The sequence below is a fragment of the Stegodyphus dumicola genome, chromosome 11 (assembly GCF_044657685.1).
Source record: "Stegodyphus dumicola isolate Sdum_Otavi_A_Nest chromosome 11, ASM4465768v1".
Classification (NCBI taxonomy): domain Eukaryota; kingdom Metazoa; phylum Arthropoda; class Arachnida; order Araneae; family Eresidae; genus Stegodyphus; species Stegodyphus dumicola.
In genome coordinates, this window is record NC_140778.1 from 64,515,319 (window position 1) to 64,659,497 (window position 144,179).

Consider the following 144,179-nt stretch of genomic DNA (forward strand, 5'->3'; position numbering starts at 1 on the left):
CAGTAACTGTGAAACGCCCCACCGCTCGACAACGTGGCATAATGGTTTGGGGCGCTATTGCCTACGATTACAGGTCACCTCTAGTTCGTATTCAGGGCACTATGACGGCCCAATGATACTTGGATAATATACTGCGGCCGGTGGCAATCCCTTACCTTCAGGGTCTGCCTAATGCAATTTTTCAGCAGCATAACGCCCGACCACATAGTGCTCGCATCAGCCAACATGCTGTGTAAGGTATACAGATGCTTCCCTGGCCACCGTACTCTCCTGACCTGTCACCAATCGAACATGTGTGGGATGTGATTGGACGCCGTTTGCAGACTCTGACCCTGCCTCGGTCAGAAGACGAACTGTGGTAAATAGTTGAAAGGGAATGGAGAGCCATCCCTCAGAACACCATTCCTCTTATTGACTGTATGCCTAGACGTGTTTCTTCGTGCATCGCTGTCCGCGGCGGTCCTACATTACTTTATGCAATTATGTTCAGTCTCTTCTGAAAGCACATTGCAGCATGAAAGTGCAAAGACGTTTATGTATACAAAAATTGTGACTCGGTAACACTTTAAGATTTTTTTAAATAAATGTCCCCGGATTGCTCGCTGCGTTCCCTGGCTTGCGTAATGGAATTCTGTTTCCGCTGTATGGGCATTATTCTGATAGGTATAACCTTAGGTCAGAAGCCCCTACAGTGGTGATCTAACCTATTGAGCCGACGCCGTTCTCGCTCTGTATTCTGACTATCATTTTGAAATAAAGATCACTTATGGCTGCTTGCTGTCTCTGTCTTTTTTCCAAATTTCATCACTTTCTGACCACTCCTTCTTGGTGTTGCATTTTCAATGTCGAGCAGTGTATTACACACAAGCAAAATAGTAAATAAAAGATTAAAAAAGAAAATGGGAAAGAAATGCGATTTCGATGTTACATATAGCTATATATGTATGCTCATAAAAAATGCGTATATGTATTCAGTTAGATCTAATCTGAATGCAATAAAGTTAAACTTCAAAATCATTTTTTCAGCTTTTTCGTTTTCTATTGATATAACGTATTTATAACAAAGGCAATTAAACTGTTATATGTACTTTATATTATACATATTAAGAAAATACATATTAAGAAAAAAAATTCTGTTTTATAAACTGGTGATCGCTTCCAGGAGAACGAGCTGGCTGCGTAGAATTTCTTGGGGTTTCTGCAATGTGTGACGGGAATATGAGCCAGATTCCCTAAAAATGTTCCAAGGAATCCTCAACAACTTGTCGATAAATTATGATTAAGAAGATAAAATTACTCAGCAAAAATTAAGATAATTCGTTGATTTAGTCAATACTAGAGTAAAAAAATGTTCCCTTGGAAATGTGAAATTACAATAAAAGCTATAGAACAAAGAGTATTATAGAAGGGCTAATTCAGAGTATTTCTCTTGACATTCGATGTCGTACCAAATAATTTTCACGATCTATCCATTTCAGTTCCTCTTAGCTGCTAAGTACCTACTTCTTAAGTAATGTTCTGAGCACTTTTATCACCAAAGGAACTAAAGTTCGTGAACTTATTTTCAGCCTCTATTTTGGATTATTTCAGTGCGATAAAAAAGCTGTATGCGATATCAGCTGAATGAATGCTTTTACACATACGAGTATCTGCGTATCGTAGAAAGGTGAAATCACAGGCTCAGTAAGCCTACGCAAAGCCTTCAGCTGAACTTCAGCTAGCTCATGAAAACACTCAAAGGAAATTAAAAATACAATGACTACCAAATAGATTGTATGGATCTAAAGTTTTAAGAAAAAAAATTGACAAAAAGAGTACATTTTGGTAGATAAGAAAATCGAAATTAAATTAGTGACAACAAACAATATGAAAAAGATTATAAATGTTCTTAAAACTGAGCATTGATATCAAAATTGGAATATAGCTAAAAATATATACAGTGCAAAGCTGCAGATTATAATTTTATGATTTCAATGGGGTTTAGGGAAATTTATTAGAGTAATATTTTGAACATAAGAGCCTCTTGATTTCATAAAGAAAAACTGAGCGATGAAAAGGACATTGACAAATTTTAACACGACAGCTAGCACTAAAAAGACTATACAAAAGATGAGGAGCAATTACAAATGCTTGTAAAACGCACTTAAATTATTTATCATTCTTTATAAAAGCGTTAACTATACATAATATAAACATACTGTTAAAATCTACGTTTTCGCATTCTGTTTAAACCAAAACTTTTCTAATAATCTAATAAACATAAAAACTTTTCTAATGAAAGCAAATAATCTAGTTCATCATTCAAGTTTATTAAAAGATAATCAAGAAAGATAATTTGGGGGTTAAGTTATATAAATTACATTTAAATTATACAAATTTCTATTACTCATCCTTCAGTGAATAATTTTGTACTGAAATATTCGGTATTAAACTAGTAAAGACCTATCAATTAAAAAACTATTTTGGTCACAAGAAATATTAGGGTGCAATACATAAAATATTTTCTTTTCTTTTACTGAAAGGTAGCCAGTATGAAAATGCGCATCTATATATAATACTCATTTATATATAGTTTAACAGCCAGAATTTTGACAAAGAAAAAATATATATATATATGAAACATTTTGGAATATTCCATCGTATTTACACGAAAACTTTACAACAGCGAACCTATTTTACATATTATTTTTTAAATGAGTAAATATTATTAACTTTTTTAATGTTCAGTGTATTTACACGAAAACTTTACAACAGCGAACCTATTTTACATATTATTTTTTAAATGAGTAAATATTATTAACTTTTTTAATGTTCAGTGTATTTACACGAAAACTTTACAACAGCGAACCTATTTTACATATTATTTTTTAAATGAGTAAATATTATTAACTTTTTTAATGTTCAGTGTATTTACACGAAAACTTTACAACAGCGAACCTATTTTACATATTATTTTTTAAATGAGTAAATATTATTAACTTTTTTAATGTTCAGTGTAAAATGCATACAGCAATAACATCATCTCTTCCAAAGTATAACTATTTTTTACATAATTTCATTTTAAGTACTGGTGCCACGGGCGTAGCTAGGGGGGACATCTGTCCCCGGGCGCAGCGCCCAGGGGGTGCCAAATTGATGTTAAGGAATTTTATAATGAAATGTTTCCACTGTTGACAAAGAGGAGGGGGGCGCAAAATCTTCAGTTGTCCCCGGACGCTGGAAACCCTAGCTACAGCACTGACTGGTGCTTAAAATTAAAAATGTAATTCCTATGTTGTGAATTGCATCTCCGCCGACAATGTCACCGTGACTATGTATCGCTTCTCACTTCCTGTTTCAAGGGGAAAAGCTCTATGAGCTAGCCCTTTCTACTAAGTCCTGATAAGGCATGGAAAATTAGGAGTCCCCTCACCGGGACTCGAACCCGAGATCTATCGAATACTCGCCAAGAATGCTATCGTTACACTACGAAGGCATGCCGAGGTAAGGGAGAAAATATCTTATATAATCTCCCTTTCTGGGGCGAAGAATCATCATTCACTACCCTTTTTAGTTCGGCCGCCAGTGTAGAGATATTCGGTTATTTTTGGAAGCAGGTGGCATGAAAAATGAGCAGTGCCTTTGCCGGGACTCGAACACAAGACATCTCGAATACGCGCCGAGTATGCTACCTTTATACCACGAAGGCATGCTGAGAGAAGGGAGAAAATACCTTATATTTTAATTAAATCTCGACTGATTTTGAGGGCAACCAGGTACAGTTCCCTTTTCATTAGGAACAAAGAAGGACCTGTACCTGTACGCCTTTCCGAAATCGATAAAGGTTTTTTAAAGCCTACATCAAATATGAGCTTATATCAAATATAAGCTCAGAGTATCCTAAGATACTGTATTTGCCCAATCTATGAAATTCAAAGATATAGTATTGCATATAAATTTAATAATTCAAATTATATTTCAAAGCCTACCAATCGAGATTTTCAAATTGTAATTACAAAATAGAATTTAGTGTTTTGACGTCCTGCAGTAAAACAATTTCAACTCCCAACGTTTGAGCCACCAGTGGCCGAGCGGTAAAGTCGCTGAACACTCGGTTCGAGTCCCGCGAACGGGCTGGCTGCATGAGGTTTTCGTGGTTTCCTCATGTGTAACGTGTATACGAGCCAGTTTCCCTTAGAAAGTCCTCCACGAAGGCATCCCTCCCGTTAGGCAGATAGCCCTCGAGGCTTTGCCATAATTACACACACCCACGAATTTGTGACTGTCTCCCATTAAAATATTAAACACCTCTGCGAATTCTGCAAAAAATTTCTATTTTTTTGTATTTGCTTGAATACGAAAAATTTGTCTTTTAATTGAGAATATTATTTAGCCAGAGCCACCTAATAATATTATTTTTTAAATATTTCTTATAAAATTATCTATCTTATTTTCAGAAACTTTTATAACTTTGAAAACACATTTTACGTGATGATAAGCATGATAAATCTTTTAGAAAATAGAGTTTCGAGTAGCCTCTCGAATACCCTTTGTTACCTAAGTTTAATCAGGATTGAAGCTGTTATATCCAAACACTATAATTTTCAGGTTAACCTCATACGGATATATTTATTTATAAACGAATCGTGAATACCAGTGGCGTAGCTAGGGTTTTCAACGCCCGGGAACAACTGAAGAATTTGCGCCCCTTTCTGTGTGCCAAGAATGGAAAACATACCATTAAAAATTTTCGTAGCATCAATTTGGAGCCCCCTGGATGCTGCGCCCGGGGACAGATGTCCCCTCTTGCCCCACCCTAGCTACGCCACTGGTGAATACTGTTGGCTATCTGTATGTACATCTGTGGAATTTAATTCACTTAAGTAATAAGATGAATGCATTATTCACTGATTATATTTTAAAATTTCAAATAACAAATTTTTTTGGCACAAAAGTGGAACTGCTATAAAGAGCTAATATTGAAGAATGTTGCTTTAGTTTCGTCTCTGTTAACGTTAAAAATCAGTACATGACTAATACGCCAACAATCATCAATAATTAATAAATGTTAAAGAGATGCATTAAAAAAACCTTCTATTTAAAAAAGAGGAAAAGGGTACATAAAACATACTGTTCTATAAGATCTACATTCATCGGTGACTGAGACGCTGTTCTTTCTTTCAGACGGCGCAGTCTTTGAGTTTTTGAAGCTAATGAATGCAGTGGATGAACTCTCCGACGACTACTTTCACCTATACGCCTACCCATTTTGGAAGTATAGAAGCAAAGTAATAATAATACAGTATCCAAAATATAAAGGCTAAGAATGAAACAAGAATGCAAAATCTGATCACGAAAATGTGAAGAAATAGGATCACGTATATTCTATGGAGTATTTTCAGTTCATGAAGTAGCTTCTGATTGGAGCATTATAAATTGAAAACAGGAATCGCGCATTTCTCTACAAGTTCTATTTGTTCGTAATTGCCCCTTCTCCGCCTCAGGATACCTGCATGGCATTTAGAGATAAGCAAAAAGTCTTTTCGCTTACCGAAAAAGTTGTTTTGTTGCCCTCTGCTCCTCTCCCAAAGGAAGTAATATACTTTTTACTGTTATGTATAAAGTATCTAAAAGGTAGAGAGGAAAATATTTTCTTGCATGAACTAAGAACTAACCTACAAAAGGAGCTTGTACAATTCTTTTCATTCTGCGCGCATGCTAGAAGAGAAGGAAACAGTAAAATAACACTTAAATCTATTACATTTTGTATAATTTTTTTTTGTACTTGGTTTAGCTAATTTGCATTTGCTTTTCAATTCAAGGTTTAAAGTTTATCTCCATCTTATTTTCCTTCTTTCCGCTCTTTTCTGCGTAATGTCGTTGTATGGTTAAATTAACTTTCTATTATTAATTTAAAGTTAAATTTAGAACAAGCGATAAGTATGCAAGTGACAAGTAAAGAAAGACGGGCACACCTGATGGCTAAAATATATAAACAGGTATTGGCCCAACGCCATCCACTGCGGAGCCTATGATTTGAAGTCTGAATTTCTCGCACTCTCTTCATTATCGAATCGTTTCTGGTGATAAGCCCTGGGGTGTGTTTTGTGCAACTTACCAAGGTTAGTAAAATGAACTGTAAGGACCTTGGAACTTACAATGTCCCAGATCTGCCGCTTTGGCCCACTTTGAACGTTTGGCCGAATATGATTATCTTAGTACCTTCATTCATTCATTCATTACAATTTATGCCGAAATATTGCATTTGATGCAACGTGTCCGGCTCATGACAAGTATGCCCGAGGGGCACATGACATAAAAGTGTCTGGACCGAGTGATAGGAGGCAATAGGAAATGAGATAAAGAGGGGGTGACCACAGGACGCCACAAGCAGAGAATCGAACTTAAAGCCCAAGACCAGGAGAGGCAGCAAGGTGTGGAGTGTCAGAGTTAAAGTTGTTCATGATAGGTATGCTAAGAAAAAACATGATATATTAGCAAATACAATTTTATTACATAAAATAAATACAATAAATGAGCATATACAATACAAAATACAAAAGAGTTCGAGTTGCAATACGAAAGTTTATGTACAATATATACAGAAAAGATGATGTTGCATGAAAAGACTGATTAAGTAGGAAAATTAGTGTCCCTGGTGAGGAAGGCCGCTAAAGGTCTGATTTTGACATTTTCAGGAAACACGGTATAGTCGGAAACTTTAAAGTATTTCATGTGCGAGCAGTTTCTCGCCTTATCAAAAAATTTCCGATTTGCATTATTGAGGAAATTCTCGATATTCTCTATTTTTAAATCTCTATGAAGAGTTTCATTAGAAACATAAAAATGAGCATTCGTGATCTGTCTTAAAAATTTGTTTTGTGTGATCTGTAATTTCTTGAGGTCATTTTTCGAATAAGTCGCCCAGGCTGGAGACGCTTAAGAAAAGATAGGCCGAATAATGGCAGTATAAATATGCCTCTTTCTTCGTAAGTCGAGTTTTGAATTTTTTCCAATTAATGGAATAAGATCTCTGATAGCCGCAACTGCTTTGCCTCTGACTTTTTGGATATGATCTTTCCATGTGAATTTATTGTTTAACACAACACCAAGGTAGGTAGCTTTGTTCACAAGCGGAACTTCGACATTAAAGATTTTAAGTTTATTTACAAAAGGACTTCTAGAGTGCCCTTTTCCTATGATTATAAGCTGGGATTTTTGTGCATTGATGGCTATGCGCCATTTCGTGCACCATTGCTCAATTTCTGGAATTTTATCCTGCAATTTAGAAATGGCAAGTTCTTGGTTGTGAGACGTATATGCAAGCGCCGTGTCATCGGCGTAACATCCTAAGTAAAAATTTGGGTCAGTGCATATTTTAGGGAAATCAGCAACATAAAATATAAAAAGAATAGGTCCTAAAATTGATCCTTGTGCTACACCAGCGTTGAGTCTTCTGGGATCAGAGTTGTCGTTACCAATATTGACAAAGAATTTTCTGTTTTAATAAAAGAATAAATAAGTAAGATCAGGTCTCTGTCAAAATCCAAGGAAATAAGCTTGAGAATAAGCCCCTCATGCCAGACGCGGTCGAAAGCTTTCGCCACGTCTAGCATGAGTAAGGCGACACTCTGATGTTTGAAAAGTGCAGAACCGATGTATTCACACAGTCGGACAAGCTGCTTGGTCGTAGACAAATTCTTGCGGAAGCCAAACTGTTCAGGAGGTATCTTAAGGCTCGATTCTCTTATAGATAACTCGTTCGTAGATTTTGCCCAGACCGGGCAGTAAACTAATTGGTCTGTAACCCTCCGGGGAGATAGCATTTTTACCAGGCTTGGGTAATAAAATAACTTTAGCATTTTTCCATTTATCGGGGAAATAATTTCTCTCAAGACAGGCATTTAAAATGCTGACATATTTCGTGATAACATTAATAGGCATGTTTTTGATAGCGACGTTGGTGATGTTATCAAAACCGGGAGCTTTTCTATTCTTCATTCTTTTGATAATCTCCTTAACTTCATTAGGTGAAGTATAATTAGTCTTGTTTTGGGGTCCCGGGCCGTTAATCCAGTCTTGAATAAAATACCTTGTGTCATAAGAAAATAAAGGGTCGCTCGGATCTTGGTTAGGAACAAGTTGCTTTTCTAAATAATCAACCATTACATTGGCTTTGTCTTTATTGGTGACGGCTATAGTATTATCCCCGTAAATTGGTTTATTGTTCGGCTTTTTGCCGCGAAGATTCCTTGCAAAAGACCAGAATTCATTATTCGGCTCATTGAATGTTTCAATTTTTGCGTTCCACGACTCATCTCTATGTTTATAAATACTTTTCTTTATTTCTCTGTTGAGTTTATTTAACTCTTTTTTGATTCTAGGATCCCAGGCAATATGCCATCTTTTGCGTAGTTTGTTTCTTTGTGATATCAGGTTTCTAATGTTATTAGGCAATCTAGCACTGTACTTATCAGCGGGAATTTTCTTAGTAGCCCTGTTATATGCACTAAGTATGCTATTATTGAGAACATCAATTGCGTAATCAATATCAAATTTTGTTTTAAGGTGCTTAATAGCCGGAGGGTTTTCAATGAGGTAATTATGATATTTATTCCAGTTTGTAGAGATTTTAAACCTTTCATCAGTGTTTTTATTCGTACCAAGCGTAGCTAAAACAGGCACGTGATCCGAAGTTAATTCAACTTTCACATCGAGATAAATCGGGATAGAAGTGGTGGTAAGAATAACATCCAGGATGTCTCCTTTTCTAGGGTCATCAGGAAGATAGGAATAGTCAGCTGGAGCATAAAAATATATAGGATAATTATTAATGAATTCAAGTAAAAGTTCTCCATTTCTGTTGGTGCGTCTGCATCCCCATTCTACATTCTTCGCGTTGAGATCGCCAGCTAAGATGATATGTTCCGAATTGGGCAGTAACTGTGCGAGTTTATGCTCATCTATAGGAGTGTGTGGAGGTTTATACAATGCAACAAAATAAATTATGCCATAATTTGGTAACAAAACCGAAGCTGTAACAGCTTCGTAGCCGTTTCCTCTATCTTCGCTAATCAGGCATGATTGCAAGGAGTGCTTTACGTAGATAGCGCCCCCCCACCACGGTGACTCAGTCTGTCACACCTGTAACAGTTGTAATTTGCGATCTTAATATTCAAACATGGTGTCGCAAACGTTTCGGTGACTAGAGCAACATCAATATCATAGGTCAATAAGAAATTATGAAATTCCTGGATTTTATTTAAGATGCTATGAGCATTCCAAATCATGATTTGGGTAGGAGCTCTATTAATTCTGTGCGGGCCCATTATCAGTATTGTTGGGTTGATTGCTTTCTTGATGATTTCTGTTCAAGTCCTTAACTTGTTGTGTGAGCTGGAAAAAAACCAGCGGATTTTATTGCTGAAACCAGTTCAGCGAGATCAGTGAAGACTTTTTTGGCCTCAGTAATTGTATCTGTGTAGATACATGTTGAAAGAGCAGCTGCGAAAGATTTACCTTCAACTATTCTGTTAGAAAAAGTTTTAGGCTTTACTGTTTTATTTTTCGGAAATTTTTCACATCCTTTGAAACTAGATGTTTGGTTGCCACCGCAATTTACACAGACTAAGGGAACATCTTTCTTATTTTTGTCCGGACGGTCTTTTACATAATGATTTTTACTACACCTGACACATTTCGGTTCATAATTACAACAAGCCTGAGTGTGGCCAAAACCCTGGCATCGAAAACATTGTAATGGTCCCTGTCGGCCTCTACTACGATTTTGACTCTGAGGTCGCATAAATAGCGTTCATGATATATTTGTTTAGAGTTTTCATTTTTAGGTAGGGTAACCAGGAAAACTGGAAGTTTCTGAACTTCACCGCCTCTGCGTCGTGACATTTGTTTTATTTCAATTATCTGATAATTTAATTCTGTTAAATTATCCTTAATTTCCTCAATTTCAGTCGTGAGAAGTAGTCCATTAATTACTACCTTGAGATTCTTATCCTCTGGCAAAATGTACGAATGATGCTCCACTTTCATCTCTTTTAAGATCCTAACAATTCCCTTATAACTCTCAGAATCAGTAGTAATAATTTTAACACCATCCTTAATATTCTGTCCTATGAACTTATATTTGTGTTGATGGAATAACCCTGTTAACGCTTTATATTTGAATTTAGTTTCTTTGAGAATTATCGGAGGTAGTTTGTTCTTTTTAGGTGTTTTAACCTGTGCGTTGTTATCATTTGTGATATTTTGCTGATCTTCAGCATTAGTGGTGTCCATTTCATTGTTATCAGAGGTAGTGTGTTGTTCAGGAATGACAGATTCCTGACTAGTACTCTGTGAATTTTCCTGCGGTACATTAGTACCATTGTTATCTTTATGAGTTATAACTGGTGAAATGATTTGTGTGAAATTGTCTAATTTGATCTTCTTAATACCCTGTCTGGGATTTCTTGTTCGGACTGTTTTGTCTCCGAAACGTTGTGGATAGTCGTCCTCAGAGCTAGAATCTTTATCAAGTGTTTTTTCATCATCAGTTACAATTGTGCTATCATGTATACTAATTGGGCTACGTGCCCTCTCATTTTCCTCATAATTTTTACTTGTGGTTGGAATTTGAGGTTGTGTTTTATCATGATTTAAAACTGAGTCAGTTTTACTTTGAATAAGTAGTGCATTGACAATTTCTAGTGAGCTTAACAAAAAATTTAAGAATTTCGTTTCAATTTCTGTTAGTTCACCTTTATCCAATTTGAGTTGTTCCAACTCATGTATTTGTAATTTGTAACTTTCTACGAGCCTCTCCATGGTCGCGCTAAGCCAAAGCAAAACGCAGAGAAATCCAGAAATCCAGCGCCCATAAGGCAGTAGTCCTACACCCCGGAATGGAGCCCTGGCTCGACAGCCTTCTCCACAGACGGATGTGTAGGCGGAGAACACACGAGGCTCCTTACAGTCACCTGAAGTGAAAGCTTGGGGGTAACTACGTGCGTTATAAAATCCAAAAAAGTCGTGCAGAACAGAGAAAAATTTATCTGATTATTTTAAATCGCGCAGTAAAGCGTAATATAACATAAAATGGCAGAAAACAAGTAACCAGCAATTAGGCTATTTGGCGAGACACGCGGTATTAAATTTCATAATAAAACTCAAAAGGCCAAAAAATAATCGAAAATAAAAAATTAGTGAAAGCGTTTCAGCATTTCACAAATCATACAAACCACAAAATAGCATTAAAAAATGCTGATGCAGTCAGATAAGCAAGGCACGTGTTCGCACAGGCAAACCACGTTGAACGGACGTACTCGGAGAGACAGATCGGAAGCAGGCACAATCTCAGACGGTGAACCTTCACCCACCAAGTCCCCGCTCAGGATGATCTTAGTACCTAATTTGCTAGTTTTAAATTGAATAATTCACCTGAACACGTGATGTATGATTCCGGACAGCATATAAGCCTTTCCGTACCGCGCCACACGCATGGGAAAAATCCGTACTTATGATTAGGTATATTTTCCAATGACATCATTTTCTCTTGCCGTAATGAGATTTAGGTTCTTATGGTTTTGTTTTGTTGAATGAAGCGCATGAGTGACACGGAAGAGTGAAATTTATCCTTTGTGTTCTTTGAATAATAATGCCAGACGAAAACATTTGCATGGAGCTTTATGCTGATGGCTTTCCTGTTTCATGAAATAATAAAATTATAAAATCCTACAAAGACGCTGTTATATCAGAAGCAATTTTAAGTGCTTAGATTATATAAATAGCTGAATTCATGAATTTAGTACAAAAACCGACACAAGTTAGATTACAAGACGATCTCGACCCAAATGTAAAGCTTTTCTCTGTTCATTATCATTGATATTTTATAGCATATTTTGATTTTTTACACATTGCAGAAAATACTTCCTTTGCAACTTTATACGTTATTTCCATATTAATGTTCCATGTCTAATATTTTGTGTTTGTGTAAGGAAAAAATGCATTCAGTGTTATCGCTGAATTTAATACAAGTGTGTAAGAAATGAAACTTCGTTATCTGATAAACACTAATTGCATACAAATGTACAAAACATGTTACACATGAAAAAACGGGCAATATTCACAAAGTAATATTATTCAATTTAAAGATAACGTATCTCCATTTCTCTCTTCTAAATCTATAGTTATCTAACTTCAAAAGTAATTTTTTTCAGACTGGTTACAAATATCGAGAATTAACTGTGCATTATGTTACCTCCTAAACGTTTTTGCTATTTGCGAAAGCTGATTTGTCTCACCTTCGAAGACTGCATCTGCAGAGAAAGGATATGTAATGAACATGGTGGTGGTGTATGTGATTATGGCAAATCCTCGAGGGATATCTGCATAAGGGGAGTTATGCCTTCGTGGAGGACTTTCTAAGGGAAACTGGCTCATATACACGTTACATATAAGGAAAACCTCATGCAGCCAGTCCGTTCGCGGAATTCGAACCTCGGACCGAACTACCAGTGTTCAGCGACTTTACCGCTCGGCTGTTGGTAGACCTGTAATGAACATGAAATAATGAATTAATTATTACAACACCTTTAATATGAATGGTTTTAAATAAAGAATACATTTATTAAAAACATTTATACATATTTACGAAGTTAGCGAACTGGAAAAAATAATTCTCTCTCCAGGAAAAAAAATTCACTACATTTTTGTATATAAATTAAATCTTATGGTAACAAAAATACAACGCACATCATTAACTGTAATAATGTTTTCGGTACTCCTATAAAAGTGCAAACGGTAAGGAAGTGTACTCTCGAGCCTAAGCAAAGTCAAGGCGCTCCTAAAAGTGTATAAGGCCCCACCAGCCGCCGAGAGGTAAAGTCGCTGAATACTGGTAGTTCGGTCCGAGGCTCGAATCCCGCGAATGGGCTGGCTACATGGGGCTTTCGTGGTTTTTCCCATGTGTAACGTGTATACGGGCCAGTTTCCCTTAGAAAGTCCTCCACGAAGGCATTCCTCTCCTTAGGCAGATAGCCCTTGAGGCTTTGCCGTAAGCACATACACCAATACCTAAAACTTTATAGGAAATGAATTCAGCTGCCAGCCTTTCCAAGCATTGAGAACAGATTTTTAACCTATGCGCATGGGCACGGTACGGAATGCTTATGCCTCTGAACAAGGCACGACCGCTGCTTGTCTGGACGAGTGTTCTGCAATAAATGATTTTTATTTCACTGTTAAAAAGTATTGGAGAGTTCGTCGCCTAATGACCTGATGGTAAAAGGCCTGGCATTTGTTTAGTAATTAAAATAATTCTTGAGACTCATTAGCCGTTAAACGGTAAAATAGCTGAAAATTGCTAAATCGACTAGTGTTCAGATCCTCAGAGAAGTTCTTGCAGGGGAGTTTTCGTGAATTTTCTCAGACGGGAATGTGGATACGAGCCAGTTGCATTTTTAGAAAACCTCCGGAGGAGGAGTACTTTATTCTGTACGTACGGGTGGCAAAAGTCACCCCAAAAAATAGTCAAAATTATTAATTTCTTTTACTTCGTACATAATTTAATAATAGTAAATTTTAATAATAGTAATATTTAATAATAGTAGTAATTTTTAATAATAGTAATATTTCTTTTACTTCGTACAAGGAAATAAAAAAGGTAAATGCATATTTAATAACAAAGAACATAATAAATTTATTCATTTAACGTAAAGGCTCTTTTCACTTATTATTGCGCAATATTGACCTATTCAGTATAATTTTTTACAAAAAGCTTATTATCCCTGGTATTATCAAGATTTTTCCAAGAACTTGTACAGAAAAACTTTGATGTACACAAAATATTTATTAATTAAGGTTTTGGATTTCGATAGCCAGAAGGCGAAAAAAATTTCTTTGTCCATTTAAAGGTTTAAGGTGAAAATTCTGCAACTAGCAGAAATAGACATCATAATTTATTTTTTAATATTGCTTAAAATTTTATATCTTACTAAAATTATTGATAACATATGAAAATATTATCCACACGTATTTTCATCTATTGCAGCGATGGGCAAACTACGGCTCGAGGGCCAACTCCGGCTCGCCGGAAGGTCCTATATCCCGCCGGCAATAGAATTTAAAGGTGGCAAATAAAAAGAAATATATATTGATATATCAAATATCCATCTCCTTTTCTAATTTGTTTAAATATTATTATTTTTTATTAAAGGACTGATGAATACTTTCTCCGTTTTTGTTCTGCAAAACATAAATCGAAAGAATTATGAAGATGGCTTGAAATAACTGCATTTTGAGTTCAAAAGCAGATTTAAAGACTTCAGTATCATTCAAACAGAATTGGATATTTTTACCATGCCTTTGAAGTAAACTGTGAAGCAGTGAGGTCAGATTTTCAGCTGGAATAAATTGAGTTACAGTCTAACAATCATCTCGAGCGGTTGTTTCTAACTGAGCCAAAGTTGCCAAAGTTAGAGTTTTGCATATCGAAAATAAGTTTCCAAAATCTATTATCTCATCCCCAGAAAATCAGTGCTAGGTTTTTCTTCATCTTATACATGTGAACAAGTGTTTTCGACTGTGAAATTAGAAAGAATTATTTCAGAAGCAGACTGACCGACGAACATTTTAGCCTCGTTCCTTAGAATTAGTATATCTCCTTTCGAACCTCAATATGAGGAACTTTTAAAAATGAAATGGCAATTTCATTCATCTCATGAACATATTTAAGTTGTAGTACTTTGTATATTGTTTTTAAAATTTTAGAAAAATTTATCTTGGTCCTTCAAATTTTTTTTTTTTTTTTTCTTTTTCGATCTTTGGCCCGCGACCGAAAAAGTTTACCCATCCCTGATCTAATATGTACAGTGAGAAGTTTAAATGGTCATTGAAATTTAGGTACGTATACTTACCCAGATAAAGATCTTTCATCTGCTTTAACATTAATTAATATTCGATGATTCAAAGAATGCCTCTAAAGTAAAGTTATTACTCATTGTTTGAATTCTTCCACAAGACCTACTTTATTACAGCAGGAATTTCTGCAAAATTTAAGGATTTTTAGTAATTTTACACCATTAAAAAAAAATCACGAATTTTCTGTAGATTTCTATGGAAATTTCGAAAGGCTTTTAATATTTGCTGACATTTTGAAGAATCCATTTTCGAATTTAACCATGTTACATAACAGCAGACTAGCTCACCGACGGCCGAGCGGTACCGGTGAGGAGCTGCTACCATTGAACACTGGTAGTTCGAAGGGCTCGAATAGCAACGAACGGGCTGGTTGAATGGATTGTTTCGTGATTCTAGCATGGGTACAAGCCAGTTTCACTTAAAAAGTCCTTAACTAAGGTTTGGTTTGGTTTACGTAATTACGTCAAAGCTTCGAGAGTTATCTGCCTAAGGGAAGCGATGCCTTCGTGGAGGACTTTCAAAGGGAAACTGGCTCGTGTACAAGTTACACTTGGGAAAACCATGAAAACGCTCGTGCAGCCGCTTTGTTCGTGGGATTCGAACCTCGGACCGAGCTACCAGTGTTCAGTGACTTTACCGCTCTGCCGTTCGTAGCGGTTCTCAAGGAAGGCATCTTTCCATTTACGCAATAGCTCTTGTGTGCTTTGCTATAATTAAATAAATAAACCAAATCAACCATGATAACCGATATCAAATAAAAAGGTGACGTAACTTATTGATGTGACGTAAACTTATTAAATTGTGCTATCAGCTCAAATCAAGATCTTGATCGCTTATAACGGTTCTGTTAGTACTGACAAAGCTTGGCTGTTTGAAAATAAATTTAACATGATGCGTCATTATCTGACAAGTTCTTTGGAAGTGTAAGTGAAATTCGTCGGCTGCGAAATATTCGCAGAATTTTGCGATTTATCCTTAGAAATTTCCATTAATTTTCCATCCTTTTAAATTTCCATCAAATTATGCCATCCTTTCCGCAATGAGATAACTTGTACTATGTGATGCACGAAATAATACTGAAATATTCAACAAGAAGCGCCATATTATAAGAATTATTGAAGAGGCAAAATTTAGCGTATATCACACTATCCCTAATATCTGGAGACTATTTTAAAAGCGTTTCAGTTATGCTTAATTTCAACGTATTCAGTGTGAAGTGCTGACCTAATATATGATGAAATTATTCGGAAAATATACGTATAATTTGAAGGCCTCCAGTTTCTATGATTAAGTTCTATAAATTACCCGAAAATAAATATCAGTTCAGCATTCAAGTTTTTATGTAGAATGATTTCAACTTGGTAACTGAGTTTTAAAGGTAATCTTAACGCTTCATAAAAAAATATCGAATGATTTTTCGACGTTCTCTCATAACCCTGAGATGATATTTATTTATTAATGGTATTAGTAAAATAATTTATTATTTGAATTATATTTAGCAGACAAATATTGCGCTTGAGAAATTTTTCGTTCAATGAGTGACTCGTTAGCTGAAGGACCTAGGAAGTAAACATTTCCACTGATTCTGCAAATGGCTATTGAAAGCATTCAATGTTTCGTCCTAAATTGCTTGGGGGAGAGGGCAAAAATAGAGAGTACATGAGTGAAACCTGTTCAGCTCTGCAGACGCAAAGCTGGAGACGATCGACAACAAATGGCGTGAAAAAGTTCGCCAAGTTTCCTGCTTGGCGAAAGATGCAATTACGTTTTAGGTTTGCTAAGTTTTAGACAAAATTGATGTACATGCATATTTTTCTGCGCAAGAATGACATTTTAATGAATGAATTGTATGATGGTGAATGTTACTTCGTTCCCTGAAGTAAAAAATTATATTTTAATGCAGAAAAAATTAAATGTTCCCCAAAATAGAAATTGACAATCAGTCCGTATGGAGTAGTGGTGCCCTCTATTTTTCAATATTGATACTAATCGAAAAAAAACGTTAAAAAAACAAAAGTGATATTCGGCAAATATTTATTAATAATAGGATAAAGCATGCCCCTTTTTTTACTGTAGCAGAATTTTGAAGATGTATTCTATGTAGCAGCAGACTTTTTCATTACTTCACTGAGCTTTTTTCATGTGATACTGTGTTTCTAAATTTGCTAATGTTAAAAGAATAGGAAGACATTTGTCAACAATCCCCCTTAACACGATATTCTGAGCACATTTTGACCTTACAAATCCTCTACAAAACGTTTTGAAATTACTAATTTATCCTGCCAAACTCTGATTAGAAATATCATAATGACTTAAGACTGTAAATATCATGACTGTTTCCAAGTTTTTGACTGCGTATGTTTTTCTGTTATTTACATAACTTAGTATGCATCTGAATGCCCACATCGAAAACTTAAACCATGTTTCTTGATACATTAGTGGTGACAATGGCAAAGTAATGTTCTAGTTTGTCTTTTTGTACCTTTTTAAAAGACGAACATCCTCAGAAGTTGCTTTGTGTTTTTAAATAATCAAAAACTATATTCTTTTTCAGAATTTCAGTTATTACTCTAAATATTAACAGTCCTCCACTTTATAATTTTGGTTTCAGAAAATATTAACATACCAATGAAATATTAAAAGATTAAAACGTTCTTCTGCTAAAAATTTTCAAAAATACAACCCCAGTCTTGTTTTGTAATAAAATAAATAAAAATATCCCTTCATATCAAGCTCCAACTCCCCCAAAACTGAATTAAATCTCTTATGTTACTTCACAGCTACTGATATTTGAAAATCTAAAGTACAATTATAAATACTTTTATGCTTCGGTAACGGAACTTCTTTTACATTATTATATATTTTGTTCGACGAAATTTTTTAGTAAACATTTCTTATGTCGTCCAAATAAAATACTTCAAACTTTATGTGTGAAGAGCCTTGTGTTCTGCATTCTTTAGCAGCTGTATTTTAAGGGTTTATTATTAATTCGGAATTGTATATGCATACAAAATTTATTGTGTTTTATCCCGCAAACTACAAATTACATTTCACGCCAGTTCTACATCTCTTTTTCAGAATCCATGCAATTGGCTTGTCACGTTACCAAAGAAGTAACGTTATTACGTATCAATCCGATAAGTCAATAGTGATTCAGAACTTTCTCAGCAGGGATACAGCGAGTACGGAAAGGAGCGCCAGTGCTAAGTAGCCCTTCAGAAAGATGATAAAGCTATTTGATACTCACCAGTTGTCATATCACTCCTTCTTTCTCCCTGAGGAGAAAAGTCTTAAGGTGATGATACGCAGCTTTCCCACAGATGCTGACCCAAAACTCAGGGAAAAAGACTTTGACACTATTATAATGGAACAGCTTACGAAGGACAGACGGCAGGATAGGATTATAATGCCCTTAATCTTGGTCACCCTATTCATGACCTCCAGAAATTCAGGAATTTATCATCTAAAATTCCTTATGTATATACGGATAAAAGTTGAAAGATATCGTGGTCGGCGAGAGCCAACACAATGTTTCAGGTGCCAGCTAGTTCATCATGCGCAGGTGGCGTGTCACCACCCGCCACGCTGTTGTAAATGCGCCGGAGATTATGAAAGCTGAGGCTGCCTGGAACCTGCAAAATAGGAGCCCAAGTGTTGTAATTGCCTTAAAAACACACTAGTAATTGGAAAGTGTGTGAAGCATACCAAACAGCCTCACATTCGAGGAGAGACATATCATTAACAATCGTACGCCCAGGCTGCAAAAATTGACATTATTGTGTGGAAAGTACAAAAAGAGAGTTACGGACGCCCAGCAAGTAATGAAAAATCTTGCTGACCTAATCGCCCTACTACATCAATCAACTAACATGACAGCAGCGCCAAATAGAGTGAAGTTGGCCTTGGTGAGACCCGAGGAAGTAGGCCAAAATGACCCCTGTGACTATTTTAAATTGAAATGCGCAGAACTTAACATTAAATATCGGAGAATTGCAGGATTTCCTGTTTAGGTACAACATAAACATCTCACTCATCACAGAAACAGATGCAACCCCAGCGCACTCGCTGAGCATTGCAAACTATCGTTGCGACAGAATAAGACACAGAGTTGGCGGAGCCCTTGTATATGTAAAACGAAGTTTGGAGTTATGTTTTTACTATTCGGATAATACCCAACGCTTCGAAGAGATCAGAGCCATTGTCCGTATTTCAGACTGGGGAATTATGGTATTATGGGTGTTATATAGCACCCCTGACCTCAGATTGCAGTATCATCACTTACACATCTTGCCCAGCAGCCCCTTTCCTACCATTGTTCAACGCTAAACATGTTAGCTGGACATGCCGTCAGTCTAATAAGAACGGTGAAATTGTTCTCAATTTTCTATACAACAGTCCATTCTACATCTAACTCCCTGGAGATAACAGATTCCGTCCCACAAAACCAAGACACTACCTTGACATTCTAGACCTCTTTCTTCAGAAAATCTCCCAATTAGTATCGAAGTCATCAATGATCTCTCCTCCGATCATATCCCAGTAACTGCACACGTTGGAATTAGTAAACCTTAAATCAATAACATGCACAAAGTCACGGACTAGAACAACTTCCAGAATCAAATTAACCAACACTCTCCTGTCATTGGGCCCCTTAAAACAATCAATGATATCGATCAGGCAATTTGAAATGTCAACAAGTGCATAGAAAATGCCCCTAAAAATTTTTCCAATGAATTCAACAGCAAAACACATCATTTCAAGCTCTCGCATAGCATTAAAACCATCATCCAATTACGTAATAGGCTGCTCAAAATCTACACCTCCTCACGTGACCCAGCCATCAAATCGGAAATTAGTAACCTCAGCAGGCACATCAAAAGCATCATTGAAGAACGCAGTAATCGAGCTTTGGAATGCCAAAATAGGAAAACTTAATGCAGAAGATGGGGAATTCTGGAAATCCCTTCATATGTTCAAAGCAAATAGAACTAGCAACAAACCACTTCAGGCCGACTCCGGGTATATTTATAGGAACAAGGAAGAAGCAGAAGCGTTAGCAAAACACTTCGCTGAGCAATTTACATCTAATGACAGCTCTTCGGACACAAATTTTATAAAGCACGTCAACACTATTGTTGATAACTGGCTGAGTGAACCCAATGCTACTAACCTCCCTGTTTTTACCTCCCCATCTGAAATCAACTCCATCATTTTTAAACTTCACAACATGAAAACCCCATGCAAAGATAAAATCTCTAATACAATGATTAAGCAGCTCCCGAATAAAATTATAAACAAACTATATAGCATCTACAACGAGTGTCTTTACTCGAGCTATTTTCCGGCAGATTGGAAGCAAGCAGTTGGAATCCTAATCCCCAAGCCGTGGAAAGTTAACGCCAAAGAGGAAGGATTCCACCCTATCAGCCTGCTCCCAGCCTTGGGTAATATTTTTGAGACGATAATCCTTAATAGATTGCTACCTGCCCTGAGCAACCTTCCAAACACACAATTTGGTTTTCGGAAGGAGTTATCCACTACTATACAGTTGGTTAGGATTGTAGAATTTGTGAGCGCTGGTATACATAAGCACCAAACAACTGCTTTTCTTATGCTAGACATGGCAAAAGCGTTTGAAAGCGTCTGGCATAACAGCCTCACTTACAAGCTTGCTTTCCTGGATGTCCCTAGGGAAATGGTTGAGATCCTGCAATTCTTTCTTAAAAACCGTTCTTTCTGTGTAAGACAGGGAGACCACTTTTCTGAAAACACTTTTAATTAAAGGTAGTGTCCCACAGGGTAATATTGTTGGAACAATTCTCTATTTAATTTATGTAAAAGATTTTCCCATACTTGGCAACGCAAACTGTGATTACACCGCAATTCTCTCCTTCTCTCTCAATCGCACACATGCCATCACAAGGATTCAGAGATTCACATACGAAGTAGAGAAATGGTGTCAGAAATGGAGGACTTCAATATACGCATCCAAATCGAAACTTCTTCTCATAGGGCGTCATAAAAGAAAAAATGTCAACATTGATATTACCTTATTTAATGAAAAGATCCCCAAAGTAAATCAAGGCACTTATTTAGAAGTCCGTTTCAACGGCTCGCTTACGCGGAATAAACATATATCCGTGGCTCTTGGAAAGGCCATCGGAATTTTCAGGAAACTGAATTCGCTTATTAATACCTCGTCTCCACTTGATTTAACATGCAAAAAACAAATTTCTCCATTGTAAGACCTATCCTCCGATACGCCTCCCCTGCTTGGAGCGCAGCCTCCAACACTGACATGAACAAACCTTCCAGAACAATTATCTGCGTAAAAATCACAGGAGCTCCTTGGTTCTTTCGTAATGAACAAGTTGACAGGGATCTCAAAATTCAAAATCTGGCCACCTTCATAAAATAACTCAATAATAACTTCTATAATAAAACAGTATCCAATGAAGACGTTAATTATTCGGACAATTTTAAGTATGAACTTTTAGAAATAGACATAAATTTAGGACCTTACACAACTCATTATTTTAGAAACCTGGCATAATATTTAAAATATAACTCTCCCTCCAAACTCAAGCATTCCGGGGTGTATACGAGCATTCTGTACCACGCCTCGCGCATAGGAAAAACTCTGTACTATGATTTGTCATACTATCGAATGACATCATTTTCTCTCGGCGTAATGAACTTTAGGCAGGATTCTTACTGTTTTGCTTTCGTTGAATATCACGCATGAGTGAGACGGAAGCGTTAAATTAGCTTTTGTTCTCTTTGAATCGAAAAAGTAATTAGCTGCAACGCTCTGCAGATGGCTTCCTGTTTCATGCAATAATAAAATTGTAAAATCTATCAAGGATGCTGTTAATATTAGAAGCAATCTTAAGCACTTAGATTATACTATAAGCAGCTGAGTTCGTGAATTTAGTGTAAAAACCAAAACACGACGCCCCTCAGGGGCTCACTTTTGTGAGTACGGGTGTGGCAATCCCGAGGTACCCTAGCCCTTCAGGGGATCATCTTCTTGGTGAGACGGGTGTCACGATCCTGGAGCCCCAGTGATATATCCTCTTTTCCGTCTCCTCTCCTCTCTGATGGAACTTTTTCCCTTCTCTTCTCCCTCGTGGTTTCTCTCTACGGAGTTTGGGGTTCGTCACGAGAGACTGGAACAGCCCTTGTCTCTAGTCTTCGAGTGGCGAGAAAACTGCCCACGTGTTTGCCGTGCGTGGAGACCCGTGTCGCTGGAAATGAGGGTCCTGGTAGTTGAGGGGCGAGGTACTGTCCCCAACACACTACTTTGGCCTCTGCTTCAGCTAAACGGGAGGCACCTTAGTCGTCCTCACGTGTGTCAATCAGCTGGTCACTAGTCCTTGTGTCAGTGGCTTGGGGTCAAGCTCTCGGAAGTACCTGCTTTCGGGAAAGCCGACTGTGGGGCTTCAGTTTGCGTATAGGTCCGGCTAGCCCTAACACAGGAATCTGTGTTCCCTTGTTGGGCTCCGTGGTGGGCGGGGCCGTCGGACCCGAATCTTTATTCTTTCACTATAGCTTCTTCTCATATCTACTTAATTAAAGATTTCGAGGTAACTCCAGTCACTCAAGTCACTCCAGTCATTCAATCTAGTTCTGAAACGTCTACAGCTAAACCAGTCACTCAACCTAGTTCTGAAACGTCTACTGCTAAACCACTCACTCAACCTAGTTCTGAAAAGTCTACTGCAAAAAAATTACGTACAGATACAAATGAAAAAAATCATAACAATAGTCCCCGTTTCCTAGTCATCTCTAGTCCTTCTGGCGAAATACATAAGATGTCTCCTTTCGTAATAAACAAATACATCCAGTCCTGTATTGGTGAGCCGAGAAATATAAAGCGTCTCCGCTCCGGAGACTTGCTTATTGATACAACCTCAGCCACCCAGTCTGCTTCTTTACTTCAGATAACTAAACTTGGGCAAGCGAATGTCACTGTAACACCACATAAGTCACTCAACTATTGTCGGGGTGTAATCTCAGAATTCGACCTTCTGTATGTTTCTGAAGAAGAGATCGCTTCTGAGCTATCCGACCAAAATGTCTGCGGTGCAAGGCGGATCAAGATGCGTAAAGAAGGTAAGTTGATAGACACGAAACACGTGATCCTTACCTTCAACACGCCTGATCTGCCTAAGAATATTAAGGCCGGATATCTAAATATTCCTGTAAGACCTTATATTCCAAAACCTATGCGATGTTTCCAATGCCAGCGTTTCGGCCATTCCAAGACGTCTTGTCGTGGCAGCCTCACATGCGCCCGATGCTCACAGATTGGCCACGATTCTGATAATTGTACCGCTGCGCTTTTGTGTATAAATTGCAAGGGTGACCACCCAGCATTTTCTCGCTTGTGCCCAAAGTGGAAATCGGAAAAAGAAATCCAGACTACAAAAATTACAAGGAACATCTCTTTCGCCGAAACCAGAAGACTAGTTCAGAGCACACAGCTTCGACCAAATACATAATAAGCCAGTGCTGTTAAATCATCCCGTACAGTTGCCACCCAAACATCAATAGGCACACAGACCCTACCAAATAAAACCCAACCGTCTACATCCAATAAGAAAAAAGAAAATGCAACCCATATAGTACAAAAAAAGAAACAGTTATTCAAAATAAGCCCAAAATTGCCACACAAAAAACATCAAATAAAAATAGAAGTCGTAGCAATAGCTCTCTTGATGAGATGATTTCTGAATCTGCGGATTCAGACTTTATGGAAGTGGAAGAGGGTCTAGAAGTTCCCAGGCATCTACTTCCACGAAAAACAAAAGAACAGCACAGGAAAAACAAAACCCATTCATAATGGCCACCCTCGTGTCATGGAACTGTCGCGGTTTCCATCGAAATTTGCTAGACATCAAATCTATAATTAATGTGTACCATCCTGTATGTTGGTCACACTAGAGTGACACAGAGCTACCTTCTCAAAGCTGAAAATGAGCCTGTTTGTTTTAATTGTAATGTTTGTTTATCTATTCGTCATATTTAAATTGAGTGTCCATGTTTTAATAGTCTTCGCCAGAAATATTTTAATAGCTGTGACTTACCTTTCGACCGTTTAATCGGAAGAGAGGTCAATTGTAATTTATTTTATTATTTAAAAGAGACTGGCTTTTATTACCTAATGTAATTTGTTTTGAAGACTATGTCTTGAATTTTAATGTGTGTTTTTAACTTGTGTTTATATGACTTCATCCTCTGGATTTGGTACATTTATATACTTGTTTTTATTTATTGAATTTTAATGTCATCAATTGTACTCATCCCATCTTGTGTTTGGCGCGTTATAATCATCTCTGGTTTTTGCGCCATAATCACTCACTCACTCACTCAAAACACGACGTTCTCAATTCAACTGTAAAGGCATGTCAGCTAGTAAGTATATTATAATATTGCAATTTTGTTGCATTCTCTTACTTTCGCATTGCAGAAAATATTTCCTTTGCGAATGTTATGTTATTTCCCTGTTAATGTCTCTGTCTTTACATTTCTAATATTCTGTTGCCTTAAATGAAAGAAAAAGTGCATTCAATATTGTCGCTGAATTTAATATACGTGTATAAGAAAAAGAATTTCTTTATCTGATAAACACTATCTTTATGCAAAGATACAAAAGATGTTACACATTAAAAAATGAGCAATATTCATAAAGTAATATTATTCAATTTAAAATACCTATCTTTATTTCTCTGTTCTAAATCTATATCACTCTAACTTAAATAAATTTTACTTTTTCAAACTCATTTATAAATATTATGAATTTACTGTGTATTATGTTAGCTGCAGATAATGGATATATAATGAACACGAAATAATGAACTAATAATCACAACAGCTTTAATATGAAGGGTTTAAATTAAGAATACATTTATTAAAAATCTCTGCACTTAACACACATTTACGGAGTTAACACAAGAAGAAATAATACTTTTTCTGTCTAGGGAAAAAAGTCACTACATATTTTATATTAAAAGTACCACACTACAGTATTGTAATCTCATAGCAACAAAAATACAACGCACGTAATAATCTTTTTGGTACTGCTATCAAAATGCAAACAAACGGTATGAACGTGTACGCTCGAGCCCATTTCCAATCACGGGAACGGATTGTCCCCTATGTGCGTGGCGAGGTACAGAATGCTTATATGCTTCCGGGGTCAGCACTTAGGTGAGTGAGCACTCATGTGACTGAGGCTCGCGAATCAGAATTTGCTCTCCCAAAGTTACTCTCTCTCACTTAACATCGCGCGAATCGCGATGTATCCGGCTCGATTAACTTAATGCCAAAAGGCTCAAAACGTAAATCCGTCCGGACGGGTAGCAAATAGAAATCAAATGTGCAGAAGAAGGAGAAGCCTAAAACATGGCAGGCATAGAAGAGAGACCAATCATGAAAAGTGGGCGTAATCTCGAGCAGAGCAGGAAGGCAAACTCCATAATGCGGTGCCATCTGTTGATGCCCTAAAACACTAGAAAGTAAATTCTAAAAAATCATCATGCGGGGAAAACAGCAGAACTTACAAGTCGATTTGTACCGGTTGTTCAACCATTCCAAGAGCAAGTAGCACTTTTTCTTGAGGAGAATCTATCGCCTTGGGCATTCGGATTAGCTTCCTTTAAAGCATCAGAGTAAGAATGCGATGGCAAACTTCTAGTATTCTGTGCAGTCTCCTTAGTCATCGGAGGGAAAAAATCTGATTGAGGCATCCATGCTGAGGTCGAATTCTTCTTTGCAGGTTTTTAAGAGTTTTAGGTCGAAACTCACACACCTTCGAAGAGGCAATACGTTCCTTTTTGCACTTTACGCAAGTTGGTTTATCTTCTTTAGGGAGTTTGAAAATTTAGCTCAGATGACCCTGCCCACACTTGAAACATCTCGGCAAATTATTACAGAATAACTGCCCATGTCGGTATCGCTGGCATCTGAAATGCATTATAGTGCCAAGCATATCCCCCATGTGCTCTACTGGATTCAAGTCCAGTGAGAATGCTGGCTAGTCCATACTGGTGATATCCTCCGATTGAAGGCATTTGCTTACGATGTTTGCACGGTGAGGACGGGCTTTGTCATCCATAAACCAAAATTGTGCGCCCATGGCGCCCCGACACAAACGTACACGTTGTTCCAGAATGACGTCCCGATATATTTGGCTTGCCATGGTTCCAATTTGAACAAGCAGGTCAGTTCTGGAACCCAGAATAATTCCATCCCAAACGAGCACTCGTGTACCACCGTAACGGTGTCGTTCAATGATGTTTTCTTGGTGGAACGGTACCTGGAGCTCTCCATAGGAAAGTCCGGCGAGAATCAGACTGCAAGCTAAACCTGGACTCGTCGGAAAACATCACACAAGCCCACTGTTGCGGTGCCACAATGCATGCTCTATACTCCAGGCTAACCGCAGGCGACAGTGAGTTGCAGTAAGTGGAACACATCTGACAGGTCTACGAGCATATAGACCAATCTGCCCTAAGCGTCTGTACACGGTCTGCCTTGAAATTGTTGTACCAGTGGCTGTAGAAAGCTGACGAGACAGGTCTGAGGCTGTGCTCCGCCTGTTTCTTTTGGCAGTGACTGCCAAATATCGGTCCTCATTCGGCGTTGTAACTCTGGGGCGACCTGTGCTGTAACGTCTACTCACATTACCATCACCTTGGAATCGTTGCCAAAGCCTGGAGATGACACTCTGGGCAATTCCAAGTTCGTCTGATACTTCCAGTTAGGTACGCCCACATTCCAGACGGCCGATAATTCTACCACGTAAAAAACCATCCAAATGCGTTCTTTGTATCATAACTATTCGGTTATTGCACTGAAATGCTTATAAAGCACCTGCGAACAATTTTACTTCTTTGCCTGTATTCCTTATTTATCACTCTCTTACACTCTCGTCATGGTGACGTACCATCGGTGTCCTCTGGTTACTTCCTGAAATTTTCATATGATTCTTGAAGATGTGTGTAGTGATTTTACAAGTGACATATTTATTTTAGAGTTCTATTTCCGCGTGACTCCGAATTATTCTTAATTTATGGACATAAGTGTAAATGCAATGATCAAGTCTCTCTCAGAGAATGTACAGTGCAAATAAAAATTCTCCTACAATGCCAGTCCACACATTGAAGGTAAATTTGCATTGTAAGGTACGCGTATGTGTAGCATGTAGATTTTTGATCTGTTTAAGTATGCAAGTTGTGAATATCATCACATTGTTGTGAACATCATCTCTAATGAGAATGTAGCCTCATCAAGTAGGAGAACACTTGCTGTGAAGTTTCAAACCGCAGCATTTTCTTGCAAATTCCATACACTTGTTGTAGTCTACTGGTTCCAATGCTTGGACGAGTTGTTAATGGAAAGGATGCTCTCTTTTGCTGTGTAAAATGCACCAGATGGTAGGTTGGGGAATCTAGGTGTCTTAGGATAAAACTCGTGTACTTGTTGAAGGATTACGCTGCAGTTATTGGAGAAAGCTTTCTTTTGAAAAAACTGAGTTGTTCGTTGGCAAGCAGCATCCAGCTTGTGCACATCGAACGAACCAGTTTTGCACAGTCATTCATGCAGACTGGCAAGAAACCTTTCTGTCACGATATTTCTCATGGTACATTTGCACGGCTTTTCGTCCATTACAGTTGACCATGCCATAAATCAAATGCAAGTCAGGCATTGCGTGGTACTTGTAGCTCATGTTACTCCCAATGTATCCACGGCTTGAACGAAGGCAAGCTCCATTTGCTTAACTCGCGTTTGTATAGCAATGCCTTCTCATGGTTTTTGCGACCCTATATGATATTTTATCCTTGTTGTATGCCTGATTTGACATGCCATTTTGTAAACGCTTTTTTAAAATCCCCCTATACAGTATATAAATAGCTATATATAAAGGGATTTCAGGTCATTTTTACTTACTAGTTTAACATTCGCTGTCTATTTATAATTGTTTACTCTCTATATCTGTCACCTACTCAAATGCACTATGCGGATCATACGTTTGTTACCACTTGGAAATACTTCTAATAATGAAATTCTGAAGCATTACTAAATGCTTAACCTATATCTGTACTGTAACTTATGTGTGTTTTGTGTTTAACTTGACTCTTTCCGAGTTTAATGAAGATGCCAATCACAGCTTTGTGCTTAGTGATTAAAATGTCTTAAGTATGCATGTAATGAAATAATGTATTAGGTATTTTCCTTTATACTGAACAAATACTGAAGACCATGACTACCCATCACAAGTACAAAATACATGCTTTAGTTAGTGAATAACGTTCACAAAAACAATACAGGGTTACCTCATGTTACATTGGAAAACAGAAATGAAATCTCAAATATTTTCAGACAAATCTTGGGCATACCAAATACAGCAACTTCATGTGTATAAATTATATAAAAATACTTTTGGGAAAATCAATCATTTGTGAGTATGCGGGTATGAAAATGGATATAATCGAGGAGAATTCAGGTGTGTACCCAAGTTAAAGATGTAAAAAAGAGTTCTAGTATGCCTGACACATGCCCATGCAAATACTTTTTGGCAATATGATGTATTTCCTGGACATCTTGGTGATATTAACAAGCTTTTCGTTCTCTACACATTGCCTATTGTCCAGAATTACTGTTGATGGTAAAGCAGGATTTGTCAGAGAACATGACTCTGGACTACTCGGGAATCTCACAAACATTGGTAAAGCCTGAACAAGAATAATATTGGTAAACAAAGAATAATATTTATGAACTTTTTTGTCACCAGGGCAACATCTCTGGAGGTCCTCATCATGTTTCTGCTTAACATTATTTCCTTTGGCAAAATTCTTTAACCATGAGATAACATTCTTCATTATGCCTAATTTTTGTGGCAAATTGAGTGACAGTTTGTCCTGCCTCTCGATTATTAACTGCTTGCCATGCACATTATGAACTGCCATGCACATTATTAACTGCTTGCCGTGCACATTTAAATGACGTTTTGCAGATGATCTGTTATCAGTTGTTGCTAATAAAAATAAAAATTTATAGTAATATTTCAAAAACTTTAAAATAGTTTTCTCTTAAGCATTACTGCATGTAGTTATGAATAAGGAAACAACATAGTTGCATTTTCTTTTATAGAGGTAAATAGTCTTGCCCTATTGTATCTTCAATACTTATTCTTCCTGTAATTGCCCAGCTCTCAGAAATAAAAATTTGCATAAATCAATTGCTCCTTAATAATTGTCAAGTGGTGTTTTTTCTTATCAAATTTTGCCAACCAGTGGCCATCACGATTACCAAACATCAGGAGTTATTTCAATAAAAATGACTGAAATAGAACTGCATAATTTAAAATCTTTTTATTAGTATTTGCATATCTTCTACATGATAACATTCAAAATGTTCGCTGTGCATATCGTATCATGCATGCGCGCGCCGTGGAATGACGCTAAGCCGCCATTGAACACAGACTTAAAAAAGTTGTATCTTGCAGCTACCGGTATTCCTCACATGGCATGTATATGCCTACCGGTATTCTTCACATGGCATGTATGTGAATATTTCCATATGTACTTGATGTACGGCCAGTGTAATGGAAATGCCTTACAAAGTGCTAGGGAGTATGTCCGTCGATCTCTGTCCCGCCGTCCTTCCGATGCCAAAGTCATCCGCAGGCTGGATAACAGACTGTGAAATACGGGATGCGTGTGCCCTTGAGACAGTTGTCACGATGTTGGAAGACGCAGAGTGCCTTGATGGTAACACAGGCGGATGCAATACTGCGTCGGATAGAAGAAACTCATAAGGTAAGTACGCGCGCACTACCCAGTGAGCTAAATACGCCTAAAAGTACTGTGCACGAGATCTTACGGTCAGTGGGGCTACATCCATTTCGATACAGAAACGTGCAAGGTCTAAACCAGATAACTTTCAGAAACACATGAACTTTTGCAAATGGCTGCTGCAGCAACATAACACAAATAATGGTTTCATTGCCCATACTTTCTTGTCGACTGATGAAGCATGTTTCACTTTTAATGAGGCATTCAATCACCACAACAGCCAGCCACGAGGTCAATCCACAGGCAAACCAGCCGCAGAAACATCAGGAACGCTGGTCTGTAAATGTGTGGGCCAACATGCTCAGGGATCTCCTGCTTCGACCATATATGTTGCCTGAAAGGCTCTTGGAACAATCTTACTGGATATTTCTCCGTAATATCTTAACCGAGTTCACCTTCAGGGCAATACAAGGCCTTTATGATGGGGCTCCGGCGCATTTCTGAGCTCCTGTACATGATTGCCTGGATATGGCATATCCCAGGTGCTGGATCAGACGTGGGGTCCGGTTCTATGGCGCCACGATCACCAGATCTCACACCGTTGAATTTTTTACTATAGGGCAAACTCAAGGAACTGGTGTTTCGAGACGTAGTGTCTACATAAATGGATCTAGTTGCTTGTGTGCATACTGCTTGTACTTCGGTGGACATCACGCTGCTGCGACGTGTGCACTCATCCATTACATGGAATGCTCAAGCCTGCGTCGATATATACGGTGGACCCTTTTAGCATCTGCCTTTATAAATACTGCTGTTGATGTGTCAAATAAAGTGTATTTTCTTTCCACTGGCTGTGACGTATTTTTCTTATAAAGGTACAGTTATAAAGGCATTTTTCATGTTCTTCCAATGAGGAATCTGTCTGTGCAGAGTTTGGGTCCTATTTATGGGATACCCTGCATTTTTACATAGAAAATTGTTTAGCATATAAACTCATTTGCAAAAAAATCGAAGCACCATGAAGGAAGTGGTTGTTTTTGATGAAATTGAATGTGTATAGCTTATACACAGATAATAAAATGATTAAAAAATCAAGGTCATAGTACCTGTTCACGACTCACAATCACCCATTGAGTGTTCAAATTAGTAGTTGGTCAAACCAACCCTGGCGCCAATGCATGCTTGAATTCGTCGATGCAAGGAGTGGTAGAGGTTCCTAAAGCCATCCTGCGACACATTCTTCCAGGCATTCATCAGTTGTCGCTCCATATTTGCGATATTTTGTGGTGCCCGAATCTGGCGGCCTACCATGTCCCAGACATGCTCGAAAGGTGAAAGTTCTGTTGACCTTGCTGGCCCAGGAAGAGTATCAACCGCACGGAAACACTCAAGAGATATGCGAGCGGTATGTGGCCTGGCATTATCTTGCTGGAAAATGGCTCCAGGATGACGCGCAATGGAGGGTAATACAACCGGCCGCAGGATGGTATCAACATACCGTTGAGCTATTAACGATGTACGAAGGAAGACTAAAGATGACCTGCTGTCATAAGAAATAGCGCCTTGCACCATCACACCAGGGGTTATGGCTGTATGTCTTTGTAAACAAAGGCTAATTGGGGCCGCTGGCCCTGTCCTCTTCAGATACGAACATCGTGGCCATCTGCTTCAAGAGTGAAGCGGGATTCATCGCTGAACACTATACGATGCCAGTCTGATGGCAGCCACGATGATCGGCTGTGCCACCACTCCAAACGAATCCGCTGATGTTGTAGGGTCAAAGGCAAACGCCTTAAAGGCCTCTGTGAGCGTAACCTCTCCTCAGACAAGCGCCGTGAGATGGTGGACGGTACCACGGGAGGTATAGACTTGGCTGTAGTGCGTTGAATAGTCGGCAATGATACCGTTGGGGCTGTTCGGGCCTGTCGAACTATTATCCTATTTTGCCTCGCATTTGTAATCCTTGGCCTTCATTTCGTCAGCAGTTTCCTTGTAGCAACCACTGCTGCCACCATTTTTGCACAGCAGTGTCTGTAGGCTGCAGATGGCGGCCTATTGCTGGGTATGACCACACAGCTTTACGCAATCCTACAATGCGACCACGTTCGAAGTCGTTTAGCTGTCTGTAAGATCTTCGATATCGTCCTAATGGCATCTTTAGTTGCTTTTTTACGAAATTACAATGGCAGCAACATAAAAATTTTCCGCCTCTGTTACTAGTTTTTGTGCTTTGCGAATTGCGCATAAGAAATGCGTGCTATGATAGCAATTCCTGTTTATTTGCCTTGAAACTTTGACCATTTGCATGTTCGATCAAGATGTTTTTGCATACCAAATTTTTTCACAATCGCAAAAATCGTTCTTGGTGCTTCGATTTTTTTTGCAAAAGAGTGCATATATTGCCATACAGTAAACATTATTTTAAAAAATGCATGTTCATAGAAGAATTTGAAATAGTTTCTAGAAAAGTAAAATCCTGGCTAGTATTACTAGCAGTTTATCATTAGGCACTGGCTGTTATTCAAGTAAATTAGGACTGTAGTGCAAATAATGGCTATTTTTTTAATTTGCATCTTTAATATCATTGAAAACATGTCTGTATACTTAAATAAATATGGTACTTTCTGATTATCTGTCCAACCCTAAAAAAGAACTCTCCAGGCAACACATAACATCGTGAAAAGGTATTTATGCAGTAACCCAGTTATGTGCATGTATGCATCACACGAGTGCAGCTTTTGGCTTTTCAAAATCAGCAGTCATTTTTCTTGTTAGTACCAACTGATTAGTGTTTGATGAATAGGCACATTTTTTACTCAAGGAACTGTGATGTTTCCTGGCTAATGATAAAGAAAGGGTTACATTTCTTGAGGAATATGGCATTTTCTGAAAAGTAGAGAATGCATAGGATTTAATTGAATTTTACAGCCATAAACAATCGAATCTGTATCCTGATACAGTAAATTTTTCAATTATCTGATTTTTTAAGGGAAAATGGATTAATATGAACATAGAAAGCAACAGCAGGTGCAATGGCAAGTCTGTGCAATTCTTGCAGGTTTTTTTTAAGTGAAAATAGATTGCTGTGTACATGAAGAAGCAGCAATGTATGCAGTGGAAATTTGTGCATGATGCCAAGCTTCTGCAATTTCAGTGTTTTTTGGAGCTAAAACCGGTCACTACGTACATGGTAAGTGTAGCAGGGGGAAAAATGGCAAATTTTGGTTATGTTTCTTGCATTTTTGATTTTGTTAATTGGTTGCTATTTTATGTAATTCTTAGTGTGTTGCCATTTCTATAAATAGCTAATATATTTCTAGAAATAGCTCTTCTGCATCTTAGGTTGGCCAATGGTTGCTGGCTTTTTAAGAAGGTTGGCCAAATAATCAGAAAGTAGAATATTCACAAATTCAAATAAAATCTAAATACTCTGTTAGCACCCTTAGAACTATCCGAGTTTACACGGATTTCTTATACCTATGAAGAGAAAACTTCAACAAAAATAAGTAAATTAACATAGAGTGAGTGAAAATTCATCTCAGATATTTATACGATGCTACAGAATTGTCAGCCCTCTCCCCAAAAATACTTTTTTGCATTACTGCTTTTCTGCATTACTGGATCCCCCAAAATACTTTTTTGCACTGTTAAAATTACTTGCTTTAAATTATTTACTCTGTACCATCAGTAACAGTATATAATTATTGAATTTATAAATATTATTATAATGTATCAACACTTATTATTTTAATTATTAGCTACTTCTGTTTAGACAAAAAATGATGCGTATAATCAATTAGAATGAATTTTTTTTCAGCATTCATCTAAAGGTGATGTTTTATGTACTCTAACGCTATTCTAAAGACACGTTTGTGTTGGCAAAATTCTGAGCTTGAGGAACACATGTGAATTTGATGGCTCCATTAATGTAAACTGAACGGCTGCTTTGGAAGGAATGGAAATTTGACCAAGCTTGTGTAACTACAAGACCTGAAAAACTTTGAACATGTCAGATGAAAGGTTTGACCTGTGAAAGGACTTCCAAGTTACCCAGAGGATTTTGTTGATATTGCATCTTGATATGGCACAAGATCCAACATAAGATTTTAAATGTTACAAAAATATTAAAATATCTTATTTTATAGGAAGAAAAACAAAGATTCTCTTTGTTATTTGTAATTTCCTGTTAAAAGTCAAAAGAAATGTGTAAATTTAGCCTTTCAGTATCACTGATGCTTATATTTTAAAACATAAATTTACTATGTCATAATTAATGATATTTAAAGTATATAATTATTTAGTTATATGAAGGATGTGACTTTTATCTTATACATTATATTTAAAACAACAAAAAGATGTTATATATGAATTTAGATATTTAATTCAAATGATTTTGATTTAAAATATTTCTACATTTAATTGAATACAACAGTAGCAATATCTAAATTATATTCATTAGCCTTTCTTAAATATTCTCATTCAGCTTTTAATCTTTAAATTCTACTTATTGTTACTCTAGAAATCCATTCCTTTGTTTCCACCCAAATTCCTCTCTATTTCACTAAATAACCTCAAACTGCATATTTGCAATGAAACTTATTAAACTTTAGTCATAATTATCCAATGTTTCATAAGGTTTTTAAGTCAATATTCTAATATATTTTGATGGCTAGCAATTCCAGCTTTCAAAATTTAAAAATATCTTTATGTCAATTTGGATAATTTCTGACTTTCATTGCTGGCTTCACATTAAATATATTTAACCGTTTGGCCTCTAAATAAATGCAAACATATTTATGATTGCATTTTACAAGGGGTGATCAAATGAAAAGGTACGAAATGACACGGTGGGTACAAATGTAGACTTTATTCAAAATATACACCATAGGCCTAAGCACAACGATCCCACTGATGAACAAGTCACAGGAATCCTTGTTCCCAGAATTCCTATGGTCGTGACGAGACCCAGTCCTTCACAGCATCCTTGAGTACTTCGTCCGAGTCGAAGCGCTTCCATTTCAGGTGTTTCTTCAGTGGACCAAACACATGGAAATCACAGGGTGACATGTCTGGACTGTAGGGCGGATGATCCAATGTCTCTCACTTGAACTTGGCCAGTTCCACATGTGTGACTCTGGAGACGTGTGAACGCGTGTTATCAGAGTTAATGGTTTTTCTGTGCTCGAGGAATTCCACGTGTAGCGGACCTTGAACATTGTAAAAGACGGTGAACAACACCTTGCCTGCTGACGGCACGGCTTTTAATTTTTAGGGGAAGGTGACGACGCATGCTTCCACTGCATACCGTCCCGCTTTGTCTCTGGCTTGTAGTGATGGTACCAGGTCTCATCACTTGTGATGATCTGCTCCATGAAAGCGGGGTCTTCCTGATACTGAAACAGATGTTGCAATGCTAGCCTCATATGCAGTTCCTTTTGCTGGTCGGTGAGCTTCTTTGGAATCCAAGCGGCACACACCTTCCGATATCGCAACCTGTTGTGAACAAGTGTCCACACGGTTCCATAGCTGACATCCACCTTTTGCGCCAACATTCGCAATGTGACATGCCGATAACTTCTCGCTAGGTCGTCCACCCTGTCGACGAGATCGCTCGTGGTGACAGTGTTCGCCTGGCCTGGTCTCAGGTCATCACCCACACTCTCAAAGCCTGCACGAAACCGGGCACTCTATTTTCTGACAGACTTATCAGAGACACATTTCTCCCCGTAAACTGTCACCATCCGGCGATGAATAGCTGCCGGTTTCTCACCTTCCGCTGTCTGAAATCGGATAACACCTCGCTACTCCTCAGTTGTCGAATTTTGCAACGTGAGCACCATCCTGTCCTCATAAGGACTGCCGCATCGTTTGGACGCCGCTTTTGATAAGATCCTCTGCTCTCTCGTGCGCCCGTGCATGCTCCGATCCTAGACTCCAATCGCATCCCGAGATGTCTCGCTACATTCTCCCACGGTGGATTATGCAAATATTTAACTGTTACATTTTTACGTCGTTTCGTACCTTTTCATTTGATCACCTCTTGTAAATTAAGCTGTCTATCGATTAAAAAAAATTACAATACATGATTTTTTTTATTTAGATAGAATATGGAGATGATATATCAGGAAAATATGTAAAAATATCAAATATTTGAAAGTTGTTAACGAAGAACTGTGGTTCTATATTGCTTTATATTGCATTCAGTTTGTAAAATTTCAAAATTTAAAAGAAATTTTTATTCTAATACCTGCTTTAGTCATTTCCCTAAAAGTGTGATCATGCTGCAGGTAAAATAGAAATATACCTTGACTCTATTGTAATTTGCAAGAAATAGTATCATGGTGATTTGCCATAAAAAGTGTGGTGATCATGAATTATCACGAAAATAATGTTTATTGCAGGTGTTAATGCAACAAAAATCAGTGTAACATCAATAAGCATCTAATAATAAAATCAGACATTTCTAAAGCATAACTGAAATATCTAATGGTGAAAAAAAAGTTCATGTGTTACATGGCAATTTTCAGAAAACTATTGTTGGTGGCACATGCTCATGTCTGAATAGCATTAAGGAAAGGGGCAATTGGAGCAATGGCATGAAGAACTGCTGTTTCAGCTGAATTTATACTGAAGGAATATTTAGAAACATTGGGGCAGAATTAAATGTTTGAATAATGATATTGTTTTCTTGTTCTTACAGCAATGTTGCACCCACAAGTTTCTGTAGAAAAAACTGCAATAATATCAAGATTCATCTGTCTTTTCTTCACTGAGGACTATGTTGTCATTACTGGAAAACATGCAAGGTGTATCACTTGCATTAAAATGATAAAATATTTATATACGCCTTGAATCTGCTGTGTTTTGGCACCCTCCAAGGGGGGAAAAAATATTGCTAAATTGCATTTCCCTGAAATATAACTTACAAATTCACTAATTTTCGATTTAAAAAACTTGTTCATACTTTACTGCATATTTAAAATTTGAATGTTATTAGATGTAAAATAGATCTTGCTTTCAAAGTCTGAAGAAGACATAGCATTGTTCACATTAATTACAACTTCTGTATGATCCCCAGTATTACACCACACAGGATAAATTAGATATTATCCCAATTTATTCTACATACTTATGTACACATTTTAAGCTAGGATTTCTATGATGTGCACAGAAATGTTCGCATGGAGCTCCAATATATCCAACATTTTAAGCAATGGGGTTTTTATTAGTGTGAATAATCATATGCTCATATAGATATCATTTGCATACAAATAATTTCTTATAAATATCATTCATATGTGTAAACAAACATATCTAACAGTAATTTTCCATGCAAATGATTAAGTGGATTCTCACTTTTGTGCCCAAACTTGTGTCTCTTTATATCACTTCTCAATGTAAATGATTTGTTGCAAATATGACATTTATGACATTTCTCACCCAAATTGATAAGCAGATTTGTTTCTGTACACACACACACACACACACACACACACACAAAAAAAAAAAAAAAAAAAAAAAAAAAAAAAAAAAAAGGAATATATCATGGATGGCTGTGAATGTGCTGTTAAACATTTGCCTAAACATATTGTGTTCAAGGATTTAGACTGGAGGAATGTACTTATGTAATGTCCTCATCTTTTAACAGCTACAGTATGACAAGGTACTGCACTGTCATCCATAAATATGAAATCAGAGGCAAAAATGCCATGGGATCTCAATTTCACATATGGAAAATAATGGACACACAAGCCAGTTACAATAATATTTTCAGGTTAATATAATGTGCCACTCTCATGTCAGATTAGTTGTCATACATAATCGTTGCTTCAAAAATACTTCGACAGCAACTTAGGTGCATTTTGAGTTTGAAATCACACAACAGTTACACTATAAAAACTAAAAATATTTATTAAAAAAACTGGTATCGATGACAATACAATTTCAACACTCGAAACAATCACATTTAACATACAAAAATGAAGAACATGGAATTTTTAAATAAATACAAAATGACTGGATTATTACATGAGCTCATATCATCTGGTATTTTCCTCTATGAGAGATGTTCTTTCATATGTCCTTCGACAACTCTTAGTACTAAGAAAAATAAATAAATGAAATAAATATTATGAAATATTTCACAAGAAAGAAACGTATGCCAAAAGACATTATTTTACACTGCAACTTGAGAAATGATTCATACAGCAATGGCTATTTCTTTTTTAAATATCAGTAACCAAAGACTTGGGTAACCTTTTAATTAACATTATCTTTGGCGATGATTCAGACTTCAGATGACAGTGCTGAAAAGTGTTGAGTTGTTGATAAAGAGAAATTTTAACAGAGCTTGCTTAAACTGTGAATAACTGACTTGTTATTCAGATATGCCAAGGACCAGTGTCAGAGCTGGTGCGACTACAATGAATGGCAGAATTTAGAACCTGCTGAGATTGCACTGGGTGACAAATTGCCTAGCGCTGATTCTGGATAAGCCTTGAACATGTGCAGAAAATATGCAGGAATATAATAAATAATTAAACTAATATAATTCTGGCTTAATTTCATCAGCATGTGAGAGAAAATAGACAAAATTTAGCAGAACAACAAGCCATTATTTGCCAGTCTCACGATACGCTGCTAATGATATATTACAGTTATTCGCTAAGCATTACAATGTGAGCCACAAATTGGAAGGTTTTCAGATATATATATATATATATTGTAGAAAGCTCGCCTAAAAGTTACCAAGAGCTGCTGCTCCAAAAGGTTAAAGACGTTTTCAAAAATTAATACACATGAAAAGCAAATCATTAGACATGTAAAACATAAATACAATAAAATTAAATAACAGTAAAAGTTAAAAAGTAAGCGGAAAATGGTAAATTAGCCCAATTCGACATCCAAACAGGCTTTTCAAGGGAAATTTCAATTATTTGAACGTCGAATCAAGCTAACCCCATTACGCGTTTCGCCGAAACAGACAATTGAAACTTTTTCGCTAAAAAATTTTTTGACAAAGTGTCTTGGAAATTTTAATAGTCTCAATTCTCTGTTCCAATTTCCCGACACGTCCGCTCAGAAAGACACATTAAGGTGTTAAAATATGTAAATCAAAATCAAACTTTCTAAATCTAGTCTAAAATTAAAATCAAAACGAAAATAAATAGCGATGAGCTATTAGTCCTAAAAATACAAATATATTCGGGCTGGGCCTGCAAGCTTAAAGATTAACAATTTAATTTTTAAAAACTGTAGATTTTATGAAACTGTAAGAAAACTTGTAGTTAATAATCAATATAAAATAAAATTGAGAAAAGAACATCTCAGTGGGTCTTGCTAAGACCAAGAAAAAGTTGTAACAAAAGAAACAAAAAACTGACCTTCGGCGATGTAAAGCTGTCCCTCTGGAAACATGCAGAAAAATGGCTGCTAAATTCAAGCGTCTTATTTTTGGATGACGTAGGTAGGGGGGAGCGAAGAGTTGTGGGCGTTTAGCCAATGCGAAGTGATTTTCGTTATCTGTAACTCGTCTCCTATTATCGGAGGGGGCCGGAAACCTCGGGAACCGTGTGTAGAAGAGCTCAAAAAATGGCGCTTGGCTTGTAGAAGGATGGAAAAAATTTTTTCGAAGTGAAAATGGCAAATTCAGCTAAAACTATAAAAACTTAGCCATTAAAGCATGAGAAAAAGGAAAAAACAGTAATTTGTTAAAAAAGTCGTAATTCTTCAAGCTAGCGGGCGATCAACCTACTATGAAAATGAAAAAAGCCCGATTTGTTAATAAAAGCAGTAAAATTGGCCACTAAAAAAATTTAAATTTAAAAATATGTACATAATAGTATTTAAGATGAAAGTGCCCAAATTTTTTAGGAGGAAAGAGAATGAATAAACAAGAATTTTCTGTACATTTTTACAATAGATTCTCTGAATTAGTCATCCTTCTTAAACCGTCCGAAGCTTTAGGTATAAAAAATCATTATCTAACTCAAAAAATCTATAATTAGGTAAGGTTAATGCCAGCTTTGGTCAGGGAATTTTTAATTATTTTATGTGGTATTTGGTTACTTTTTAAAATTGTTACGAAGTATAGTATTTCTTCTTGTAAGTGATCCGCAGTATTGCAAATTCTTTTCATTCTAAGTAGCTGTGAATAAATTGTGTTGATTATTACTCTTTTGGAAATATTTGATTTCCAGTTAGTGAGTTTAAGCGTGGAAAAATTAAATTCTCTCCTTTTATCGTAAACTTTAATAAAACGGTAATCAATAATATGTAAATCAAGGTAGACTATATCATGCTGTTCTGTATTGGTTTTATTAAGTTTTAAGCAAGCAGGGTAGATATTAGCGTTTTCTATTTTGTTGTAGTTATTAAATGCTATGACATCATCAATATATCTATAGATGTGTTGGAAAAAGAGACTTTCTTCCGTTCTGAGTGAACGTACATAGGTTAGTTCTTTAGTGAACAGGAATAATTCACAAACTGAAGTTGAAAAATTCCCGCCCATAGGTATTCCCTGAACTTGTTTATAGATGTAATTGTCAAACTGAATAAAATTATTGAAGAGAACGCTGGTAAGGAATAGCTGCCATTTTTCGTTGCTGAGAATGGTAGAAATTTGTGGAAATAAATCTGGAAGAGCAAGTAAACTTGTAAAAATTTCTTCGAGTGGTAGAGATGTATAAAGGTTTTCAAAGTCGTAGCATTGGATATGTTCTATTTGAAGGGAATTCAGAGTTTTAATAACTTGTTCATTACTAGAGATCATCCAGTTGCAATGCAAACCTTTAAAATCATAGTTATTGATAAGTTCACGAATCATACGAAGTTTTTGCGCAAAGAGATAATCTATTTCTTTGAGATAACTTTTAGTACTATTAGCTATGAATCTGAATTTAATTGGAGACTTATGAAATTTCGGTAAGGCATAGAGATTTGCAAACCTGTTGTTATATTTCTGGGGTTGTATTTTAAGTCTTTTATGTAGTGCTTTAAATTTATTTAGAAGAATCTGAGTACTGGAAGTTATTTTTTGGTAAGTGCAATTGTTATTTAACTCTTTATGCAGAAGGTTGTAGTAGAAGTGTTGTCAAATAATACTAAAATTGTTGCTTGCTTTGTCAATCTTCGTGATGATAAAGTTATGTTGCAATTTTTGAATGAGATCCTCCAGGCGTTTTTTATTGTGTAAAGAGTTGAAATTAGGCGCCTTGAAAAGCAAACATTGAAATTCTTTTATAAGTGCAGCTTTCCATTCAAGAAAAGTTGTAGTGGGTAAATTGGATCTTGTACTAGCAATAATAATAAATTTATCTAGATCATTATTGAATTGTTTGAGGCAGACGTGTCTATTAATACTGAAAGTAGGACGAAACTTGGTGCCAAGTTGCATAAGGTTACGTAATTCAGTATTTTCTATAATATTAAGATCTCCTGTGACTATATGTTGGTGGAAAGGATCGACATATTTTTTGTAGACAGGCATTTGGCAGTAACAAGTGCTATTATCTTTTATAACGTGGTGGTTTATAACTAGTTGACCCAAGGTTTTTTCAAATTTAAAACAGGGTTGAATCTGGACAGGTTGGTTAGGAAGCAAGTGCTGATATTTTTTGAAAATGCTAGGAATTTTGAACTTATCGTAAGAAGGGTGTTTGAACTGAATAGTACAAAAAAGTTTTTTGCGAAAGAAATTACTGTTTTTTAGTTTAAAATTGCAGAAGTCTAAAATAAGATCCTTGACTATTTTGGAGCATTGAGACGGTTGATTTACTGTTTTAATCAGATTCCATAAGGTAGTATTCTTAAAGGTATGAAGAAGTTTTATGGCATTTTTAACGAAGTCTTGATGTCCAAGGTAGGAATTAAGATTATGAATAATTAATTTCAGATCTTGTGACGAAAAAATTTTTTTGTTTTTAGCATCACCTCCTCTAGTTCCTCTGTTAGTAGTAGTGCTAAAAAATCTGAATTGTCCATATATAGAAATCTCGTGCTGCCTATTAGTGGTATTACTGAGATATACATTCAGTCCGTAAGGATAAAGTGACTTATTTTGAAGTATGTAAATCGACTCCTTAAACAGTCGAAGTTTGGTGTTAGGAACAATATCAAGCACGTTAATTTCTATGTGATCAAAATTATGTTGATAATTATATATAAAGTGATATTTTCAAATTAATAGAATTTGTAAAGAACTGGTAATAAATGAAGATGTTACAACAAAAGCTTCTCATTGCAATGAAAAAGCCTCAATCGTCAATCAGTTTAAACTATGAAATCTGTAATCTAGTTCAAAATCCATAAAAAAACGCTTGTGAATTCTGAAGAAACTGGCTTCCAAAAGGGTGTGGCATGGGCAATTCGATTAGTGACATAGAAAACGTATTATGTAACGTTTTTATCATCTTAACTGAATTGTTGACCACAATAATAAGCACACTTTCCATGTTTTCGTATACAAAAGGGCGGGACGCGGGCAGTTTGATAACAATAGGAAAATGACAACATTAACCATGATCACAATAAGTGGTACTGTACTCCCAATCAACTTCTTCATAAAATTTTCACTTTGCACCTCAGTTTTAATTATACGCATCAACATAAAAAACTCCATTATTGCATTTTATATTAAAAATTTATTATCATCATTTTAAAAATACGATTAATAACAAATTTCACTCTGCCAATCATTATTATCATAAAACTTCTTTGTTCAAAATATTTGAAAATTTTGCTTGGATACAAGTCTGAATTTTGAGAGTGTATTAAATTTTCACTCCTTAACCTTTTATACAATTTGATCTGGTAAAAACACTTTCTACATTTTAAAAAGAGTGCAAATTAATGCATCTGCACAACAGTGACAAATTTGAAAAAGCAGATAAATAAAATACAAAGGTTAAAATGATTACAATGGATACTAATACAATAATAATTTATACTAATGTGAAGTTAAAAAGCTATTACTTAAAAATAATTCTGTATGTTTAAAATATGAAATATTCATAGATAAATATGAAATCTAATTCTCCCCGTTTCTAACTTTTGTCCAAAGAAGGAAAATTTATGTAATTAAATTTCCAAAGAATGTAGTTACAGTAAGAACAAATAAAAAGTAGTCATGAACAAACTATTAATAACTATCAAAATATTATTTCTTTAAAAGAAACCTACATTTTGAAAAGAATACATAGTAAAATTAACACTCTAACATTTGACAGATACTGAGCTGATGTAAAGCCCTAGGGAAACTTAGCATGAAGGAGTCTTGAATACAAGAAGGATATCATCAAAACAAAACAGAAGGGGGGACAAATAAAAAAGATGATTTCACAAGATTGAACACATCGGGCAGTAGATAAGGGTACAAGATAGAACACAAATACAGAAAGTAAGGTGAAATGACATATTGGGAAAGTTTATTGAGAACAACTGACATGTCCAGGTAGTTTAATGAAGAATCTGAATAAAATACATTTCAAATAATAAATGGAAGGTAAAATAAAATGGATGAAATGCTAAAACAAACTAAATGGATAAAATAAAAATTATAAAAATTAAATTAGTCTAGACGATATGATTTACCAATAAACTAGACATCAGAGGGAAAAAATATGTGCAACAGAGGAAAGGCAAAATTATGTGAAAATTTAAAAAATTTACTGAGCCTAGCATTAAATTGCTAATCGGGAAAATAAGCAAAGAAAATCTACTAACGTGAGTTTAAATTTCGCTACTTAATTACTTATTATTCTGCATGTTTTAAATCTGAAATATTCATACATAAATATGAAATCCAATTTCTAGAGCATAAGGAGTAAATTCACAACACACTTCTTATATAATAAAAAAATAATAATTTAGTAAATATAACAGTGCTGCTGATGGAACTTTCTATTACTTACTTTTCTTGTCATTGTTAATAAATTACTCAAAAAAGGAATTTAAAAGAGGTCTCTTTCTTGATATGGGTGAACTTCTGAAAAAGATATTGAAAAGTTTGCATAGAATATATAAGATTTGTAAAACACTCAATACACAGTGAAATTTCTTTAAAGTAAAAAATAACCATATACATTTAAAATTCAAGCAAGAAACAAAATTTACAATATGCAAATGAGTCTCTTTTTTAAACATTCTTCAATTTATTGAATTATTTATAACATGATTTAGATGTAAAATATATTAATATATATAATTAGGCAAGTCTCATGTTATTTCACTTTTGAGAAAATCTTGTGCAAGGAAGGCAAGCTTTTTTTCTCAAATTCCTTTATAGAAATATAGTGAAATAAAATTAATATACACACTATTTTGTGAATAAACTTAGTAATGTACCAAATAATGTTACATTACTAAAATAAAGTTAAATACAAATATTACCTGATTAAATATTGATTGAATTTTTATCAAGAAATTCTAATGTCTACAACAGTTTAAAACAATTCAGATCAAACAGAACTTAATAAAAAAATACATTGAAAATCATCAAAGGTGGAAGAATGGAATCTATAGAAGGAAAGTTTCATTAATATTTTTTTTTTTTTTTTTTTTTTGTTCGGAAATATTTTCCCTAATATTTATTCCCTTAGTAAAAGTTAAAAATTAAGAACTAGGAGACGTGATCAAAAACTAAGACTTGCCTGGTAAAACCAGTTGGCAACTATGACATTAAAAATCAAATAATAAAAAGTATTAAGTGCATTATATGAACAATAATTAAAGGTTTCATACTACCCAAAACACACCAATGTATTGTTTTTTGGTAAAATACCAAATTACTTTCAAGATTTTAAGCATCTCAAAAAACACAGAATACTGACAATTATGAGTTAATCACTACCATGGTTATTCCTTTCTCCCAGCAAAAGTTATTACTTGCATTTGAGGGATAACAATCATAGTTTAACTGATAATATTCATACAATGCACATATGCTTCAATTTAAGAAACAAATAAAATGAAAGATAAATTATGACAAAGGACATGTTCTTAATATCTTAATTTATGCTTGTTTATGATTTAATCTGTGAAACTGGAAACTTGCTACATTAAAAATGTCACAGACTTATATCACAGAGTTTTATCATCTACAGTTTCAAACCATTCTGCTCTTCTTTGGAATCACATTAGAAAGATGATTCAAATGATAATTCATATTCCAGAAAAATCTGCTCAATTGCAGAAGTGGTTATTAGAGATTTCACTGCATTATTTAAGGTTACTGATATATTTCAATACACATAACTGAAAATAAGATTTAATGACTACAAAGCTTTTTTTGGACTCCACGTAGTGAAAAAAAAAAGAAGAGCTATGAATATTTATACTTGACAAAACAATACTACAATTATTTTATGGTGTTTTTTTACATTACATTTATAAAAGAAAGGGAAGAGTCATTTAGTAATTTTACTAAGGTAATTTACTAAGGTAATTTAGTAATTTTACTAAGGTAATTTAGTAAGGTAATTTACTAAGGTAATTTAGTAATTTTACTAAGGTTCCTTAGTAATGTTTAACATTACTAAGGAACACATCAACCAGGAGACGAGTAAGCATTTGGACTCATAAATTTATAATTTTAATCCAGCAATGTTATTTTTTATAATTACCTGCACAGAACTGTAAGAAATGGGATTTCAACGCAATTGTATGTGAGAGAATTTGTATACAGATCAGGTGCAATTAAATAACCTTTAAAAGTTTTTTTATTTTATTTTTTCCACTTTAAAAATTAGTGTTCTTAAAAAAACTGAGGGAATTGTCTCTTTTTTGCTAAAAAACATTTTAATGGTACACAAAAACCATTCAGCTGCTTTCTGCGAAATTTATTATATCATATTCTTTTCCTTGAATGAACCTATGTGCTTTTTCAGCGTAAACAAGATCTTGGAAAAGTTACATTATTCCCTCATTCAAACCATCATTCACTTCAGCTTGAACAGCCTCTATTCTCTTAGTTTTCATGAATCTTCTGGGACTCATCATCTCCCCTTCCCACCTGTAAATCCACTATAGTTTCTTTCAAGCGTGGACATGACTCCACCTGCTTTGCAGTAACAAACTCTAACTTATTTCTTGTTCTCCCTCTCCAGCATGAATCTATTTTTCTTGGCATTTTGCTAGCTACAAATGCTGTCAACTCAGTATAAGTACTTGTTGGATAGTTTTGAAGTAAGAAAAAGGTCAGAAATCTTTGAAAATGGCACCTAATCGGCATACGAACTAAACTGCTAGTTTTCAGCTTAGTGTAATTTCCTGTGCTATACAAATTGAAAACAGAGCAGTAGCTCGAAAAGTTGAAATGGATGAGTGATGCATTTGACGCTGGAAGACTCAAAAAAACTTGAAAATATGCTAAAGCAGAAATGTGCCAAACAAAGTTGTACTATAATATACCCAAATCTAGAGGCTAACCTTGCAAAGTGATTAAAGGGTAACGAGGAAATGGAATGACAATTTTGACTATACAAATTTGCTTACAAGCAAAATTTATGGTGCACCAAATTAACATAAATGGCTTCAAAGGAAAACCCTGCTGGTGTAGACAGATTAAGGGAAGAAAAAATATTTCTGTGCATACCAGAACAACAGTCAGCAACTTTTCCAACAAACTGACAGGATTAAAAAAAAAAAAAAAAAACCTAAACTATGTGACAGATTAATGAGAAAAAAATTATTCTATCACAGCTAATAAATATTGGTGAAACACCATTAGCTTTTGATACTCCTGCAAACAGAGGTGTTGATGAAATTGGTGCAGGAACTGTATCTGTGCTTATGATGGGACATGGAAACTTCACTTATATGTGTGTTAGCCTTAGTATCATAAGGGTGTTTGGCTAACAGCAATGTCATAAGGGATCTTTATTCCAAACAAAAGGATTGTTGATAAATAAAGGATTGTTGATAACGTATTCCACAATTCTAATTTACTTGATTTAGAAAAAACGTGTCAAAAGTTGTGCACGCCCTTAGCTATAATTTCAGGTGGCTTCACAAAAATCTTACAAACATTAGATTTATCAGTTAATAAATCCTTCAGAGCCAAAGTTAAAAAATAATGGAATTATTGGATGAATGAAGGATTGACAAAATGCATACATCATTTCATGAAGAAGTTGAAACATGGGTAGGAAGTGCATGGAAATCAATAAAAATATCATCCACATTATCAGGATTAAAAGAAGCTGAAATTATACCCCTATAATGGAATTATAAACAACAGACCATAAAGATTTTACACATTTGTACTCCTCTTCTTTTTCAGCTCCAAATCTGGCAGACATGGATTATTTAGATAAGGATTTGCTAAATCTCTTTAATTCAGCTAGTGAAACATCAGATTTTGATGGCTTTGCATGCAATACAGTTTGCTGTAACTCTTTTTGTTAGCAAAAGTAAAATTTTACATTTTCTTCTGTCATTCAATTTAATATCTCATTTTTGCGATACTTTATTTACCAAAGTATGAGTATTGTGTATAGAGACTTCATTAGTGGGTAAATACAAGTACGTTTGTGAACACAAGTGTATTTTCTACATTTCATACCTATAATTTACTTTTGAGTTAGGGTTTCATTTCATGCACTTTTCTTAACTGATATGACATATATTGCAACACAAATTATGTTCATTTGCTCACGGCAATGTCATGCGTAATTTAACTTAGTGTAGTGTTTCTGCATAACTTTAGTCTCCCCTTCCATTTTCCTTAAGTGTAATGTTTACACTGATGCATAAACAGTAAGTAAATTGCAGTAGTAAAGTAAATTACAGAAGTTTTGAAACTAGCAGTAGAGTTACCAAGAAAGAGAAACTTTCCACGGCAATGGAGTTTTGCCAAGAAGGCTAAAACTATATAACTATGTGCAATTCTTCCAACTTTATAGTAAGTGCTTGCCACTCAAATCTACATAAGTTCTAGAATAAGAAAACATGTGGGCAAAATCCAGAAAATAGAAAAGATTTCAATTAAATAATATTTGGTTTGTGAAACTTAAACATAAAAACCACAAACTGTATGGTTCAAACTGGTTCTTTTACATCATTAACCAAGATTTTGCAATTAATATTCTTGGTATACATTACTTATTTAGAGCAATCACAAACACAGACAATAATTATAAAGGGAAAAAACATTTACTCTGTTCAAAAATAAACATAAAGTTACATTGCACACATATTCTAAACACTGCATTGTACAAGCATCTGATTACGTCAACGATCTTCACTACAGGACATGCACTACATACAACCTAAAACATGCTTATGCATACAAGCTGATGCTAATATCTTCAGAAATTAATAATTTAAATGCAACACAAAAGTGATAAATATACTGAAACAAACATGTATATCCTGCACTACTTTTATTACCAATTACTGTAGGTATTTTCCATTACACACAGAAAAAAAAAGAAAGAAAAGAGGAACCATGTATTAGAACATATCGGAAAACATAAAGGACAAAATATGCTAATTCACACCTCGTAAAATAAATTATGAATTTTATTTTACGTTGTCATTTCCTCTCCATTTCGTCTACAGTTGCTTTACATCTGTGCATAAAATATAACAGTTTGCTATTTTAAAGTCATCATTATTCATTCTACTGCCTGTTATCTGTATCTCCCACATATTAGATGTTTTTCTTACATTATAATATTACGTCATCACTGCTAGCTATTTTAACATTTGATCTTAATAATCTAATTCTAAAGTTCCACCCTAATGATCAAATCCCATTATTCTAATCAGATGGAAAATCACAGAAAAATCTTTACTTAAATCACAGAAATGCTATTTTTTAAACCATAACTACATACAGAAGCAACCAAGGGAATATTATTTGACTGAACTGCTGTCAGACCTATTAGCTATCTGCAGCTGCACGACAAAAGAAATAGTTTGGGGGATCTTCGTTTCCAAGATATCCGATTAGTTGACTTAAGCGAACAGCTGTGTGAGACAAAGTTACAGGCAAAACATTTTCCCCAAATTCAATAAAATGTCATGAGTACATACCCACAACACATACTCTAGTGCAAATGACTTGGCTAGAAAACATACTAATTCAGAAGTCAAACAACAAAAATCAGTGTTAAATTTTCAGTCTTAATTTTAAAAAACATACTATTCAAAATCATGCTGGAAAAAACCTCTTTCTTATAGCATTGCATGTCACTGTATGTGACAGCCTCACAACTCAAAATAATGATGTTGCAAACAGGTAGACACCAAAACACATTAAAAAAGGAATGATGATCAGAGGTTGGGAACTTAAGAAATAAATTGTGAGTACTGGAGAGTTGCAAGTTGTTTGGAAATTCACATATCCCTCTTACAGCTGCACAGTGCTGAAAAGGAATAGATGTACAATTGTTTAAAATCTTTATGATCTTCCAAATTAAGACCATGCTTTCCCTGCATGTTCAAATCAAAGCATTTAAGCTTAATCCAGTGTTACTAATGCCAAAGATATGGACATTCCCAGGCAGCATATTTTAACAAAGAGCACTGTCTGAAATGCATGAAAAAACAAAGCTTACTATCATGAGCTAAAAAAAGAGATCACCCCCCCCCCCCCAGGTTCTCTGCAGAGGCAAACATATTCCTGAATGAAGAGAACAAAATTTCTCAAAATTATCCAACAGTAACAAACATCAATCTGAAGATTTGAGACCAAGAAAAGAAAAAAATTATATCAAAGCATTCCAGAACCAGATCAGCAGCAAACTGCTGGCAGCCGAAGTTGAAGAAATAAACAAATTCTTACATATGATTAGAAACTCATACCTAAAAACAATAGCACTGGAGTTAAAAGAAATTACCATGAAACTGAAGAAAATGGAACATTTTTTTGAAAAACCAGAACTGATTCTCACAGTAATTGAACTCACTGAGAAACTACGAGGGCCATCCAGGAAGTAGATTACGTTTCCGTCTGTGTCCGCTAGGGGCGGGGCTAGCGCGGCCATCTTGGGGTCAGAGCGTTGCGCAGCTCAGTCTGCATCTAGCCGTGCTAGTGAGAGATTCGTGCTGTGCTCCGTTCAGATACTGTGACGGTTTGAAATGTCTGCGTTAATTGAAAATCCCGCGAGCTGCGAGGTGCGCTCAGTAATAAGGTTTCTGACTGCAAAAAACTGTAAACCGATAGAAATCTATCGGTAGCTTCGTGAAGTGTATGGGGACAACATTATCACTGAAGGTGGAGTGCGTCAGTGGGTCATAAGGTTTCAAAATGGCCGAACCAATGTTCACGACGAAGATCGAAGTGGGAGACCCAGCATAGTGACCGCCGAACTTCTCGAAAAATTAGATGCTAAAGTCCGTGAAAATCGAAATTTCACAACAACGGAACTTTCTTTGAGTTTTCCACAAATTTCGCGAAGTGTGGTTGCACGAAATCATCAGCGAAAAGCTTGGTTACCACAAGTTTTGTGCAAGATGGATTCCAAAAATCTTGACAGAGGACCACAAAAATCAGCGAATGGCTGCAGCGTTGAACTTTTTGGACGCTTACCATAAGGATGGTGACTCTTTACTCGATCGCATCGTTACTGGTGACGAAACATGGGTGAAACATGTGAACTGTGAAACGAAATTGCAATCAATGCAGTGGGGGCACACAAGTTCTCCCCAAAAACCCAAGAAATGCATGCAAACAATGTCGGCAAGGAAGATGATGGCGACTGTTTTTTGGGACAGAAAAGGTGTAATTTTGGTGGACTTCCTGGAAAGAGGCACTACAATAAATTCTCAAAGGTATTGCCAAACTCTCCAAAAACTCAGAAGAGCAATTCAAAACAAGCGCAGAGGAATGTTGAGCTCTAAGATCTTGTTGATTCACGACAACGCCCGGCCCCACACGGCAAATGTCACTCGTAAAGTTCTTGAATCTTTTAAGTGGGAGTTGTTTCCTCATCCGCCGTACAGTCCCGACCTGGCACCGAGCGACTTCCACCTATTCCCAGCAATGAAGAAGTGGCTGGCTATGCAGCGTTTTGATGACGACGCACAGCTGCAAGAAGAGGTAACGAAGTGGTTGAAGGCGCAGGCGGCCGAATTTTTCGACGAAGGAATTTCCAAGCTCGTACATCGCTACAATAAATGCCTTAATTTGTATGGTGACTATGTAGAAAAGTAGTATTTGAGTGTGGCTTTCATCTGTATATAATAAAATTTGTTTCCTATACTTTGTTTATTTTTTTATTCCAAAACGTAATCTACTTTCTGGATAGCCCTCGTAGATATGTAAGTGCAGCTCTGCCCCTCTTACACACCAGCCTTGTGGAACCCCCATGATTTTTCTAATCTTCCAGATAAGCTTCCATATGAAACAGTAGCAGAAGAGTGCTTTGGGATTACGATGCACTACATGATATCTGCAGTATAAGAGCAGATTATCGCACTGACATGTGGCTGTTATCATTGTTGCCGTTAACTGTAGCTGTGGTACTCCCCATCCGGAAACGATGTTTCAGGGCATGGAATGCTGACGTGGATGTAATTGTCGAAGACAAGAATGGCAATAAGAGTTCACTGAGTGTGGGATTTAATTCCACGCCAGCATCTACTATGTAGAAACTCATGACAGGTAGTCCAACACCCGATGACATCATATAACATGTTGATCTGACAGATATGAGTCAGCAGTTATCATATTAATTTAACGTGTTTATCTTGCTTTTTTCCATACGTCATAGATTGGCATAAATTGTTCCTCTATCCTCTCAAATATAAGGAAAGACCTGATTAAAACTTTATGTTTTGTCATTTACATCCAGTGCTCTCCAATGCCACGTAAAATTCTACTATGTAACCAATTTCAAGTCCCAACAAAAACAAGCATTACTGAATACTAGATTAATAACCTAATCAATACATAAGTAGTACAAGAATTTAATATTACTATTTACTTAATCAAGGTTTATCAAGAATTATTCAAGTTTACATAAAACAAACGTGAAGATCTTACGACTGCATTGTAATATCATGCTTATTCTGAACTGGCAATAAATTACACTGTTTGCAATAGTTTTTGTTTGTTCTCAGTCTAGACCTACATGTCCTTTGGGATTGCTTCCCAAGTCTCATTTGCTTAAATTTTTAATTCAAAAAAAAAATTTTTTTCCTAAAGTTTTAAAATATTTCAGTCAGTTGAGCTTTTCAATTAGTTGAATGCCAGACGGCCAGGCTTTTACTGTATGTATAAGATTTAATAACTTTTCACGGCTTTGTTTCCAGTTTTTCCTCACTTATATAAACAAAACTTTAAATAACCAATTTATTATTTCTATTTACCACATTAAAATACTACATGATTTAAATTTTTACCATATGCATGCGCTAAATATTTAAAATTATTCCTTTGATATTATTAGTACTTACCTATTATTAGTTTGTTGAGATATTTGTTTTCACAGCAAGTCCAAGCATATGCTAAGGATTACCCCATCACAGAATTCATCAGATTAGCTAGAGTATACTGTCAGAATATTAAAAATTCTGTAATTCCATTATGAGACAAATATCAAACTTTATTTAAATTTCAAGACTAAGACCAATTACTTAAATATTTAAAGAATTTTTAAGAGGATGACCTACATATTGTGTGACACTTAACAAATTATAGTTTAACTGCGATAGCTGTGACCATCAACACAAAGATGCACGTGCCATTCGGACCGATTTATTCACAAAACAGGAAGAATTGATATAAATTATGCAATAGGGAATTTCCTTCTTTATTTTCACAACATTCAAAGAACATGGAACTTAAATAGCAGAAAATTATTTCTAAGCTGATATGTTTATCATGGAAAATTATTTCAAGTAATCTAAGTTGATCATCACTTGTTATTACGTAATTGATTACACTATGTTTAATTTTACGCATTTATCAGTAGTTTTTTTTTTTTTTTTTTTGTTTCCTTCTATATTTATGAACTTATATATACCCGAGTGTCCTGAAAATTTAATTTTTCTATATGTACATAATTTAATAATAAAAGGTGTAATAAAACTATTGCTCTATAATTAGAATACCCAAGTGTTTTGAAAACTTTATTTTTCTATATGTACATAATTTAATAATAAAAGGTATAACAAAAACTATTGTTCTATAATTTCCATTATAATTATTCAATTGCTATATAATTATAATTTAATATGTTACAATACAGTACAAAGTCCGAAATCCTGACTTGTCGGGACTTTGGCGATTCTGGATTTGGGGTTTTTCCGGATATTACATCAACAATTTAAATCTGGTTAGATGGCATGCAGAAATTATACAATTAAACATATGAAATCATAATTCATGAAATAAAGAACAATTATGATATAAAGAGTATCAAAATTTACCAAAAAAAATAAATAAATAAAATAATAAATATATAAAAAAAAACTTTATTTATTTGTTTACTTTATTAAACATTTCTTTCAATGTAAGTTGTTTAAGTTGCTTACACAAAAAATTCCAAAAGTTCCTTTTTCTTTTTTCTTATGTCATATACATTTGACTTTCCAATGCCATACTCCTCGCATAATTTTGAGACAGACATGCCTTTATCCATTTTTTGCAGCAATTTCACTTTTTGTTTAATGGACATCGAAACATCGTTTTGCTTCGTAGATTCTTTGGCAGCTCCAAAATTAGGAACTCTTTTCGACATAATCGAAAGTTCAAGGCTTAGTTTTTATAAAATTGCTGTAATAATAACAGTCTGCAAAAAATAATAAGCTGGATCAAACTAAAAGATTAGGGAGCAGCACAGTCCACTACATTAACTGAAATGCCTTAGAACCAGTAAAGAAAATTTTAGCCTAGCTTAATAGCGTTCATTATACATTATTGGCTGTGTATTACAAGACTGGCGACGGAAGCAAAGGCAGGTCCTAAATTCTGCTACAAAGCGCCTTCCTAAGTTCTAAATTTTCACCGCACCTAAACTTTGCATTCCAGTGCTTTCCCTAAATCATAAAAAACTTCTCATCCCTTAATTTTTCCACTCGGTGCTTTCCCAAATTCCAAAAATTTTGGTCTTCCCTAAATTCTGCCTCCGCTTCTGGGTTTATAGTGAGTAAAATATCAGTTATTATTAACTAAAATTGAAAATGTAATCTTCTGGCCTATGAGTTTCATTAACAAAATCTATTTTTAGCACATGAAAACAAATTTTTGTTGAAATTTTCCTCGTCAATACTTCCTAGAACATTTAAAAATTTATAATCATCGCCAAGTGTAATGTTAGCATAAAAGGTTGCCATACTCTTGTTACTCAATTACTAATATAAAAAAACAGTTTAGACAACACTGCATGAGTTATTATTGAAGCCATCACGTATTGATAAACATGTGGTGATGAAAGCAAAATATAATAAATAATGACTCACTAGGTCGGCATCAGGGATATAAAATAAGTGAATCTTTCGGTAAGCGCGGTGAACAGCGGTAAACGGAACATTTGAGATGTATGCCAAGCAGATACTCAGCTACAGAAACAAAGTATTAATCTACCAAATTTATGCTTACATGATTGTTTTCCATAATGAGGTATTTTATTTAGTGCTTAAGTGAAATTTAAAATCGGAATTTTTATGCGAAAATCTCCACATGTTTTATTATGGAAAGAAAAATCAAATAAGCAGGTGTAAAGCATACAAGAAAAAAAATAAATAAATAATGTTTGTGGCTTTGAGGTTTGGATTTTAGATTATTCCGAATAATGTACGTCCGGATTACGGACTTTGTACTGTAGTAAATAATTATACAGTACAAAGTCTATAATCTGGTCTCGTCGGGACTTTGGCGATTCCGGATTACAGATCATAAATTTAAATCTGGTAAGATGGCATGCAGAAGTTATACAATTAAAAATATGAAACCGTAATTTATGAAATAAAGAGCAATTATGATCTAAAGCAAATCAAATTTTACAAAAAAAAAAAAAAAAAAAGAGAGCTTAATATTTATTTGTTTACTTTATTAAACAATTCTTTCAAAGCGCGCATGCATAAAGTTTGTGGCTTTGAGGTCCGGATTATAGACATCCGATTACGGACTTTGTACTGTACTATAATTAATTATTATGTATTATTTCTATCTTTGAGCTAAATGTATGAATATGTATACATACTGGAAAAATAAATTTATTAATAATAAATGATCTAGTTAAATCATCAACTACAATTAGGTCAGATCCTGCTCTCTCTCTCATACACACACACACTAAAATAATAATAATTAAAAAAAAAAGTACTTTGCTAAAAAATATAGTTCCATGATTTTCAGTGATCTTATTTTTAAAAATAAGTGATGAAATATGCAATGCTCATACAAAATTCATTAATTCTGGAGAGGATAGAAGGGGGAAAGGCAACTGACACAAGAAGACCCCCCAATGACAGATAGAAGTTTCTTCTTTGGTCATATATCTCTTTCCGATGAAGAGATGACTTTCATGTGACCCCTCACCCTACAGCATGTAATTAACTCGTTTTGCATGATTGTAAATGTTTTGGTAGAATGCCAGCCAAAGTTGCAGTTGCAACTGTCAAACTATTATTGAGCACATTTATAAACACATACACTCCAATTACTATTGGCCCTCTGAATTTTCTAAAAGTTCCCCACTCCTTTTCCTTAAAAACCACAAATTATGGAAAATATTGAAAAAGTTACAGACCTTACTGAAAGGAAGCCAAGAGAAATATTATGCTCATGGCATCATGTACGGCATGTTAAGTTTTTTTGTGGTTTTCCTAATTTTTTAAGAGTAACCAATTACAGTTCAGCAAATTCTGACCCTTAACTTTTTAATAAATACTCTGCAGAAAATGACTTGCTTACCTTGGAGGTTCCATTCGGTTATAATATAGCATTTCTTGCAAACTGTGATTAGTCTGGAACTTAAAAGTTTGCGAATTATGCTGTCTCAGAACAAGAGGTTACAATTGTGAAACAAGAATTTAAAGACTCGTATTCTAAAGAATTTTCATGCATTAATGCATCTAAAGTTTCTCCAAATGATACATTTTGCACTAGCAACAAAGACTTTTCAGTTGTGCATAGCTTAATATGTGACTGCGCATGTATTTTTTCAAAGGCAAAGAGAAATCAGAGTGTAAAGTCGAAATATTAAATTTCTACCTGAAACACGAAGAAACAGATGTTATAAAAGCCAAATAAAGCACAGCCTTTCAATATCATCTACAATTGTGATTTAAATTGTTTTCAGTTTAGTTGATAATGGCAAAGCACACTAGGGCAGCATTTCCCAAAGTGTGGGTCGTGATCCAGCACCAGGTCATACAGAAATTTTGCCAAGTCATGAAATTTTTTTTTTTTTACATCAGTTAGACACTAGCAATAGTGGCAAAGTATGTATTTATACTCTTTCATATAGCTTTATCCATTGTGCTGTTAACATTGCTAGGTCTTCCCCTTCCTGCACATTTATGCGTTGTTTACATGCTTGCACATGTTTGCCTGTGATTTGGTCATTCAAACTATTGCAATCTTTGGTATATGCACCGCAAACTTTTCATAAAAGTTTCCGACCTTTTTTAAAAATGGATAAGTAGTTAATCAACAAAAACAGAAATTTAAATGATGATCAACCAAAGTACAAGCAAAGCTAAAAAACATCATGATCATAAAGATACTTTGTCTGAAGCCCCTAAAGCAGGTACACAGTCCCAAAACAACAAGCATAAAGCCAATTGGACTTGCAAATATTGTGACGAATATTGATGTTTTCGGTTGATTGGCGGCGGCAGTCAAAATAATTTGCCCTTCTGTATGTATTATTTGCAATAAGCAACTTTCAAATGAAAGTATGAAACCATCACAGTTGAAATGGCATTTAGAAACACTTCATTCTAAGTACTCTGAAAAGCCAATTAACTGTTTTGCTGATAAGAAAAAGGGATTGATTGTTGCTTACAGAAAAAAATGCACTCTTTTCTCACCAGTCAAATAAAAACCTCACTTTGACAGCTTTTGAAATTTAAAGATTAATAGCTGAGACTAGGTACCCTCATAATGGAGAAAAATTAATACTTCCCACTTTAAAAATTGTCGCAAATAATTTATGCAGAATAAAGGAAAAAGTTTATTTTCAGCAATGCCATTGTCAAATATTACAGTTAAACAGAGAATTGATGATACTGCGAAACACTTAGAAGACAAACTAGTTGTTAAAGTAAAAAAATGTGTTTTTCCTTACAAGTAGATGAAAGCACAGGTATCAAGGATAATACAAATCTAATGTGTTTTATCAGATTGATGAAAACACCATACAAGAAAATCTTTTGTTTTGTAAAAGGCTACTGACAAGAACGACCTTAGATGAGACTTTTAGGCTTACAAATGATTTCGTCACTGGCCACAGTATTGATTGGATGAAGTGTGTTGATCAAAGTAGCGACAGAGCACGTTGCAATGACAGGCTGTTATAAAGGTTTGGTTACATAAATTCAAGAATTAGCCCTTAATTGTGTATGGGTGCATTGTCATAATCTATAGAAAAGCATTGGCAATAAAACGCTTGCCTTTTAATTTAAACATAACTTTGGGACAATGTGTTAAGTTTGTACACTACATAAAATCTTACCCATTTCATAGCAGACTTTTACCAAATTATACAAGGAAATGATCATAAACACATCTTTTTGTATTGTAATTCACAATGGCTTTCAAAAGCAAATGTTTTAAAATGTCTGTTTTAGCTAAAAGACGAAGCTTTGTTATTTCTGAATGAACACTCATCATTTAAAAAAGAATATATTTTTCCATTTAAGGATAGATTCCACAATTTTCAGTGGTTAATAAAAGTAGCTTATTTGCGTGACATATTTGCTACATTCAATGAATTGAGTTTAAATTTGCAAGGCTTTGGATTAAATATTTTCAAAGTATCAGAAAAAGTTGCTGCAACAATTTAAAAAATGACTCTGTGGAAAACCGACTTTCAAAAGGAAATTTTAAATCTTTTGAATATTACATAAATTTATTGAAACCCATGCAAACAATGACAAAGGAGATTTACATCTGGAAACACTATCAGTTTCAATTCAAGAACATCTTTCGGAGCTAATAAATAGTTTTAAAGACTACTTTCCGGATATTCCTTCAAATGATATGTCGATTAAAGATCCTTTTTCTGTCGAAATTGAAAAGGAAGAAATGTTTAATCTTAGTGAGCAAGAAGTTGATAATTTAATTGAAATTTCATGTGACATCGATTTGAAAAAGTGTTTGAAACTGTACCACTAATTAATTTTTGGTTGTGCTGTCAAAAGGAGTATCCAAGTGTAAGTGAAAAAGGTGGTACAAATTTTAATGCCTGCAGTCACCACTTACACGTGTGAAGCTTGAACCTAATTTGAAAATAAAAGTAACATCATTACCTCCTAATTTGAAATTGTTATGTGATGACAAACAACATCGCCCTTCGCACTAAAGACAAAATATGTGAAAACAAGGTTAACTTCATTTACTAAAGTTTTAAATTAATATAACTGTTAATTTTTAATCACTTATATTTTTCTTATATAATTTTTCAAAAATTTTGTGTATGAAATAAACAAACAAATAACTTGATTTTTATTAAAAAATAAAATTTGTTTTGTAAATAAAAAGGTTTGTTTTCATTAGGTGGGTCGCGAAAATTTTTAAAAGCTTGTACCGAGCCCGCGGTAAAAAATGCTAGGGAAACGCTGAACTAGGAATATCTGCCTAATGGAAGCAATGCCTTTGTGGAAGACTTTCTAAAGGAAACTGATTCGTATACATGTAAAACACAAAAATGCTCATGCAGCCAGTTGATGTGGATGTCAGAAATGCATGTCATTTTCAGAGTAAGCCCCCATGGCAAGGTTTATTATATATATACATAAGGTTTTCTTTTATTTCAGATTTAGCTGATGTATTTACCTTAAATAAATCCCATTACATTTTTTTAATTCTTTTCATTTTTACTTCAAGAATTAAATCTAAATATTTCTCCCATGCAGTTACTCAAAAAAGTTACTGAACAGAAAAGAGAGGTACAACCAATTGTGAGTTCTAAAAGAATGCTCACAGTATCTTGAAAAGCTATAAGTTAAGCTGATAATCAGTCAGATTTTGAACAATTACGAGGGCTATCCAGAAAGTAGATTACGTTTTGGAATAAAAAAATAAACAAAGTATAGGAAACAAATTTTATTATATACAGATGAAAGCCACACTCAAATACTACTTTTCTACATAGTCACCATACAAATTAAGGCATTTATCGTAGCGATGTACGAGCTTGGAAATTCCTTCGTCGAAAAATTCGGCCGCCTGCGCCTTCAACCACTTCGTTACCTCTTCTTGCCTTCCATCTTGCACAAAACTTGTGGTAACCAAGCTTTTCGCTGATGATTTCGTGCAACAAACTTCGCGAAATTTGTGGAAAACTCAAAGAAAGTTCCGTTATTGTGAAATTTCGATTTTCACGGACTTTAGCATCGACTTTTTCGAGAAGTTCGGCGGTCACTATGCTGGGTCTCCCACTTCGATCTTCGTCGTGAACATTGGTTCGGCCATTTTGAAATCTTATGACCCACTGACGCACTCCACCTTCAGTGATAATGTTGTCCCCATACACTTCACGAAGCTGCCGATAGATTTCTATCGGTTTAGTTTTTTGCAGTCAGAAACCTTATTACTGAGCGCACCTCGCAGCTCGCGGGATTTTCAATTAACGCAGACATTTCAAACCGTCACAGTATCTGAACGGAGCACAGCACGAATCTCTCACTAGCACGGCTAGATGCAGACTGAGCTGTGCAACGCTCTGACCCCAAGATGGCCGCGCTAGCCCCGCCCCTAGCGGACACAGACGGAAACGTAATCTACTTCCTGGTTGGCCCTCGTATTAAGACTATATTTTGGCATTTTTAAAAATTAACACGAGACAAACAGAATTAGTAAAACTTATCTGTCACTACATCTCAATTAAAATTCACAACTTCAACTTTCGTTAAGTTAAATAAAAATTTGAAATTCATGACAATAGCCTAGGACAGGGGTTCTCAACCGGTGGTACACAAAGTATTTTTAACCATTAAATTTAAAAATTAAAACCCCCAACATCCTGATTGAGTTTTTTCTCTAACACTCATAAATTTATGCCATCTGAGCTTTGTTCAAGAATGGTGGTGGTAGTATAGTCAAATACCGAAAATCTGCCGACCTGAAATCCGCGTTGCCTCTCAGAATATAAACATTTGGTTTTTAGGTTCCAGAAACTGCAACACTGGGTACGAAATATTGAAGAAAAAAATAGTTACCAAATAATGACGTCATAATTACTGAATAATAATAGAATATTTTTAATTTCAGCCCTTTTTAATACAATGAAAGATAAGAAACGCACTCGTGATTTTACTGCTTGCAACGTTGAAAAATGTAAACACGTTGCATAGGCGGTAATGCAAAAAATGCAAATTCTTGCAGAAGATGGAAGCAGGTGCTACTCCTCGATTTATAGCAGAATAGTATGGAATTGCGACACGATTGTGTATGATATATGGAAAAATAAAAAAAAGCTGTTGAAATTTTACAGCAACAGTGATTCTAACACCGGAAATCTTTGCATGAGGCGAAATCGGAAAACCTCGATGCTGTGTAAATATAATACAATGAGTAATATAATCAATTTATATATGTAATAATAAATTAATGCATATAATAAATTAGTGCAATAATGTATATAATAATTTAATTAAATGTATCTAATACGCATTACTCATTTTGCACTTTTAGTCCAAATATTATGCTTTATCTTTTCTGTCCTGAAATCCGCACAACCTCTGGTCCCAAGCTTTGCGGATTTCAGGAATTCTACTGTAGTACTTTATAGTAGTGGTACTAAAGGTTTTCAATTTTTGTTTAGATGGTATGCGTTAGTCAAAATGTTGAAAACCGCTGGTCTAGGAAAGTCTCGGAAGTCATGAAAATGGCAATACAATTAATCCCTACACTATTTAAATTATAGCAAATCTACTCTCATTGTTGAAAATAATTGGTTTAGTTGAAAATAACTAAAACACAAATATTTATATTTCAATTAGTATATTTATATATATATTATTTTTTTCTATCTATATTGTTTTTATTAAACACTGTAAAATACAAATAAAATAAAGCAACCTTTTTATTTTTTGACTTTCAAGTTTTGAAAAGGTATGAATTTTTATATGATGACATTGAACAAGGAGAACAAAACTCAAAAAAAGAAAGCAATTAAATAATTCAAATACAACGGTACTTCGGTATATGTCATTAATTTGCTTCAAATCCTTGGACACATATCAAATGAACTTTTCCAGTAAGAAATAAAAGGATAATAATCTATTTTTATATCTCTAAACCATTTGAAAAAGTTAGAGTTTTTGAAACAAATGCCAAAATTATGAAAAACTATTTATTCTGAAAACCTCACTTGAAACTTCTGAAGAGTAATATTTCCACACAGGGCAAAAAAAAAAAAGTTTCTTTTTGTTTAGCATTCATGGCTGCACAGAGCTAAAAAACACAAAAATTCCAAAACAAACTGGAGAGAAAGACTGCAGACGATTTTATAAATTATTGCCAATTGCTTTTGAGTAAAAATAAAAACCCCAAAAAATATTTTTATTGTAGTACGTAGTAGTATCTAATGGTGTCCCATCACTTATGTGAGCCATTTTTTGCTCCTTTCCAAACAATTGTATTTTTATTAAATTACTATTTTAATATTTTGAGAAAATGTATGTTATGTAATAATTGTTACTAAATTTAAGTATGAAACACACCCACAAAAATTTTTTACATGTTTTTTAATTTATTTTATTACAGTTTCTTTTTGTAAAGCACAAGTGTCCCATCACTTTTGTGAGACACTGTATATCAGTTTTCCCTTAACAGATATTGCAAGCAAAGCAATTTAAGTAAAAAAGAGGAACATTTCTGAAATCAGAAGACAGAAATTTGCTTCATGCAGTCATCCTTTAACAGTAAAAGCTTAACTAACACGCATACTTGGAAATTGGCGAATATTCGGACAGTCGATCGTAACTTGAAAAAGAGGAGCGGAGGGGGGGGGGTAGACAGTTGCCGCTCTTTAGATTTTTCCGTTAAATAAATGCTTTTGACATTTCGATATGTGCATCACATAAAAATAAATTAATGGAACTGAAAAATATTCTGCTTAGCAAACACAGTAAAACTCTTTTAAGTGTTCATAAACAAATCTCGGACAGAACATAAAAATTAATTATCTCTGCAAAATATCGCGAACGTTATTGCGCAATATGTGTGCCGTAATTATTCCCTACGTGATATTATTATGCAATCGGAATCAACAGCTGCCGGTATTGAGAGAATAAATAACTGGGGTGTTTTTCATTCTAATTTTCAACAGGCGGCGTTAAATTTCCGGAATAGAATCATTCTTCGCTTGGGTTGGTAGATCGCAGAACTTTTAGTCCTATTCAATCCAGATTGGAAAATGACAATAAAAAAAAAAAAAAAAAAAAAAAAAGAGGTCCGTTTTTTGTTTTGCAGCGAACTGTAACAGATTCAATATTGGAGATTTTGCGGAGAAAGGGGAGAACCTCCCAATCTTCTATAATGTATTGGCCAAAAAAATGAAATTATTTTGACTATTCGATTACTTTATTTAAGCCATTCCGAATATTATTCCTTAGAAAGCTAATCTGTGTCAAAACACAACCATTTTTGGAAGTTTACTATACTTCAGCAGTTACTGCAACTATGTTATTATAAACATTCATACATATGCTCATAATATAAGCATAATGATCATAATAAACACGAATATGAACTGACCAAGCGAACGAGAATGCAAATTATTAAGATCTTGACAGAAATTCAAACGTGTGTAGTATTTGGGTGGAAGTAAAAGAATGCCGAACGCAACGGAATTTTCTACTGCTTTCGCAATTCTTTGACCAATAGAACGACGGGCACCTGTCTGTACTCTTCGTGAATACCAAAGGTTATGTTAATGCAGAGAAAGGGGGGAAAAGCTATTTCCGAGCCGGGAGTATGATTCACCATCTGACATTTCATATTAGGAAGAAAAGTTGTTTATTTAGTTTGGTACGGGGCTTTGGTAGGGGGAAAAATAGCGCGTTCATTTAAAAAAAAGCACTAAGAGCAAAAAATAAGCACTAAAAACAAAAAAATAAGGGCTTTAAAGAAAAAGTAAGCACCTATAAGGGCCTTTATATTTTATTTTCAAATATAAGCACTTGTAAAGACCGCTACGAACCCTGGGAAAATATTCTACTTGTTTTACCTGCTTCGTAATATTTTCACTCTCATAGCGACATGTTTTAATGTTACAAGAAATCCCCCCCCCCATTTTCGCTTATATATGGATTTTGAATTTTGAGCAAATTTTTGAAAAAAAAAATGCATTTGGTACATTTTCCTTAATCTTGTGTGGTTTCAGGAAATAAATGTTTTCCCTTCATGGATGAGGAAGGGAATTTCTCTATGTAAATATATGAACAATCCAACACATACACAAAGAGCTGCAAAGTTTTCCAATTTTATTTCCCTGCAAAATATTCATATTTAGTCAGTACAAGAGTAGTCACCATATATTTAGTCACACAGGAAAAAAAGAGATGGCATCATCTTGCCTAATTTTAGTATTTTTAATAAATTATTCATACATGTGCAAGCACATTTAGTTGGAACAACAACTCAGTATCAAGTCATTTTGCATTAACATCTATGTATATATGTGCTGTATTTGATTTCTTGGTCAAAAATGTATAAAGTTTGATTCCTTAATATGCTTCCTGAAAAACTTTTTATAACACAAATAAAGCTTGTTATATCATTACAGTTTTTATAAATATTCTAACAGAGCTGTTATTTCATGCTTTGCATACATGTAAAGATAACTTTCAGAAGGAGAGAAAAAATAGATTATGACATTTTAAAGCTAAATAATTAAAAGGGGAGAATAAAAACCAAATTACACATTCCTGTGGCACAAATATATTTAAAAACGCTCAAACTGTGAAATGTTAAATATTATTAATGAATTTCTATTTAAATTTTAAGTCAAAAGAGAAATCGTTTAATTTTTCTATTCACGGAACACCATACAAATAAAAATAATCAATTATCTCACATACAAGGTAGAAAATATAAAAGCAAACTACAAAACTATAATTCTGCAGTAGCCATTTTTATTCTTCATTTTAATTTCACTACTTCCCCTTTGCCCTAAAAGCAGTTACTATTAACAATATACTAATTTAAACTGCATCATTTCAAAATTAATCTGCATGTTATTATCTTATGCAATGCAGATATCTTTTATCCAGTCGCTGAATAAGATTTCAATTTGAGAAATGAAACATTTTGATACTTTGTTCTGAATGTATTATCATTTTCTTACTTCACTTCATGTGTGCTAGGATGCTGTTACTTATCTCTCTATCATCCATTGTGTGTCTTAAGATATCAATTTCAAACAATGTTACAAAGATGGATGCAGACTGTGCTCGTGATGATATGTGAATCAATTTAGGCATCTAAAGAATTGTTTAATACAAAAACATAATTATATTAAATCTATAACTACATCTGTCAGCATCATCACGCTATCTACCATCTCCAATTCCATTACATACACATGTAAAATATAACAAAATACGACAGCTGCTTTAAAAATAATTGGCAACCTCAAAATTACTTAACATTCTAGATTTGGTGATCTCCCCTTAATTTCATTTTTCTACTAAATTCAAGATATTTCTGTGCAACGTAACACTGCTGGAAAAGGGCAACTAAAACTAATCAATTATAGCTTGTTTCTAGTATCGCACCTACTTTGGTATAAATACCTCTGGTGAGCTAATTACGTCATTATTCTGCTAGCTTCTACCTTGTTAATATCCTCGTTTTGCTTCTGTAAAACTCCTTGAAAAAAAACCAATGTGTACAGTCAAAAGTCGTTAATTCGGACACCCATAATCCGGACCTCAAAGCTACAAACTTTCTGCGCATGCGCGCAAGACCTTTACGGTTGCGTACATGCTTGTGCGCATGCGCATAATGCGTTTAATGTATAACAGACGGTATAAGCTAAGCTAAAATTATCTAATTAAGTTAATGTTGCAGATTGCGTTGTTCCTTAATCTTCGAATTGGATCCGGTTTATTATTTTTTGCAGACAGTTAGAGCAATTTTATAAAAGTAAGACTGAACTTTAGATTATGTCAAATAGAATTTTCGATATATATTTACTAATATGTAAAGGATCTACAAAGCGAAAGTATGTTTCGAAGTCCATTAGACAAAAAGCGGAATTGCTGCAAAAAATGGATAAAGGCATATCCTTCGTTTCTCTAACCATTCCGAAATCTATTTATCAATTTCACGCTGCTCTGCGGCAGGGGAGGGGAAACGCCGTGGCACGCAATGAATTGGAAGTTGATCTGTCAGCACTATCCTTATCTTCAGGGCAGATGTTTTTATTTTATTTGGCTTATAATTCTTTACTAAATGTAGTATTTCATCTCGATGTACTCCATCTTTGATATGATTTAAATAAAATTCCTCCTCATTATAATTCACTTCCGATAGTGAAGAAAGTGACACAGAGGTTATTGAAAACGAAAAAATTTCGATTGACAAATTAGTCGGTATTCTCGACACAGCAATTATAGGACTTGAACAGTGGAACTTTGTAACTGAAGAAGAAATTATGTCTGTTTATAGAATTAAAGAGAAATTATTATCACATAAAACGAAGCAACTTAAACAACTTACATATTGAAAGAAATGTTTAATAAAGTAAGCAAATAAATATTAAGTTTTTTTTTTTTTTTTTTTTTTTGTAAATTTTTATACCCTTTAGATCATAAGTGTTCTTTATTTCATAAATTACGGTTTCATATTTTTAATTTTATAGTTTCTTCATGTCATCTTACCAGATTTAAAATGATCTATAATCCGGAATTGCCGAAGTTCCGACGAGACCGGATTAACGACTTTTGACTGTATAAGAAATTATCATAACTGTATCTTTAAAGACTATGTTGTCCACGAGGAATTATTCTAGTGTTCCTGGAAATCTGGAAATAAAGATGATAATTGGCTGAACTTAGTTTGGTATCAACTTCTTCCTCTCGCCATACCACTCAACCATCGCGACTGTGCTTCGAAATCATTTCATATATATGTGTGTGAAGATTTTAAAAAATATGTAAATCAAAACTCTTAACTTAAAATTTGCAAAAGCACCTTCATTTTAATTTGAATATTTCACATTTCTATTCTAAAAACAGCAATTGCTTACAAAAATGTTCTGTAATGTGTCACTTCAGACTAATCCGTATGATATGACCTTTACATAATACTAGTGACATAAAGGTTTTACGAACCACTCTGAGTAAAGATGTCCTGAAAACATACTTTGCTTCTGCTTCTTGACCTAACTAGACTGCTGCTGTGCTACTCTCTTCTATCACAACAGTATAAAAATTGTGTATGCTCTGGGACAGGCATGATTAGTGTATGAGTTTATTTGTGAACGTAAATGTTAATTAAAATAAAAATGAATGTTGAAATCTGATTTTTATTATTCAATATATTTCACAAGTTAAATACCACAATTATGTTTCTTTCTCATGGGATTACTTGAAATGCTGCACTTTAATTTGGAAATCATTCGTTAAAAAGCTTGGATTACTGAAAAGTCCATGTTGCAAGACTGTTGATAGTATGAAGCATCAAATTACATTTACCAGTACTACAGTAATGACATCTCTTCTACATTAAAGCTACTTTTTCAGATTTCTTGAAGTACCATTTTTTAAGGCTTCTTGAAGTATCATATAACGCAGTTTTTTTAAGGCTGTTTCTTCAAATTAAAAAAGTTTTCGCTTTGCTGCCTTTGCAGTCAGTGCCAACATGACCATCATCACTCCCCACTTCCTGTTTCAAGGGCAAAAGCTCTATGAACTAGCCCTTCTCTTTTAAGACCCGATATAAACATGTATGAAAAGGCATTATTACCCAACCACATTCCAGATCCTAAACAATAAATTATATGTTAATGATTTTACCCATAGTTTGCAACATAAGGAAGATATGAACAAATATACAGCTACTTCCAAGATCTGATTGAATTTGAAAACAGTTTCTGATGCTTAAACATTGTTGGAATTCTAAGGAAGATGGTATAAAACACTCACGATCAAAAACAAATGAATATGAAGAATGAATAAGAATGTATATGATTTCAAATCACTGAAAAGAGGTGTGATAAGAACTGTTGGAAAGCTGACCACACTGAACTCACTTCTCCATTCACAAACAGAAAATGATACTTCAAGAAATCTGAAAAAAAGACTGAACTAGAATGAACCTTTACAGCCACATTTGATGAAAGTATATCGATTGGTATGAAGAACTCCAATACTTAATGAAGTGACATTATCAAAGCATTTTATTGAACTAAAAGAAAATGATGAATTAAGTAACTGGCCACTTCACTGTTTTAAACATGCACGTAAAAATGGCTACAAAGCTGTGATTTATTTGTGTTACAGCGATTTAGTTTGAATATATAGTTCAATTTTAGTAGCCTTAAAATCGAGAGTTGACACGAAATTACGTTACTTAGACTAGAACCTCTTGCAGATCTCGAAGGAGATACAGATTATTTCAGTACATTCAAAACAACTTGGAATTTTATTCTTCACTGGATCAAAGGTTTTTTCTAAAAAAGCTGCCTCATGATCCGATGCAGGTTGTGTTCCGGTAAAAAGGCAGAGAACAGGCATTCTGTATTAATAACTGTTTGGTTCTTTATTCCTCAGAAAAATTTATACCTCTAGTGTAGAACTGGGTCCCCAATTTAACAGTTAACTTCCCGATTTTGTTTAAGTGAAAATAGATCGATGTATACATAGACACCTAGTCTGTGCAATTCTTTGACTTCTTATTTTGGTTTTATGTAGTGGCCATCTTGAAATTGTGCCCAGTACATTTTACATTGTCTTTGTATACGCATATGGTAAAAAACATCGGCCCTTCCACCATGCGAAATCGAAAAATCACAATAACAAACGATGCAGATTGCAATATTACATTTCCGTGACAAAGTAACAGAAGGAAATTCATCTGTGTACAATTTTTTCCAAAATTTTAACTTGAAGACTGAAACAGAACAGAGTTGAACAAATAAGGACACTTTTTAATGCAGATTGGTGGAATTCACTGTTCTGGAAAAGAAAACCTCATGGAATTACTGCATAGAAGAGACAACTTAGTTGCTCGAAAAGACAAGGAACTATGGTGAAATGAACCACCTTGGATAAGGAAAGATGAAGACTAGTGGCCACAACCAAGTAAAAAAATCACTGATTTGTTAGCTGATTCAGAAATATAAAATTCTATTAGTTTTTTTTTTTATTTTTTGTTATTTATTTTTTTTTTTTTAAAGGAACTTAAACTCTTTTTGACGTATAGAAATTCGACAAATGTAGCAATGTATTATGAATCACAGCTCATATTCAGAGATTTATTCAATAAGTGAAGAATTATCCCAGTAAAAAGAATGGCTTAAGTCACACAGTTAAAACTTCAGACTGCCAAATACAGTCAAAAGTCGTTAATCCGGACTTGTCGGGACTTTGGCGATTCCGAATTATCGATTTTTCCGGATTATAGATCATCAGTTTAAATCTCGTAAGACGGCATGCAGAAATTCTAAAATTAAAAATATGAAACCTTAATTCATGAAATAAAGAACAATTACAATCTAAAGGGTATCAAAATTTACAAAAAAAAAAAAAAAACTTAATATTTATTTGTTTACTTTATTAAACATTTCTTTCAATGCAAGTTGTTTCGTTTTATGTGATAATATTTTCTCTTTAATTCTATAAACAGACACAATTTCTTGTTCAGTTACAAAGTTCCGCTCTTCAAGTCCCATTAATTGTTGTGTCAAGAATACCGACTAACTTGTAAATCGAAATTTTTTTGTTTTCACTAACCTCTCTGTCACATTCTTCGTGTCTTTACCCATTTTTTGCAGCAATTCCACTTTTTGTTTAATAGACATCGAAACACACTTTCATTTTGTACGATCCTTTGGGAGTTCCAGAATCGGAAATTCTATTTGACATAATCGAAAGTTCAAGTTTACTTTTATAAAATTGCTCTGACAGTCTGCAAAAAATAATAAGCCGGATCCAATTCAAAGATTAAGGAACAACGCAATCATCAACATTAACTGAAATAGATAATTAGATAATTTTAGATTATACCGTCCGTTATACATAAAACGCGCACGCAAAAACGTATTCTGCGCTTGTGCACACGCATATGCGCAGTGGTAAAAGGTCTTACGCGCACACGTAAACGCCTATGCGCATGTGTCAAGCAGCGCATGCGCAGAAAGTTTTTAACTTTGAGATCCGGATTATAGATCATTCCGAATTATGGGTGTCCGAATTAACGACATTTGACTGTAATTGGATATTGGATAAGAGTACATGGAATACTTTGCTCAAGATCATTAACTAGTCTTTAATCATAGCCATAGCTAGTGTTTTCAGAAACCGTGGACAGCTGAAGATTTTGTGCCCCCTTCTGTGTGCCAAGCATGGAAAACATTTAGATTTTAAAATTTTGTAACATCAATTTGGCACCCTCTGGATACTGCGCCAAGAAGCAGATGTCCCCCCCTTGTCCCAACCTAGGTACACCACCATGTTTAACCACTGCCAATAAATGCAATCATTAGGTCCTTTTTAAACCTATTCTAGATGAAACAGAAATAATTTTAATTGGAGGATGCCTTTAGTATGCTAACATTTTGCAAAAAGATGCATATAAAATTTTATTGCTACGTACTTGTTCAATCTTATCATTAAGGACTGCTAGTGAAGAGCAAAACATTGACAAGGAGAAAAAATGCATTTTAAGAGCCAAACAAGGAATTACGAGTGTTATATAAAAATGCATGTTATGGCTCAATCCTAGAAGAAGCTGTACAAATAAAAACCCTATTTTTTTGCCTTAGGCTTGAACATGCCTTTTATAATGTAATATTGGATATGCCTCTTTCTAGAAACAAGTTATACTTAATGCTATACCATACCTGCCAACCTATGACACTTAAAAATCGGGAGAATTTTTCAATGACAAAGATTTTTGAAATAAAAATACATAGAAAATATAATTTTTATTAATGTATTAACTTTAAATAGTAGCTAATTAACACCTGAAAATAAAATTTTTTTATAGTTTTAAACTTTAGACAATTTTTGTCCTTACGCTTGAGTATTTCTTGAGTGTGATTTTTTACTGCCGGGAAATATTTTTCTAAAAAAGCTGCTGCATGATCTGATGCAGGTTGTGCTTCAGTAAAAAGGCAGAGAATAGGCATTCTGCATTAATAACTATTTGGTTCTTTATTCCTCAGAAAAATTTATAGCTCTAGTGTAAAATTGGGTCCCCAATTCAACAGTTAACTTCCTGATTTTGTCTAAGTGAAAATAGATTGATGTATACATAGACACCTAGTCTGTGCAATTCTTTGACTTCTTATTTTGGTTTTATGTAGTGGCCATCTTGAAATTGTGCCCAGTACATTTTACATCGTCTTTGTATACGCATACGTTAAAGAACATCGGCCCTTCCACCATGCGAAATCGAAAAATCGCAATAACAAATGATGCAGATTGCAATATTACATTTCCGTGACAAAGTAACAGAAGGAAAGTCATATCCGTTTATGGTTTTTGAAAAGTACATTACTATTTTTCATTTTTCGCAGTTATAACTAATGCAAAAAATTGCAGTTTCTTAAACTGTTTCAGGGAAGCACGTGAAACCTAGGCTATTCACTAGCAAGATGAGCAAAATAAAAAAATGCCCGTCCTCACACTGCACATGTTTCTACTGCTTGCTGAACATTAGTTTGGCCAGCAAGGTCACCAGATCTCTCTCCTATTGAGCACGTTTGAAGCATTATTGGCAAGGCCCTCCAACCAGCTCAGGATGTTGACAATCTAACACACCAGTTGGATAGAATTTGGCACGATATCCCTCAGGAGGACATCTGCAACCTCTATCAATCGATGCCAAGCTGAATAACAGAGGTGGACAAACGCGTTACTGACTTTTTCACTTTGTGAAGCTCTATCATTTTAATAAATCATCCAATTTTTCTGAAACTGTAATCATTTGTTTCAAACACTTCTACTGATTTTCGTCCCATTCAGATAACTCCTTCTTGGTACGTCGTTTTTTTTTTTTTTTTTTTTTTTTTTTTTTTGTCTAAGAGTGTATTTTAATAGAGTTAAGATTGCAGGTTCATAACATTCTTGCACGAATTTTTTTTTTTTTTATTATAAACCCAATTTGTTGTGTGTTGCGTTCTATTGTTAGCATTTAGCACAATGAAGTAGCTCCAAAAAATGCATTTAGGTTTACCAAACTATTGAAAATACTGAATAAATGATTTAAAATTTATAACTAATGGCACAAAGCAGAAAAATTCTTAGACGAATATGTCATGTTGGTGTTTCCAAAGTATAGATTAAGTTGAATTTTGATTTTTTTTTTTTTTTATGAATTGGAGCTAAAAAGTAAAAAAGCATGACCGAGCGGTGAAAATATTTATTGCAAGGTCATATAAATATGCGCCTTGCGAAACAAATATGACATTGGCTGAGCGAAAGAACTATACAAATGGTTTTGAGTAGATGTGTTGAGTTATGTGAGGCAAATGTAAGCATCGAATTATAAAGTTTGTTCAAGAGGATTTGCGATTACATGTATGTAGTCGGAATATGTACGAGATAAGAATAGGAAAAAAACTGTCAGTTTGGTTGATGTCACAAGGACCGAGTGATTTTTGCCAGGTAGACAGCATTCAGCTACTTTGAGGCCGAAGGATACAAGCATTATCATTCGACAGTTTGCACTTCGAAGATCTGGACATAGATATATTCGGCTGTAGATTAAGTTTTGTATATTATTATTTGTTAAAGTATGGGATACGTGTCAAATTTGGTAATTTCGTTATTAGGTAATGAAATTGTTATGGTAGCTTTATTTTGTTCCTTGGGTTATTTTTCTGGAGATTTTACTTTTTTTAGAACTCAATGTGTGATACTTCTCTCTTGGTCATTTGTTCTGTGTTTCTGCTTGCTACATGTTATTAAAATGGCATATTTTTAAATGGTTTAAAAAAGGAAAATTCTCTTACTTTCATTACAATGGAGTGCATGTTGAAGTTGAAATAATTCTATGAGTGCTTTTTGGTGAAGATATGTGGAATGCCAAGCTTGTACAATTTTTTTTTAAAGTGGAAACAGATCACTGTGCACACGGGGAGAACAACAGTATTATGTCGTATATTATGTGCAATATCATTTTGTACTTTAAATTTCTATTATAGTATTAATTGTAAATTATATTTTAAATCATTATTTTTGGGTTTTAAAGTAATAGAAGGAAAGTTTTTTTGATTGTTTTCTTTATGACATACGATAAATTTCGCTAGTATGCCGGTCTTTAGTCAAATGTTGAGTCGCAAAAATCGTAAACTTGCATTCGATTAGTAACTGTTGCCTGATTAAAACAATAATGGAAAAGTTACTTATTGAGTGCAATTCCAGTAACAAGCACTATGTATTAAAATAATTACCTGGTGCTTGCTATTGTAATTAAACTTGATTTTATATTTTTCACTTGAAACAATGTGTATTATTATAAAGTTCCTGATTTTATTTTCGAATCTTATTTCCTTTATTATGAGAAATTAGATATTTGGCAGCTATTGGTGTATGGGATACTAATATACACAAAGTTAGTACATTGTTATTTAGGAATCTAAGAAATAGTGAAACAAAAGCTATATATGGCATCCATTTACTGTAAAATTATTATTTTCCTTTTTTCATTAATAGATTCATTTCTTAAATATTTCTATATTATAATGCAGATTATATACTTAATGGTATGTATGGAATTTTGTGTAGCAATAAAACAATTTTTGACAACTGTTGAATTCAAAGATACCATGTAAAAAAAAAATAATAAAAAAAAACCATGTATTAATTCCAAAGCTTAAAAAAATCTTTGAAAATATATATGTTGCCTGTCTGAAATAAAAGCATGCGAGACTTGTTGTTGACTGTTTTAATAAATGGTAGGACTTAATTATTCTATGAAGTTAATTTACAATAACCAGTTTATACTTATTTTCAGTACAACGAAAGATTAATTGTTAGAAATGTAAATTAAAAGTACAGAAATTAATTTACAATAATAAACACAGATTATTGTTACTTTCAGTAGAAAACAATAAATCCACTTCGAGTATATTCGAGAATGCATTGCGACATCACAAGCTCAGTCCCACGAATCTACTGGCGTCACTTAGCTCTGCCTTCGTGATTTTGTTTATGAAGCTTAGTCTGAGCTTTTACCACATTTTACACTAGAAAATTTATCTGAAGCCAGTAACTCAAATTCTTGCACTAATGCCTAAAGATTAAAAATGAAGAATACCTATGCACTGCTCTTCATTTGTACTGTAAACAGAGCAATATATCTGGAACTGACTCTTGACTTGATCACTTGGGACATTCCAACAATTTTTTCAAAATCTGTTGAAAAGAGAGGCATTTGCAGCGTAACCTACGGTGAAAATGAAAGGACATTCCACAAGGCAAACTGAGAACTGAATTCATTGTGGGAAACCCTAAAATTGCAAAAATTATTTGGGAAGTCATCCATCAAATAGAAATTTATCATCAAAAGGGCCACCTGTTTGGGGATCGCTTATTGAGATAAGATCTCTGTGGAAATATCTGAAAGAACATCAGTTTCATTTTAACAGGGTTGCCACTCAAACAGGAGAATGAAATTCCCTGACTTTTCCAGGTTTTCCAGGTGTGTTTCAAGAAAATTCCAGTCTATCCGCGTAATGTACGTTGGCTGTGCTAAGAGGTAAATTAATTATGGTATTACTTGTATTGTGTAGCAAACTCACTTAATTATTCAATAAATCCCAGAGGACATTTATTCTTAATTATTCTTGGTATACTTTGTTTGATAATTTTGTTTAGTTTTCCACTTAAGAAACTTAATAAAATTTAAGATATATATATTGGATAACAAATGTATGTTTTATTTAATTATTACTCATGATCATCACCAGTTCAACACGAGGCTAATCCGGTCCTTATAAATCACAACGCAATGCTAAATAGTTAGGTTAGATTTTAGGTAAATTTAATTTGTGTGAGGTATGTTCTTAAAAAGCACCTTAACACTTGAAAACACAAATATAATTATAATAGTTGTTGTTTTCTCCACTGAAGATTGAGATTAGAATCTTTCCAATCTGGAATAAAATAAGGCTTTTTTTGCAGACATTCTGCAGCTAAACGAAAGAAAGAAATCTATTTTAATATATTGAGGTATTTTATATTTATTTTGCAGCATACATAAGGAAAAAATATGTGCATTAAATTTCGTGATGGTATGTCATCATACTGCTATAATTAATTTCAGGATTATGCCAGAGAAAATTTCCTGAAATTTGGAAATATTATTTACTAATAATAAATAAATTTAGAGGGAAGAAGCAACATTAAATTATATGAATAACATAAAAATAATTACTTAAAAATTGAATTAGAATAATCATCTATATTTTAGCGAATATAGTTATATTACATGGCTAGCCTAGATGACTCATTACTATTTTTTTATTTTACTGCAAAATGGCAAGGTATTTATTAAAAAGAAAAAAAAAAAAAAAAGGTTTAAAAAGATTTTGCGGTAAAATTCTAGTATACGGTAAGGCTTTGGCACGATTTTGAAAATTGCCGCCAAGACCAAAATGACCCGTTTACTGCGCATCAAGATGTCGCCAAATCCCATTATTATTCTAACCAAAGAACGTCTATGTAAAGAAGAAAAGGTTCCATATAAGTAAAATGCTATTACGCCACTAGAATGCGGAGGGAAAATTTGCCAAGGGATTTGGCGACGGAACCTGGCGGTCAGAATTTCCCTCTCCGCGATGTGTACAGGAAATTGAGAAACACGTGTTAAGAAGAAACGCTCTTTGACAAAAAGAAAACTACGAAAATCCGTTTTCAAATTATTGCGAAAAATCCAAGAAGAAACGTTTTATCAAAGGACGTTTCTTCTTGGATTTTTCGCAATAATTTTAAAAACGGATTTTCGTAGTTTCCCCCCCTCTCTGAAAATAACTAATCCATGAATTAATTTACTTGCGCCAAAAAATATTTTCTTTTCCTTTAGAGTTTAACCACTTGCGCTAAGACTAAACTTCAAGGTTGCGGTGCCGTGCGCTACAATATAACAAGCGGTAAAGTGTCTCATTTACGCCGCTCCGCATCTGCGAGTGCAATCCAGAGCTGTAACTCGAGAAATAAACAATCTCGTTGTTAGGCGACATGTGCACCACGTTATTTTTTTTCATTTTTGCGATAAATGCTTATCGACGTGGTGTTCACGTCGCTCGCGGTTTGAGACAAAAGCATCTTGACGTGCGTGGCACGTCTTTTTAGCGCAAGTGGTTAAAGAAATTTTAAACGATATTCATTTTATGAACTCTTGATAACGTGACCTTCGAACTTCGACACCGGTTTCGAGCTTTGATGACAGATATATCAGACATGCACAGCTGTTTCCCTCTATGATGGAACGGAGCCACAGCCACGTCTGTTGCAGAGAGGTTTTCCTTCTTTACAATACATATTCTTTGATTCTAACCTCCATAGTACCATATACTAGGATTAAACCCATTTTGTTTTATACGAGAACAGGTACTTTCTTTAGTTCATGCACTGCACATGCGATTCTCGAGAATACTGGAAAACAAAAGTTGCGGGAAAGTTGCTTTGCCTTTCTAAAAGACAATCAAATTGGAGCTGCGAAAATTGGCTCTATGCCAGCTACCCGAATGACACTCACGTGATACATAATTCGCCAAAAAAGTTACCTCTTCCGACGTCGGCGCAAAAATCGCTTTTTTTGGCGGGATCGTTGTATGAACTTCCCTGACTTTTCCAGATTTTGACAAAAATACTTAAATTCCCTGACTTTTCCCTGAATATTTTGGTCAATTTTCGAATTCCCTGACTTTTCCCGGTTCTCCAGGTAGCGTGGCAACCCTGTTTTAAGAACTGGAAGTTCTACCAATCAAAAAAGAGGCAATTATCAACTCTAGGCCTCTCACTTATGCTTTCAGCAATCCAAATGGATCAGAACCACTAATAATTTGGACATTTCTTAGACATACAGAAAACTAATACTGACTTCCTCAAGCTAGTAAAGGGATTCCTTCCTCAGACTCCCAACTTCTGAAAATGAGAAGATTCCAAGCTTTACCTAATCGAACTTGATGATGGATGGAAGGCTTCTTGAACTTAGGTCAACTCATTAATCTCGACTGTGTCAACTAGATCAAAGACCTTCAACAGAACATTGTGGTTTTGATAAAAGAAAACAACGCAGCAGACTTCTATGGTAAATAGACATTGTGATAGATTTGACATAATGGAAAAACATGATGCAAATAGGCATTGTGATAGATAACATGATGGAAGAGTCCGTGTATGCACGTTGGATTTTCAAGTGGAACTCTCATTAGGAGACTTGTGCAACTGTTATGTTCTCTGCAATTCACAATCAACACTCAAAAAACATTTTTGTCTTGAGGATGTCTAGCCAGTACATGGCAGTGATATGTTATAATCATCTTGATTTTAGTCAATGTTTATAGTGTAGCTAAAATGCGTTGTGTAAAGTTGTCCCTCATTATACTGCGGCAGTAAAAAAATTAATATATAAAATATCTTGAATTACTGTCACAGAAGTTCACCTGACCAAGAACCATGTAAGAACTTTATATTATAATTGAACTGATTTATAAACTGAACTCTTTAGTTTTATTTATTTCTTTGGTAAACAATATAAAAATGGAAAGTAGTAGCTTTATGGTTACAAGTACATAAAAAATAATGCAAGAAAATTTAATGAGGTGGATGTAACTGTTTCTTGTTGCATGAAAAATTTAATCTTAGGGCAATATTTGACACTGCTGAATGTAAAACATCTTCAATGATTTTCACCGAACATTTCACCAGGGGGAAGGGGGAGATGTATTCAGTTTTTTATTTAGATGTTTTGCATTTATTTTCAGTTTATGAAAACAAAAAACTACATTTATTTAAGTCCTGGTACTTATCAACATTTCCTGTTTATTTATAAAACACATAAAAAATAACATAAATTTAAATAGTTATATGTGTACTTTTCGAGTTTGGGAAAGGAGGGGGAGAGGAATGATCAGTGAATGATAAAGAGGGTGCATGGATAAAAAGAAAGTTGATATCCTTTACTTAATACCATTTCAGAAACTGTGGGATTTTCAGTTCTGCCTCCGGTCCAGAATTCAATCAAGGACTTCTACAGAAACTCAAGTTTTAAATCTGAATCATTTGATAGTTTGTGGGCACAATATCGGAGACGATTAATCTCACAGACATCAATTAATGCAGTTTCTTTAAATTTATATATCTTAAATATCTCTTTCCCTACATCACGTTATTCCAAGAATTTGTCCTTCAACTGGAAATTTCGCGTCGGAAGAAAAGTGGAAACACATTAAAAGTCTCCAAAGTTCTGAGACAGGCACCAAGTCTATAAATAAATACTACTCTCAGTGATAAATTTGACATCAATCTTGACAAACGTACCTGTTACCTAAGAGTATAATTTCATGGCTATAATGAATACACACCTTATCACAACAAAATAAGACTTTTGAACTGGTTTTACATAAAACTGATTAATTCTTGATAAACCTGAACCACTATTAATCACTTTTTTCTCTATAATTTCAAATAAATATTAAAACTTAAAACCTGCATTCAGCAGGAAACAGACTACTTTTAAAATTATGTTAAGAAATGTGGGCATTAATAGGCACTATAAACAACTTTATTTGAAAACTTATAAATAACAGCAATACAATGTGAAAAATTAGGACAAGCAATTTAAGTTTCTTGTATGATCTGTGTGTCTCTCTTGATTATGAATGATTGATTAACTATCTAACAAATTAATTTCTACCAAAAATTCTTCCAGAATGATCAGCACAAGTTCGGTGGGATCTCCACCAAGATCTAAACAGGATTTCATAATTGGTTGTGACGTTTTATTTTCGTATGAATACATCAACTAAGAATATAATCAATGTTTATGTTTGAAATGCATGTCCCCTCTATATCTCGCATAATTTAAATATACAGTTTTGATATTAAAATTTATGATTAAACTTATGGCATTTCAGTTTTACTAATGAAATTTTAATTTGATTCTTTCCATTCTTCACCACAAGGAACATTCTTCACACTTTTTCTTTAAATTTTACAAATAATTAGCCTTATACTTATTCTTTTATGCCTCATTTTGTCGCCTTCTAGCTCAAACCAGAACTTTATGCAAATTTTACATCAAGTGGCATAAGTTTAATCATAAAGAATAATAATAATCAGCATGACTCATAACAGAAGCTTGGGGGTTGCCACAGAAGTTGTTTGCTTAGAGACACACAGCCGCTGATCAGAAAGATGTGAACACCTGATGCTGGTATGGTCGGAACATGTTGGAAGTTAGTTGCACTTTGCCTGTCCAGTTAGAGTCATGTTTCATGTAGATTGCTGGAGTTGTAATCTAGTTAATATACAGCATTTAATATAAAATTGGAATAAGCCACTAAAGCACCATTGATGATAGGGTATTATTTTGAGTCTCATTAGCCGCAATGAAGAAAGTTGTATGTTTACATTTTTGTGCCATATCTTGCTTCCACAATAAGGATTAATGAAAAGTCTTAACATGTTGAGATAACTTCTGAAGGTGAGCAGTTAGTCGTAATAGATTTACATGGTTACAACCGAATGTTTTTCTAAAAATATCTATTAAAAAACATTAAACATTTTACAGCAGTTATTTTACAATACAATTAAAAGTTACAAAGCATTTATGTTTTGTAATAACAATACGTTTATGCATCTTTTTAAATTGAAAATTTTAGCTAATTTACATCAATTTCTTCCTTTTCAGCATCTTTTCTAGGTTTATTTCAATAAACAAATGTTTCCACTACTCTTTGCTTCATCACCTAATTTATTAATTTTGTTTGTTTGAAAAATAATTTTTACTCTCTTTATATTATCAATTTCTTCTACAATGAACTTCCTGCTCATTTTAGAATTAAATAAACATGTCTGTTATTCTAAAGAACTGCTTTACTTACAATTTACAATGTACAGAAGAAACTGAATTTTATTTCTTTAATATGAGCATTGAGAATAATTATGAAATGGTATATGGTCAGGGCTGGCACTGGAGGCAGAGTGGCAGAATTTTTAGAATTTAGTAAAGCACCGAGCAACAAAATTTAGGGACAGTAAAATTTTTAGAATACATGGCAGGCACTGAGGTATGTATGGTACATCGAGACACTACATGAATCTTATATTGACAATTTTCAATTTCCTTGATTGCTTCAATGCTTGTGTCCAGTGAAAAGATAAGAAAATAATGGCAAGATAAAAATGCTAAGAGAAAGACTACTGGGATCAAAAGGAGAAAAAATATAATAATTTAGTTTTCACTGCTCTTCCAAAAATTTTATAAAAGATAAGAAATTTGTCACAAATTTCCTATAAAATAAGCCCATTACATGTTAACACCATGAAAGGACTTTTCAATTTGTCATATTTTTCTGGAAATTGTAAGTCTGCATATCTTGTTTTCAAATCCTTCATCTTTCGACGTGGTAGTTTTAAAATCCAAAAGAAAAATTATCCCTGCCAACTTTGCAAGAGCAAAAAACCAGAAGAATTTTTGGAGAAAAAAAAGTGTTAAGTGATTTTTTAAGAGAAAACATATACATTTATATATTCTAAAACAATTACAAGGGGAAAAACTCTTACAAAAAACATAAAAGAGACAAATGAAACTAATTTTAAAATAATGACACTAGCATTTTCTCTTTCTCCTAAGAAGTGTTTCGAAAACTGTGCTTTTATCTTATTCATTTTTCAGAATAAAAATTTTCCTAAGTCACCAAAATGGGAAGTAATATAACTTTAAAATATGATAGAAAGAAAAAATTGTTTTATTTTAATGTAATTTCTTAAATATAAATTTTAACAAATTATTTTTCCAATATTAATCAACATCACTGGGGAACAGCAATGAACTGTCATTAGTTTTTCACTAACGTTTGGCCTCTGAATCCCAAAATAACCTTAATTTTTGTTCATCGCATCAACTTTTCATGCTAAAGGATAGATACCCTCTCATTGACTGAAGAGTCACACAAAATATGCATATAAAGGATAATAAAAGGAAAACTTACCAAATACACTGTTTACAAAGAATAGTTTTATTCATACAAAAGTTATATATAGTTACTGCAACTTAAATTTTGTTCATGCAAATAGTAAATTTTTTTAACAAATGCTAAGCATGTAAACATATTAAGATCAAAAGTTTTAATTAGCCCTTCTTCTGGAGAGCTTAATCTGCAGACATTTTTGCTTAATGCTCCGACAATAGTGAGCAATCATATGCACACCTCAATCTACCTTGGCAACGTGCTTCCATATAACATTCAAATCTTGATGGAATAGCTCACCCTGTTCATCTCTGACCGTACCAAGATTTTTCTGGAAGTTTATCAAGATGGCTATGTAAAAAATGCAATTTGATGCTCATGTTGCAATCAAGCATTTTGAAGCTCTCCAAAAGTTTTTGGATTATTTCTCTGTAATTCTATACTCATGTATTTCCAACAACAAAGTCTTTGAAAATGTTCTTGAATGCAAAACAAACTTCTTTTGAAGTTCTGTCACTGCCACGATGAAACAATCTTCAACGATTTGCCGAATCTGCGGATCATCAAATACATCACCCATTATCTTTTCAAATGACACACTAGGTAATGCTGAAATGAGATACTTAAAACAATCTCCTTCAATGCATAAACTGCTTCATGAGACAGTTTTATACGCAGAGGTGGAAATATAATGTTCTTTCTGTGGACGAGTGGCTATTGTAGAATGTTTCAATCACCAGGGTTTACGTCAGATCTTGAGACCATTTCAACTGCCTAATACTTCTCACCTGCTGTCACACAAAAAACAGGGATACTTGGTATATCAGCACTGTTTCTCAATACAGTAGTAAGGAAGCAGATCACTTTAACATTAACACAGATGATCCATTGATGCATGTGATATTGCAACAAATCAATGACTCTATGCCTTCATATTCTTTACAAAAACATACTCAATGGCCTATTGGAACTGCACCAAATAAATCTGCATTGACGAGAACACATTTCAAGCTCCACCTTGAGCAATATTTTAAACTCTACCTTGAGCCATCAATGAATAAACATCATTGACTTGTGTTATAGGCTAAAATTCCCAACTCTTCCATTAAACATGTATGTTATATAGCAATACACAAATCCATCATCACTTGGACAGCTATTGGATAGTCTCAAATCTCATGCCAAATTATTCAAACTCATGCTGGTCAAATCCCTTACAAACAGAATCACCTTAAATTTCAAAATCTTCAGAGGTCAGTATGTATTCACCAGAATCATAATCATGTATTTCCAAAGAGGGTAATTCTTTGAAAACTGGCACTAAATGTATAGCTAATGGTAAACTAAGATACTTTTTCTACATTTGTTTTTCTTGTTGTAACATAAGTAACAATCACTTGAGTCATCGTTGGGCTCTCACCTAATCAGTTATACCAAATGGTAATTTAGAACATGCTTCCTTCATCCACATCACAAAACTACTCTCAGCACACCACTTGCATACTCTGCAAGAGGATTGTGATTTACCTTGATATCAATTTTCAGTTTAAAATAGGCAAAAATAGAATTACCTTACAAATGTAACAATGTTTGTCACTTAACTGGGAATGGTAAAACTACCACATATATAGCAAAATGAACTGGAATTGTTTATGCACTAGCGACATGAACTAGCGGAGGAAGACATAAAGAAAGGTTTTAGTTCATATATAAATAAAATCTAGACGCTGCTAATCTTGTATACAAACAAGAACTTGGACTCCATGTCAAAATATGCTTCATTATGAGGAAGAGACACATGACGTCTCTATACAGTATTTTAAGGTGCAACTGAACTAGTCTTGACAAGTACACACCACTGTTGGTCTTCTATGCGTAATTCACTCAATGCGGATCGAAGGGACGTCAGGAGGAGGTAGTGGTACTTTGTAAATATGTGCTTGAAGCCACGGAGAGTGGTCACATTCATAGGCATAGAGAAAAACTTAACTTGGTAGCTGGAAACTAATTACAGTTTTAAAATCAACATGCTTATTTAACTCTAAAACAGCTCAAAAATTTAATTCAGGAGAAAATGTACTACAAACTGTTCCCCAGTAAATTATTATGTTCGTATTAAAAAAAAAATCACCAGATTAGCACTGAATAAAAGAACTCATATTCCCCCAAAACACAGTTGTTTTTTTATGAACTATATATTTGAAAAAAAGAAACTATTTCAATCAAGGCATGGCCTCCTGATTAAAACTTGAGTATCTACCATTTATATTCAGAATTAGAAAAGAATTCAAAAATTAACCCATAAAATACATATTTATCAATGCATCACCAAAAAATATTCCTCCAAAATGCTAATTCATGCTCAATATGGGAGTCATAAATAAACTGACAGAAATGAGAGTAGAATAAAGAACCTTTAGTCAATTTTGGCCGAAATTAAGTACTTTTAAGGACCAAAAATAGTTTCTAAAAAACCTAAATCTAGTTTCTTGGCATAAAGTTCAAAGTTTTCATCTTTATGCTAATTAGGGATAAGCGTCAACCAATCAGAGCGAATGCACAAAACCTGAATGGAAAAACAGAGCGGGAAAGCTGTAGACACATTCCACAAATTCAGCTTCTCTACATCGGTGCGGCTTAGACCGTGTCAGATGTGAAAGGAATTCTCGCATTTTATTCCTTATGATTACGCTTCTGTGTCATTGACATCTGAACGCAGCCTAAAGTACCATACAAAGCCTGATTTACTCCTGTTGGGAAAGGAAGTTTTGTTTTGAAACTAGGCATAGGTGGGTTGGTAAATCAAGGTTTATTATATTTTAATTCAAGCACTCCCAGGTGGTAAGATAAAATAAACTCAAAAGTACTGTCTATCTGTTTAATGGTTAAATAATGGTGGTGGTGATAATTCATTGCACAAATCAGAACTTAATAGCTTAAAGTTCTAATTGTACTAGTTAAAAAGCAACTCACACAGGTTTTAGAAGCTGGTGACTGACATGACTTTTTTTTTTTTTTTTTAATTTTTGGACTGGACATTTTTATTCATTTAAGCTTTTATACATCAAACCATCGGGAATTTACACGTATTCCGCACTTCTTGAGCTTTTACTACATTTTTAAACTGCATGACTTAAAAAGAAAAGCATACAAAAAAAACAGTATACACATCTTTTTCTGATGGCATAATGCAAAATTTCTTTTAAAAATACTTGTTTTAATTAACTAAATATGCTTAAAAATTATTTCAAATTGTAGACAACATTGTTGGTACTTTCAATTAAAGTAAAATTTGCTTTTAAATGAAATCGCATAAATTGTAATTCTACATTTTTGAACTAATTGTTTTAAAATAAAATTAATCAGATATCATACAGATTATCTGCCCTATAATTAGCCATAGCTTAACAAGTAGATTCCTCAAACACTAGTGAAGAACATGTGGTTAATTAAAAAAAATTACATGTGAGTTGCTTGAATCAAAGGTTTGAGAGTTCTCTATCCAAACACAGAAGGCCATATTTTGAATTAGTTCTGTCGTCTATTTCACATTCTGTAAAACTTCAATGAATTTTCGATTAACAAACTTAAGGAATTCAAAGCACGCAATAGGAACATTGTACAGAAAAAATACTTTTATATCCAGTGCACAAGACTGTCTATCGGAAATTCTAAAAATATACTGTTTGCACTTCTTAGGTATTTTGTGATGTTGTTGAACTGAATTTTTGTGTGGTTAGGTAAAAAATATGATACTTAATAAATAATGGTAACATAAAAAAAGAAGTTATAAGAAAAAGCCCTTTTAGGTGTAATATAAAATCTATAAAATCTGAAAACTTTCAGATTGTCTTGCTTTTTTTTAACACATCATATCTCTGCTGAGGTACCTGATGCTGCCAAATAAAAGTTCACGTAATATGCTTAGGAGTTTAAATGTATGGTTTTTTTTCTGACAGCATTATGGAAAAACATTCTTCTTGTATTAAACAAAATAACCTGACTTTCTGACTAGTAAATAAGCTTATAATATTATCAACTAATCTACAAAATTAACTATATATATATATATATATAGTTTCTATATATATATATATAGAAAGTTCTTATTACAAATTTTTCAAGTACATAAAAAATAAACATAGACCTTACACATTTTTATATTTAGTTGCATTTTAAGACAAAATTTCATCTTTTTTAATTATTAAAACCCAAAAAGGTGCAAATTATTAACAGTAAACAATTTATGAAAGCAATAGATTCCTAATAAGCTAAAAAATGTGTTCAAAAAGACACATTCTGGATATATTATTATCAATATTTCTCTTAATTACATATTAATCAAATAAACGTCTATTTAATGTCATTTCAGCAATAATTCCATAGACAGTCTATCTACCAACTTGGAAAAATCCACAAGGCCTAAAATTAACTCTAATATATGGGGATTTCTTTTTTAATAGATTTTAACACACAATTTATTCACGTTAAATTCCAATTTTTCATGAAAAATTTCTTTAAAATGTTTCTAGTTGAAAATTATTTTCCTACGATCACACTTATTAAAGTTATTGATATAGAAGTTTCTAGCAATTCTTTTAAGGATTTGAAACAATGAATGAAACACAAGCGAAACAAACTAATGATTAGTTTCCAGGCAGTAGTTTATAAACTTCTCAAGTCTTTGAAGATAAAAATTTACTGCATGAAAATCTGAATGACTTCTTAATAAAGAAAGCAATTAAAAACTATATAAAGAATAAAATATTTATCACCAAATTTGAAGTAAAAAATTCCATGTGGTATGCACAATGGAAGATGGCAGGTACAGAATTAAGAAAAGTTACTCGATTCAAAATTCCAAAAGTTCTCATTACTATAAATAAACCACACGAAAAAATTACACTATATTACGGAATACTGCATTTAATAAATTCTACATTAAGCTTCTTACAACTAACTAAACTACACTTTTTAAACACTTACTCATGGCTAAAATTGTAAATAAAATTTCTCTTTTTCTTAACGGAAAAGTCTTTTACAAAACAGCAATTACTACATAATAAAAGAAAAAGGTTTTAAATATCACTCTCAGTATTTTCTGGAAGTACTTTAAGGAATTATCTGATAACTGATTCGAGATTATAACCTTCGGTATCAAATAAAAACATCGCACACTGTTCTTTTTTGTAGATTTTTTATTCGCCAATAATTAAGACACGTCGAAAAACAAAACGAATGCAGCCACAGACGATCCAGGTTACATTCCCTAACAGTTAAAGTAAGTAAGTACATAGAACAATGAAGAAGACACACTACTAAAAAAAATGAGACATGTCTCACTGGAAGCCGTCAACAAAACTTCTACACACAGAACGTACTTTAAGACGACACTATAAAAGTTTTAAAAAAAAATTTACATTTCAAATGTTCTACAAATAAACGTTAAAAATCACTGTCACTTCCTAAACAGCGATCTTTTTAAACGCTCAAAATTATCGGTACATTCAATGCGGAAGGCGAAATGACGATGGAAATATTTGAGCGGATCTTCAGAGCGGCGCGATTCCCTGTCTTTTCAAAAATATGTCGGTCGTCGAGTCGAAGACAGCGGTGGCGCACGGCTGCTGCTGTGAATAAAAAAAAAATCGATAAGTAGCGAAAGACGCATGTCGATTTTTTTAAATAAAATTAGCGCACATATTTCACATAATACTTTATCAGATCTTTGAATTATGATGAAAAATGATTACCAGGTTACCTACTTAGTTTTTCCAAAAAAATTAAAATAAATAGTCAATAAAAGAAAAAGATACACACTACAGTAAAACATAAAATTAGGCAAAGTAACAACCTTGCATTTGGAGTAGATTTTAAGTAAGACTATCGATTTAGAGGATGAACACATACAGATCTCTTATCATCAGAAGGAAAGAATAAAAGACAGAAAAGAAGAGACCATGGTCATACTTATACCAAAACAAAAAAGTAAAGCAAACAAGAAAATAGCACTGTCCACAGATACAAGCGAAAAAATGAAAAAAGATTAACTTTATACTATTTTAGTAGCATTACAATGACAAGATAGGAATTAAAGCCATTAACTAAACAAATCTAAGTGAATGTGATCTATGTTTTTTATGTGAAACTTCCACGTTCTTTTAGTTCTGCCATATATCTTAAACCACACTGACAAGACATACACCACAAATTAAAGTTAGAAATGGAATCTTTAATTTTAGATACAGCTAAAAAATGGCTTGAAAACTGAACTTGTGGAGAATCTGTTCAATTTTGTGACTGATAAAAGAATGAAATGGAAGAACAAGGATAATTATGTTACTACTATGAGTGGAATGTTTTCTTCAATGCTCCCCCCCCCAAATGATGAGGGACCCTCACTCGTTTGCCCTAAAAGTTGATAGTCTTTATTGAAATTTATGTCAAACACAAAGTTGCTGCCTTGCCTAATTTTATGCAAATAGACAGTCATCAAATTTTATTAACCACCTAATGAGGAAATTTGCAAAATTAAAGACAAATCACCGGATATGAGTATGAAATAAAAAAAGGTTATAACTTCATACGCATCCATGAACAAAACATAGATATTAAATTTACATTAAAATAGCAAAACCAGGCAAAAGAACATGCAAAAATTCTATGCATCTCAAAGAAAAGATTAATATAATTTAAAAGGACTTGGTTACAGTTCTAAAAATGTTTTAAAGTTTGAAAAATATTTCAAGGATTTAACTAACAAGATAGCAATGGAGAGGGAAAGTAGGATTACACATCAAACCACCAAAGGGGAAAAAACACTGCTTAACAGAGAAAATGGATAGAAGTTAATTGTATGTTTTCTCAAAGGTCAATTTTGAATTCACATCATACCTAAACCAGATAGAAAGCAAAATTGTTTTAAAAAAGTATCCCATTCAACATTCCAGATTAAATAAAAATTCAGAAGGCGAATAATTTATGCACAAAGATACATGCAGATATATTAGTGGCTGGTAAAACTGCAAATCATAAACAGCAAAGTAAATTTTTAACATCCAATTTATGGTAAGCAATTTCTTTGACAATGAGTAAAAACAAGGGCAAATTTACAAATCATAATGTAACACTTCTTATTAATTTAAGAAACTTTAAAAAAATTCCACAATTGCAGATGACAGAAAGGCACTACTGCATAGCTACCAACCTTGAAAGCTGAAAACCCGAGGTTTTCACACTGCACGGCAATGCCATTTCAAAGAATACCCCGATTTTATAATGCAAGATTCAAGTTGTTAAACTATTTGTAATACAATTATGGTGGAAAATATATTAGTATTTAATTAGATATTCTAAATTCCATACTGTTTGGCAAATTTTATTTTAAAATTCTTTTACAGTTATACTGAGAAAATCCCATATATGGAAGAAAAGCTTTTATTAATAGAAGTACTTTTAAATACAATGAAAATAAAATTAATAATTACCATGCAATATTTATCTAGATAAATTAGTAATGAATCATATATTGAAGTAAAAACAAATGCAAAAATTAAATGATTAAACACTGGTTGAATCTTCACATAAAAATGTACATATGCCTGCAGTAGATTAAAACAACTCGGATAAAATGAAATTTAATAGAAAAAGAATAAGATATAACAAGAAAAAATAGTTTAGATAAAATCAAATTTTAAAAGAAAAATATTCTGAAAATCACTAGGGTTAAAATGAACAGAATTTGCTCAATATTAAATTTTATACATTCAATCAAATTTATTTATTGGTTGAAAAAAAATAAAGGCTGAAAGCTAAAAACTGGGAGATTTGGCAATCTATTGCGAGAATTGAAAAAAATCGCAGAGTTGGCAGCTATGCTTTTGTAACAATAGTTTATTTGGCTATGGCAAAACAGACACTGGATACCTAAGTAAAGGTATGCCTTCATAGCAAAACAATACTACCATTATGATAACATTCTAAAAATTGTGAAAAGATGCCCCACACAGAAATTACATAAAATCTAGAAAAACTTGTTCCTACTGGTAAACAGGTCAACAAAGAGATAAATAGAACAAATCAGACTATGTTATCAAATAGAATCATCAGCATGAAAACCTGAGACAGTAAAATCTGCTCACTGCAGATATACATTGGACTAGCACACGTTCAAACATACACTATTTGCAAAAAGTAATATATTTAGAGATATCCATACAGCAAAGAAATAACATGGAATATATTTCTTTTTTGTGGAATTTAATCAAGAGTTTGCATTACTGTAATAATTCATACAAGTTCAAATTCTGCCATTTTCATTGGAAAAGTTTTTACGGAGGAAATTATGCCTGAGCAATATGAATTGTAAATCTGCCAAACAAACATTGAATGCTTACCATAAATTAGATCTAAGACAAATATTTTTTTTTCCTTTACGCATTCATTCAAAAATGAAGCATAACTTAAAAATTTCTATTTTGAACAGCATTTAAGGCTTTTTAGTAGAAAGAAATAGAGAGGACTAGCCATTTTAAATTAATGAAAAGAATCTTTTACTTTAATAAAAGATTTTTACTACTGCCACAGCTGAATTATATAATAAATGTATGGCCACTTATATTATTATCTCTATAATGACTGCCAGTATATTTACCAGACAAATATTTCATACCTTAGTATGTTCATTGGTTAACAGCCCACTGTTTTATAAACTTGCTTGTTACATATTATTATGGTTATCACACAAGGTGTGATTATCAGTTTTAAGCTGCATTCACAGTGGTCTATTGGCACGAAAAGCAAAATAAAATGCATAACGTGCATCAATTCACACTAGGGGGAAAATTTTCACTTTAAAAGTTTTCAAAAATGCCTATTAGATGGCTCTTCATACATACAAATATACACAGAATCCGCTGAAGCTTGTTCCCAATGCACTATCTCAGCACTAAAGTATTGTTAGTGGGAAACTGGTTATTAACCTTCACTAAGCCGAATATGTATCTGCACCGCTTTGAAGCTAGCAATAAATTTTCTGTAATTAATTATTTTTTAAATACCAATTTCATTACAACAACTCCACTCGGGTGATTTGAACGAACAGTCATTGGCTCCAAAGTCCAAGGTTTATTCATTACGCAACACAAGGCCCATAAGAACAACCTTAAATTTGCATAGATTTTAAGAAAAATTCAAAATAAAGTTTTTTCGAAAGACGAAATTTCGAAGCCTATCATATTTTATAACAATCTACTGCTTTCGATTTCTATGTAAAAATTATCAACCATATCTCATTTATGGTTGATAATTATGGTTAATATTACTCTCTATAAACCTCAGAATTTTCTTTTAAAAAACTTTATTGTATTAATTTACATATTTTTAATCATCACCTGACCTTTTTTTAATTAAAATTAGTCCACTTGATTTTATATTTTATTCAAGAATTTTTGAATGCATATTGATTTAAAAACTGTAGTAAACACTGAACATTCGAAACGAGATTCCCGAAACTGATGCAGAAAGCAGCAAAAAGTTGGAAGTTGAGTCAACTTGCGTGGTCTCTGGCCATCCGAAAAATACCACCTCTAAACTCTCTTCTCATTGGTTAATACTTTTTTTGCAAACGCACAGATGTGAATTGGCCTTCAGTTGTAGATATTTTTTTCTCCCACATAACTGCTCTATACCTTAAGAAAACCAATAACCTCAGATACTTTACAAGGTGTGCAATTAATTCTGTCCTGGAATTATGCAACAATATTCTGCTGTCATAATAAATAAATAAAAATAATTAAATGCACTAACACAAGGTATGACTGGTGTATCCTGCAAACTAATTAAATCAAAAATGTTTCAACGCAAATAAATATTAAGCCTCCTCAGGCGATATTTTTTATCACAGAAACATCAGGTAAGAAAATCTCTGGCAGACAAGAAAAACGAACAAATTGAAACAGGACTGATTAGGAATGAAATGTGAATTCATCGACGCATACAGCAAATCAGTCAGGTATTTGTACAATATAACTATGATAATTGAATTTTTTTTTTAACCAGAATGAATTCTAAGATCATGTGGATAACTTTAAGATAGTTAATTTTGTTAAACAGCTACTAAAACTGACACAATTTTATGAATTTTTTAATACAAAAATAATTATAAGTGGCCATACATAAATTGACTACTTTCTGAAGTTACATCAGCAGCATGATTTTATAGTAAATAAATAATACTATTTTGAATCCAGAACTAAAAATTAAGTAATCTTAAATTAGGAAAAATGCCAATCACCTTAAAAAACACCACAAATGGCAAAATAATCAATATATTCAAATTACATTATGTGGCATGCAAATATGATACATTACATGATTTTACATACCAGCCATTCAGAAAATATAGCACAAATAATTGAATTAATTTTTAAAAAATTTCGGAAAGGATGTGCCTTACCCATTAGCCACACTGTCATACCAATAAGAAGATCTGCAACAAAATAAAATGAGTTAAACAGAAGCCCAAATTTTGTATTAAATAATTCAGTATTGATGTTAATTTAAAATGGGAAAAATAGTACTTGCATGTTAATGGAGAAAAGGCTACAACTCCCCCCAAAAACGACCGAATAGTTGTCAACTTTGGCACAGTAACACATATTACTCACTATTACAACCATTTGAACTTCCTAAATTTCAGAACGGAGTTTCTTTTCCTTTCTTTTTGACTTAATAGTTTAATCATGAGTTTTCTACTGAATCTATCAAATAATGAACGCGGTACGATTAATGATGGTCATGCATGGAGTTCATACGCAAAGTATCGACTGGGTATTGAATTATTCAAAATGGAGGCACAAGAGACTTATAGCAACTACCCATTTGAAGTCGCACTTGTTTGTGTAATGGTAGAAATTATAGATCGAGGTTAAAAATAACCTTCAAAGCTATTTAGAAGCAATTTGCCAAGTACTTTCCACCTGAAATAGAGAAAAACTAAATGTATCAAATTATCTCCCAAGTTAGCCAATCCTCCATTAACACGCAAGTACCAAAACAAAATATACATACCTCATAGGTGCAGGAGGCGACCTGCGAGAATAAAGGTAATCAGAACGCTCAAGCATTGGTCTTCTCTCATATAAATCGTCTCGCATACTCAAGGGTGGCAGGGGCCTTGAATATGGATCAACACTCGCCAATGGTGGAAGTGGCCTTCGTGGATAATCATCACGCAATGGGGGCATATTTGGGCTTCGTCGCTCATAGGGTGGAGGATATGGCCTCATTCTTTCTCGGCCAAATCCAAATGGCCGATCATAAAAGGAATCTCCACCCAATGGTGGCCCATCAAAACGTCTGTAACCATTGGGAAAACCACCACCAAAACTTCCGCGAGAAACAGGGCCATATCCATTTCTAGGTGCATTAGATCCTCTGCGACTGGATAAAAATAAAGCTTATACATTAGTTCTTAAATTTATAGATATACTGTTAAACTAGAAAAATAAAAACAAATACACACAGTGGACTCACTCATGGTAAATTACATAAAATATGTATAAAATTTGTTTTATTTTTTTATTTATTACTGAAACACTGACACAAAAGAAATTAAAAACAAATTCATTAAAATTAATTTGAGAAGCCCCAATACACTTAACAAAGAATAAGAACAGCTTAGGTTCAACCCATTAGAATAAAATCTGGAAGGAAAATATAAAACTGATGGCTAACAAAAATAGTTATTATTAGCATCAATTATATTTGTTAAATTGTTGTAACTAACAATGGATTTTTGGAGATAACTTATTTCAAGGAAAAAAAGTATTAAAAAATTCAAGAATCACAAATGATAATATATTACAGAAAGTTCTACAGAAAAGGATGCAACAATCTGGCGAAGCTAATATCTTGCCTAGTTACTAAGCTAACTTCAACATCAAAAAAAGATAATACAAAATACTAGAAATGTTCCGAAATCTAAACTACTGTAATTTTGTCATAATTGTCCAAATCAGGGGTTCTCAACCGGTGATACGCAATAGAAAAATAGGTGGTATGCAAAGAAACAAAGTATTTTTAACTGTAAAACCCCAAACCCAAAATTAAAACCCCAACATCCTGATTCAGTTTTTTCTCCAACACTCGTAAATTTATGCGATCTGAGCTTTGTTCAAGAGTGGTGGTGGTAGTAGTACTTTGTAGTGGTGGTACTAAAGGTTTTCAATTTTTGTTTAGATGATATGCGTTAGTCAAAAGGTTGAGAACCTCTGGTCTAAATCATATAATTCTTATGTTCACTCCGAAATTTGTGAATTAAATATACAATGTGGACATCAAAACTTTTTCTAAAGCTACATAAATTGTAAACATTTATTGTTGCACTTCATTTAAACTTATTTCCACCAATTAATCACATATACTTCTTATTCAATCAACTCAGTTCTTACTTTAGAGTAAAGAGGAAAAAAAAAAAAAAAAAATATTTTCATTAGAATTTGTAAAATAACAAAAATCTTAAGTAACCTAAAACATCAAATACAACTAAAAAGATAATTTTTACAATTAAAATTACAAGTCTATTAAAAAACGAGTAATTTAGCCAGTGGACAAAAAGACAACATTTTGCCATACAAAATTAACTTTTGGTCCCAATGGGCATAAAGACATTGAAGTTAGAACACCCACTTAATTTACTATACTAAGAGTTTCAAATAAAAACAAATGGCAGTCTCATTAGGCTTAGGACCACTTAAACTTTTAAATTGTTGATAATTCTACAACGATTGCATGCAAATTAACTAAAGGCATAAACACTTAAAAAAAAAAGCAAAAAATGCACAATTTACCTACATATAAGAATAAAAAACTGAGATCAGTGAACCGGGTAACAGAGTAGCGGATGTGTATATATATATATACACCTACCACACACAAAATAAGTTTTGTGGGCCTTAGAACTGTAACACAGACTGCAAAACTCAGAATTAAATAATATAATTATGCTACACCTAAATTGTGTTAGCAAAAGCTATTAAACAGCAAGACCCTTTGTGGTACTCTGTTATTTAAATTAATTCTTTTGAGTTCACTAACTCTGAATCTAAATTTTACTTTTGGCTATGCTTAAGTTTTTTTTTTTTTTTTTTTCTTTTTAACTATATTTAACTTCCTACATGTCAAATGGTGTCACACTTTCTCTAATCCATTACTTCCAGGATAAGTTCATCATTCTATTGGCTAAACGCATACAGATAACATGGCTCACATTCTGGGTTACACCTTCCAAGAAAACACTACCAACTTTTCATCAATGGGCTCTACTTGAATGAATTGCGATCTTTAGTACAGAAATGCTATCACACACGACTTACTTTCGACTTCATGTGTTTAAAATTATCAGCACACATTACCCTGGGATAGTACAACTGTGAAAGAGCCCATACTAAGCAAACTGCATTTGCCTGAGTTGAGTGTGATCAAGTGTTACTTTGAAGTACCAGAAAATTATGCTTACCGAATAGATTTGGCTATTCAGTTTTCCAAACATTTTTTACTTATTTTCCTACTATCATTTTTGGTTTTTGGTGTGGTTATGTCTTATAAGAAGGAATGAACAATTCCAGCAAGAACACATTATACAGTGACTAGTATTTTCTGTAGGGGGAATGGGTAGTCATTTTTTGTCCTATATTTAACTTATGAGAACAACATATAAGCTGATACATGAATTAAAAATCATTTTGGATTTTCTGCCATTCAAATTATATTTTAAAGAAACAGTAAACAGAATTTATGCCTGCTTATGCTAACTCTTGAAATAATTATGTTTTCTTTACACTGGTTTAAGAGTCTAGGGGAGGGAAAAAAACAATAATAATTTGAGCAATTACTATTTTCTTCCTGAGAAAATGAATTTCACAATTCAAGACATACTTCATTTACTTAACTTTATTCATAACTTCTTAATACTTTCAAGATATGGCATGGTCACTAGTATCTGAAATGAAACCTACATTATCAATAGGCAACATGAACTGCCCCTTTTTTGTGAAATAATGATAAGTGAAGCATATACATATACAATGAAAGTGCTTCAGCTACTGCAAAAGCAAGCATATCCCAAATTTAAATCAACATTTCTCGCAATTAATGACAAAAATAATTACAAACATTTCTCTCATTTTCTGAGAATATTCTACTTTTCCAGCTTTTAGTTTCATTAAAAAAGAATTAAAAAAATCAAAATTACCTCAAGACAGTTTGCTTATTGGCTCGACCTGGTGCACCAGGTTCTGGATGTAGTTTGCTTTTTGAAGGCTAAAAAAAAATTGCAAATAATAATACAATTCAATCATAAAACATACTTAATGTACAGAGTATGTACAATATATATTAACTTACCTCAACACTTATGCTGGATCCCATGAGATTGTAATTATTAAGATTCTTCACAGCTTCTTGAGCTTGCTCAGGTGTTGCCATATGCTAAAAAAAAAATTCTGAGTCAGAAAATGTAACACTACCTTCTCATATCTGGTTTACATACAGGTCTCCCTCATGAAACTGAAAATAATCTAATACTTACAACAAAACCATATTTGTTTATTACATCACACTCTGTAACTGACCCATATTTCGAAAACAAAGCACGTAGATCATCATCTGTACAGCCGTCTGGCAAATGACCAACAAAAATTTTTGTTTTCTGGAAATAAACAAAAATGACTCTAATAATTTCAAAATGCATTAATCAGGGGTATACAAATTAAAGTCTAAAACACATTATGTGACATTTTCTGAAATACTAAATTAGAGATTTAGATTGTTTTTTTAACATATTTTAGCAATGAAACAATGAAAGTATAGAAAACATTGATAAATTACCAAACCTTGAAGTTTAACATTGAAAGTATAGAAAACATTGATAAATTACCAAACCTTGAATAAAAGTAACTTTTTATATTCATCAATAAATACTAAATACTTAAGAGCTAAATAAGAGTCTAGCTGCATCTGCCATCCCCCTCTGAAATCATTAAACCTTTAACGGTTCTGTCCTGGATAATCTCACTCTTGCCTGCTGTTTAGGGAGTGCCTATGGAAAATTGTTATTTTAAAAAACACCCTCGAATATAGGCCTGCTTGTGTTTTTTTTTTACAATGAAGAGGTATGCCAAGAATGCCTAGCTCAGATTTTTGTCTATCCCTCCCCCCACATGCCTAAGGAGACAATACTGACATGACAATGGGTAATGACTGTCAGCAGAGAGAAATCTTAATGTTTTGAGATAAAAGCCTTACACAGGCTAAAACAAAACAAAAAATTTATCACCAGTTAGCAAATGAATGTATACAAAAAGGGAATGGAAAATTTCCATTTCAGAACAGTTTTTAGAAAGGTTATTTTATAAAATATTTATTTATAACTCATAAAATTATTAATGAATTAAAAGGAGAAATATAATTCATATAATTTAATGGATAATATTAGATCAAATACTGATTACAATATTCATCTACAAATTTATATCATGCATTATAAGAACATGGGGTGCCCTTGATAAATTTATAAATCATATACTTTTGACAATGCGATTTGATTACATAATTTTATTATTTATGAACCTACACTTTTATTATTTCATGTTATAAAACCAAACATTTTGCAATGGAACTTAATAAATTTTTTGTTTCCACTAAACTATACAATAAATTATTTTTCCCCTTTTGCTTCAATATGGATTTTGAATAAAATCTTACTTTATAAAAACTTTTGTCTTTTAAATTCTTTTTTTATTTTAATCTTTTTACTTGTCACATTATCATTCAAATTATTCAATTGAAAAATTAACTTTTCATCAATAAATAATCAGTTTTACTTTTGATAATTTTCTTAGATCAAACAAAAAAAAATCTATCAATTTTTAAAAATTTCTCAAAAAAAATTATATTAAAAACTTCATGTAAATTTTATTTAAAAGGATATTTTATGCTTTGTAAAATGTTTGTAATGTAAATGAATTTGTTCTTTATATGGAAATAAATATGCACAAAAAAAATTTGAACATTCATTAAAAAAAATCGAATTTTATAAAACTCCCTTTACCATACCCTCATTATCATCTGCAAATGATGTGCATAACAAATTTGAACTCCACAGCTCATCAAAAAGGAGTTTAAAAATCAAGGTCGATTGATTACATATGCATGTGTGATCTTCAGCAATGAATTCCGATTCGGTCTCGGTGCTAATGACCAATGAATACGTGTGAAGCCGACCAGGCGAGTAGTGTGATCCGACATTTGTTGTTGAGCAGCATATGAAGATTACACAAGTGACAGTTTATGTGAACGATATTTTAATGCTGGATACACTGCCTATGCTATCAAGTTGCTCAGATGCTACTTATCAGCAAAACAACACTCATCCATATACTAAGCGACTCTCGCAAATGCATTTAAGCATATTTTCATTTCTTTAACAAAATTGTATACACATGTAAGAATGGTGAATGCCAGAGCCCAGATGCATGAAAGCCATTTACATTCTTTCATTCAAAATTGTAATACTGAAATATTCATAAGATGTCATTAAAATTGCTCATTTAATTAACAGTTAAAACAGAAATTATCGTCTTTCATCCTTTTTCCTATCCAGTTCCATTCAATGTGGTTGCTGGATTTTCTCATTTACCTATTTAGTATGTTGGAAACAATATTTTTCTTTCAGTAAATATCTGTGAAGAAATCAATTTTTGAAATGTAATAGATAATTTATTTTGTTTAACTAATACTGCACTACATTATTCTGTATTTATAAATGTAATCATAAAAAGCATGAAACAAAAATTAAAAACTGTAGTAAAACGAATGAAATAGAAACATAAGATTTTGTAGAAAATGGAATTAATGACACAGTAGATGAGAAGGAAACTATCTCTTACAGAGGTGGAAATTGCGACCTGCAATTTCTACTTTTTAGATTACAGTAAGACCCCGCTTAACGCGGGGGATACGTTCCATCAAAGTAGAGCGTAATACGAAACAGCACTAAACGAGGCTATCTTTACATGTAAATATTGGGGTTAGGGAAAGATGGCTAGGAAATTGATTAGGTATTAAATTTAAAAAGTATGTTTTTTTAATAAAAATAAAACCAAACATTTATTTCTTAAAGCCCAAATTAATACATTATTATTTCTTGCAAAAATAAAAACAAAATATAAATAAGAAAACGAATATTCTTAAAAAAAAAAAACAAATAAAATTCTAAGTCAGTCATATTTAGTTAGCCTTCCGCGTTTTCAGTGTTCTGCCTTTTTGTGACAAAAGCATCTAATGTTGTTTGCCTTTTTCTTTTAAAAGTTCTTGATAAACGGATAGAGCATCTCTAACACCACGCCTTACTTTTGAGCTCCTGTCAAAATTCGGATCATTTTCAATGAATTGATCCATTATTTCAGTTATGGTAGACAAACTCCTTTTTACAAACACCATCGAAAGTTCTTTTTGCTCTTCTGAATCACTGCTGTCAATATTTTTGTTTTCTTCTTGTTTAGTTAATTCCTTGAGCTCATCATTAGAAAGACTAGCCGCTGCTTCTTGAATTATTTCTTCGACATCTTCCACATTTACCCCTTCAAAATATGTCTGTACAATACCACACCAAACAAGAAATACAAGTACACTCTTTCGGATATGTATTTGAAACCTATCGCTGCATAATATTTCGGGGAATCCCCGCATGCTGCGAGCGATTTCGTGGAATCCCCGGGTTAAATAAAAGAACGCTAAACCGAAACAGTGCTAAACGAAACAGCGTTAAGCGGGGTCTTACTGTACATCAATTCAGTTGAACAAGAAAACTCAGGCATGAGAAAGGTTTCTATAAAACATGAAGGCTTTTCTGTTCAACCCCTACAACAAATGAGAGGGGAAAGGGAGCGTTAAGCAATTTATTAATGAAGGAGAGAAAACAAATAGGGGGAAGGAAATTACTTCTTCTGCAAGAAAACTGTTTACAGGCACACTCAAGAATGGGAAAAAAAGGCCTTACACTCCACAGGTTAGAATTTTCCTTCCAAATTTGGTCTATTTTCTTAATCAGGATATAAAACTGGAACAGGTTAAATTCTGCCCTCTGAACGAGAGCCCTTGCACCAGAATAGTATTAAATTTGATGTTTTAAAACATTTCTACTTTTCTTTAACATGATGTTTTGAATTTTTTCATAATGTAGATTTATTGATAACTAAGTATTCATTATTAATACCTATCTGAAATTTTACTAGAACTGACTTTTTTTTTTAGTTTCATATAACATGTTTAAACTTCTATGGGCACAGATAGCAATGCCAAGTTTAGTCTGGCAAAGGGCACCAACAAAAAGACAGAGAATAACGCCTAAGTGAAATGTGTCACAAATATTTTGTAAAAATGAGACTGAAGATAGTTGCATATAAAATTAACATAGCAACAACCTTGCGTTAGACATTAAATTGTATCGGTTTTTGAGGACAAATAGTTACTTGTCCCTCTTCATCAGGAGCAAAGAAATCTGCCAATTCTTTGGCATGCATGGGTATTATGAGCATCAGATTGTGCATCAACAAATTGCATAATTACGACTGGTGCACTTATCCAATGCACAGAATTGTACAGGCAGCCTCTGAAAGTAAAATTATAAAGAAAAAAAAGGGGATAGTCCTCGAAAGGAAAATCTAGCTGATCATGGATATTCGAATACCTATTTTAACGTAAGGTTTAAGAACCAGATGCATCCACGCATAAACAAAATTAAAAGTAACATCCTTTTAGGGTATTAAGTCTCCGGCAATTTACTTACAGCACAAGTTTTTGAACAAAATACAGGCCTTCTTTATGGCCATAAAAAACTGAAAGAGATGAAGTACTGTTAGATATAAGTTTTGGCTCTACTCTTATGTGCACCCTAAGGTTGCCAAATGCTACGATATGTGTTCTGCACTGGTTTTTGGCGCAATAGCGAGTTCTGTTCTGCGATAGTTTTGGGGGGGATGTTGGTTTCTATGGCAACCCTTTTCATGTGGAAACTTGGATTTGCTAGTTGGTTCATGTGGTAATTAAGAGATTTATGACTTGTTGGCAAAATTTTAGTCACGTGCCCGGTACAACTATTTTTTCGGGTGGCTGGAAATTCTGCAAGTATTTAGAAGTTTTGAACATTAATTTGTGAAACATAGTATCAGTTTTGTGCATAGTGAATGTGGCTGTCATATAAATACGATAGAGATTACGTGGCAGCAAGCTAGAGCGGTGTTGCCGACTTATTATTGGAAATGCGATTTGGAGTTTTATTTGGTGGTTTATATATTTTTCCATTGTTGTTCTGAAGCGGAAGAAGATGCTTTTAACAAATTTGGTGATGATTGAAATTGTTATTTCTGCTGTTCAAAGCATTTATTTATGGCAAGTGCATTTTATATTATTTTTGTTCTTATTTAGTAGAATGTTATGTTCATTGTTTTTTAGTATGAATTTCTGTCGTTATTTTTTTTAATTGTTTGAAATTTACTTTAGTTATTTTAGTTTTTTTTTTTTTGTTGTTGATTAGTGCGCAATGTCAAGATTGTGCAATTTGTAGATTTTTTGGTACAACTCTAATATACGCCCTAATTTCACCAAATGTGGCGATATGTGTTCTGCGCTGGTTTTTGGCATGATCGCGTGTTCTATGGCAACCCTGTTGACATTGAAAAATCTTTCGCTGGAGCTGGTTGATTCGCCTCTGTGTCTGAGAAGATGGGAGGGAAAGATAAAATGGTAGTTGTTGAATTGAAATATCATTGTGGCTATCCTGTTGAGGGGTAGTGGATATTTGGAAGTGTGGAAAGAGGGTCTGGGAGATTATTTTTAATGGCAGTGCATGATAGAAGTAAGGATTTGTGATTTTATTTATTTGTGAACCATAGTATTCTGGATAGTGTGTCTGGCTGTCATGTAAATACGATAGTGATTACGTGGCGGCATGTTAAAGGCGGTATGAAATTTATATTTCTACTATTCGAAAACGCATTAATTAATGGTAAGTGCATTTTATTTTATCCTTGTTCTTATTTTGTAGAACGTTATGTTCATTGGTTCTTTAGTATGAATTTCTGTTGTTATTGTTGTTTTTTTAAATTGTTTGAAATTTATTTTAGTTTATTTTGTTGTTTAGTGTCTAGACTGTGCAATTCGTAGATGTTTTTTAAAGTTTAAACAGGATGCTGTGTATATGGTATTCTTAGAAATTTATTGTTGTTATGTTAATTTATTAAAGCGAGGTGTGCATAGTTTGTAGATTCGTTCGTTGCCTAGATTGTGCCATTCGTAGATTTTTTTTAAAGTTAAAACATGTCACTGGGTACATGGATTCTTGTCAAATATTTTTGGTTAGAAACTTTACGTTTTTGCTATCTAAATTTTTTGTTTTTGTTTCGGATTTTTAGCTAAATTGTATGTTGAAAACGTAGTTTTTGCATGTGAGAAAAACCACGTTTTTGGAGACATTTTAGGCTAAAAGTTCGAAATGTAGACAAAAAATTTAGATAGTAATATGGCAGCGTGAAGTTTCTCGCCAAAAATATTTGGCGACTGGAGGGCGCATATCAGAGTAGTTCCGATTTTTTTTCCTTGAAATTTATATTTGTTATGTTAATTTATTAAAGCGAGGTATGCGTAGTTCGTAGATTCCTTCGCTGCTTAAATTGTGCAATTCGTAGATTTTTTTTTAAAGTTTAAACACAAAGCTGTGTACATGGTATTCTTTGAAATCTATTGTTGTTACGTTAATTTATTTCAGCTAAATCTTCATAGCTTGTACATTCCTTCGCTGCATAGATTGTGCAATTTTGTGATTTTTTTTTTTAAGTTAAAAAATATCGCTGTGTACATGGATTCTTATCAAATATTTTTGGTTAGAAACTTTATATTTTTGTTATCTAAATTTTTATTTTTATTTTTATTTATTTATTTTTTTTTTTTTTTTTAGTTTAAATTGTTTGTGTTCAAAACGTGGTTTTTGGAAGTGCGAAAATCGCGTTTTTGCAGACATTTTAGGTTAAAAGTTCAAAATGTAGGAAAAAAATTTAGGTAGTAATAAGGCGGCGTTGAGGCGAGAAATTTGTCGCCGCGTTTGCCGACCTGAGGGAGCATATAAGAATAATTCCTAAGTTTTTAAATTTTTTTTTTATTATTCTAAATTCTCGAAGGATTGTTTGAAATAACTACCTACTACCAAGAACACCAAACAGAAATTCCCAATTTAAAACACATACTGAGCATGTGCGAAAATGCTCCGAAATTCACACTCCTCCAGAAACATAAAATCAGCTCGGATATAATTGCTGTGCTTATTAATCTCATAAAAATGCCAAACAAAACAGGCCAAATAAGTGGGAGATTATGCAGCCGACCTAATACTATTAACATTTACATTACTTTATTCTAATTTGTATTTACATATGCTTCACATCCTGGTTTTCTACCACCCTAAATTTAATTGCATTAAAATTCACGTTTAACCATTTTTATTTCACTTGTATATAATGAATATTATGCTTGAATTTAATTGCACTAATTAAGTTTAACAAGCTAAATTTGACTTGCATATGCTTAATATGTTTAATCAGCTAATTTCTTGCTCAATTTAACTTAATATCCAATTATATACTAAACAAAATGTTTAAAATGCTAAATTTAACTTACATATGCTTAATATCATGTTTTATTTCAAAACTTAACCCTATATTGCTAAAACCATTATCATTGGCAAGCTCGGTGACACAAAATGCTACTGGGTTCTTTGCTGAAGTAAAGCCTACATGTTTTCAAGGATTATATTTTCAATGACTTTTTTGGCCCAATAATTATCTTTTATCAAAATATTTTCTTTTGGAAATTAAGTTCTCCTCATCATATTTATATGCTAAAATACATTTTTAAAGATATTTAAAACGCTTGATTTTTATAATCAGTTTCCACACTACAAAAAATCAACTCAAATAAAAAGTGAAATTTTTCGGTGCTCTTTGATAATTTATACATGTATGTATGTGTGTGTATGCACATACATTACTGAATCCAGTCCGGATAACAGTACCAATTTTTTTCATACATGTCTTTTTGCAGACTTCATAAATTCCTTAAAACATATATCTAATAATCTTGACATTTTTATTATTCAGTATTATTTTTTCCCCTAATGGTGAGCCCTCCACCGACATCAGCTTGGCCATTACTAAGGGCAGAAGTAGTAGTCACTTTGTTGTGAAGGCACCAAATAGGTCGGCCACCTTTGCCTCCTACGAAAAAACAGTTACAACTATGCCTTCTCCGAGATTCGAATCTAGGCCCTTCAGTATTGCAGTCGGCTACCCTAACCATTATAACGTATCAGCAGCTACCTAGCGGTATACTTCTGATTATACAGAATACCTATATTACCCTGTGGAGGAACACTAACAACTAACATCTGGGTAAATCCTAAATACAGATAACACATTGAATGAGAGACTAGAGACTTTTGATTAGGGTCCTTTATATTAAAGAAAGAAATTGACCACGAATCTAAAAAATTTAAAGTACTTTATTGCCGAATATATACTACTTGATTTCTTAAGTAACTGAAGAATTTGTCGATTAGATTCAATATCCACTTATATTCCTAATTTTAATGATGCTAAGTTTCACACGTACTGATAATATATGAGTAAGCTAGACACAAAGAAAAAAGTCCATATTATATTTTTGATCCTTGCCTAAAACAGGGATTGTTATAACAAGAAATCCTTTCTAGATACCACCTATCGCATTCTTAATTAATTATTAAGAAGTAATTATTCTTAATTATTCAATGTAATTCTGCTTAATACAAGACATTCAAATTCAAGAAGAGATTTCTTAACTATGATAAATACGATAAATAAAAGTACTTACTGGAGCTGACATTTTCCGCGCAAGACCTGAGTGGGGAAAAAACTGTGAGTATTTATTTGGAAAAATAAATATAAAACTGAGAAAAAATAAAAATCAATATACACATATGTGCAAATTCAAGATCAGCCTATAATGAATAAAGAGTTTCTTCTACAGATCCCTCAAAATATCCCACCATCACGTGACGATTCCAAAAATTATTTACACATTAATGTTTCTCTACACTATAATCCTTAACAAAAGGCGCAAGATTAGCTCGTATGATGAAGAGAAACCAGAGCATGACATAACAAATTGGCTCCTTATTTTAAAAAAAACATGAGAACGTGCTACTAAAAACACTTAACTACTTAGGAAGATTAAAAAACATCTCAGAAACATAGATGAAGATCAAATCAGTATATTAAAAAAAGACGGTCGCTATATGAATAAAATGGCTGCCATTAGGATAAAAAAAAGAAAGAAAGAAATGCAAGGCTTAATAACTTTTTCAATTGAGAGAAAAGCAAATTAAACTCAATCAACAACAAAAACATTAAATTAGCTTCTAGATATACTTATAAACCTCAACATAAATATAAACTTACCTTTCGTGTCGAAATACTGACAAAATGGCAAAACTTTACCTCACACACGCAAACGCTGCGATCCAACTACGCAAAATTGTTGCCGGCAGGTCTAGTTGCCAAAAGTAATTCAAATAATACAACATATTCATTTGTTGGGGCCGGCTCTAATTTCATTCACAAGCTAGAATGGCCATGATTATTCTGAAAAATGAAAAGCATTTTAGATGATTTAAAGTAGAAACAAATTAACATTTAAGAACAAAATTCTGAATGTTCTCCGAAGAATATCCTAATATTAAGTCAGATTAAATGAATAATGTGATGTTCCAACACCATGAGTCGCTGTTTCGGTTTTATTCCAAACACGGAGTCCATATGCACCTTCTTAGGAAACATTGAATGAAAGGAACGATTCAATTGTATGTAAATAGTGCTTTATAGAAATAAATTTTCGCGTAATTTTATGGCACAGGCGCATTTTAAAAGCTGCTTTGATTTTCGAAAATATGCCCACCCCAGATAAAGAATTTAGAGAGGGCCTAAAATTATTGGAAATTTAAGCTAATAGAAAAACAGTTGAAAACTTATATGTATATCGAAGAGCATGTTTTTGCTTTATACATATATACGCTTTATTCATGTTTTTGCTTTGCTAATTATATAATATTTGTTTTAAACAATTAAAAAAACTCAATGGCGCAACAGCCCTTTAGTGAGCCATCGCCTGCAGTGCCCTTATATCTGTTTTCCAGACCGTGGGCCCACTCTGCATGCATACTCACAAAGCCTACAGACCGTTTCTTCTACTGTTTGCTCCAATTGGTGAAAACAGGAAACGTAGGGAACGTTACAGAGTCTTGTACTTGGCGACTTTTGCTTCATCGCCTATACGACTTGTATATCAGTCTGATGTACCGAAAAGTGTGCGAAAGGCAACGGCGAAACCGCAGCTTAACGGTTATCAGGTTCAGTGTTTCTCCTTACTTGCTTTGGGAACATTCAAGAACCTGACTCGGAACAGGGAGCTTACTAAAGCTATGTTCAATAAATGTGGGAAGTAGACAAGATACACAGGAAGGGTATACGAAACCCTTTATTTTTCACTCTTTACAATAATTTCCGGACTTCGGAATACAGAGACCAACCACTTGTGGTCTGAACGTAAGAATATAAAAATATTAACTAAACTCTAACTTAACTTTGGAATAATAAACAAGGGACTACGTGGAAGATTGGCCCTATATTAACAGGAAGCCGTATGTAGTACAGAGAACTGTTAACACTACATTACGTTTAGAATTATCAAGAGGATTAAACCTCTGGCCTGGAAGGCAACCAGCAACCGAGTAAAAACTGCTAAAGAAAGCGGCCTGTTTCTACTAACTCCTTCCTCTTCTCTCGCTTGGCAAAAAGCCACAACTAAGGTACTTGGCGTTCGCCAGACAAATTTGCATAAATAAGTTAAAGCTTTTAATTCTGGCCGGAACTAGAAAATAAGTGATAGTAAAGATTTAAAATAAAATAAACGTTAGTAAAACTTAAGATCCTTACATACTTCCCGACAGAGTTAATTAGTTTGAAACTGAGGTCTAAAACGACCTTGTTGAAAACTTTTAGCACTAGAATCTAGCGCGAGGCCAATCTTTTACAAACATTTTTTACTAGAAACTAGAAATTAAAAAAAAAATTGTTTTTACATTATCAGCTCCATGGACAATTACTTTTCATCTGTACTGCATCTAAACAGGAGCTTTTAGTTGAAATCTGGTTCCTTCCAGAGATCTGGAAGGAAAACTAGTTTAATGAAATGTTACACAATTAAATGGCAAGTAACATGAATATTTATATTTCTCTTAACATTCTTGTTTCATTCATGACTTTATTTTAATTCTCTATCCCCGTGCTCTCTGACATGTGTTGTAAAAGAAAACACCAAACACGAATGTGTTTATGTACAAGTGTTGAACACTGCCGCCTACAATCAAAACACTAACGTGTTAAAATTTAACATAACAAGACCTCGTAACACACCTTATCTTCATCTCTAAACCCTGAGGTACTATTCTGAAAGTGGCTAACTCTGAAGTGTAGCGTCAGAGAGCCTAACTACATTCATTCAACCTTTAACACATATTCACAATAATTTGGCCTTTCTACAGTCACACAAATAAGTTTAAAATTTTTGGCATTACTTTCACTTTACCATATCCCAGTATTTCTTAACGCTTAAAATAACAGTTCACATTGTATATAAGAACATATTAACATGCCGTTAATTTTACGCATTTTAAAACATACATTAGTAGTACATTGTTAACTTCTATTCTTTTCCAAGCAAGTGCCAATTCTTCTACATTGAAATACTACATTTCAAAAGTCTTTCAGACTAAAACTTCTTTCTTGCCAGAATGTTTTAAATAAAATTTATACAATAACTTTTTACAATATTTAAGTCTTTACACAACGCTATTATACATCAACTTTAGTTTTACGCGCGAGTAATTGAACAACATAAGAAAATCGGTCACAACTCATTTCTCGCCCTTTTGGCGATAAAGGTAGACCTCCCATGAGGTAAAACTTCTTGAAATCTGCCACTTGCAGTAAGAATGAAAGATTAACTTAAGTTTGCAAAGTAACATAAAATTTTACTTATCTTTGTGATATTCAGACATTCTTTTCTCTGCCCAGTCCTGGAAGGTAGCGAAGACTACGGTCTGGTTGATCTTCCTTCTTGTGCGGGTTCGCCCTTCGGTTCCTTCCTCTAGGAACTTTCTTTTCCCTCCAGTTCGGTCACCCTTGAATACCTTCTTTTTCGCCTCTGCCTGTGGTCTTGGCCGTTTGATGGCCGCTGGTCTTTGCGGAACCGGGACACTTCTCTCTCGTTCCTGCTTGGATCTCGTTGCTGGCCGTTCAAATTTTCCTTGTATCTTTTCCTCCGCCGCTGGTGGTCCTTCCGCAGTTCGGCGACATTTGCTGCGTAGAGTCCTGTCCGATGAGTAGATCTTCCGTTTGGGAGCCGGGTTATAGTTGCCGTTATTTCTCCTGGCTCTCTTTGCATTCGTCGTACTTCTCCCTTCTTCATTGTGGGGGTGGTCGTGCACTCTCTTTTCTGGTCGGTGGAACGGCTTCTTTTTCTTGTTACCTTCAATTTTCCAACGGGGAAACTTTCTTTTCAATTGCTCCTGCCTCCTAATGGCTTGTCGTTGTACTTGTCCTTGTTCCACCTCTGGAGCTTGTGCCTGCAGTGCCTGCCGTGCCGGATCCTGCAAAAGATCTTTAAATATTTGCATTTTAGATATTGCATTAAATATTTGCATTTGCTTAATTTTTAATACTTCATCTCCTACTTTATAAGTTACTCCCCGTCGTTTCATATCATAATAGAGCTTTTGTTTTCTCTGTTCTACTTCAGTGTTTTTTTTTTGTTTCTTTAATTAATTTTTCTATATCACCCATTTTAAATTCTGGGGCTCTTTGTTGAACATAAAATAATTTATCTAACGGCGTTATAATCTTTCTGCCTAAAAATAACTCTGCAGGAGTTTTGCCCGTTGTATCATGTTTTGCGGTCCTAAGGGCGAAAGCAAATTCATTGACATAGTTATCCCAGCTTTTATAAAAATTTTTAACATAACTACGGATAATTTTCACTATATTTCTATTGACCCGTTCCGCTATATTTGATTGCGGTCGATACGGGACCATTTTTAAATGACGTATGCCCAGTTTTTGGCACATGTCTTCAAATATATTACTTACAAATTGAGGACCATTATCCGATACAACTTTTAGGGGCGCCCCGTATTTTAAAATATATTTATTTAAAATAGAATCAGTAACTAATTTCGCGGAGGCTCGTTTTAAGGGAACAATTTCCGTCCACTTACTAAAATGATCAACCATAACAAGGAGATAGCGACTTTTATTTAACTGACTTTTTGGGAAAGGGCCCAATAAATCGATGCCAATTATTTCAATTGGAAAATCGGATTTAATACTATTTAGAAACCCGGCAGGGCGGAAATTAATATAATTAACTGCTTGACATGTTGGGCAGGACTGGACATACGCCCTTGTTAACTTTTGCAGTTCAGGAAAATAGACTGCCTCGCGTACGCGTTGGATAGTTTTTCGAATACCAGCATGAGAAGCTAAAGGGCTGTCATGTAACTCCTGCAGGATATTTAATCTAAGACTAGCTGGGATAACAGGTCGAAATTCGTTGTTGGAATTTGTAGTTTTTGTATAAGATAATAGACCATCTATTAGTTCGTAATGGGCCGCCCTATTTGTTATCCCCACAGTATCTTGGTGGCTAAAATTTTCAGGATCCTTTAAATACTCATAAATGTTTCCAAACTCAGGATCCTTACCCAGTTCGGTTATTACAGTTTCTCGGGAAATTATTGTACATGCTGTGAGCATTGCCACCTTTACAGTATTACCTTCTTCATCTATTTTTATTCTGGACAGATCATCTGCTACGATATTTTTCTTTCCGGGGGTATGCTTGATTACCAGATTATATTCTTGTAGCTTGAGTGCCCATCTTATTAACCTTGCGGATACGTTTTTCCCTGAGTACAATCTAGTTACCGCCGCATGATCAGAATACACTGTTATTGGCCCCCTTCCAAAATAGACTCGGAACTTTTGCACTGCTAACAGAACTGCAAGTGCCTCTCTCTCAGTCGCGGAATAATTTCTTTGTGTTTCATTTAAAGTTCGATTAAAAAATGCCACGGGCTGCTGATTTTGCGAAAGTACCGCTCCTACCGCATAATCCGAAGCATCCGCTGAAATTTCTAAATTCTCATCCTTTTCAGGAAATTTCAACACAGGGGCTTGCGTTAATGCCTGCTTTAATTTTTCGAAAGCACTCTTGGCTTCGGCCGTCCACTAGAATCTTGCCTTTTTCCTTTTTAATTTTAACAATGGTTTAGCAATAGCTGCAAAATCTTTTATAAAGGACCTATAATATGAACAAAGTCCTAGAAAAGAAGAGAGCTTCTTCGCCGTATTTGGCGGCGGATACTTTTGCACAGCGATTATTTTTGATTCGTCTGTCTCGATTCCTTTCTGAGATATTTTGTAACCTAAGTATTTTAATTCAGGGGCTGCAAATTTGCACTTTTCGACATTAACTTTTAGACCGGCCTCATTTAATAATGAAAACACTCTTAAATCCTGTACATGTTGGTCCAGATTATAACTAGTAATAATGATATCGTCTAAGATAAATGTGGACTTTTCAAGAACAGGCCTTAGAACAATATCCATACATCGCTGAAATGTTGCCGGTGCCCCTGAAAGCCCAAACGGCACACGCAGGAATGCATAAGTGCCAGACTTGGTTATAAAAGCAGTCTTAGGCACGTCCTCCGGTCTAACCCCTATTTGAAAATAACCAGTCGTTAAATCTAAAGTCGTCATGTATTTGGTAGACGTTATGTTCCTTAGAATTTCTTCAATAATAGGTAACGGATATTGAGTCATGGAGTTTAATTTACGATAGTCAATCGCGAAACGCCACCTTTTTGGATGTGTTAGAGGATAGTCATTGTTTTTCTAACTAACCACCGGGCTAGCATAACTACTTGAGATGGGCGTTATGATCTTTTTCCGTAACATATCTCTAATGTGCCATTCTATAATTTTTTCTTTATTCTTATCATACCGGCATGCTTTGTGGCGAACTGGCATTGAATCTCCGGTGTCGATACTATGGTTAGTAACTTGAGTAAATCCTGGAATATCACTAAATAACGAAGCAAATTCACTTATCACTTGTCGGATTCTTTATTGCTCTTCCTTAGGCAGGTGGTCAAGGTTTAAGATCGACGGTTCCGTTTTTTCTTCTCGAACTGGTTTCATCGTCAGCTTAAGGGACGCTTCATTAAAATCCAGCGTTGCTTCTGCCTCTGAAAGAAAATCTATCCCTAAGATAATATGTGCTTGCAGATTCTTTACTATAAAAAACATAACCTTTACTTGTTCGTCCTTGATACGGACGTATAGCGGTAATTTACCTATGCACTTGCATCTTTCTCCTTGCGCAGCTAACACTGTCGTATTATCCGAATTATATATGCGGTATTTCCGAAAATACTTCCTAAAAAAATCTTCTGCCACACAGGAACACTGCGCGCCTGTATCCAGGAGTGCGGTGGCTGGGATGTTATTCACCAACACTTCAATCTTTGGAAGAGTCAAATTTTTCACCATCACTGTATTTAACTTGAAGGAAGAGGGGTTTTCTTGGCCTTCGGATTTCCGCAACCTCCCGTCACCAGAAATCCGTTTTAATTTAAATCTTTTTTTCTTTCCATGCTTTCCTTCTTTTTCCACTGGCCTTGAGACTTTTTTCCTGGATTGCTATTGAACTGTCGACGTTCGCCGGCTGTTTTTGGTTGCTCGGGTTTCCTTGCCCACTGATTCGCTTTGCTTCCGTAGCCGTGTGCTTGACTTTGCTGTGGTCTTGGCTCACCAAATTGGTTTCGTTGTTGATATTGGCGTCTTCTTTCAATGTCCGCCGTTCTTCTACTTTCAAACTGGATTGCTAGCTCAAATAACTTGTCCAGTGTAGTCGGATTCCTTAATTCAATAAAGTCTTGTACTTGGGAAAGTAACCTCGGCAAAATCACTTGAATTATATCAGGATCCGGACGGTTTCCATACAAGAGTTTGAAGACGTGAATTTTTCTTAAAATAAAGCTTGAGAGATTTTCGATTCTTTCCTGATATATGCTGAAAAGTTCCGTTTCTAATTTCGCACGATCCCTTACGACAGGGAAGGCTTTTACTAGGGCAGTCTTGAAATTTTCGTAAATATAGGTGGGACTTCCTGCTTGACCCAAGAGACTTCTGCCTATACATTTGAACCAATTAAGCGCTTGGCCCCTCAAAGCGCTAGTAGCTAACGTGATTTTCTGGAACTCGTGCACGGGATAGATCATGAAGTGGTCCTCCAATTTTTCCAAAAAACTGGTTGCCGGTGAGTTTCCATTAAATGTTGCTTCTGGTTTCATCGAAGCGCGCATGGTCTGCACGATGTAACCAAATCCTTCCAGGGCGGCAGCTGGCATTTCTGGATTCTGAGCCGCTTCTGCAGGCAGCACAGGTTCTTCTTGAAACTCGGCCATGGTTATTCTTCTTCGTCGGGCGCCACTATCAGGTTCAGTGTTTCTCCTTACTTGCTTTAGGAACATTCAAGAACCTGACTCGGAACAGGGAGCTTACTAAAGCTATGTTCAATAAATGTGGGAAGTAGACAACATACACAGGAAGGGTATACGAAACCCTTTATTTTTCACTCTTTCCAATAATTTCCGGACTTCGGAATACAGAGACCAACCACTTGTGGTCTGAACGTAAGAATATAAAAATATTAACTAAACTCTAACTTAACTTTGGAATAATAAACCAGGGCCTACGGTGAAGATTGGCCGTATATTAACAGGAAGCCGTATGTAGTACAGAGAACTGTTAACACTACAATACGTTTAAAATTATCAAGAGGATTAAACCTCTGGCCTGGAAGGCAACCAGCAACCGAGTAAAAACTGCTAAGGCAAGCGGCCTGCTTCTACTAACTCCTTTCTCTTCTTTCGCTTGGCAAAAAGCCACAACTTAAGTACTTGACGTTCGCCAGACAAATTTGCATAAATAAGTTAAAACTTTTAATTCTGGCCGGAAGTAGAAAATAAGAAGTGATAGTAAAGATATAAAATAAAATAAACGTTAGTAAAACTTAAGATCCTTACACGGTAACGAGGATGAAAAAATTTCTCGGACTTCTAGATCGCCGGTTCTATCCCCGCTCGTGAACTTTTACGAACTCTGCCCTGGAGCGATTTGTTTTTATCCTCACTTTATTGAATAACTTTGTCATTATTGGTCTTTTTGCCTTCGGGTGCGGTGTTAAACATTTAACACCTTCATTTTCTCTATTTTTGTTAATGTTAATTTTTCTTATTTTTATCTACTGGTTTGTAGTAGGTACCAGTAGCAAGATTATGATCCAAGATCCTGAAAAGCATTTCAACAGAAACAGCGCATAATTGAATAAAATATCATTTTAGTTATACTTACTCATAATTTAGGCTAAAAGAATAGGTCTACATTTAAGGGCGTCGAATGCCCTTAAATGTTAATTGAATTGATTGATTGTATTGATTGTAAACACATTTTCTTGCAAAACAATTATCGTACTTTTAACTGTTTAAATTCAAATACAAATAAACTATTAATAAGATCAGTAGGTTGTTTAAAATATATTCCACACAATTCCCCGTAGCTTTCATTCATAAAATAAAAAATTATCGAATGAAATAAAAGCTGTTTCTCCTCGCTGAACTGAAAGCCTACAAGGTTTGTTTGGCGTTAATTACCACGCCTACAAGGCGATAACTCGCTATTCCAAATATGACCGACAAGCAGATGCTTCATCCAATGAGAGCCGACCGTATATGCAGGGTGCATGAGCATCAGCGCTGGACAAGTGGTCCGCTTGTTGCAGGACCCTCAGTATTTAGCCCCAAGCGAACTTGGTACTCATTTTATCCACCCATTCAAGGAATGGAATTCTGAATGAACCTTGCCCAGCCTGGGAATTAAACCTCGGACCGTAATCCAAATAGCCGTCATTTAGGCTGTTCTCCCAAGAATATCCCCAGAGCTGGGGCACTAATGCGCCACGGTGCCATTTTACACAATAACGCTACCTAATATATCGCAAAACTAAACACAATTTTAGATCTTACTGAAAAATCTAGATCAGGATTTTTACAGATATCTAAAACCCATGACCCCAAAAGTTTACAATCACATCACTTTTCAAAACCGGTATATAAGGTTACTTGATCCTTCAGCTTAGCAGCTGCCTCAACCAATCGCTTTCAGATTTCGCCATTTGACCAGTGGCGTAAATAAGGGTATGCAAGGAATGCCGTCGCATAGGGACCCGAAGGCTTAGAGGGCCCTTAAATGCCCTGCTGAACTACATTTACATGTTTAAACTTAAAAGACGGATTCCATTACATACAGAAGCTTTAATTCATTTTTCCTTGATGGATTCGGAATTAGAATTTCAATAAAAGAAGATTAATTATTATTTTTATGTGTTTTATCTTGTATTTTTCCCCTTTTGCTTTTCATTTTTATTTTTAAAATTTATACTACTATAAATTCTTATTTTAATTTTGATATGTTTTGATTTTGTGTTAAACTCCTTTTACACGTTTGTTAATATTAATATAGTTGAGGAATAGCCTTGATTTGACTCCAGTTTACTTTTAACTTTAGAATCTTTAAGTATATGTAGATAATAGAATTCGTTTTCTTATAAGTTTTTAAGGGCCCCCAACCTATATGGTGCAGTGACGCAATTCTCTGCATGATGCAGATAGGAGGCCCTTGGAAGCACCTGAAACTGCTAAATTAAAGTGTTTGCAAAAGTTAAAATTCCAGCATTCGACTATGAAATAATAACTTCATGACCTACCGCAGTTTAGGGATAGTAGTAAGCGGAAAATAGGAAAAGTTCCTTTGTATTTCTTAATCTCAAACCTGAGAATTATTAAAGGCGACCCCCTAAAGGAAAGGTTTCTCCTTTTTCAGTCCCAAATCAAAAAGCCGCGGAAGTGGAAATTAATTGTAACTATTTATTATAAAGTACTTATTTTATATATTAATTTGCTTCTGTATAATTCGCATTATGATCGAATAATTAGTAGACATATTTTCTGAGTATAAATCAAAGAGGTAACTAGGCAGGATTTTGGTACTTTGAAATGAACTTTCCAAGTTAAGAGAAATCGTGGTATATTATTTGCAGTTCGTAATTTTCATAATATGTCATTCCTGTAGCGTTTAATTTTTTGTTCATATATTGAATCTCTTACTAGCTTTTGAATTAAACGCAAGTCCAAAAGTCAGTCCTAATATTCAATTTGAAATTGAATTTATTAATGTGAATGATTCTTAGAATTTAATACACCATGTATTTCGTTGGATCGCTATAAACGACGTATTACTTTTCAAATTGTTGCCGGCAAACAATTTCACCCTGTATTATTTTTAAAGAAATTAAATAAGAAAGAATCTGCATGTTTGAATATATAATTCTCACAATGTAAAAAACGATGGTACTTGTAACCTGTGCAGTCGCACCAAGAGGCAAGGCAAACAGAAACATTTTGGATTTAGAAGCATGATTGACAGTACAAAATAGAAAAGTTAAAGGCAGATCGATTTTTTATCTCTGTTTTTTACAGTAATAAGCTGGAGGGGGGGGGATCATTCGTAAGTATTAATTGCTAACTCCAGAATACATGCTTTACTTTCCTAAGGATACAAAATCATTGACGTAACTTGAGCAGTTTTGGCATGAAAGGACTTTACCCCACCTCAATGTCGAAATGCCGTTCTACTCCAGGAAACGCAAAGAATTTATGGCACCACATTTGGAAAGGAGAGATTTCCCGTTCGGCTTAAACCCTTAACACACTTGGCTACAGTCCCGGCTAGACGGGATTTTTCCGAGAAACGAGATTCTGGAAGCACTGATTTAACCGGGAGGATTCCTAGAAAAAAGAGCCGTGCCTGAAGTGAAGTCCCGCCTAGCTACGGGAGCGATGTTGCGGCTACGAGGGATTTTTTCAAACCTGACCGATTTTTTCAAACCTGACCGAAAGTTCTGCTTCTGAAGGATCACGGGTAACTTCCAATATGGCGATGGCGGGAACAGTACGATTGTGGACGGTGGAAATAGAAGCCAATTTTATTGACGAAATTCAAAAGAAGCCACATTTATGGGATAAAGGATAAAGAGCTTTGTGCTTCTCCTAAGGGAAAAAAGTACAATCATCAGTGATAAATATAAAATATATCTACAAAATGTCTTATTATAATTATATTTTCAGTAAAGAATAGTTTAATGTTATATAACTTACTCTTCTATCATAAGGAATTTTGAATTTACACATTTATCTTTAATTAAATCTGACAATTCTTTACACCAATATATATTTAATTAGAAAACAATTTAAAAAAAAAACCTAATGCCTAATATTTTCGCGTATTAAACTGATGGAAAATTATCATACAGTTAATCTGCCTTTTATTGTTACTGTATACAAACAATTCAGTCTTTTTAGTAAAAAAACGCAGAGGTGTTCAGGGAACAGCAAGAAAGATAAGACTTTTCTTCATACTAATATTTCAAGATTTATTTAAGGAGCCAAATTTCAAGAAAAATATTCTTAACTACCTTCATTCACTACCTCACAGACATCTTATTATCATTCACAATTTCAAAGGCAATAATCTCATCAAAGATTGTTTTGGTTTTAACATTTATTAAATTCTTTTTTGTATTTATAGGAATATATGAAATTTATTACTTATGAATTTCAATTTTTGGGATTTGTGAAAAATTGGTTCTACATTTCTTACTTTATGTTGCTGATATTTTTCAGCAGCTTAATGCACGAAAGTGCTAGATATGATAACATTACATTTTAAAAAATTGTATTGTAATTAAATATAATTAAATCTGATAATTCTTTATAACAATATATATATATATTAATAGCTAGGTAAGTGAATGACATGCAGATATATAAATTACCTATACCTGTGGCCAAAAATCTAAGAGTGACAGCTAATCTTTCTCCTGGTGGAATTGCTTCTCTAAATCTGGTATTATTTTTTGGCAATTTGGCTAGATATGCTATTGTGTAAAATCTCAAATGCACAGATATCCATGCTAATCTATCGTCGATATCCCTCTGAAACCTAAATATATATGCAACTTTTTAGATAGCAAAATAAGATATCAAGAAAGTTATTTATAATAAATTACTGGAATAATTTAATTTTGTTGGCATTAAATGCAGGTGGACATCATGTACATGGAGTGCAAGCTTTGCTTAAATTTTTAAATCATAAAGAACCAGAGTATTGATTGAAAACATTAAAATTTCATTTAAACATATGTAACACTTAAGTATTTTATGTCACTATATAGCCTTGGGATAATTAACTATATATAAACTTAATTTTCAACTATAAACAAATTGATATAACAACATACTTACAGTTGAAACTTAATACCCACACACGCATACACATATTTATATGCATACCAAGTATTTAAAATTAAATAAGTTCACATCAAAAACAAATATATGCACAGAATTACGTGTTTCTCAAACTTAAAATTTCGGATTTAATTCTGCTTAATAGTAACATTATTATTAAAAATAAATGTTAATTACATAAGCAATATATAATTAGAATTTATTATAATCTTGAAACATGATTGCTTAGTATAAACATTTTTGAATTAGATTACATAAAAGAAAGTTCATAATATTGAAATTTATTAAAAACGTTTACCAAATAGTAAATTAAAATAGAAGTTTATAAAAATGTTGAAAAATATAAATAAAATATTCTTACCTCCAGTGCTAACTCTCTTGGGCAAACACTGCTTCACGTCTTTGCTGCACGTTTCTTCTCTTTAGCTTTCAGAATCGCCAGTGTCGAGATCAAAGTGATCAACTTAATAGCCACCACCTTTCTAATATCTTAAATAATAACAAACAAGTTTAAAATATCAAAAAGAAATTACTGAAATGCTTCCGTAAGAGCGATACAGCATGGAATTTGAAAACAAATGTCTCTTTCGCCAATCTGAGCGATAATCGATTAGTTTGGCGTTCAGGGTCTGTTTAGTAAGTGAAAATGGTAACCTAGTTACGTAGGTTTTTCCGGAAAGCGTATTTTTACGTCCTTCCTAGGAAACGCAACCCGCGACTAAATCTGGCTATTTATCAGGTCTTGGCGAAATTGTGACACCAAGCGCATGCGCAAAAGGAAATAACGCTGTCGGTTTATGTTTCAAATTTTTGATGGCTGTATGTATGTCAAACGAAGTGGAAAATGAATTTTATAAAATTTTATTTGATGGATATTCCTACGAAGTAGTGTCTTCCAAGTTCGGAGGAAAAGAGGATTTCGACTTTGAAATCAGATGTGATCTTAATAGTGAAGATAGATGGGTGAATTGGAAAATACATTTTGAAGCTGTTGCCCACGTGCATCGGATTGTATCTTCAAAAAAAAAAAAAAAAAAAAAAAAAAAAAAAAAAAAAAAACAATGCAAATCGGAAACAGCAAAATTTATGTTTAAGAAAGATTATGCGTGTCAACATGGAAGACTAAATAAGAAAGAGGCTAGTTTCAGAAATAAAGAATGTTTAGTTGCTTTGAAAAAATAATAAGTATGCAAGATATCGTGAAGAGTATGTAAAAAATAATCTGTGCACTTTGATTAAAGTTTCATTTCGGCATACACATCGATGTGATGTTGATGAAGCTTGGAATTGCTTACGCCAAATTGATTCGGTGAAAGAAGTGTTCATCATCTAACTTCGTGCCGGTAAAATAACAATTAATATTTTATTCTGCTACACATCCACAGAGTTCACTGTTAGTAAATACCGTCAAAATGGTGACGATAAAGGCAGTCTCATAAACGTGTATCTGAACATAGAATTGTTCAACTTAATGTGAGCAATATGTTTCATTACTTTTCGTGATATTCAGTACCTCATATTTCGTACAATGAATTTTACTTAAGATATCGGCATTATTTTAATTGCCCTAGTTAAAAAGATGTGAAGGCATTTTTTGCAAAAGCTGAAAGCACATTAGATTGCAATTGTTAAGCATATTAATTCATCCATTACATTATGGCACAATGAATAAATTTATAGTTTCTGTATGTATACTGAAATGACAGCTTCAGAATATAAAATTATTCAGACACGATAGAAGGAAAAATCACTTAACTAATTGATTGTTTAATAATAAATTAATTGAATGTTGAAGCAATTAATAACACATAGTAACTTTTGATTCTAAATATAATCACAGTTTCCTCCGACAGTAACATCAGATTAAGCCCACGAAATCACTGATACCAAGAGTGTACTTTTTTGTGTCTGTCATTAGTTTAAACCTTGGGCACATTATTGGTGACATTATATGTGCCCAGCTCTGTCTCATTTTGAAACAATGACCAGGAGATAGATCCAAAAATCCTCTACTCCTCATTCGTTCCCATTAACTCTTGAAGACTTATTGTTCCATGCTATATACCAGGGTTTAATATCTAAAATTAGAAGCGCCGGAGACGTATGGAAGACTGTGAGGAAGGAAAGAAAAAAAAATAACTAATAATTAAATGATAAATTTAAATTCATATAAATTAATTTGATTAAATTAGATAATTAAATTAATAAAAATGTAAAGATAAAGAGAAATTTGATAAATTATTAAATTAATTTGGATAGTTAAATAGGAAAAAAAAAAAAAAGTATCGGACCTCGTCTTATTTGAGTCATCGTCCGGAATTACAATTCCACTTAGATGCTAAGAAGCAGTTCATCCAATCTGAGTTTAAGCCCTGATTATACATAAAGTGTACTATTCCAAGGGACAAGTATCAATCTTTTTTTGCAGCACACTATGGAAAAAAGATAAAATGATTAAAGCTCCACAAAGGAGAATAGTGTGAATTCTGTATGAGGGTATGGAAAGAAATTTAACAGAAAAGTGTAGCTTTCAAAATAAAGAGGGAAGGGGGTCAAGACTACCTGATCACGATGCCCTGTCGATATAACTGTAGCCGTAAAGCAGAACTTTTTCTTGAATACAACGGGAGAATATATATAAGACTCCTCGTTACAAGTAACAGCAGTAGTTCCCCCCGTTTGGTTACATCATTCAGAAAGTCTACAGCTCTGCAGAAGGTTTTTGGTTTGTTTAATTATGACAAAGCCTCGAGGGCTATCTGCCTAAGGGAAGGGATGCCTTCGTGGAGGACTTTCTAAGGGAAACTGGCTCGTATGCACATTACGTATGGGGAAACCACGAAAATGTCCATGCAGCCAGCCCGTTTGCGGGATTCGAACCTCGGACCAAACTACCAGTGTTCAGCGACTTTACCGCTAGGCCGCTGGTGGGCCTGTGCAGAAGGAAGTTACGCATGGAACGTTCACGACCAGGGTGTCACTTTTAGTTCTTTGAGGAATACAAAATTTACCCGGTCTCATTAATTCGTTGCCTATCCTGGAGAATAAGCCTTTGACATATAATTGGTGGCTTCTTTCCTCAAAAGTCTCAACCTCTGTGCAAGGCTTGAGTGCGATGGAAAGACAGACTTGCATTCAGAAGTTAGAATCGGGTTTTTAAGACATGTTTACTATTAAAACAAAATTTCTGTATTAAAATTGTGGTTCACTTGCATAAAAAAGTGCCTGAGCCCTTTCATTTAGGGCTGAAATTATAATTTATCTCGAAATCTGAGAAGTACCAGAGCCGGGCTCCGTCGCAATTTAAGCTCTGCTATATACACAAATTGAAGAGAAATTAAAATACCATAAACTGCATCCCTTTAATTCTCATTCTAAACTTCTCAAAATAAATATAGATTTCAAAACAGACAAATACAGATGCATCAAAACAAAAATATATGTGGTACTAAATTTGTTTTTTTTTTTTTTTTTTTTTGTTTTTTTTTTTTTTTTTTCATTCTTCAAAAATCTCTTACGTGACCTCAATAATTTGAAAAAAAATTAAATTATATCTGAACAATAGCAAGTTCTGTATTTTTAGTAGAAAGCCCACTCAATCCCTAAATATTAAAAATAAATATTTAGGATTAATAAATATTATTATTCCCAAATTATATGACTATAATAGATAAATCCTTTATGCCACTTCTCTTTTACAAAGGTCTTAAATTTACTCTCAGAAAGAACTAAGGTTGTAAAAGAAAGCATGGATTTTCATTTTTCTAGAATGAAAAAGTGAAATTATTATTTAATATTTTTATTTAATGAAATGACTGCAAAAATGAAAGAATTATATTTATTTAACGAGAATAAGAAAGTGTAATTAAGAAATAATAACACATGAATATTTGACTCAGTTCACTCATAAAACCAAGATGACTTACCTATCACATTGTTGCTATCTTCAGCAAGTTATCATATATTTTAACACTGTTTTTTGCAACGCCCATATAACAGGAAAAAAAAAGTACCTACTTTTCTAATAACAGTTTTTAAATGGAACACTATCATTATGAGTTATAAAATATACTTTTTATGTCTTATTATGGCAAATTATTAAATTATAAATTATAGAATTTTTTAAAGTGTGAAAACTAACAGTCGCTTAATGAAGAAAAATTACAGAAATGATAATAACTTACGTATAAGTAAGAAAAGATATATTTATAATTTATTTAAATCTGTTATTAAAGGGATAGTAATAATCAATTACTCAAGTATATGTTAAAATCTAAAATAAACCTAACTCTTATAAATGTAATAATTACTTAAAATTATCTTTCTAAATATATTACCTAACTATGTTACTTCTGATTAACATTTCTTACATGATAAAATATTTCTCAGATTGAATTTTCCTTTAAAACTTAAATACATATTTTGAATATAATGCCACTCATGATATGTTCCCATATATATAAAGGAAAAATACATCACACTTGGTAAGTGTTTGTATATGTTACAAACTAGACAACAGAAGCAAAGGAAGATGAAATGAGTTAAATAAAAACTGTTAAAATGAATAAATTATTAACTTTTATACATCCACTTAATATTTTATAAGAAACAATACATATCTTAACAGAATTATTTAATAGGTAAATATACACATGTTATAGTTACAGAGTTATTAATACTGAACTATATAGGCTAAACTAAGAATCGTCATTATTAAATTAGAAAGAATTATTATTATTTTATTGTGTTCACTTTCAACCAAATATAATCATTATTAAATATCATGGTTTACTAAATCCCACAAATTTACAGGAAAGATGTAATAGCACAGGTGCTGAGACATGGTACGTACAACTCCAGCATTCCATAAGAAGAAAAAAAAGCACTTCTACCTACATTGCTATCATATCATATGAGCTCATACTCATCTGAAGACGTTTTTTTTCTTCTTCCCCCCCCCGTGTATACTTAATATTTTTCTTTACTGTAATGCGACCACGCTAACCACATGCAGTGCTAGTAACTGCCAATAGCTCAAGCCATGAAAAAAAAGCACCATAAGTATACTCTGTTGAAAAATGAACCGCCATTTTTCTTTATTTATTCCCCCCCACACACACACACATACGAATCACATATGAAGTTTGTTGCTTCAGTAATTATGTTTGACACATGCACAATTACATATAACCCGCCATTACGAAATATGGGCGATCAAGTATTAAGCTACAAAATACGACATATCATCACGATAGTTCGTCCACCTCTGCGCATGCGCTTGGTGTCACAATTTCGCCAAGACCTCGTAAGTCGCCAAATTTAGTCGCCGGTTGCGTTTCCTAGGGAGGAAGTAAAAATACGCTTCCGGGAATACGGGTACCAAGAAATGTCCCGTTCGACGTTCAGCCCCGCCTAGCAGAAACATAATGTGATACGGATATTAGGGATCTTTGAATGAATTCAAGGTCCGAAGAAAGTGTGTGAGGGGGAAGTTTTAAGACAGGCTACGAACACAAAGATGCTCAAACATGTAAGCGGCCAAATATTTCAGTTAATTTCCGGCGTAAATTTAATGAAATTTTTTTCATTAAATTAATTGAAATTCATTATTTTTCATTCATGGGGGTAGGAAATGGAATGGATGAATATTTTTACTTGAAATAATGAGTAAATAAATATTTATCCAATTTTTCATATCAAAATTTTCAAAATATTCTCACATTGCAGATAAAATGCAGGTTAGGAATTCTTTAAAATCCGTGATCGAGAATTAAATCTGAAAGCACAGAGCTCGTTTGAGGATTTACTTAATTTGCTTTAGAAAAGAGAAAAGCTGTAGTGTTTCTTAACCTGTAAATTACCCATCTACCAAAAATTCACACTGATCTGTGAAAGATAATTCTGAAGACATTAAATTTGTTTTGAAAGTAATATATTAATCACTCTTCGTTTGAAAAAATATAATAAATTACAATTTTTTTAACAACGTGAAACATTTAAGCGTATAATTGAGTAATGCGCAATAATTTGTACGCTATTTAAAAGGAATTGAATTGAATTATTATATAATAATAAAGCACTCGAGAACTATTTGCCTAAGGGAAAGAACGCCTTCATGAAGTACTTCCTAATCGTTATTTGAAATGAAATTTTACAATTTACTTTACTTTTGCTTTTAATTTACTTTTCACAGCATTCAGTACGTGAAATCATCAGTAATTGTATAATAATGATAATAAAAATGGTATCACACAACTAAAAGTATATACTATTTCGTAAATTTCGATAAATCAATTATTGAAAATATTAAACATATCAATGGCAGCGTTGCCCTAATGCTTTTAAGTTTCATTTCAACATCTGAAAGAACGCGAATTACATTGCTATTTTCACTACACAAACGAATGGAATATTTCAGAAAAGAATGCTCCCCGTGATTAAAATATTTCAATAATTTTTGCAAATTAAAAAATTTAATTAACACGTTTTAATAGTAAATGATGCAATTTTCACTCATAAAATCCCTTTGTACATTATTCTCTTTCATTTCAGCATCCCTGTATAACTTATCTAAGACATAAATAGCTTCCATTAATATATGTTCCCATACATTATATTTAATTTTTATATTTTGTCATTAATAAATTAATGATTAAGATAAAAGAAATTGGTACTGCTTAATTTATAAGCAATGTAAAGACTGGAAAGCTGAGGTCATTAATTTCTGAGACATAAATAGCTTTCTAAGACGCAAATAAAACAGATAACAATAATCATAAATATTAATGCTCCTAAACTATATCCGCTTTTCCTAACTGATTTTTTGCTTTCTGATCACCTGGGGTACAACAAACCTATTTTCATTGAATGAAGGTTTGCGCATTTCTCTACGAACTACGCAAAACTTGTTTCATACAATTTTATTTTTACTAATTATAAAGAAACTTTATACTTGTTTCCTAAACAAGAATTTATATGTACTACTTTTAGAATTTATGCGACAGAGTGTGAGTACTCATCTTCTAATATTCGTTAGTGTCAATAAGCTTATTAACAATAAGCTAAATTATTAAACATTTCTGGGACCTTGAAACTTGGAAGAGAATCGTCATATTTTGCTACAGTGAGTATTTAAATTTAGATACATCCTCATACCATAAATATTTTGTATTTAATTTTAAAATTTCCATTTCGTATTACACAGTCATTTTCAAAGCTCTTTGGATACATATCAATAAAATTTGTTTCTACCTGTTTATGATTTCATCGTAAACTTGTGAACAATTTCCTAAAAATATTCGAATATCCATAATTTTCACTGTTAAGTATTTAATAATTATACATTAACTGAAATGCATTTATAATACAGAGGAAACGTAGAAAGATATGGTAGGTGATGTATTATGTATCATTGGAATATGACAATAATAATAGTACAATTTGACTAAAGGGAAAAAGAAAAAAACATATGTTTCAGCGTTTTAAAAGTGAAATGGATAATGGGCATCTTTACAGTAACGTCTTGGATGAAAGTTTTACTGTGACTCAACTTGGGAAGACACTGGAAATTTATAGTGGAGGCGGGGTCCCTTTCTTCGTTAAACAGCTGCATTGAAGTGTGAAAAGCTACCCCTCAAGTATACTTGTAAATTGCCTGATGACTCAGAACAGTAAACTGACTTAAACTTGCTCTTATTCTAATGCTATTTCTCTAGTCTATGGCGAGAACAAACAGAAGTTTTTCTTTAAAATTAAAGTCCAAAGTGATCTCAAAAATAATTCTTTTTTTTATAAAGGTAAGTTACTGATTTGTAATATCTAAATTAATCATAAACTAAATTCTTATAATTTAAAACTTGCAATTCAATTCAGCTAAACTTTTAATCCATTTATCTGAAAAATAAAAAATTATCACCATTAACAATGAAGATGTCTACTAATATTAATAACATATTGTTATATTAACATGAAATATTTTAATGATAAATATGAAATATAAATATAATCTATGTTTCCATACATTAAGAAACATAATAACAGGCCAAAATTAAAAACAAAATTTTTTAAACACGTCCTGCGCTATAGTGCAGGATCGATCAACCCATCAATCGGTTCGACAATCGCAAATCAATCGACTTGAACGGAGTTCATCAACATCTGAATAGCGTTTCTATTAATACGCAAGATATGAGAAACAAGTTTGAAGACATTATGAAAGAAACTGAGTGTATTGCAAATAAATGGGGCATAGAAACTAAATTTGAAAGATAAAAGAGAAACAAAGAACCTAAAACACTGTCATTTTTAACAAATACGGAAATTATTAATAATATTTTAAAAATACAGAAAACATATAAAGAAAACTTGCACTAGAAGTATAACTTTTATTATTTATAAATACTTTCGGAGTAGAAATCCAAAATTTGAAATCCGTTAAGGATTTAGCTAAATTAGCAATGGTAAAATATTATGACATGACAAGCAGTTATTTCGGGAGTGTGCAATTCACTTATATTGTATTTAATTTTATCTGTAACCACAGCCACGAGTTAGAGGTCATTTTCAATACGGAAACTAATGAAAACAGTATGACACGAGATCGGTTGTCAAACCTTTCACTATTGAGCGTTGAAGCTGAGATGGCTGAGAAAATGGACCTCTAAATATTGATAAATACACTCATGTCCATAAATTAAGGATAATTCGGAGTCACGAGGAAATCGAACTCTAAAATAAATATATCACCTGTAAAATCACTACACACATCTTCAAGAATCATATGCAAATTTCAGGAAGTAACCAGATGACACCGATGGTACGTCACAATGACGAGAGTGTAAGAGCAATATAAGGAATACAGGCAAAGAAGTAAAATTGTTCGCAGGCGCTTTGTATTTCAGTGCAATAACCGAATAGTTATGACACAAAGGACGCATCTGGATGATTTTTTACGTGGTAGAATTATAGGCTGTCTGGAATGTGGCCGTACCCAACTGGAAGTATCAGACGTACTTGGAGTTACCCAGAGTGTCATCTCCAGGCTTTGGCAATGATTCCAAGATGATGATAATGAGAGTAGACGTTACAGCACAGGTCGCCCCAGAGTTAAAACGCCGAATGAGGACCGGTATTTGGCAGTTACTACCAAAAGAAACAGGTGGAGCACAGCCTCAAACCTGTCTCGTCAGCTCTCTTCAGCCACTGGTACGACAATTTCAAGACAGACCGTGTCAAGGCAGATTGGTCTATATGCTCGTAGACCTGTCAGATGCGTTCCACTTACTGCAACTCACTGTCGCCTGCGGTTAGCCTGGAGTAGAGAGCATGCATTGTGGACACCGCAACAGTGGGCTTGTGTGATATTTTCCGACGAGTCCAGGTTTAGCTTGCAGTCTGATTCTCGCCAGACTTTCATATGGAGAGCTCCAGGGACCCGTTATCACCAAGGAAACATCATTGAACGACACCATTACGGTGGTGCAGGAGTGCTCGTTTAGCGTGGAATTATTCTGGGTTCCAGAACTGACCTGCATGTTGAAATGGGAACCATGACAAGCCAAATCTATCGAGACGTCATTCTGGAACAACATATACGTTTGTTTCGGGGCGCTATGGGCGCACAGTTTGTGTTTATAGATGACAAAGCACGACCTCACCGTGCAAACATCCTAAGCGAATGCCTTCAATCGGAGGATATCACCCGTATGGACTGGCCAGCATTCTTACCGGACTTGAATCCAGTAGAGCACGTGTGGGACACGCTTGGCCGACGAGTTGCAGCCCGTCAACCTCCTCCTACATGTCTACCGGAACTTCGGAGAGCATTGCTTTTTGAGTGGTGTAATATCCCCCCAGATCAGATCGATAATTTGATACTCAGCATGCCTAGGCGTTGTACGGACTGTATTGCATCGTCTGGGAGACATACAATGTATTAACAATCATACCAAACATGTAATATTGTTTTTTTTTTTTGTAAGTAGGTTTTTTTTTGTAATTTGCTCCAAGGAGAAAAAATCGCTAATTTTTTTAATAATATCAAACATATAGCATCTTTTTTTTGCTCTTTACCTTTTGTTTAATAAATAATCTTTACAAATAAGTCAGTTATGTTTTGCTTCTAACTCTTCCTTTGCCTGATTTTGCATTATCCTTAATTTAGGGACATGAGTGTAATTTTGCGGAAATGAAGGTTAGGAGACGCAAATTTTAAAAGAAGGGTTGTAGAGTCATTAGGTTAATTGGAAGCAGAAAAGATGAAAAACATACAACCGCCTTCGCCGGAAATCGAACCACGGGCCTCTGGAATACCGGCCCAGCCTGCTACCGTTACACCACGAAGGCACGCTAGAGAAGTGGGAGAAATACCTTATATACTCCCCTTTTTAAAGGGCGAATAGGGTTTTAGGGGACTTTGCCGCCAAATATTGGGTTCGGAGAATCATCATCCACAACCATTTTAGTTCGGGCGCCACTTGTAGAGTTATTAGTATTTTGGGGAAGCCAGCGAGATGAAAAATTAGCAACCGCCTTCGCCGGGAATCGAACCAAGGACCTCTGGAATACCAGCCCAGCGTGCTACCGTTACACCACAAAGGCACGCTAGGGAAGTGGATGAAATACCTTTTAGGGTTTTTATCTTTATGATGAATTTTGGCCACTGGTGTTATCATTACACTTATTGAGGGAGGGAAAAAATTAGAGAAGAAGAGCAGTAGGGACTGAGGAAAATTAAAAGGAAACAGTAAAAAACTTTAGCATTCATATTTTTTATAAAAATCATGTATTCAAGTAGTTTAGTGTACCAAAAGGTTTTTTAAAAAGGCAGAACAAAACTTTACCATACATATTTTCTATAAGAATTGTATGTTCAAATAGTTTTCTTTACGAAGTTTATGATAAATATGTTTTATATTTAACAAATGTATCATTTAAATTATAAAAGTTCTTATTTATTACTTGTATATTATTGCATAAATCATGTTCGTAAGCTGAGTAAATCACAGAGTACTATACATTAATGCAATAGCTTTTCTGTACGTTTATCAATTATCTTGTCTGTCAGTTTATAATATAGCAAATTATTTATAAGTTTGCTAACTTAAGCGAAAAAATTTAAAATAGGTGCAGATTTTATATAACAATTTAAAACATTAGTATGTAAAACTTCTAGGATTTTATATAAAAATCTCCGCAAATCTAGGCTTTCTTCCTTTTCTTAATGGTATGCGTTGACATTTTACTTTTTTTTTATATAGACTTATTCATTTATTATCAGTATGCATTTCAGTGAAAGGAGAGAAAAATCTGTCTCTCGCACACACACAAAGTGTTAAGTAACTGAATTAAAATCATCTGACGTTTGTGCTTAAGTTTGTGTTTAGGCGCTAGCTACGAAGTAATTCGTAGAACGTTTTTGTTTCACCTACGCCACATGCGATGACACTCGTAGTAGTTTCATGTTCTTTGAATGTATCTAATTTTGGGGATTGGGAAAAACCACAAAAATTTGGCCTAATTCGAGAGATTTATCATAATTAATATAAGTAATTATAAAGTAAATAACATAGGAAGTATAAAAATAATCAAGCTGTTTTATAATAATCTTTGTTATAATAATAGCTGTAAAAATAATCAATCTTTGTAATCAGCAACCGGCAACTACGAATATACTCGTTACGAGTCAAAACAGCAGAATTTCGTGTATTTTTTGTTGAAATACTAGTAAAACAGCAACTGCTACGTTAGGAGTATAGTCGTAATCTTTCCCATAAATACATGTTTTGTATTTTTATTTTACAATTAATTAATTAAAATGTGATGGCGTGGTGGAATCGTTGTTAAAAATGTCGCAGGACAGCAAACGTGTCAAAATGATCTGCCTTTGCTCGATATCCTATTCACTCAAAAAACAGCAGTATTTCGTGTACCTTTGTTGAAATAGTAGTAAAACAGCAACTACTTTTAAATCTGCACACACTTGATATTTATAGTGCTCGTATTTCATGCACTTAAGCTTCCTCAAATATTCATACGATTCATTCTTATGAACAGCGTAGCCTAGAGGGATCAACGGTAATTTTTTTTTCCGATATAACAATCCTGTGAACAATCTCCATTCTTCCGGTTTATGATTTACACTCATGTCCATAAATTAAGGATAATGCAAAATCAGGCAAAGGAAGATTTACAAGCAAAACAAATTTGACTTACTTGTAAAGCTTATTTATTAAACAAAAGGTAAAGAGCAAAAAAAGATGCTATATGTTTGATATTATTAAAAAAATTAGCGATTTTTTCTCCCTGGAGCAAATTACAAAAAAAAAAAAAAAAAAAAAAAAACATTTACAAAAAACCAATATTACATGGTTGGTATGATTGTTAATACATTGTATGTCTCCCAGTCGATGCAATACAGTCCGTACAACGCCTAGGCATGCTGAGTATCAAATTATCAATCTGATCTTGGGGGATATTACACCACTCAAAAAGCAATGATCTCCGAAGTTCCGGTAGACATGTAGGAGGAGGTTGACGGGCTCCAACTCGTCGGCCAAGTATGTCCCACACGTGCTCTACTGCATTCAGGTCCGGTGAGAATGCTGGCCAGTCCATACGGGTGATATCATCCGATTGAAGGCATACGCTTACGATGTTTGCACGGTGAGGACAGGCGTTTTCATCCATAAAAAGAAACTGTGCGCCCATAGCGCCCCGAAACAAACGTATATGTTGTTCCATAATGACGTCTCGATAGATTTGGCTTGTCATGGTTCCCATTTGAACATGCAGGTCAGTTCTCGAACACAGAATAATTCCACCCCAAACGAGCACTCCTGCACCACCGTAACGGTGTCGTTCAATGATGTTTCTTGGTGGTAACGGGTCCCTGGAGCTCTCCATATGAAAGTCTGGCGAGAATCAGACTGCAAGCTAAACCTGGACTCGTCGGAAAACATCACACAAGCCCACTGTTGCGGTGTCCACAATGCATGCTCTCTACTCCAGGCTAACCGCAGGCGACAGTGAGTTGCAGTAAGTCGAACACATCTGACAGGTCTACGAGCATATAGACCAATCTGCTCTAAGCGTCTGTACACGGTCTGCCTTGAAATTGTCGTACCAGTGGCTGAAGAAAGCTGACGAAACAGGTCTGAGGCTGTGCTCCGCCTTTTTCGTTTGGCAGCAACTGCCAAATATCGGTCCTCATTCGGCGTTGTAACTCTGGGGCGACCTGTGCTGTAACGTCTACTCTCATTATCATCATCTTGGAATCGTTACCAAAGCCTGGAGATGACACTCTGGCGAATTCCAAGTTCGTCTGATACTTCCAGTTGGGTACGGCCACATTCCAGACAGCCTATAATTCTACCACGTAAAAAATCATCCAGATGCGTCCTTTGTGTCATAACTATTCGGTTATTGCACTGAAATACAAAGCGCCTGCGAACAATTTTACTTCTTTGCCTGTATTCCTTATATTGCTCTTACACTCTCGTCATTGTGACGTACCATCGGTGTCATCTGGTTACTTCCTGAAATGTGCATATGATTCTTGAAGATGTGTGTAGTGATTTTACAGGTAATATATTTATTTTAGAGTTCGATTTGCGTGTGACTCCGAATTATCCTTAATTTATGGACATGAGTGTTTATCGAGAGCTCTGAATAAACCATTGACGTCCTTGCAAAAATTTAAACCTCCGTCATGTCGAAGAACAGCGTCAATTTTTCTAACGAGTATGAAAATGAGTTACCATCACACCTTTCTCCAAAAGATATCACTGCTTTAATCCTGACCTTAACAGTTTCACCTTATTTTTTGGCAAATTTAGGTCTCTCACTAGATCGATCAATTCGGCTTGGCTTATTATGTGAGGCTGTCTAGGTGAAGCACTGAGTATGCAATGAGGATTCGAAAATGTTTGATGACATGTTTTATAGCATGGCAAAGTTTTTCCGATTTCCGAGTCAGAGGTAAGGTTTAAGAATTCGCAAATCATCCCTATGAGATATTGGTAGTATATCAGACGGTATATTTGAATACATTATTACGGACTTCTTTTTCTTCGATACACCCAATTCTTGTCCTACGGGAGGTACGATGCAAAAATAGAAATCACTCAACTGATTCAACTTTCAACACCACTCTGACCGCAAAGGAGTCGATATTTTTTGTCATTTAATCAGATTCGCAGACCAGAAGGGCACGAATTTCAACAGATGTGCGGATCCCAGGACTTGTCTTGACCTCCCACGTTGCAACCAAAATAGATATTGTAAGCTTATTTAATTATGGGACGCAGGTTTCGTCTCTATTACGCAAAAGTCACTTTCACAAATATATTAAATACTATTTGCGTTATCAATATATTTATCAGGTATTTTGCTTGTACTATGTCTTACAACTGACTAAGTATTATACAACACTTTAAGCCGAGTGTGTCATTCTTTGATGGTAAACACTAGAAAATGTGTTCATGCACTCTTTTGCAAAAGCATCGAAGCACCAAGAAGGACTTTTGCGATCGTGACGAAATTTTGTATGGAAAAACATCTTCATCGAACATGAAAATGATCAAAGTTTCAAGGGAAATGAACAGAAATTGCGATCATAGCGCGCATTTCTAGTGCGCAAATCGCAATGGATAAAACCAGTAACAGAGGCGGAAAGCTTATCTTTTTTTGTTGCTGCCATTGTAATTCCGTAAAGAAGCAACTAAAGATACCATTACGACGACATCGAAGACCTTATAGACAAATAAACGATTTCGAAAGTGATCGCATTGTAGGGTTGCGTGAAGCTGGCAATAGGCCGTCACCTGCAGCGTACAGACACTGCTGTACAAAGATGTTGGCAGCAGTGGTTGCTACAAGGAAATTGCCGACGAATTGAAGGCTCTGGAAGGAAAAGGAGCACATATGCGAGGCAAGATAACTTAAGCAACAGGTGATCTTTTTGGCATAACTTCACGAGAAAACATCTGAGAGACATGAAATTCAGAATTAAGAGACAGTATTTTGTATTTAAACGATGACGAAATCGTAATTGGTCTAAAAATTAACACAATGCATACAGTATGGAATCAAAGAAAAACAAGCTTTATTGAACTCATAGTATCGTTACACATGATTGTCTGTACAAGAGGAAGAACACCAAGCAGGTATCCCTTAGTATGGGATATGCCCTCCCCTTATTGCAATGGTTGCTTCGAAAGGTCTCTCCATACTCAGCACCAGATTGTCCAACAGATCTTGAGGTAAGAGTGCCCATTCCTCAATCATCATCTCTTTCAGTTGCTGAGTGTTCCCCGGAGGATGTAATCGTGTCACAAGCGTCTCCCCAAAGCATCCCACACATGTTCTATGAGTTTTAAATCAGGGGAGCACGCTGGCCAATCCATTCGAGTGATATCTTTAGTTTTCAGTAACTTCTGAACAGCAAGAGTCCGGTGTGGCCGTGCATTGTCATCCATAGAAACGAGTCTGCTCCAATGGCACCTCACAACAGACGCACGTTGGAAAGAATCACCTCCTGACGATAGCGATCTCCGTTTACAGAACTTCTGTCGAAAACGTGGAGCTCTGTTCGCCCGTTCAGCATAATGCATCTCCAGACGAGATCTGCAGAACACCGTAACGGTCTCTTTGCTAAGATTAAACGTGTCCCGACCGCTCTCCTATTCAATTTGTGTTGAGAATCGCTTGTGGCACTAAAACGATTCTCATCCGTAAGGAGGATACGATTCCATTGATGAGATGCCCAGTTTTTCCGCTTCTTGCACCACTGTAAACGGTGATGCCGATGGCCAACTTTCAAAGGAACGCAACGTTCAAGACGGCAGGCGCATAGGCCACCTTTGTGAAGGTGTTTAGACACAGTAAACCACGGCAATTGTCGCCCGTTGCTGTTCACAGTTGTTGAGCTGTGGCACTTGCTGGTTGGTTTCGGGCTCTTTTCGTCTGCAGGACTATATATCGGTTATTTGCTGCAGTTGTTTTCCTGGGATGGCCACAACCAACCTTTGTAATAGCTGTACCTATGGTTTGGAAGGCTTTCTAAACGCGCGAAACACCACTTTTGTTTGTTTTCTGAACTCTTCAGCTATACTGGTCACACTTCGCCCCTACTCCAGATTTTCGATCATTCTTCCACGTGTGAAGTCATCCAGATCCTTTCTTCTAGCCGATATATATTTAACGAAAGAACTCCTTGTACTTGCAGCGAATGTCTTTAATTGCATCTCGCTCCTTCCTTTTATGGTAATCTCGAGTTGAGCGCGCCGACCGTACGCGTTTTGCGTACGCTCACGTAGCCTGTGACGTTTTTTTCTTGACATTTGCATACGCATGACCTTTCTATTGAATTGCGTGTTCATTGTACTGAACACAAGAACCCCTTTTCTACAATTTTACGGCTATCTGATTAAAATTTACATTGTTGCTTAAGTTTTACCCACCAGAGTAGGATGATTGTTCGCCAGGTCCGAAACGCTCCAATGGTATCATTGTCGACTATTCAACGCACTACAGCCACGTCGATACCTCCGGTTGTACCGTCCACCATCTCACGGCGCTTGTCTGAGGCGGGATTACGCTCACCCTGTTCGTGTCTGGAGAGGACGGTGCCAGCGGTCCCAATTAGCCTTCGTTTTACAAAGGCACACAGCCATAACGCCTGGTGTAATGGTTTGGGGTGCTATGTCTTATGACAGCAGGTCATCTTTAGTCATCTTCCGTACATCTTCAAAAGCTCAAAGATATGTTTATAACATCCTGAGGTCGGTTGATTTAGCTTTCATAGCACGTTATCTTGGGGACATTTTCCAACAAGATAATGCCAGGCGACATACCGCTCGCATATCTCTGGACTGTCTCCGTGCGGTTGATACTCTTCCTTCGCCAGCAAGATCACCCAAGCTTTCACCAATTCAGCATATCTGGTACATAGAAGGCCGCCAGATTCAGGCACCACAAAATATCGCAGATCTGGGGCGACAACTGATGAATGCCTGGCAGAATGTTTCGCAGGTTGACATTAGGAACCTCTACACTCCTCGCCTCAATGAATTTAAGCATGCATTGCCGCCAGGGGCGGTTCGACCAACTACTAATTTGAACACTCTCCCTGTGAGCCGTGAACAGGTATTGTGACCTTGATTTTTTTATCATTTTATTATCTGTGTATGAGCTACACACATATTCAATTTCATCAAAAACAACCACTTCTTTCATGATGCTTCGATTTTTTTGCAAAAGAGTGTATATCAGAGATATTTTATTGGTGTGAGGATAAATGTTAGTCCATAGATTTTTGAAAGGTGACTAGCAAAAAATTTTAATTATTTTCCTATTCAGCAGATCAAAATTAACAGGTATGAGTTGTCTTTAATTTGATACTTTTTTTTGCTGTTGACCAGTATTATCGGCTTCCTTAGTGATTAAACCTTATTTTTTATGTTTGTAATTTTTTTAAAACGGTACTGTTTCTTTGGTTCCATCTTGTGAGCCATCCAGCAGTAGGGACAAACTGCTCTCCCAGCCGTTTTGGGAATTCTGTTGCGTTTGATAGAAGATTTCTCACTACATCGTGGCGTTGTTGTTCCTGGCATTTCGAAAACAATCCAGTGTCTGTATCGGTAGATCTGCCACCTTACTTTACTTTATATGAGACATTTGCACTTGCCATTAGTACATCTAAAATTGCTTTCTTTTCCAATAACGCACATAATGCAGATTGTGAAACTCCGGGTTGTACAGAAGCTTCACGATGGCTGTGTTTTGGCAAAACATTATATTGCTTCAACAATTCCTTATTCAAACGCAAGGACTTAAGCGTTTGGACATTTTGAGGCACTACCAAACAAGAAATGTACGACGCGGATGAGTCAACTGAACGAATTGTGTGAGCAAAAAAAGGACAATTTTTTTGCAGATTCCCCAAAGAATTTGAACTGGGAAAAAAAGTAAAGCTTCCACGGAGAAAAACTGAGTCTAAAGTGTGTTCAGGCGTCTAAAAACTTTACACTTTTTTGGGTAAAGACATAATTTGAAATTCATCTAGAGATGCGATCAAAAACCGCCGGCTACATCTGAGAACCTGTCAGACGGTTATATTAAATGGTTTAAAAAAGTGAATTCTTTGCCTAAAACTTTCAGTTCTTAATTCTTTAATGTTAAAAATAGCTTTAAGCTGTCAGTTTTAATTTTGTTAAAAATCAATTTCTTGACATGAGAAGGTAATAGAAATCCACATGGTATAAATTATTGAATGGGAACACTCATTGGAACATTTTGTTTTAAAATTATTATCCAGATTATTAAAGAAATAGAAAACATTTGAGAGTATCTCATTATGAAATTTTCTTATGCAGATTATATGGAATGCATTACTTTTAAGAACCGATAGCTGACCAAAATTTCTAAAACCTAAACTTTATCAAATCCATCAATTTTCAATATAATGATAATCCTAGAGACAAAATGAACAATCCTAACAAACATTTCATAACAAGAAAAGAATAAAATCTTCTAACAGAAGCAATTCCAAATTTACTCCCATCTTAAAACCTTAATCTTATACTAACCTCACTGAAAATTTTATATTCTTATTTGCTTATAGCGGAGCTCCAAAAATTTTCGGTGGCACTGAATTATCGTAATTAACATTTCTTATTGATAACATCTTGCAAGAACAACGAAGTCCTGTAATTCTTCTTATGGCTTAGTTTGTTTATATCTTCTTGACACTTCGCTAGCTGAGGTAAAAAATGGATTTCCCGCCATTCATCTGTAATCAGTCAGTTAAGGAAGCTGTCGGTATTTGGGAGGGTGATTAGTGCAAAGACTTACTGAGCGATATTTTTAATTTTTCTTAATAATAATAAATAATACATGTATGAATTTATAGAAATACAAGAGCATAAACATTTAAAATAAAAACAAAATTTAATATAGAATTATATAAGAAATATTTAGTCACGCAGACGGTTCAGTGGTTAGGGGAGCCTACCGAAGTACCCGGGTAAGGGATGGATGTTTGTAAATGTATAGTATCGAAGCGGCGAGGCAAAATTCCTCTCGCGTGGATTAGTGGAAGAACCCCGGGATCTTCTACCTCATAATTGGTGGTGGAAAATAGAAGTCCAACCTCTCTTCGGATTAGGCTCTGGCAACCACTGTTCCATTGAATATGGACAAGAAAACAACAACAACATCAGAAATATTTTCAAATATTTAAGCATGACAATGATTTATCTTGAAACGAAAATTTTTTCTGTTAAAAAAAAATCGTATGTAAAGCTAACAGCAGAATAGAAAGTTCAAGATGTAAATAGCAGCAAAAACAACTTTTCGAATAGCAGTTTTGCGCAGAATCTGGATCAGTTGGCGTGTGTAGGCAGCATTTAGTAGTATACTGGCTACTTTGACTGCCTCTGTTGAGTGACTGCCCTTAGGCGTTGAGGGGTAAATAAAGTTTATGGCGATAACACCGCGCCGTTAAAGGCGAAGCTAGACTTGCACTGGAGGTGCGAATTTTGAAGAAGTAGGTAGAAAACGACCGTCGAGTTGGGAGACAACTTGGTATTTCAAGAACAAATTAGTCTAATCTTCACTTTCTGCGAATTTCATCAGATTTAGTGCGGCTTGAAAACCGGCAGCGAACTTCTGGGAGGTGTTTTTGGCTGCACGTATCTTCTCTATAATGGCAATGACTGTGGTCAGGAAGTTTCTTATTTTTTCATCCTGCAACCAGGATATCGCTTCTGATAACTCTTCAGGAGGAGGTTGGATTCTCGACTTGACTTTATCGCTGTAGGAAGATTCATAAATTTTCTTTTCAGCTTTTTCATCTACGGGTATCAGCTGGGAAAGTCTGCAATAGTTGGTAGAGGCACCTTTGGCTTAGGCAAGGTCTTCTTTCGGTCAAATCTCTTTTTGTATGCCGAACATCCGCGATACGAACTCACGTGAGCTTCCTGACAGGATATGCAAGTTGGCTTTTCTTCGTCTTTCAACGGGCACAGCTTGCTTCTGTGGGAATGCCCACATTTACAACATCTTTCAGGATTGGAGCAGAGGTGCTGGGAACCGAAAACACTGCAACGGTCTCTTTTTCGGCGTAAATTTCTTTATCTTGATGTTTTAGTCCAAACATATTATTGACTTGGTGGATCGAATTCGTTTTTTGACTTCTGAATTGTTTACCTTTGCTAGCTGGAAATTTACGTCTTTGGAGATCCTCTAAAATGGCTTCTTCTGTTACTGTGTTCGGTAAATTCTTGATTACCACCCTCAGTGGTTTCTCGCTCTGTAATTGGAAGGAATGAAAAGGTATACTCCGCTCTTGTAGAGTTTTCGTCATCTTTCTGTATTCGTCTACACTTTTTACATTGACATAGATAGATTTAGCTTTCATTTATGCTTCAAATTCATTCTCGCAATTTTCAACAAAGAGTTCGTTCACTTTCAGCCAATCAGTATTCTTCTGCTGTAGCACAATCGGCGGGGGCGTTTCTTCAAGACTAGCTCCCCCTTCTTCTATATTATCAGTCGCTTTAAAGGCTTGGAATCTATTCTCCTTAGCTATCTCCCTCGGTTCTTCGGTCTGGTTAATTTTGGCTGTTTTCCTAGAAGTAATCCATTTGTCTCCTTCAGTAGTTTCTTCATTATTCTTTGTCTCAGTTGTCGTACCTTCTTTTACAGTAATGTGTTTTCCGGTCTTGTATCCGAAGCGCTTCATTACTTCTTCTGTAGACATTAGGAATTTTTTGGAAGCAGGCAAGATGAAAAATTAGTAAACGCTTTCGCTGGGAATCGAACCACGGACCTCTGGAATACCGGCCCATCGTGCAGAACCACTACACCAAGGCAACATTATATTTCAACTCCGTGCGTTTTGATGAGCTCCAATATCCCTTTTTCGCCTGAGGTTGTTTCTTCTTTACTCGTATTATTTTGAATTTCAATCATTTTCTGTGAGGGTCCAGGTTCCAAGTCCATCTTCGTTTCAGCCTTTTCGCTTCACTTTTCTTGGGAGACATCAAGAAGTCCTCTTTTCTTAGCGGGAATGTCTTGCTAGATTGAAATGAGCTAGAGCTCTTTCGCTGAGCTCATCACCCTCCTCGTCCGAATCGCGTGGTGTCCTAAATACGGAAATTGTTTACCCAAGAGTAACTATGCTATTAGGTAAAAAATCACTGCCTGCCTACTTTACTGGGACAGTACAAATCGCAGGTAAGAGAGAACTGCAGCACGACCTACACGTATCACGTCTCAGCTCAGAATGTAATGAAGCAGTTTCACTCTTTGTACGTCCAGTATTTAAAGTAGAACGAGGGGAGCTTCTCTCCTTTTCACGTATTCATATTATTCAGATTTTCTCTCCCCTTTTTGCCATATCCCTCTTTTCCCGCAACTGGTCTGAGCCAGTTCTGACAAATCAGTTCTAAATTCGTATGGCTTTAATTAAACCCCGCCCCTCCACCAATGCCTGAACTGCATAAAGACTTTACTTCCAGCCTCGCCACTGGGTCCCGACTCTAAAGGCCTTTCATCATGCCTCCAGCCAAAGAAGTGTCAGCTCAGAAGGAAAGGTTCCACCGACGTAATGTAAACCAGTTTGCTATTACGCCGCTGGAAAACGGTGGGAAAAATCGCAAAGGGATTTGGCGACGGAGCTTAGCAGGCGAGAATATTCCCCTCCGCGATGTGTATAGGAAATTGAGGAACCCGTATTAAGAAGAAACGTCCTTCGACTAAACGTTTGTTCTTTGACTTTTCGCAATAATTTAAAGTCGGATCTTCGTACTCTTTTTGCTTAAAGTAACAAATCCATTAATTAATTTTACTTGCGCGAAAAAATATTTTCTTTTCCTTTAAAGTTTAAAGAAATTTGAAACGATATTCGTTTTACAAACTCTTGATAAATGTGATCTTCGAGTTTTGGCGACAGATATTTTGCGCACGCGCAGCTGTTTCTCTGTGTGCTGGGACGGAGCCACTCCTGTTGCAGTTTTTCTTTTTAACAATACATATTCTTTGCTCCGGCTCATTTCAGTTCCTGATTTCAAGTTGCTAGCAGCTCGGTCATTTTTCACGAAACCTCGCCCTCCTACATCTCTTCTAAACAATAGTTTCCCACGCCACTCCATCCCTGGTTTTCCACAGTATAGCTCTGAAGTAGACGCCGAAGACTTATAATTGCTTATCACACGAGATTTCTTTTCTCACATCAGAAATGCCTCAAGCGCCATTTTCATTGAGTTATACACTGACTACCAATAAGTATTTGGACACCTGTGATAGAAAAGAAAAACTAACTTTATTCAAAATCAATAGTTGGTAGAGCTTCCACGAGAGGTAATTACAGCGTGGACCCTCCGAAGCATACTTTCCACAAGTTTTTGTATGACAGCTAGTTGTATTTTCTTCCACTCGGCTTGAAGAAGACATAGAAATTTCTTCACCGATTTTGCACGGGTAGTGCACCCCTGAATTCGGCGATGCAACTCGTCCCAGAGGTTCTCGATAGGGTTCAGGTCTGGACAGGCCAGTCCATTCGATGAACTCCATTGGCACCATACCAAGCCTTGGTTAACGTCGAAACATGACAACTGGCATTGTCGTTCTGAAAGTAATAGGAGTCCAACCAGTAAAACTGCCACAACGTATGAAGCACATTGTCATCCAAAATAGTGCAGTAGGCATTGGAGTTGAGCTTACCATGAATGGGGACGAAGGGTCCCAGCCCATACAAGGAGAAACACCCCCAGACCATAATTCCACCTCCGCCGAACTTTACTCTTGGCACAATGCATTCTGGCTGGAGACGTTCTCCAGGTAGACGCCAGACCCAGACCCTGCCATCCGAACGGTAAAGGGTGAACCTTGATTCGTCACTCCAAAGAACCCGTTTCCACTGATCTACGGTCCAATTTCGATGTGCTTTGCACCACATTAACAGAGCAGAGCGGTTGGACTTTGTGACCAAAGGCTTATAGGCAGCAGCACGACCATGAAACCCAAGCAGATGTGCTTCATTACGGATGGTATTCATTGAAACAATACTCCCGGATGCCTGTTGAAACTCCTCGCGGATGAGGGCCATCGGTTGGGTGCGGTTCTTCCGAATTTCTCTGGACAGCATTCGTTGGTCTGCCGACTCGGGCACATTCCGACAATCACCGCGCACCTTCCACTTCTTAATCACATAGGCCACTGTCGATTTTTTGGTACTTCAGATCGCTAGATATGTCTCTTAAGGATCTGCCACATTTGTGATACCCGATAATTATACCTTTTTCGAAATCAGAGAGCTCCGAACTGCGAGGCATTTTGAATACGACTATCTTGCATGCCGATGCAGTTTCCTACACGATATATACCATCGGAGTCCGTGACGTACCTTAGGACCGCAGATATCGTCATTTGCATTAGGTGTCCAAATACTTATTGGTAGTGAGCGTATTTAGGATATGGCTCACGCCCAGGCGCCTGTCAAAGTGTACAACACCAAAGTCTTCTAACACACCTACAACTGGTCCAGATAAGAGAATTCTACAATTTGGATAGCTCTACGTGTAAAAGTTAGTCGACCTTGAAACACAGACTTGGGAGTTTTTTACAATTCCCTAACATTTGCTCCTTCACGTGGGAAAGAGAATCGACTTTCCCTGTGTGCTGGGACGGAGCCACTCCTGTTGCAGTTTTTCTTTTTAACAATACATATTCTTTGCTCCGGCTCATTTGAGTTCCTGATTTCAAGTTGCTAGAATAAATCACTACGGCTGCTTTTTTTCAGTTATGAGAGCAAATCATACAGATGACACGAAAAAAAAAAAAAAAACTGCTCTTAAATTCATTTTGGAAAAATTCTTTCCGCACGTACAGATGTCACCCCAAAACATCATTCAAACGGATTCAAGAGCGGTCAAAATGGATATTTTTGTCAAATATGACAAACAGAATTTTCGAGATTATAGCACCTCTTTCTTACAAAGAAGTAAAAAGGATTACGAAATTTGTTCAACCAGAGTATGATTTGCACAGCTCTACTATCGTTGCTAAAATAAATATTTAAACATCTATATTTATTTTTAATTAAACAGTGCTGCTAAGAAAAATTAATTTCTTCTCCATTACCTCGGAATAATTTAGCAACTGTTTTCAATTACTTTCAAATGCTATTTTAAATTTATAACCTATTGGAAACATCCCAAAGCATCATCAAATCCCACGAGTAAGCTCCATGATATAAACAGAATCGAGAAAAACCTTGCCAAATTTCAAACATGTAAACTTTAAATGGGTAAAAGCAGGAAATGAAATATTTCAAATTCGGGCACCATTGACAAATTAAAGGTCGCAGTATCCTGCACCGTATGATTTTTCAACTCTCTTCAGAAAACAATGTGAAATATTAACTGCTGAAGAGAGCAGGAGCGTAGCTCAAGAGGGGACATCTGTCCCTGAGTACAGCTAATGTTGCGAAATTTTAGAATTAAATATTTTCTATTGTTAACAAACAGGAGGGGCCTCCTGTTTGTTCTCCTGTTCGGGCGCTGAAAATCTTAGCTACGACTCTGGAAGCAATAAAAGCCCGACTGTCCGCTAACCGGAAAGCTCAAGTAACTGGAATATTTTAAATTAAAAAACTCCGCCCCTGCCCCTCCCCAAAAAAAATTAAATGAGAGATTTGTTACACAATTATACAGTTCGTTATCTTATTAGCACAGATACATCGTCATCAGACAACGCGATACGGTGCCAAAAATGGATAAGCGCGATGTCATAACACAATCATAAAAATTTCGTTTTGGTTTTAAGCAAACCCAATTAAATTCTTCAGACAGTTTAATTTTTGTAAAGGAGGATATGAGTTCCGTTTTCTTTCATCGTCTTGTCTTTAGGATAGAAAAGGATGCAATATAGTAGTTACGACAGAATACGACTAGCGCAAGTTTACCACCATTCATGTTCGTCGGCTTTTATATCTGAAGTGAACTCTGCCTTGAAAGTATGCTTTTGATATTTTAAATTGTTAACAAAGATAACTGCTTTCATAATTTTACATCAAATTTACTACCATTCATTTGAATTTTCTAATGTGAATTCCAATTTTTACACTAGCCAGAGTCCAGCTTTTACTGTACCACAGAACAAGAACTATCAAAGGACAGAAACAAATTCTCGTTCAGATTAGAGTCTCCTTTTCACACACACACACACACACAAAAAAAAAAAAAAAAAAGTAACTATGAAATCAAAACTTAATATACGACGTTTGCAAATTATTCTGCTTTTTATTTCTAGTAACCTTCTTAGTTTTTAACTCCTCTGTAACCTTCTTGTAACACATTTTAAAGAGGTTATTCGGTCCCGCCTTTGTAGTGTAGTGGTTTGCACGCTGGACGCACATACAAGAGGTCAGATTCCCGGTGAAGGTGTTGCTCGTTTTTCAAGTTTTCTGCTTCCAAAATACCCAATGATTCAAAAAGTGGCTCCAAATTAAAAGGGGGGGGTGGATGATGATTCTCCAATCCCAGGATTTGGCGATTGGTTGCCCTAAAACCCCCAGACGCCTTTTAAAAGAGGGAGTATATAAGGTATTTCTCCCGCCTTCTTAGCATGTCTTCGTAGTGCAGTAGTCTGCACGCTGGGCGCGTATTCGAGGTACGTGGTTTGATTCCCTGCGAAGACGTTGCTCATTTTTTAGGTTCCCTGCTTCCAAAATATCTAATTACTTTACAAGCCGATAATTATGGTATGAAGTATATCAATTTTAGGGCTCATGATAGTTAAATATCTAATTTTCATCATTACAAATATAAAACATTTTAATTAAAATATAATATAAAAGTTATAGTATATTATAATAAGCAAAATGTTTCTGAATTTCGCACGAAGAATAATTTACTTACATTAAAAAAAAATGAATTATAAAATTAGCATTTAAAACAAATTGATTTATAATAGTGAACTTTACTGTAGCACTTAGTACTAAAATTAAAATCTTTCCTATTCCTCAAATTTTTATTCTACTTCTTACTTTTAACAAAATCAATTTTCAAAACTTCTCTAAAGTCAAAATGTTAACTACTCAATAAATTTTACCATCACTGTAATGAACAAAATTTAGATTTTCAAGGAATTTACACAAGTCTGATTATCTATATTTGTAATAAAGACGGCCAACTATTACATGCACCTACATTTGCTCACTAAATTATTTAAGCTCAACCCCAGCAAATTTTCTTAAATAACATAAAATATTACTTACACAATATTTTTCAATGAAAGCTAATTAAGAAAATTTGTATCTTGTAAAACCAGACCTACACAAATGGAAACTTCAGAAAGATGAAATGAAACAGACATGTTAATATAAAATACAAGTCAAATGCAATAACACATACGACTATTATAATGTTGAGGTTTTTTAAATAATTTGCTGATCATGCAATGACTTATGAAATGCTTTTCAAACACTGTTCACCTGATGCTAAACTACTACGTTTCCTTGCATATTTTGCTTCTTAACTTTTCAGCCCAATTCTCATAATCTGGAAAATAATGCAGAACTCCAATTATCCGAATCAACTGGGAAATGACGCCACTTGGATATTAAAAAATTCGGATAACTGGACTTTTTTTAGAAAAAAGGTTTTACATACACTTTTATTTATTACTGCATGTACTGTACGTTGAAAATAGAAGAAAACTATTTTTAAAGAAAAAGAGGTTTTAATTAATGAAAAGGCAACACTTTTATGTACTATGTTTTACGTATATGTTGTACACTTTTATGTACATGATATGTACAGTACTTACAAATGCTGAACATTTCAGTCAAAGTAAGCTGTTTGACTTTCTTCGTCCCTTTTCGGGCAGCCAAATCGTGGATTCACTTCATAACGAGAAAAAGAAAGGGAATCCAAAAGAATGGAAGAGAAGTAAGCTGTTTGACTTTCTTCGTCCCTTTTCGGGCAGCCAAATCGTGGATTCACTTCATAACGAGAAAAAGAAAGGGAATCCAAAAGAATGGAAGAGAAAGTTGCATGTGGTCAACTCGAGCTCATGCTCCAACCACTTCACTAGCTGATGTCCCATGTCTACTTCAACTTGAATATTAAGGTCATCATCTTCTTCCTCGACACTTTCTTTTCTCACACTTTTCATAAGTTCACCATCTGGAATTTGAAATCCAGGGTCTGACAAATCACACACCATCCATTCTGCTGTATCCCCAGCAGTAACTTTTGAACATCTAGGAATTTTCAAAAGAATGTTTCTTAATTCCTCAAGTGACACGTCATCCTAATCTTCTCCCGTCTCTTCCCTTTCCTTTTCTTGAGCCTCTTTTTCCTTCTCTTCTTCAGTTGATTTTGAAAGCGATTCAGATAATTGGAATAGTACTGTATTTACGTAACTTTCCCTTTCTTCAATGCATTCATAGAATAAGCTTCCCTAAATAGTACGAGAACCTACCCATCACAGTGAAGAATACACAAACCAATATTCAGTTTATGATTTCGCCAAGTTCGCTGCATACTCACTTCTCAAATCAATTATGGTTAATTTGAGATTTAATACAACAATAAGAATAGGCAGGATTCAAGTTGCAAGGAAGAAGAAATAAATATACTGCATTAGATAATGAAATATTGTTATGACTATGTATTCTTAGTGGAATGTAGGTTCCTTTCAAAGAAATATTATTGTGACAGTGACCCATAGTTTACCCATGACTACTTTTCATTTGTTATGTTTTACAGTTATTAGGTTATTTTGAAGCAAGAGATGTTACAAATGTGGAATGCCCTCGCTGGGACTCAAAGCTGGACCTCTCGAATACGTCCCGAGTGTGCTAACATTAAACCACGAAGACATGCTGGAAGGAGGGAAAAAATACCTTATACACTCTCCCTTTTAAAGGATGACTGGGAATTAGGGGACCTAATTACCATATTCTGGTAATGAGTTATTGTCCACCACCTTTTAGTTTGGTCGCCTCTGTAGGGTCATTAGAATTCCTCTGAAACAGGAGACATGAAAAATGCCCTTTATCTGAGTGTGCTACCGTTACATCACGAATGCATACTGCAAGGAAGGAGAAAATATCTTATGCTCTGCCTAGAGCTATATCTATCCTAAGTTAAATTATTTACAAAATTCTTTCCTCCAAAAATCCTAATGATAAAATTATGATAACGGATCATAAAATTAGAAAATAAAATCTGACATTGCATCACAACTGCCTTGTATGGCCTACAAATTTTTTGCTGCATTTAATTTCAACTTATTTCTTTGCATTATTCTAATTTCATTAACGAGTCCCTTGAAGCATGT

At 34.5% G+C, this 144,179-nt stretch overlaps 1 protein-coding gene and 1 pseudogene across 6 annotated transcripts; both read right to left on the reverse strand.

The window, feature by feature from the left end:
• Positions 1-37,591: 37,591 nt before the first annotated feature.
• On the reverse strand, positions 37,592-103,867 carry LOC118189504 (RNA-binding protein 4.1-like). 6 transcript variants are annotated; one of them, XR_004758283.2, is made up of 10 exons: positions 103,744-103,867; positions 103,157-103,182; positions 94,785-94,904; positions 94,601-94,684; positions 94,449-94,516; positions 91,265-91,636; positions 90,651-90,683; positions 52,101-52,197; positions 43,610-43,683; positions 37,592-37,796 (listed from the first exon to the last, which is right to left on the reverse strand). XR_004758283.2 is itself a non-coding variant. In XM_035360125.2 (9 exons), the coding sequence occupies exons 2-8, from the start codon at positions 103,166-103,168 to the stop codon at positions 43,632-43,634; spliced, it is 741 nt and encodes a 246-aa protein (XP_035216016.1). In that variant the 5' UTR covers positions 103,169-103,182; positions 103,744-103,867; the 3' UTR covers positions 37,592-37,796; positions 43,610-43,631. The 6 variants fall into 6 exon arrangements, 5 of the variants coding, with proteins under 5 accessions (XP_035216016.1, XP_035216018.1, XP_035216017.1 ...); XM_035360125.2 differs by lacking the exon at positions 52,101-52,197; XM_035360127.2 differs by lacking the exons at positions 37,592-37,796; positions 43,610-43,683; positions 52,101-52,197 and adding an exon at positions 71,343-82,198.
• On the reverse strand, positions 103,330-103,439 carry LOC118189506 (U5 spliceosomal RNA; annotated as a pseudogene).
• Positions 103,868-144,179: the final 40,312 nt, after the last annotated feature.

Bases quoted from the DNA above. Each gene is read 5' to 3' on its own strand.
- LOC118189504 (XM_035360125.2), bottom strand. The intron at 94,517-94,600 runs GTAAGTTAATAT...ATTTTTTTTTAG, and splicing joins GATCCAGCATAAGTGTTGAG to CCTTCAAAAAGCAAACTACA. The intron at 90,684-91,264 runs GTATGTATATTT...ATTTTGTTGCAG, and splicing joins TCGCCTCCTGCACCTATGAG to ATCTTCTTATTGGTATGACA.